General features: G+C 43.2%; 6 protein-coding genes and 1 non-coding gene across 10 annotated transcripts; 4 read left to right on the top strand and 3 right to left on the bottom strand.

Annotated features, from left to right (window-relative positions):
- Nucleotides 1-43,213: 43,213 nt before the first annotated feature.
- On the bottom strand, nucleotides 43,214-48,760 carry FAM136A (family with sequence similarity 136 member A). The gene is made up of 3 exons (XM_072148855.1): nucleotides 48,571-48,760; nucleotides 45,385-45,525; nucleotides 43,214-43,742 (listed from the first exon to the last, which is right to left on the bottom strand). The coding sequence occupies exons 1-3, from the start codon at nucleotides 48,655-48,657 to the stop codon at nucleotides 43,545-43,547; spliced, it is 426 nt and encodes a 141-aa protein (XP_072004956.1). The 5' UTR covers nucleotides 48,658-48,760; the 3' UTR covers nucleotides 43,214-43,544.
- Nucleotides 48,761-48,966: 206 nt separating this feature from the next.
- SNRPG (small nuclear ribonucleoprotein polypeptide G) lies at nucleotides 48,967-53,855 on the top strand. The gene is made up of 4 exons (XM_072148856.1): nucleotides 48,967-49,103; nucleotides 49,698-49,720; nucleotides 51,897-52,021; nucleotides 53,645-53,855. Exons 1-4 carry the CDS (start codon nucleotides 49,072-49,074, stop codon nucleotides 53,693-53,695), a joined length of 231 nt encoding a protein of 76 aa, XP_072004957.1. The 5' UTR covers nucleotides 48,967-49,071; the 3' UTR covers nucleotides 53,696-53,855.
- Nucleotides 53,856-61,567: 7,712 nt separating this feature from the next.
- PCYOX1 (prenylcysteine oxidase 1) lies at nucleotides 61,568-69,640 on the bottom strand. The gene is made up of 6 exons (XM_072148854.1): nucleotides 69,367-69,640; nucleotides 65,727-65,933; nucleotides 64,787-64,961; nucleotides 63,367-63,578; nucleotides 62,961-63,113; nucleotides 61,568-62,309 (listed from the first exon to the last, which is right to left on the bottom strand). Exons 1-6 carry the CDS (start codon nucleotides 69,467-69,469, stop codon nucleotides 61,648-61,650), a joined length of 1,512 nt encoding a protein of 503 aa, XP_072004955.1. The 5' UTR covers nucleotides 69,470-69,640; the 3' UTR covers nucleotides 61,568-61,647.
- Nucleotides 69,641-74,860: 5,220 nt separating this feature from the next.
- TRNAG-CCC (transfer RNA glycine (anticodon CCC)) lies at nucleotides 74,861-74,931 on the top strand. Its single transcript has one exon. It is a non-coding gene; the product is annotated as a tRNA-Gly (tRNA).
- A 201-nt stretch (nucleotides 74,932-75,132) lies between these two features.
- Nucleotides 75,133-90,390, top strand: TIA1 (TIA1 cytotoxic granule associated RNA binding protein). Of its 3 annotated transcripts, XM_072148851.1 has the most exons (13): nucleotides 75,133-75,382; nucleotides 81,363-81,459; nucleotides 82,431-82,529; nucleotides 82,624-82,678; nucleotides 83,001-83,033; nucleotides 84,885-84,972; nucleotides 85,888-85,963; nucleotides 86,067-86,175; nucleotides 86,652-86,747; nucleotides 86,829-86,913; nucleotides 87,070-87,193; nucleotides 88,073-88,218; nucleotides 89,555-90,390. In XM_072148851.1, exons 1-13 carry the CDS (start codon nucleotides 75,357-75,359, stop codon nucleotides 89,679-89,681), a joined length of 1,161 nt encoding a protein of 386 aa, XP_072004952.1. In that variant the 5' UTR covers nucleotides 75,133-75,356; the 3' UTR covers nucleotides 89,682-90,390. The 3 variants fall into 3 exon arrangements, with proteins under 3 accessions (XP_072004952.1, XP_072004954.1, XP_072004953.1); XM_072148853.1 differs by lacking the exons at nucleotides 86,067-86,175; nucleotides 86,652-86,747; nucleotides 86,829-86,913; ... (1 more) ...; nucleotides 88,073-88,218; nucleotides 89,555-90,390 and adding an exon at nucleotides 85,143-85,202; XM_072148852.1 differs by lacking the exons at nucleotides 75,133-75,382; nucleotides 81,363-81,459; nucleotides 82,431-82,529; ... (1 more) ...; nucleotides 83,001-83,033; nucleotides 84,885-84,972 and adding an exon at nucleotides 85,143-85,202.
- Nucleotides 90,391-97,905: 7,515 nt separating this feature from the next.
- C4H2orf42 (chromosome 4 C2orf42 homolog) lies at nucleotides 97,906-106,992 on the top strand. 2 transcript variants are annotated; one of them, XM_072148850.1, is made up of 9 exons: nucleotides 97,906-98,034; nucleotides 100,544-101,379; nucleotides 101,719-101,844; nucleotides 103,055-103,132; nucleotides 104,625-104,729; nucleotides 105,126-105,233; nucleotides 106,278-106,378; nucleotides 106,469-106,628; nucleotides 106,711-106,992. In XM_072148850.1, the coding sequence occupies exons 2-9, from the start codon at nucleotides 100,557-100,559 to the stop codon at nucleotides 106,920-106,922; spliced, it is 1,713 nt and encodes a 570-aa protein (XP_072004951.1). In that variant the 5' UTR covers nucleotides 97,906-98,034; nucleotides 100,544-100,556; the 3' UTR covers nucleotides 106,923-106,992. The 2 variants fall into 2 exon arrangements, with proteins under 2 accessions (XP_072004951.1, XP_072004949.1); XM_072148848.1 differs by having other exon boundaries at nucleotides 97,915-98,070.
- Nucleotides 106,993-114,245: 7,253 nt separating this feature from the next.
- On the bottom strand, nucleotides 114,246-128,520 carry LOC140127774 (low molecular weight neuronal intermediate filament-like). The gene is made up of 4 exons (XM_072148847.1): nucleotides 127,700-128,520; nucleotides 118,336-118,656; nucleotides 118,037-118,161; nucleotides 114,246-116,982 (listed from the first exon to the last, which is right to left on the bottom strand). Exons 1-4 carry the CDS (start codon nucleotides 128,411-128,413, stop codon nucleotides 116,712-116,714), a joined length of 1,431 nt encoding a protein of 476 aa, XP_072004948.1. The 5' UTR covers nucleotides 128,414-128,520; the 3' UTR covers nucleotides 114,246-116,711.
- Nucleotides 128,521-144,179: the final 15,659 nt, after the last annotated feature.

The raw sequence follows: 144,179 nt of genomic DNA, 5'->3' as shown, positions 1-144,179 counted from the left end.
TTAAAAATTTTTATGAATGATCAGCAAAAACCTGTCTCCAGCAATCAAAGAGTTAACACTTAGATGTAGAACACCTGAGGCTCTTAAATCCTCCCTCTTAAGCCTCACAAATGTTTATTTGGCGCTTAATGACCCCACCCACCTACAGTAATCAGATTCCTAAAATAGCTCCCAAACAATAACAGCAGCTTAAACCATCCGGCTCTGCTCCACCTCCTAAAGAGAGATCATTTAGGGCAGCGTGGGATCCACAGACTAACTCAATGCAAAAACCTAACTGAGATAATGGAACACAAATGCTTACAGTATGATTACAGGTTAGTGAGTATAGTCAGGTTCACTCCTCGTTGTAGTTACAATATTCCCACAGACAGCCTATAGGCATGGCCAAACTAAGCCAAGTGTGAATTGTTTGTTTGCACAGCTAAGCAGGTCCAATTGTATCTTGGTATATTCAATTGTATCTTGGTATATTCAATTGTATCTTGGTATTAGGAAAATATATACAAATAAATTAACAAGGAAATTAATTAAATTAATTTATTAATAAGGAACTTCTCTTTCAATCACATTTATTTAGGGGCGCAGTCGGGATACATTTATTTAGGGGCACAGTGCAAACATTACAAATTCAGGTTTTTTTTTACAGCTGCAAGTCACCCAAAGTAGGAATCCATACAAGCCATGAAGAAAAACAGCAAGATATAAGACCTAGATAGGATATACGTCCTATATTCTCTGGCGCAGCCGCCTGGCCTCAACATAACGTGGGGGGGCCAGCTTGTGCTCATTGCATAATGACCTCTATGGGGGCCATGATGTGGCCGCAAATTGTATGGCCGTATCCCCACCCCATGTGGTCATGTGCATTGGGCCCAAATATGTTTTCACACACTCATTTGGAGTCTCCATTGTGCTTAATTGATAGTCAAGAATTCTGATATTACCATGATGTAGTAAAGCTTTCCGTGGATTAACTCTCAGGTACTTTGCTGGAGAACACTATTTTTTTATTTTATTTTATTATTGTTTAGGATACATATGATATTACAGCTCGACAACATAGAGCTGACCTGTAGATCCAAAACCAATTCTTCCAAGGCTGGTGCCAGCACTGGGCGTATCTGGGCAAGTGCCAGGACCCAGAGCTGCTGGGGGGCCCACAGAAGGCTGTACATAAGGAATCCATGGAGGTTTGGGGGCTGTATATAATGAGGCAGGGGGGGGCTTTATATAAAATAACCATGTGGGGGCTGTAAGGAATATTTTAGGGAACAGGAGATTGTTTTAGCTTCTAAATTTTCAATGCTGCCATGTGAGTTCACTACAAAGGGGCCCACTGAGGCTCTGTCGCCCGGGGGCCTACTGAAACCTGGAGCTGTCCCTGAATTCTTCTACAGACATAGTACCGTTTATGGGATTCGGTATTTCTATTATAATCATAACCAATCCTGCTAATAGATTTTGGACGTATGAGCTTAATTTTAAAACTTGTTTGGAAACAGGGATATAACTTTATCTGAAAATGCAGGTTGTGTGAATTTTCTGAGGAGGCGAAGTCAATGACCATGTAGTGCTGCTGCTATTAGGGTTAGCACAGCTGTAGGGTCCTCCGCAGTTATCCTATATTTCACACCCTGTCATCAAACACTTATAGACTAAAGCAGGAGATTGAAAGCGAGTGTTACAGATGATCCTCTGCCCATTCCAGCGCCTGACCCAGTTGTCTGATCTCTTCGTGCCTATATTTCTTTCAGTGCTAAATTCTGAGGCTGACAGTGCAGTCATATAAGCTAAATCCCTAACATTGTAAACACTGAGCCAAGATGATGTGAGACCGACTGCGGCAGGATGGAGATATCTATGTATTCACTTTAGGAGATGACAGAACCTGGCTGACAATCCACATATCAAAGCAGTAGAGCTAGACCCTTGAGAATATTATTATACGCTACCGTGCAAGGGCTTAGAAAGGCAGTGACAAGTAAAAATATTCCCTTTCCATTTGTTACTAGAAAGGCAAGAGCATTCATTACAAATCATATTTCATTCACAGGACGTTCCAAACCTGGGGGTGATGTCAAGTCTTGTTGTTTTACTTTTTTCTTTTGACTGCATGGACCTACATCATCTCCCCGTCACTTTCAGCCAGTCACTGTCTAACACCAATAGGTTTTCCCAAAAAGACACAAAAAAAGTTTGAGTGCTCAAAACTTAAAGGGAACTTGACAATATAAATTGGCTTCAATATGATGTTCCTTTCAGGGCCCAGTGTGGTGGCATTATCCAGAAAATCAACTTTGAAGTGAGGTGTAAACTGGTTGTATAAAGTCATGGAGGCGGAGAGTTTAGCACTGAAGTCAAGCTGTGATTGACATCATAAACCTGGTTTCAACAGAGCCGGTTAGTGATGGCTCTGGATGATGCAGGACTGTCAAATTCATGGGAAGAGGACATTCTGAGGTGAGGACAGCTTGACTTCAGTGCTAAACTCTCTGCCACTGTGACTCTTTACAACCAAAGTACAGCTCACTTGAAAGAAGAAGATTTTCTGGATGATGCCACCACTCTGGGCTACAAAAGAAATACCATCTTGAAGGTGATAAGATCTTTGTCAATAAAATGGTAATTTTTATTAGGTCAGTTTCTGCTGACTGGTTCACTTTAATTTATTAATACAATTTTAACTATCCAGTTAACTGCACCTGTATTAAAGGTGGTGATATTACCCAATAATAATAAGTAATATCAATAACTCCTGACTGTAAAAAGGATATATAAAAATATAACTATAACAACCATGGCAATAGTTTTGAACCCAAAGCAAGACAATTACAAATACTCATTAGTTCAGTATGGGCAATACAGGCATTCCTCTACTTAAGAACACCTGACTTACAGACAGACCCCTCATCCTACTGTGACCTCTGGTGAAGCTCTCTGGATAAATTACTTTACTTCCAGGCTGTAATGATCAGCTGTAAGGTGTCTGTAATGAGGTTTTATTTATAATTATAAAATATACAGTTCCAACTTACACACAAATTCAACTTAAGAACAAACCCCAGGAACCTATATTGTATGGAACCCCGGGACTGCCTGTAAAACACATTTTGCAGGTGATGGTAAACTGGTGAGCAAAACCCAGGACAAAACCACATCCAGCTGCACATTACACCTGTAACTCCACCATATGTGTAATATTCATATGTGTAATATTCATAATAATGGGGCTTATTTACTAAGGGTCGCGGTTCGCACTTTCGTCGGACTGTTCATGGTTTTCGGGATTTGCGCCGCTGGGACAGATAATTAGCAGGGGATTGAGTCACACGCGATCGAATTTTGGCGCAGCTGCGCTGCCTTCCATGCTACAGAAATCGGAGGGCGGGTCGTCGGACGATCCGACGGATTCGGACGGAGAGGGGGATTTAACTTTCAATTTGTGTAGCAAGACAATGCCCTTACATACACCAAGAAGAAGAAGGTAAACTCCGGGGACCTGAGCGGGGAAGTGACACATCCAGGATATCGGGTGCACGATCTTAGTGAATCACGGCACAGTGCATGATCGTCACACAATGTACTTTGGATGAACTCCTCGGCCAGGTAAATGTGCCCCAATGTCTCCAGGATATTTCATAAATTGTGATAGATGTGGGTCTCATCCCTGGCTAGGTCAAACACAGCCACTCTCAATTCAGGTATATTATAGGTTGGTTATTTTCATTGCTCCCATAGACTTGAATGAAGAGTGGCCATGCGTGTGCGGAAAACTCTGCATTAAAGAGGACCTGTCACCCAATTTATCGGCACTAGGAGCTGCTTACTAAATTCCACGGTTTGTCCGAATCAGTCGGGTTGTCCGCCGGTATGCCCTCCGATTTGTGTCCCATGCAAGCCGGCGCCGATGTGCCGCAATCTGATCGCCTGTGCCAAAAGCCCGGGGAAATTCGACGCAAAAAGGAAATATTCGGGAAACTGACAGAATCAGTCCGCGGACCCTTAGTAGATGTGCCCCAATGTGATGTCCTGATAACAAGTCGATGTTGGTTAGTGGTTCTTAATAGTCATGATCAGTTCCCTTAAAATGAGAGGCTGTTACATTATCCATTATTGCAGCTGCTACGGGGTCAAAACAATGCGAGGGCCCACGTGGTGAAAAGGTGATCAATTTTGTAAGAAAGCTGTGATACTTTTTTGCCCTGTAACTCCATTGTGTTGGTTCCATATGGATTTGGTATATGTCACAACTATTCATCCTACGGTTGCAACTGAAATAAAAGTTCTTAGATTGATGTTTGTGATTCCTGACTTTTCTAAGGAGCCCTATGAATTCCTATTCTTCTCCAGGAGAAGGCTGTCAATTTATAATGGTAGCCTAAACCATAAATGAGATTGGGGCTCATTTACCCGGTCCTGTCGCGATCCCGCGGCGCATGGTCCGACTTGGATTGGGGTTCTGCCGGGATTCACTAAGGTCGTGCGCCCGATATCCAGTAGGTGTCGCTGCTGCGCCGAGGTCCGCCGGAGTTCACCTGCTTCTTCCCGGTGCATGTAAGTGCTTGATCTTGCGACACATTTTGTTTTTTAAATTCCACGGTTGTTCTTAATCCGTCGGGTTGTCCGACGGCCACGCCCCCCGATTTCTGTTGTGTGAAAGTCGGTGCGATTGCGTCAAAATCTGAGCGGAATTCGGCGCAAAACGGGAAAAATTCTGGACACAACCGACGAAAATGCGGCCGCGGAGCCCTTAGTAAATGAGCCCCAATATGTGTATCAATTGCTGAGGGTTCCATTGGTTGGACCAGCACTGAGTTCCCCAAGCATTGCATATAAATAGAGTAAAAGTGAACGGGGGTGAGTGGTGGTCCTGTAAATGGGGTATGTACCATTGCTAAATTAGAGAGGATCATACTTCAAAAAAATACTGGAACAGTCCACAACAACTTCTGTCCTGTGGTGGCGGTGAGGCCTGTAATCATTATGTTGGTTCTCTTGTTCTGTCACAGATGTCCTACCATCACAGCCAAAAGATTTCACAATTAAAGAGTAGGTTTTTTTCACTAACACATTTATGTAATTTTCCAGTCATCCTCTATTAGGGAGGTATTGCCAGTTACAATTCCTTTTCATCCTTTGATGATGTCAAATATTTATGATGTCATTAAAAATTGTGAGCTTAATCACTAGATTGGTTTCAGTGATACATTCTCAATGACTGTATTGTGGCATTTCATCCCTGCAAGGTGAAACGGAGCGTGTTCTTTGAAACTTCTACTATCAGAGAGGTGCTTTGATCTGATCATAAATTATATTTCTCAGATAGCTGACACATTGGCAGTCAGCTAGAGATACAGATGTACCTTTCACAAATACTAAAGACTACACAAATCTATGACCTTAAAAGCAGTTATGGGTTATATCACTTACCTCCCACTCAGAGAAAGAGGGACAAAAAATGCAGTGTATTCCTCTCCTTCTACTATTTGTATCAGTGAAGCCGGCAGACTCCCACTGGATCTTGGACAGTTGAGAGGGTTAACTTCTGGTATGGTCCAGGCTTGGGTCATCAAGGGGCTTCTTGGAGCTTAAGGGAATTGGTCAATGCCCTTTACCTTCCTACATCTAAGAGATTGCATGATTATACGTTTCCACACTAACATTACGACTAGACTTAAAGGGAACCTGTTACCACATTTTTCACTTATTAGCTAAAAATGTTTCCCCTCTGATCCCCATTCAAATTTATAATTTTAATTGGTATACAAGGATGTCTATAGTGAGTCAAGGTGGGTGTGGCCTCCTTGAGATGAATCCAGCAGCTCCTCTCCATGCTTTCACTGCATGCAGCAGTAATGTCATGTGACCAGGGTGACATCATCGTAGGTCCCTTAGCCTTCTAACCTTCTAACCAAACAGTACACCAAGCATATTTCTCTTGGAATCACAGCATATGATATGACATGAAATCACAGCATGTTGTGATTTTTTTATGTGGTCAGATATGTGCATGGGGTACAGTTTGCTGATGTGAATGAGCTAAAGGACTTGTGATGATGTCACCCTGGTCATATGACATTAGGCCACACTCTATTGACTCGTTCTATAGATCCCTAGATATTAGGCAAGTTTATAACAATTTTTTAGCTAAATGAAAGAGGTCAGATAGTTACTAGGGCTGTCACTAGCTGTATTTGTGAAAAATGTGGTGACAGGTTCCCTTTAAGGGGCCAAAGTCCTCCTCCCTACATAAGATCTGCTAATTATCTAATTATGCCAAGCCCAAATACATGGAAAGATGGAGCTCTGTGTTCGGTAGGATTATTATTCAAGACATTATTCAACATATTCCATAGCACTGTGTAGAGCATTTCCATCACTCACTTACTTTATATTTTTGCAGTGGCAGCAAAAAACTTCAGTACCTGCAGAATGCCTCCCCAAAGAACTCTATAGTTACCCTTATTAACACCTGAAATATTTTGCAAACCCATTAAAAGGCTAAAAGTAAAGTTATCTCAGTCTTTTTGAATTTGGTTCAAGGTATTTTTCATGCAGTTTTTGCTACTTTTAGTTTCTGTGATGATGAGATGTACACCCGCTATTTGTCATTATATTTCCTATAAACTGATGGGATTTTTCTGTACTATTTACTGACACTAGGAGACTTTGGTCCACCCTCATCCATCTGTAAGTCATACAATCCAAAATTATTAAACCCCATGAAGATAAACATCTGATGTTCTGTAAAGAATCTGCACACAGACAGACACATAAAACGGATCATATATTTCAGGGAACATAGTCTATATTCCCAATGCCCCTGTATACTATAAAATATGGGGCCTCTAAAGTTACTCACATACCTAGTAAAGCTTTTACAGGCGCTCCACTGAAACTCACAAACTCCACGTGTTTAGTCATTCCAACCTTCACTGCTGAGCCTCCAGATATGGCATCACCCAGTCTAGAAATACGATGTAATGTGTAACATAATCCTATTACAGAACGGGCAATGCTTGAAATAGATGATCATAGTCGCAATGTATGAATGTGCCGTGAGTAGCCAGACACCTATATTTATAGCCGAATATTACGCCATTCCCCTCCTGAGGCCTGTGTGTGACCCTGAAGAATTACAACGTGACAATTCTCAGCCATAATGAATATTCATTCTAAATAGATCTATAGCTTCTAATACTGGCACTATATTAGGGGTAAGGCGAAGGTGAAAGTTAACCCTAAGGGGACTGTCTGTTCTGCATGGTTATCTATGATGATAGAATAGTATCTATAGGAGACTAGAGAGTCATAAAATACAATATAAGGACATGTGTGGATGGTATTTGAACGTAAAGGAAAAAAAATTAAAGGGGATTTCCATGTTTGTCTGTATAGTTACCTCTATATGCAATATAGCAGTGATACCAAATAGTATACTTTGGCCAGAAACAGTAGGATCAAGTACCTAATTTCTTAGATTATGGTCCCTTGGGGCGATCACCTGATTGCCCCGATTTATATTCCTAAATACAACCTGCCATTTATTCTACAGTGACATCTACAGGTGGAATATAGTATTACATGATGGCCTCTCAGATAAATGGCACTCGCTATAATATCAGTATGTCTAGTCTGATGACACATTTCATATATTTGCTGGACTGTGGACATATTTGCATCTTTAGTCTGCACTCAGGTAATATTACCTATACCTGATACATAGACATAACCATAACAGTGCGGCTGTCTAGTATATACAGTACACCTCGGTGTAACCTCAGGAGGATAACATGACAGGGTTTCCCCTGGCCTCCTGCTCTGGGGAATTAGTATGAAGCGGAGTGTAATGCAGCTATTTTTAGGTTTATTCTAATGATAGATCTGAACGCTCCATCACCCCAGCCAAGGAATTCACACACAAATACCGATACTGGCACACGGGTTCATACTTGCATTGATAAACACAGTCATTCATAAGGGCAACGGCGCAGGTGTGTGGGCGATCAAAGAACAAAGGGAACAGATTGGGGATTCTGTTGACTGGGAAATGAGATGAATTACAGAATAAGGAGGAGAGAAGAAAGAAGATTTGGTACAAAGCAAAAAATAACTTGGGTCTTGTACTCTTTACAGTACAGAAAACAGCTATTTGTGGGGGGAAAGGTGCCGGACCCCTATTGATCTGATCTTGATAATCTATCCTAAAAATAAGTTATCAATATGGAAAACCCCTAACAAGCCCTTTGCACCTTGTAAGAGAGAAGACAAAAGGTCCCTCGGGATGACTTATTGGTGGCGCTAGTAGAGACTGTGCAGGTTAATACCACTACAAGTCCCAAGCAGTTTATTAATATAAGGATCAATAGTGGATTATAGTATAGGCTGTTTCTGGTGGTAGCCAAAGACTTCTATGGGGCCCATGGCCACCCTAATCACCCACCAAATTTTATACCGAGAAGGACCATTCCCAAATAAGCTGATTCTAGTACCAGATTTAGGAAGTGACTTCCAGCCCTGTAGGGGCTATAATATTCATACAGCCAAGAACTGTCCTAATCCAACACTCCTCTGGATATAAAATACAGTGTGAAAGCAAGCCTAATATCCCGCACTGGACCAGTGCCGCCACTTTGGTGGTCCACACTGGTCTTGCTTGTAATCATCACTTACATTACTGGCCATACATAGAGGCATTATCCACCCTTGGGTGCACGAAGATTAGGGAAATATGCAAATACATTTTTATGGATGGGATAAGGAAAAACATTACCTCTTAAGGCAGCCCCCTTAGAAAGAAGCATGACTTTCGGGAAGCCTAATGACATGATGCCTAACCAATATATCTATTCCAAGTAAATATGGAATATGGAATAGATAAACTGGTTTGGCTTGTATCTCGCATAATATCATTAGGCTTCCTTAAAGTCATGCTTGATGTTAAGGAGGCTGAATTACAAATTAGTTAGGAGGTGATATTTTTCTTATGCCATGAAGGAAAGCTTATTTGCATATTTCCCAGAATCCCCTAGTGGAGCATCAAGTTTCCACACACCTGCACACCAGGTGGCATTAATTGGCAAATACTCTGTAAGGAGAGGACTTATTACTGTACCTGCATTAAGAATACACAGGGATGGAATTTCACAGTTTGCACACAATGCAATTTCATGGGGGTCTCTAAAAAGGACCACTAAAGCAATGTCCCCTATGTGCTGTGAGGATGCATGCAGTACACTTGATGACACATTTACTGTTGGGGTTTCCCCACCTCCTGCAGGGATTATTAGTCTGTGCTCTAGTTATACTTTAGTTTTTGTTTGTTTTTTTTTGCATAGCCAAATTTCCTCCTGTTGCAAAATGTCTGAGACACGTAACTGTGAATGTACACATGACACAAGGGGAACAGGGAACATTTTTGAATCATAGGTTTAAGTATCTATTAGCTAATAATCTAGGTAACTGAACCATGGTTAAAGGGGTTTCCAGGATTAGATAAAACAGCTTTTTTCCTGTATTTCCATGTGCTATTCTTAGCTGTACAGTATAGCCACAGTATAGTTGCAACATAAGACATGGTGTCCCGGGGAAAGTGCCGGGGGCCCAGAGCTGCTGGGGGGCCCACATAAGGCTGTACATAAATCCATGGGGGTGAGAGGGGGTGTTTCTAATTAATCCATATGGGTGAGGGGAGCTTTATATAAAATAAGCATTAGGGGATTCTGTTTGGGATGATAAACTAGGGAATATTTTAGGGAACAGGAGACTGTTTTAGTTTCTGAATTTTTAATGCTGTCACGTGAGTTCACTGCAAAGGGGCCCCCTGAAGCTCTGTCGCCCAGGGGCCTACTGAGGCTCTGTCGCCCAGGGGTCTACTGAAACCTGGAGCCGATCCTGGTTAGAAAGTTCAAAAATGCCTACTAGGACTGTCCTTAAATGGAACCTGTCGTCAGGAAGGTCATTTTTACAAGATGACAGATTCCATTCTGAAATCACTTTAGGTCCTTGCAGTAACACTCAGGTCAGGATGGCAGAGGCTCTGCTCTTTGTGAAGTGTTTTGTCATAATTTGGCCTGATCTCCAGGACAGCGGTGAGGAAGGTCTGGCTAGTACTGGATCCCCCTGATCTTCGGACAATAAGACACAGATTTTATCTTGCTTAAAATTGCATCTTATAGTCTGAAAAATACAGTAACTTATATTCATTTCAGCTGCCATAAAGCACACACTTCCTGCTGAAAAGCCTATACAGAGAACTCATAAAGGAAGGGTGAACAATATGGCCGATATTTCAGAAAAGTAATGGAAAATTACATATCTGAATGCCCCAGAAAGTCATGGTTTAGGAGGCCTAATTTTAACATCTTGAAAGTTGCCATATTTAAAAATATTTTTTTTAATAACAAGAATCTACCACATTTTTTTTTTTAAAAAACCAAAGACGTTATTTCTCTTTTACAGATACAAATGATTCTAAATGGACATTCTATTTAACATAGTATCCAAGTTATGAGGGAAGGCGGTGTATAACATGGCTGGCTTTTCTTTTTAGAGAGCTAATTTGCTACGTTTTCCCAGAGGAGTATCTAATGACTTACATGTCTCCTCCTTACACACACACGTGGTGCTGTAGAGTATTCCCTGATATTCACTTGAAAAATATTCTTGTACGCTAACTGCTATCTTCTGATTGGCCAGAGTAGACAATACTTAACCTTTGCCCTTTGTGTGATAAATAAACCCTATTGTTCTCTTGACCCCAATATGCTTCCAGCGAAGACGCATCGCAGACATCTGCAGAGCTTCTCTCTTGAGCTGTAGATAAATGTACATAAAGTCCATGGACATCCCTGTTTACTGTCTTCACATGGCTTTGGATGGAGATCAGAGCTCAGAATATTTGCATACTACTCATTTTAGGCAATTACTCTTTCATGTTCAGTTTTCCCTCCTTGAACAGGTGGATCAAACAACTCTCAATATTTACCCAGCCATAAAGCAAAGACAGCTAAAGCAGGAAGAAGCCTCCGCAAGCAGCACAAGCTTACATAGCGCTATCTGCTGGCTTACTCGTCTCCATTGTCCATGTTTAGAAGGAGTCATAGCATTGCTTCTCATATCTCATATATATATATATATATATATATATATATATATATATATATATACATATAGCCCCGTCACCTGTCATGTTCATCTTCATGGAATATCTGAGATTGCTTTATAGCAGTGGTCTATAGGCTGCGCTACTGGAGCTCCTGTGTAACCACAGTACACACTTATAAAAAGTTGGCAAGGTGTTTCATAACAATTCATTTCTTTACATCTTATGGCACTACACAAAAAGATGTTTATTTTTTTCATACTGTCAAATAGGAGATAATAAAACCGCCTAAAAGTGTTGTCTTATCACTACTGCTGCCCTATTATAAAAATAATAAATAATAATTCCTTTATTTATATATTGCACACAGATTATGCAGTGCTGCACAGAGCTTGCCAAATCAGTCCCTGTCCCCATGGGCCTCACAATCTAAACAACCTATTGGTATGTTTTTGTAGTGTGGGAGGAAACCAGAGGACCCGGAGGAAACGTCACACAAATACAGAGAGAACATACAAACTCTTAGCAGATGTTGACCTGGGTGGGATTCAAACCCAGGACCCCAGCACTGCAAGGCAGAAGTGCTACTCACTCAGCCACCGTGCTGCCCACCCTATATTCCCTGGCACAAGGGGGGGGGGGGAATTTAGGGTTATAATGACCTGTCAGATTATACAATGGTTGGCCCAGGCTCTAATAAAGTAATGGGTCTCAGGGAAATAACAGGGTTAAATTTGTTTGAGTTGATAAATGTTAGGCCAACACTTTAGGATTTTATCACAGCTTTTGTGCCCAAATACAGTTGGGGCAGGCATATTTTTGGAGTCATGCTTTTGAGAAACTTAGACCATTGGCTGTTATTGTTATGGGGCCACTTTGCAGAAGCAGTGTACTTAAAATCTACCATGAAAATCAAGCATGGATAAACCAGGGACACTTACTCATAGATCCAGACACTGTGGGGCTCATTTACTAAGGGTCCACGGACTGAATTTTCGTCGAGTTTCCCACCGATTTTCGATTTGCGACGCAGTTAACAGGGTTTTTGGCGCACGCAATTGGATTTTCGCACTGACTTTCATGCGATGCAAATCGGACAACCCGACGGATTCAGACTGAGCGCGGGATTTAAAATTCAAATTCACAGGCTGTTGTAGCGTGCAGGAGCAAATGGGAGGGGAGACTGTGGAACAGCCTGTAATTCTGCAGCACTGAGGGGCTCTGGGTGGTGTCCTGGCTCATTAGCATAAACTAGAAAAAAATATTCTAGAAGGCAGGATGGATAACAAATATAAGATGATTACCACAGTCACAGTGCCTGGGTCTATGAGCAAGTGTCCCTGGTTTATCAGGATGGATTTTGATTGTAAATTTCTTTCACCAGATTTACACCAATCACTTGGTGTAACTAAAAGATGTCAGTGGTATATCTGGAAAAAAGAGGGACGTGTGCCATAGGTGAATGCAATGAGACCACTCTGCATTGATTAAAATAGGCAGAAAAGGAAAGCAGGATAAATCTTTCTAATGGGTAAAGCAAGATTTTATTCTAGAGAGGGAGGGTTACCCGACATTCCTGGGACCACCACCTAAACAATGATAATTATGTATGTTGCTAGTTTATGCATATGATGAAGTTGATTTTATTCAATCTATATTCATTTATTTGGTCGAGTAACATCTTCCATGATTCCATTATTGGCTAATTGGAATAATATACCAATGTGACCCTAGGACTAGAGCTCATAGATGTAGGCTAAAGGGTCATCAGACAGAAACCTATAAAGCTGAACCTAAGGAAATGAAAAACACAAGGGCTCATTCAAGAACCCAAGTATTGATAACCAGAAGGTTGCTGATTCATAGTAAGATGACTATTGCAAGAGCGGATAATTCACATTCAGTGGCCATATAGGATTGTGTTAAAACTAAATTCATGTATATGAAGTTGTAGAAGATACATCACGTGGAGGTAAATATTTGTCATCCATCTCGAGGCCTCACTCAGAAGGAAACATTTACACTAAGATTGACTGGATAATCCTTTTTCTTCATGAGTGTCGATGAGCCCAGGGGCAGTAGAAATCCCCTGCTTTTTCATCCTTTAAATATACATCTGGCAGCCAGCGCCAATGAAAGCAAAAATTGCCAAGTTTCCAAAAACTGATTTGGCACACTGAGTCCCTTTTAAGTTCAATCTGAAAATACTGGTTCTTGGTCAGCGGGGATTAGATTCTTCCAAGTTTCCCGCAGTGAGACTGATCCAGCGGCTCTCACACAGGTTGCCCATTCAATATATAGTTTCTTTTTCCTCTTCTGCCGCGTCTTGACTGCTGGCGCGCTTCATGTTTTGGGAGCAAACATTTGAATGAAGAGAGTAAATACTGGTTCTTTCATAGAGCCTGAGAGTGGCAAAACCAAATCATCAAAAGTCTGGCAAAAAAAATATCAACAACGGCAAGAGTTCTACAGAGGTCGAATGGGATTCGGACCAAGCGGGCTGATTTAATGGCACTGAGAACCTGTAGGGGCATTGTGTCCTGTAATTGCTGGTTGTCATCTGTCATAGACCCTACAGCCAAGAGTAGCAGAACATGTACACTTGTAGGGGAAGAGTAAGTCACTGTGAACGCGTTATTTTAAGGAACAGGTATGGTTTGGAGGTAATCTTACACTGCCTAATATACTGTTCAAAAAATTAATGGGAACACTCAAATGACACATCCTAGATCTGAATGAATTAAATATTCTCATAGAATACTTTGTTCTGTACAAAGTTGAATGAGCAAAAAATCACAAAAAATCTTCAATTTATTAACCAATGGAGGCCTGTATTTGGAGTCACCTACAAAATTAAAGTGAGAAAACACGCTACAGGCTGATCCAACTTTGATGTAATCTCTGTAAAACAAGACAAAATGTGTGGCCTCCACGTGCCTGTATGAACTCCCTATAATACCTCCATATAATCTCCTCCCAGGCCCTGACTAAAGCATCCACCAACTCCTGGAAGTCTGTGGTGCAACGTGAAGTGGATGGAGTGGGACATGATGTCCCAGATGTGATCAATCGGATTCAGGTCTGGGGAACGAGCGGCCAGTCCATAGTTCCAATGCCTTCATCTTGCAGGAACTGCTGACACACTGCAGGCACAGGAGGTCTTGCATTGTCCTGCATTAGGGCCAACTGCACCAGCATATGGTCACAAAAGAGGTCTGAGGATCTCATCACGGTAGCTAATGGCAGTCAGGCTACCTCTGTTGAGCAGATGGAGGGCTGTGAGACCCTCCAAAGAAATGCCACCCCACACCATTCCTGACCCACTGCCTAAGCGGTCATGCTGAAGGATGTTGCAGGCTGGATATTGCTCTCCACCGCGTCTCCAGACACCTCTGTGTCACATGTGCTCAGTGCTGCTTTCTTCTGTGAAGAGCACAGGCGCCAGTGGGGACTTAGCCAATCCTAATGTTTTCTGGCAAATGGCAAGTGCCCTTGGCGGTGCTGGGCTGTGAGCGCTACCCCCATCTGTGGACGTTGGGCCCTCATAACATCCTCATGGAGCTGGTTGATAACCGTTTGTGCAGACTCATGCACATTTGTGGCTACTGGAGGTCATTTTGCAGGGCTCTGGCAGTGCTCCTCCTGTTCCTCCTTGCACAAAGTCGTGGTTGCGGTCCTGCTGCTGGGTTGTTGCCCTCCTATAGCCCCCTTCACGTCTCCTCGTGTACTGGCCTGTCTCCTGATAGTGCCTCCAGCCTCTGGACACTACGCTGACAGTCACAGCAAACCTTCTGGCCACAGCTCCCATTGATGTGCCATCCTGGATGAGCTGCATTAGCTGAGCCACTTGTGTGGGTTGCCGAGGTGTGTTGTAGTGAGGTCTTACAGGCACATGGAGGCTACACACAATACTGAGCATCATTTGTCTTGTTTTACGGACATCTCTAAGACATGTCAAAAGTTTTAGAAACTGATAGTTATTCTCTAAACCTTTTCAATGGTACTTTGGCCATCAATTTTATGTTTTCGCCAGTATCTTTCCCATCAGGCCTATCTCTTTCTATGTGGACATACAAAGCCTCTTCATTGCTATTTGTAGTGCAATCATTTGGTCTCATCCAACCTCGACTGAACTTCTGTGTTAAGACGTTTTGAACCTTAATATCAAAGCCTCCATGGGAGAGTAATGTGGATGTAAGAGGTTTGGTATTCAGATCCAGTTTAACAGGACTGCCTTCCAGAAGTCATGTCAGGAATCTTCTACCCTAACAATGCCGCCTCCTGTATTTATTACCAGTCTGTACTGTGCACTCCCTCTGCTCAGCCCGGTAATTTGGGGCCATAGATAAAGCTTGGAAATAACTTCTAAGTACGTCTTGGCGGTGACAGGCCGCCCCTCCTAGCGACATTCCAGGCGCGTACGGCACAGGGCTAATTATGGCATTGGAATGACGAATATAAACAAGAGAGAAACGCAAGCTAACCTCTTTATTGTGATACCCAAATATGACTGGCTTCTTAATGATGTGCCTGACACGTGCCAGAGGTCACCTGACACTAATTGACCTTAGAATTAACCATTTGATGCCACCCCGACAGGTCTGAATAATCTAATGGAAGCACTTTGCATGTCTGTGCCATGGCCTAACCATATTAAATAATATTTACATATATATATATATATATATATATATATATATATATATATATATCCAAAGAAAACACCACTGGAGTGCTGTTTTCTTTGGATATATTTTTGGAGGACCCACATCCTGCTCCCTAATAAAGTAATTTAAAATGTTGTCATTTTTGAGTAATCTTATACAGAGTATATTTTTATATACTATATAATTATTCTACATAATATTTATATTTTATTATTTTATATAATGTCTGTAGACTGAGCTTTTTCTTGAAGGAGCTGTAGCATGCTTCCAATAATACAGTATATATATATGATGGGCACTGAAATTATGGTTTTCCGTGACTTCAACCTGTTCTGAGGGTTAAAGGGTTTGGCCACTAATACAAAACTTTATCTGAGTAACTATAAGACCCTAAAAAAGTCTCTCATATTATACTCATACTGAAGTTTTTTTTGTCACATGACCCACCGACAACAGGACTGGTGCCTTCCTGTGATGTAATGGCTTCTGAAAGATGGAGGGGGCTGTGCAGTCCAGGACATCCATACACCCCACTAACCACTAATAAGGTAGTGGTTATTATGGAGGGGACTATAGTAATGACTTCTACCGGAAGCCAGCAGCACATGAAACGCAACAGGAAGTCCTTAATCCTGCTGTGACTTCTAGCAGCTACACAGAAACATTATCAGGGTAAATATAATATGCCTGACCTTTCCTCACTTTTATAATGTCCCACATTATAAATTACTTCCAGCATTTGCCACTCAGCAATGGACTTGTGATGATGCACTAGTCCCATTAAGCTAGGATGGGACATTCCTGTGTGACTTATACAGCGTTTAATCATCTTTTTCGGTATAATACTGTCACAGTCATGGACACCAGGTTGGTGGCAGTTTGTGGGCCTAAATCCTTGCAGCAGGTTTCATGTTTTGAGGTGAAAAGCTGTATAGGTCTGGGCAACTTTGGCAGGAAGACCCATTGGGAAACCTATTATTTGAATAAACCTGTGATCTCTGGCTTGTGAGAACCGTGTGGAGGTAGGTAAACTCTCAGCTTGAGTTCTGGCAGCATTTAACCCCTTTAAGGACAAGGTCTGCTTGGGCTTTAAGAGAAATCTATTGTGAAATTTCATCCCTATAAACCTTCCCCACTGCCCTATAGAGCTTAACATCCACATTGCATTATATAATCTATGATACTCCAGTCACATGCCGAGCTGCAGTCTAATATCTACCATTATATCATCTCTGATACTCCAGTCACATGCCGAGCTGCAGTCTTATATCTACCATTATATCATATCTGATACTCCAGTCACACGTCGAGCTGCAGTCTAATATCTGTCATTATATCATATCTGGTACTTCAGTCACATCCAGAGCTACAGTCATCTATCTAATATTATATCATCTAAGATGACTGCATCTCTAGATGTGACTGCAGTATCAATCTGCCATTATATTATCTTTGATACTCCAGTCACATCCAGAGCTGCAGTCTCATATCTGCAAGCACTTCTCTCCCCCAATCCCTTGCTCTAAGGGATGAGAAGATGATAGTGACCATTTATTCCAAGCTTGGTAGTTCATGAATGGAATAGCAGAACTACATTGAGGATGCAGGACCAGAGCAAATTTGCCTTTGGCTTGTGATTTTTATCTGCATTCTATTTTGTTATAACTAAGCGCAGTTAATTACTATCCTGGGCAACGCTGGTTACTACAACTAGTTGTCTATAGAATAATGGTGGACCTTTTTAAAGATGCAGTGGATGGTCAGTCTGAAGGTCAAAAGTTCCAAACATGGTTACACCTTTGCTTATGCGTATTGGTGGCTTCTTAACTGGTTTTTGGATTGTATTGTGTAAAATTTTTAATAAACTTAATAAAATTATATATTTTCTTTGTGGGTCTTGTACAGTATTAGGTGTAGATTAATTTACATTAATATATCGGTGCTAAACTGGTAGAAAGACCTCAATGTCTCCTCAGGTAGCAGTGAGTTTTTGGGGTTAACTGTAATTGGCTACCCCCATGAAAGTTGTACGTCATTGAATTATACCAGCATGTGATTGAGTAAACGGAATTAGCAAATGGAGATGATGTCTGTCGGTTCTAGACAAATAAATAATACTTTTCTACACTATGTAAATATAGCATGGAACATCCCAAACTAGCTGCCGCTGACATGAATGATGAGACATCGGGAGCCATAATTCCATCACATAGGAACAGCCGATATGAATTATGACCCCCATCACATTTCTTTGCCACCTGACTGCATCTCCTGGAGTGTACACTCCTTATGTGTTTCCATGATTGATCCCTCACAGTTTGGAAACTGCACATAATTCTTCTGAGGTTCTAGGTTGCTATTAGGAACTGTATTCATAGACATCCTGACACTAGTAAGTCTATGGGCAGTATGACTACCGCTTATAATAGGGTGTAAGTGAGAAGGAGACGGCGGTAACATCTTGTGAAGGGACAGAATGCATCTTTGTGTCTGGAGACATCATGCGTCACTTCCATTGTTTTGTAGTATCTTAAATAATTTAAAAAATCTTAATATGCCCCCATTTGACATGGGTTTAGGAAGAGTTTTCATTATGCATACTTTGCCAATTAAGGTCGCCTATAGGTGTGTGGACACTTATAGCCATTGATGCTCCACTAGGGGATTCTGGGGAAAATACTTTTCCAGGATGGGACAAGGGAAACATTGGGGCACATTTACTAAGGGTCCGCAGACCACATTTCCGTCAGGTTTCCCAACTATTTCCGATATGCGCCGCATTTAACAGGGGATTTTGGCGCATGCGATCGCGCCAACTTTCATACGACCCAAATCGGGGCGGGGCCGTCAGACAACCGACTGATTCAGACTAAGTGCGGGATTTAAAATTCAAATTGTATCACAAGACAATGCACTCACATACATCGGGAAGAAGAAAGTGAACTCCGGTGGATCTGAGCGGGGAAGAGACACATGCAGGATATGGGGCGCACGATCTTGGTGAATCACGCCGGACTTCATCCTCGTCGGACAGTCCGGATTGGGGATTGCGACAGGACTGGGTAAGTAAATGTGCCCCATTGCCTTTTTTGCTATCTTGAAAGGCAGCCTCCTTAACATCAAGCATGACCTTCAAGTACCCTAATGACATGATGTGGGATTAAAGCCAAACTAGTATGTCTATTCCATAAAGAACAGATACCCAACAGTAGACATCACTGTTTTGATGTGGTTGCATCTCTTCAGTACAGCGTAGGAAACTGGTTTAGCTATTGAGAGGCTATTGACTTGGGTCAGAGAGTAAGATAATCCTTAAGGAGACTTTGCCAATTAACACCACCTTGTAGGCGTGTGGAGACTTATAGCCATTGATGCTCCACTAAGGAATTCTTTGAAATATGCAAATATGTTTTTCAGCCAAAGTAGTTCCTTACACTGTACTGAAGAGACGCAATCACGTCGAAACAGTGCTGACTACAATTGGGAATCTGTTCCTTCTGGAATAGATATACTGGTTTGGTTTTCATGTCATTAGGCTTCTTGGATGTAAAGCTTGATGTCATGGTGGCCACCTTTCAGGTAGCAAAAATAGGTGTGGTTTTCCTTGTCCTATCCTGGAAAACGTTTTTGTATATTTCCATTTGGCTTCTGAGTTTCATACAATTATGGGGAGTCTACCATCTCCCAATCATCCCAATTACAAACTCCAAGTATGAACATCCTTCAAAAATTCCTATTTCATAGTGATCTAGCATTTTCTCCTCTTATATCTTTATGCAAATTGGTTTTGTGTGCACTAGGGGTGGAGCCATTCCTGTAGTGCACCTGCCTTCTTCATGATGTCAGTTATTGAGTAAAAGGCTGTCAAGGGAAGCATAGAAAGAAGACCGGTGCCTGAAATGTGCATAAGGATATCACTTTTTTACAGACAGCTTATTGGCATAGATATGACCAGAAAGGGTATGGAAGATTATTCAAGTGGGTGGTGAGAACCTACCAAACTTCCTCTTACAAAAGGCAACACAATGCTAAACATGTATGGACAGATGACAAGTTTCTTAAAATGTTCAGCACTAGTTTACAAGCACACATAGCCATCTACTGGGCACATGAGAGATAATCACCAGCCTGATTCTACTTTCTAAATCTCAGACCAAATTTCCTGACTCTACCTAGTTTTCTGAAACTGAAGAAATGTAGTATTTCTATATTTTATAGAAAGATTCTAGGAAAGTCTTCTGTCCATGTAGATGAGATGGGTTAAAGGTAACTAAAGGTATATATATGGAAAAAGGTGAGGGGGCACCGGCGGGAACTTCTACACCAGGTTTGACCTGCCCTAGAATTGCACCATTGCCTGTGCTTGAAGCGATTCCTGCCCCCAATGACCTAGTCTGCTTCCTGCCATGCCCCTATGACACAATGCCCACTTGGCAGGGGGGGAATCAGGCACAATTTCTGTCCTTGTGCCAGGAATTGTGTCTATTTCAGAACTTGAAAACCAGTTTTTAAAAGTAAACCCAGATAAATGTGACCCATTAGCCTCAAATTGTTGTGGGTCTAAGTGCTGGGAACTTGAACTAAAATGTTAGCCCTGTGTGTCCCATAGTAACGCAGTGACAGCTCGCACATGTGCACTGCAAATGTATTAATTCTCCGTACTATAAACCCTGCAAGAGACAGACTCACTCCATGCACTTGCAGGATTTACTGAACTGTACGTAAAATAGCTGAATTGAGCTCAGCAGGTCCCTCTACTTGACTGATTCTCGAATCGTTCAGTCCTGTAAATCCTACAAGTACTCGGATTGAATTTGTCAAACTAAACTCACATGAACACTTAAGACTTAAAGGACATCCTTGTTAAATGTGGCGCAAATCGGAAATAGTCAGAAAACCCAACGGAAATGTGGTCCGCCGACCCTTAGTAAATGTGGCCCAGTGTGCTAGTTGCCTTAAAGGACATCTACCATAAGGATGAAGGATTATAAACCAAGCACACTTACATACTAGTGTGTGTCTCCTCTGGCAGGATATGGTCTTCTTTTAGCTTCTTATGCTCTGGTTTTTACAAAAAAAATAGACTTTTAAAATTATGCAAATGAGACCAAGGGGCTCCAAAATCCATAGGTGTTAATGAAAACTGGAGCCCCTCAGGCTCATTTGCATCATTTTCAAAGCCTTTTTTTCTTAAAACCAAGGGCATAGAAAGCTTAAATTAAAATGGACCCTGCCAGAGGCAGCACACACCAGTCTGTCAGTGCTTGGTTTACAATCCTTCATCCTGGTGGTAGATGTCCTTTAAGACAACTAGCACACTGGGGCACATTTACTAAGGGTCCGCGGACCGCATTTCCGTCAAGTTTCCCGACTATTTCCGATTTGCGCCGCATTTAACAGGGATTTTTGGCGCACGCAATCGGATTTTGATACAATCGCGCAGACTTTCATGCGACACAAATCGGGGGGCGTGGCAGACGGACAACCCGACTGATTCAGACTAAGTGCGTGGTTTAAAATTCAAATATTGTCGCAAGACAAGCACTCACATACACCGGGAAGAAGATGGTGAACTTCATCCTCGTCGTACTGTCTGGATCGGGGATCGTGACAGGACCGGCTAAGTAAATGTGCTCCACTATGTTGTTTCATGGACATGTCTCATCCGTATTGTATATAGCCGTGTCACAATTCCCTGTTATACAAAGTAGTTATTCTTACTGACGTTTTTTCACGTCTGCAATATTCTTCTTGAAGCAGGTCATATTCCTAGCCATATTTGTGGCCTGTGCCATCCCACAGAAGTCGATTGAGCTGTAAAAAATACTGATGCCACACAAGTGCCATCCACATGTGCCATCCACACCTTCTTTGTGGATCTGTTGCTAAGTAACACAATCAAGTGACCGGAACAAGCCAATGACTATATTTGTCAGCCTTCTATATTTTTTGCAGTCCACTAAAACGGGTGACATTCAGTGGCGTAACTAGAAGCTGATGGGCCCCAGTGCAAAGTCTGTGCCAGGGCCCTGACTATAATGTCTGGTTTATAGTAATAGTCTTCTCATATGGGAAAGTGACACCATAATGGCCCCCTAAAACTCTTGGGCCCTGCTGCGACCGCAACCTCTGCACCCCCTCAAGTTACGCCCCTGCACTTTGGATACTGAGAACATGTTGTTTACTACCAGTTGTTGCATCCAACTCGCAGAGTGTGCTGGCTGGAGCATCTGGTCCGAATTCTAACAACCAGAACTGAACTCAGCACATATGTTCAGTTCTGCTGTCAGTGTTCAGGATGGAGGTTCCAGCCAGTACATGCAGTGAGGGTAATGCGTGTTGGAGACCTCTCACTCCCTCGTATGCAAGAGGCCTTAATTTTTACAAATAAGTGCCAAATAGTGAACTTATTTTCACAGTTTTTATTTCTTGACTGTAGTTTTTTCTTGCTCTTTACCTTTTTTTCCCCTTCTATGGCAACTTAAACAACTGCCTATTCTACTTACCTCTCCGCCAGGTTCCACCCGATCCTCCTCATATAGAGGGAGATACTGTATTATGGTAACAGACATAATTAGTAAATTGCTGACTGCTATTCCCTGAAGATCTAAGGTGCACCTTCTCTAAAACTGTTGAGGTGACAGTGACTGGAGTTTTAGGTCACAGTTTGTTGGCACCATTAGACGTGAAGTCTTTATCCTTGTTATATAGGTTATTTCTGTGTTACAAGAATAGTATCAAAGAACAGTTCTGACTTGTACCATGGGAACAGCAGATCTGCAGGATTACCCAATTCGTGTGCAACATAAACAGACAGTAATGAGTGCCATCATACTAATTAATCAGATGGCTTCTGGGAAAGTGCTATTTTGGGCTTTGACAAGCTTGAGACTGTCGCCTTGTATGATGAAAATGACTGCGTTCACATACACACCCAATAATAGCACTAAATGGCACTGGGTGCATGGGAATTAAAACTGGTTGGGATGGAACTAGCTCTGAAATTAGATGAGCTGGAACTGAAAGGGTTAATTCCACTGCAGCGATTGTATATACAGAGGTTAGTTTTATATAGTTTATTGTTCCTCCGCAGCCGATATGTAGACAGTAGTATGCAGGTTGCCTAGCAGGGTGGCCGCCATTTACGTACATGTTGATACAAGTGGTCACAGGACAATCTGCAATATAGTAAATCATCTCTAGTGGCAACACGTAAAAAGCAGGTTTATAATTCCTCTGAAAGTCTGGGTAAACCTTGGTCTGAAATCTACAGACTGGAATAAATATGTTTTATCCGCACTTATATGGGTCGTACCCATGATGTTGTTGCTGTCAGATCAGATCCAAAAACCTGCTTTCACCTGAAAGCCGCGCCATTCAATGCTGTGATATCGGAGCTTTAGAAATTGCCAAATCCGTGCTCGGTAACTTCCGACACTCCTATAAATGGATCGGTAGAGCTCATGCTTCACCAGCCACTTCTTTCTGGGAGTGAGGACAGGACCCTCTAACTGAGTCTCTTGAGGTTCCCATCAGTTGGACCCCCACCAAATTGTTATTCCCTATCCCAGTGATAGCAAACCGTTTATAGAGACCATGGGGGCATATGATTGTGACCATGCCCCTCCTTCCCCGTTACATCAAGAGGCAAAAAGACACAGGCATGGAGTGGGTGGAAACTCCCCGTGCCCGCCCACTGCACTGGCTGCCTCGCCCCTCTACACCCCCTCCACACTTACATAGCATCTAGGTGTATCTGTTATTTTAATCACAAATTCTTGCACTGTGCAAGAATTTGCAATTATTTCACTGCTTCTACGGAGTGATAAATCTACACAGTGATAAAGCAGTGAAAAATCTCCCCCTAGTGTCCAAACTACAACCAAATCCCACTTATTTTCGCAAAGTACCAACACAGCAATTTAAGCAAAAATGTATTTAGCTCTTCTGTTGCAGCTTTCAAATACAAATAGAACAAATACAATAGAAATTCACTGCATACTTTAGAGTGTCTCTAAAGTATGCAGTGAATTAAATTCCATTTCTTGAGACACAAACTGAGAAACATACTATTCTCAGTGACTTGGCCAAATATAATAGAAAGGAGGAAAAATTCAGATTATCATTGTAGCTTCTCTATGGGGCACCCTGAGCAGGAAGAAGCGTGAGGCCCAGAGCAGGAGTTATACCAACTCTGTTCACTTCTCCTCACTCCACCTGCGGTCTCAGACAAGCCAGAAGGTGGCGCCATAAAACTGCACTGAACTCTGTATGTTCTGGGCTGTCTGTGACCCCAGGAGGAGGAGGCCATATCTGGTGAACTCTGTGCTGGGGTGAAAGCCCACAGGGAAATTATGAAAAGATTTCCTGATCCAGTTCTCTCCTACTGAAGAGAATCTTGACTTACTGCCCCCTCTTCGCTCTGCATAAAGCTTCCATGTAATTGGACACCTCAGTGATTTCCTGTCTGTCTTGTGAGCAAGCTGGAATCCAGATGAAATTCAGTGTAAAAAGCAGAAGAAAGGATGATGCTGACTTATGCAAGGTTTGTTGAAAAGTCACTTAGGTCAGATATCCATTCTCTGTCGATGACTATATTCCTCATCTTAAATAAACAAAATATTTGTATTACGCTGTGTCCCGCCAGGTCACAGACAATCAAATAGCTGGAAGCAGCTTTATCTTGAGACATTGCAGACATCATCTCAGATTGTGTCAATGATTGACCCATTTCCTGTGTGTGAATCTACCATGATGCTCATTATTCATGTTGACTAAGAGAAGAGTAGATACGCAGAGCGAGGCATTCTGGGATACTTCTACATGTACAGTTTACCTTAAGAACCGCACCTGTCTGCTGAACTCACCTTAAAGAACGCACCTTACTACTTCACTCTCATGCAGAACTCCATAACCCACCTACGTTTTAAACCTGATATATACCCTAGAATGTATTTATATAATAATTATGCTAATATCAGTCTCATTACCATAACTGGGGTTTTCTGCAGCTGTTTTATATTTAATGATGGCTCATAAAGTTAGGGAAATATTCTTCGGTGCCCTCTTACCCAACATATTGGCCCACATTTATAAAAAGTAGTGCCTCACTAATGTGCGGGGTGCCCACGTTCTTCGTGAATCTGGCACCCCCTGTACTGCTCGGGAGTGTGCACCAACTTTTGTTTGGTGCTTCTTTAACATAGAGCTTGTGAAACAATGTAATAATGTAGCCCACTTCCGAGTCGGCACCAGAACGCCTATCCATAGGATAGACCCTATCTTACTGATCAGTGGGGGTCTCAGTGCTGAGACGCCCCCAGATCGCAAAAACGAGGGGTCCGACCAAGCTCTCTATGGATGGAGGTCGGTGAGCGAGGCGCATGGCAATTTCCGTCAGCTCCATAGCGATTAATGGAGCAGAAAAGTCATGCACGGCGCCTGCTCCATTAGTCTGCGGAGCGGCGATCTGCGATTTGCGATTTACGATGATCAGCACTGAGACCCCCACTGATCAGCAAGTTAGTCCCTATCCCATGGTTTTCTTGGGAAAACCCCTTTACTACATTTGTGCTTGAAAGTTTCCTTTACATGAGGTAAGACCAGAATGTAAAAATGACATATAGACACGTTGATCTGATTTATCAAGAGCAAAACATTAACTGTCATTTAAATATGTGATTATCTCTCCATCCCTCGGCCATGCAGCCAGGTCGGCTCCATCACTGCTTCATGTGACTTTTTAACCAAATATTTGAACAATCACCGGAGCAGAAGGTTTATTACACAAGTACATGAGAGGTGCCATGGCGTCATAGACCATAGCTCTGTATGTCCTGAGAGACCCAGACAGTGTAGGTTGGGACCACACCTTTATGTTCGAGACACTTTTCTATAGTGTGTAATTACATTGATGTAAGGAAATTGTGCAGACATTGGCCCCTGCTCCACTGCCAGGTCACACACATAGCCACAGATTCATCACAGATCACACACAGGAAGGATGGAGAGACGCTTCTGCCTTCCAACCCGACCCACACAACGCTATCGACTAGTGATCAGAGTAACAGTATGGTGTCTACAAACAGCGAGACAATTCTTTCTTATGATCTGCAGAGGGCGCTCTTACAATCATAGGTTATTCCACTATACAGTCTTTAAGCGCCTATATACCATCACAGTTCCACACTGTAGATGTGTAACAACATTTGAGATTGTTAGATTGTGTTTAGTGATAAAATGGACTGACTATGACGCCACAAACATATAATAAATTATAAAAATTATTACATTTCCTTTAATTGTCTGTTCTACTACTGATCTAAGGATTTATGCTGGAAGTGAGCAACATTTATGGGTCATATTGGCACACTGCTCAACTTTAACCAGCATCCTAGATGTACCAACAACCACAGTGCAGCACAAAATGCCACCTCAGGGATTATACATACCACAGTATAGCAATAAATACTGCATTCAGATAAAAGTGCAGAACCCCAAAGCAGTTGAAGACCGCAGATACTGAAGACCACATAGAATACTTACAATACAGAGACCCTCAGTGCAACAAAAACAATAAATAAATCTTCTCCTTCAATGGCTCTGCTTCAGCTCCCTATAGCGGCACATGCAGGATCTCAGGCGCACAATCTTAGCTTACGGACATTGGGGGTCATTTACTAACGGCCCGATTCGCGTTTTCCCGACGTGTTACCCGAATATTTCCGATTTGCGCCGCTTGTACATGAATTGCCCCGGGTTTTTGGCGCACGCGATCGGATTGTGGCGCATCGGGGCCGGCATGCGCGCGACAGAAATCGGGGGGGGCGTGGCCGAACGAAAACCCGACGTATTCGGAAAAACCGCCGCATTTAAAAACCGAAATGTGTCGCTTGGGAAGCGCTCACCTTCACCTGCTATGGGATGGTGCATTCCGGGGCGTTAAGATTATTTTCGGCGCAGCAGCGCCACCTGGTGGACGGCGGAGAAACTACCTTCTTAAATCCCAGCCGGACCCGAATCCTGTGCAGAGAAGGCGCCGCTGGATCGCGAATGGGCCGGGTAAGTAAATCTGCCCCAATGTCTTACACGGACAATGCACTTTCTGTGAACTCCGGAGAGCAGGTAAGTAAATGTGCCCCAAAGTGTTAACACTGCACTGATTTAAACAGTAACAGTAAACACAATGGGGCAGATTTACTTACCCGGCCCATTCGCGCGTTGTGCTGGATTCGGATCCGGACGGGATTCACTAAGGTAGTTCCTCCGCCATCCACCAGGTAGCGCTGTTGCACTGAAGAGCATCGGAACGCACTGGAATACACCGAGCCAGGCTGAGTGAAGGTAAGTGCAATTTTCGCGACACATTTTTTTTTTAAATGCGGTGGTTTTTCCGAATCCGTCGGGTTTTCATTCGGCCATGCCCCCCCATTTCCGTCGCGTGCATGCCGGGGCCGATGCGCCACAATCCGATCGTGTGCGCCAAAATCCCGGGGCAATTCAGGGGAAATCGGCGCAAATCGGAAATATTCGGGTAACACGTCGGGAAAACGCGAATCGGGCCCTTAGTAAATGACCCCCAATGGGAACACCCTGTTTACACCACAGGAGAAATTATCTTCACACAGGGATATTTTTTTCAAATAAAGTATAATTGAAGAAATCTCTATATTAGGCGATGTGAATGCTGAGATAAGAATGAGGGGTTTTTGAAAGAAATTTTTTTGATGTCCAAACCAGGAGTGGAGAAAAAATAAGAGTAGAAGCAGCATCTCCATTATATGTTCTCACACATCGGGATCCACACCTGCTACACAACTGCATCAGAAAACCTCAATGTGGGAAAGAAGCCTGACACTGATGTGATGTGTGCGCAAACTTTATGGCCGAAGCTGCTTCGGCGCAGGGATGTACGCGCTCGGCGCACCATGCGCGCGACCGTGCGCGCGGCACTCCTTCACTTCCTATGTAGCCGCGAGCACGGTCGCGCGCATGGTGCGCTGAGCGCGTACCTCCCTGCGCCGAAGCAGCTTCGGCCATAAAGTTTAAAAAGTGTTTTAAACCGCGATACTGCGGTTTAAAACACTAACAAAACTAAGCTCCGGCACCAGCTCACCCTGAGCTGGTGCTCGGTAGTTCCCTCTTATACCTGCCACTTCAAGTGGTGGGTTTCCTTTAACTTATCAGAGCTGAATCCCCAATAAAATGTAGAAAAATTAAAGGAAACCTACCATTTGATTTGATGCAGTATGAATCAAATATACCTTTCATATCTTGGTTAATCCCTGAGCTGAGTGGTTTTGCTGAAAAAACTATTATAACATTCAGGACATTGGGAAAGCTGGATCAGCATGGCTGCCAAGATAAACACATTACACATGGGAGCTTGGAATTACAAATGGCAGTTTGTCAAGCACGACTAATCAACCTGAGCTGGATCACTCATACACAGCAGCTGGGGGATGGTGCAGCAATTGATTATTCTGTCTGGCAGAGAGGAAAAGTGATTGCATCATTATTTCCTGCTGAAAAAAACTAGGAGAAGCCGGAACCGAGCGCTGAAGGAGCCATAAGTAAGACAGCTCATTATCACAAGGTTATATCAGCGAAACCATTCAGCACAGGGATAAACCGAGATATGATCCTGCATCAGTGTTTTCTTCATAATGTATCAAATCAAATGGTAGGTTTCCTTTAAGTAATTCTTGTGTGTATCACACTGCTAATGATCGGGGTATACTCTAGCCTGTGTGGAATATAATCTGGCCCAGGTCACTTTAAGGCATGTATTGTCTGGCCTTGGGGTATAATCTGGCCTGTTACATTGGAGCACAACCAGTGTCAGGACACAGAGCAGCAGGAGAGGACCCAGGAACAACAAGAACTTCTCAGCTGCACTCACTGCTACCCGGCCTCCTGCACCGAACGAATGCTTCCATGAGTTATGTTACATTAGTTATGAAAGCAATTATTGGACTGTGACTGTCAGCAGAGTGCCGACCGCAAACCATGGCTTGACAGGTTCCATGTGGTCTGTCGGCTTGGGTTGTGCACCACTCTTCTAGGCTTTTAGTTGAGGTGAATGTGGCTGCACTTTATGTACATGCTCAGTGGTGAAGCTCATCTACTATAGATCAGAGGAATAAGGCACTGGGAAGGAATCCCTGCATTTATCTCAGCAATGTCAGTCGTTGAGCCGGTAATCATTTTCGAAGTTAGGAAAATTGAGTCAGTCAGTGTTGGAACTGGAAGTGTGGCTTACCAAACTCCAGACACAAAGCGGGAACAAAAAAGCAGTGTAAAACACCTGACACATTTATCAATGCTTTTAGACCATTTTTGGCACTTTTATGAGTCGTCCAACAAAGGGGGCAAGAGCTCAAGAAAGAGGGAATGGTGTCCGGAAAAGTGGGCGTGCTGGGGCAGAAAATAGCCAGTGTGCCAAAATATTAAAGCATCCAAATGAATGGAAGGGTAGGACAGCAATCCTTCTCTTATGAGGGTAAGTTTATAGTGGTGCCCGCGGCCGGAGTTTCTGATGCCGGAAACCAGGAGTCAACATACTTGAAGGAGGGAGCCACAGCACCAAAGATCAGATTCCAGAAGATTTATTTACATGTGCGTCCAAACATGAAAAAGCGCAACGTTTCGATTCACAATGAATCTTTATCAAGCATTAAAAATGGCTAACGCCAGTACATATATATACAAAACATACTCAGTGATGTCATTTCCTTTGTGACGTGATACATAATTAATTAAATATACAATTCATATAAAATTTGTTAAAAAGGAGAAGATCTATACTCAATAAGTGAATCTTAATCACAGTGAATAATGTGAATTTCATAATTCGTAAAACTCAGCCGTAGCGGACAATCAGAAGCCGACAGTCCTTTGTAGCCATAAGTTATTAAATACACATGTGTCCCCGTCAATTGTTTGTTGATAGAATGCGTCTCCATGGGGCTAGTCCAGACGCGCTACAATCGCGCATGCGTAGTTGGCCAGGTTGTCATGGTGACTCCAGTCACCTGACCAGCGCCGGTATCCACAGCGTTTGCTCCGATCATGTGATATATCCTGTACACGAAGCGCACCGGAGGTAAGTATAATGAGGGAGATACTCATAATAATACTGTGATTGGTATAGATATCAAATGATTAATGATTTAAGCACTAAGTAGTATGACAAGTGTCCATAGTTATACGGCAGAAGTATATTAAAGAAATATCTAAAAGGACACCCTGTAATAAAGAAATGAAATTATATTCGAGGGTCAAGCATTCATCAAAAGCATCCATAATAGGCCTCCTGAGGTACATGGGGCTGGCTAGGACAAGTCAACAAGTATCCACATGGGACCGAGTCACGACCAGCACGAAAGAGCCCCAGTTTGGGTACCTATATTATGGGCCATTTAGGACTGAACGTAGAGGGTTATATCTGGTGGCATCTGTCCGTATACACAGGCTAGTTCTGCACATCAGTAGTTTTACCCACGTATTTGTCCCAATAATGCTATAGATATAGCTAGTAAATGTAGAGTCCCAAAAATAGGGCACAGCATATATATATATAGATAACAAATATCATCATGCAACTTCATACATACACCCCCAAGCTACAGAGAAAAAGGGAGGGTATCCAGATAGATATATCATAACCATACCTGCCAGCATGAGAAGGGACTAGATCCTCATGATCGAAAAGGAGACATGCATCCAAGGGGGATAGGACTTATATACAGTGAGGTGACAAAATCACAATCTGTGAAAAAATTTTAAAAAAATTACTTGTTACATGGGACTCAAAAAATGAGTGCAGTATGATTTTTATCCCCAAAAAGGAGATCACAGTAAACATAAGTCACTGGGTACAAAACTTAGAGTTCAAAGTACAATACAAAACAGTAAATGCGGTCATATCCGTTGGGAACCTAAATGACACCACCCATCTTAAACTCTCTATTCAGCCCGTGTGGTTCCAGAGTATTGATCTCATCCCCTGCGATGTTTTTGGACACCATCTATGATACGAAATCGGAGTTGTGAGATATGGTGATGGTTTCTCATGAAGTGATCCGGAAGGGGTAAGTCAGTTTTACCTGTTCTAATGGCTTTGCTAATAATATCAATGTGACTAATACTAATTTTCCGGATTGTCCTCAAAATATACATAGACCTGAGTGTATGTTTAAATCGGGGGAGGTTGGTCTTTCCAACCTGAGTAAATTTCAACCCCCACAGGTATCTAATGCTGTTGAAACCTATATACAAATTGTTAAGAACAAGTTCAATGATTTAAAGTGTAACATGACACATAGTTTGGTTCAACCTAACATGACCTCAGAGGAAATTGGTGCCCTGGGCATGCTGGCTGGTGCCAGTCACCTAACGATCAAACCAGCCGATAAAGGCGGGGCGATCGTGGTGATGGACACCACCCAGTATGTCGAAGAGGCTTTACGCCAACTAAATGATATAGAAGTGTACACTAAATGTCCATGTGATCCTAAACTTGATATTTCCAAAAAAATCAAAATTGTGGTAGACAACGCTTTTGCTATGGATCTGATAGATAGTAAACTTCATGCATTTCTCTTGACACAACATCCCATTACACCGGTCCTGTATCTACTCCCTAAGGTACATAAGAACCTCCAAAATCCCCCCGGCCGACCTATCGTAGCCAGTATGGGCTCGATCCTATCACCACTATCCATGTTTTTGGATAGAATTTTAAGAAAAGCAGCCATCTCAACCCGATCTTATGTTAGGGACACCACAGATTTTATCAACAGGCTCAACACACTACTCGTAGGAGAGAATGATACTTTGGTCTCCTTCGATGTGGTGAGCCTGTATACGAGCATAGACCATGAAAAAGGAGTACTGGCAGTGGCAGATGCCATTAAAGACTGGCAGTTGGAGGCCCATGGTAAAGAATTTATCATTTCCCTTTTAGAAATAGTGCTCCAACATAACTATTTCCTCTTCCAAGATGAATTCTTTGTACAAAAACGTGGCGTTGCCATGGGGTCGAACGTGGCACCCACATACGCCAACATTTATATGGCATGGTTTGAAGAAAAGTTTTTGTACCCATCCAGCCGTTTCCACCAAGTGGAAGGCTGGATGAGGTACATAGACGATATATTCTTCATATGGAAGGGAAGTGAAGAAGAATTGTCACTGTTTGCACAAGAAATTAACGTACATATACCTGAACTTCAATTTACCATGGTACACTCCAAGACATCCCTACAATTTCTAGACACAGTAGTCAACATCAGCAATAACCATCTCTCTACTGATTTATACATTAAAACTACTGATAAAAATAGTTTGCTACTACATAGTAGCAACCATCCAAAAAATATGCTTGACTCTTTACCATTCAGCCAATTGCTGAGGGTACGCAGAATTGTAGCTGAGGATGAGAAAGTGGACCTAAGACTGGATTCTATGTGTACCAAATTTGAAAAAAGAGGGTATCCCCGCCCCTTGCTGGCACGTACGAAAACTAGGGTTAAGGAACAGGAGAGAAATACATTGTTACAACACAAACCTAAACCGGCGGAGGGCACTAAACGCATCCCGTTTGTGTCCACCTTCGGCCCAGTGAGTAAAAAGGTAGCGAATATTCTACGAGATAGCTGGCCAGTTATACGGGATTCTTTCCCTAATATATCAGAATTCCAAAATCCCCCCATGATGGCGTATAGAAGACCCAAAAATCTAGGGGACCGCCTGGTACATGCTGATATGCAGACAACGGTGAAGATTGGGACTGGGAGAAAGGGTTGCTTCCCCTGTCTCAATTGCTGTAATTGCAACAATATGTCAAAAGGGGATATATTTAGTCATCCTGGCACAGGGAAACGATACCACATTAGACAGCATTACACATGCGTATCCTCCTTCATTATTTATGTCATTCAGTGTCCTTGTGGTTTATTATACGTAGGTGAGACCACACAAGAATGCCGCCTACGGATCAACCAACACAAATCAACCATTAGAACAGGTAAAACTGACTTACCCCTTCCGGATCACTTCATGAGAAACCATCACCATATCTCACAACTCCGATTTCGTATCATAGATGGTGTCCAAAAACATCGCAGGGGAGGTGATAGGGAAAGGGCACTAAAGCGCCTTGAACTTCAATGGATATATGAACTCAATACTCTGGAACCACACGGGCTGAATAGAGAGTTTAAGATGGGTGGTGTCATTTAGGTTCCCAACGGATATGACCGCATTTACTGTTTTGTATTGTACTTTGAACTCTAAGTTTTGTACCCAGTGACTTATGTTTACTGTGATCTTCTTTTTGGGGATAAAAATCATACTGCACTCATTTTTTGAGTCCCATGTAACAAGTAATTTTTTAAAAATTTTTTCACAGATTGTGATTTTGTCACCTCACTGTATATAAGTCCTATCCCCCTTGGATGCATGTCTCCTTTTCGATCATGAGGATCTAGTCCCTTCTCATGCTGGCAGGTATGGTTATGATATATCTATCTGGATACCCTCCCTTTTTCCCTGTAGCTTGGGGGTGTATGTATGAAGTTGCATGATGATATTTGTTATCTATATATATATATGCTGTGCCCTATTTTTGGGACTCTACATTTACTAGCTATATCTATAGCATTATTGGGACAAATACGTGGGTAAAACTACTGATGTGCAGAACTAGCCTGTGTATACGGACAGATGCCACCAGATATAACCCTCTACGTTCAGTCCTAAATGGCCCATAATATAGGTACCCAAACTGGGGCTCTTTCGTGCTGGTCGTGACTTGGTCCCATGTGGATACTTGTTGACTTGTCCTAGCCAGCCCCATGTACCTCAGGAGGCCTATTATGGATGCTTTTGATGAATGCTTGACCCTCGAATATAATTTCATTTCTTTATTACAGGGTGTCCTTTTAGATATTTCTTTAATATACTTCTGCCGTATAACTATGGACACTTGTCATACTACTTAGTGCTTAAATCATTAATCATTTGATATCTATACCAATCACAGTATTATTATGAGTATCTCCCTCATTATACTTACCTCCGGTGCGCTTTGTGTACAGGATATATCACATGATCGGAGCAAACGCTGTGGATACCGGCGCTGGTCAGGTGACTGGAGTCACCATGACAACCTGGCCAACTACGCATGCGCGATTGTAGCGCGTCTGGACTAGCCCCATGGAGACGCATTCTATCAACAAACAATTGACGGGGACACATGTGTATTTAATAACTTATGGCTACAAAGGACTGTCGGCTTCTGATTGTCCGCTACGGCTGAGTTTTACGAATTATGAAATTCACATTATTCACTGTGATTAAGATTCACTTATTGAGTATAGATCTTCTCCTTTTTAACACATTATATAAAAATTGTATATTTAATTAATTATGTATCACGTCACAAAGGAAATGACATCACTGAGTATGTTTTGTATATATATGTACTGGCGTTAGCCATTTTTTATGCTTGATAAAGATTCATTGTGAATCGAAACGTTGCGCTTTTTCATGTTTGGACGCACATGTAAATAAATCTTCTGGAATCTGATCTTTGGTGCTGTGGCTCCCTCCTTCAAAAATATTAAAGGGGTTACCCGGGTTTAAAATTTTTTTTATGGCCGGGCTGGGGAGGGCTAGTTAAACATAATAAACATGGACTTACCTCCTCCGGCGCCGCTGATGTCCCGCGCCGCGGTCCCTTCGATCCGTGCCCCTGTTTGTTTACAGGGGCACGGAAGACGCGCACAGGGAGCTTCCGGTCCACGATGTGGACGGCTCCTCCCATCCGCCCCTATCTCTCAGTGCTGTAAGCGCTGGGAGATGGTGCGCATGGGAGCATCCGGCCGGCCGGAAGCTCCCTGTGCGCCGGTGTAATGAAACCGGCGCGCAGAGAAAACCGGCCGCGGCGCAGGACATCGGCAGCACCGGAGGAGGTGAGTACATGTTTATTGTGTTTAAATAGCCCTCCCCAGCCCAGCCAGAAGAAATTTTTTAAACCCGGATACCCCTTCAAGCAATGAGCACCACATTGTGGCGCACAATTTAGACCAGATGAAAGCAGATCTAAAAGTAGAACTTGACAGTCTTATACAGTGACAGATTCATCAACACAACGATGATTCTGGCCCAAAACTAGACTAGAGGCAGGGCCGCATCTGCCATGAGGCGAAATGAAAATCTCGCTTCAGGCGGCAGATTGCGGGTCCCTTTAAAGGGCGGCGATATTCGCCGCTCTAATGTGGGTGATTCGGGCGCCCGCTGCCGCCCGAATTGCCCACCAGCTAAATAAAACGCGCCTGTCTCTTTAAGAGACAGACGCGATTTATTAGCGGAGCGACGCATCGCCTATCTTGCTGCTGTCGTCGCTCCGTTCTAAGCAGAGACACAGGCGGCAGATGATGACGTCACCTGCCTGTGTCTCTGATCAGAGCCGCGGCTGACAGGAGAGCCGCGAAAAGATGGGAGCTGCGCTCCGTGGAAGCACCCTACCGGAGGTAAGTATAAGTTTTATTATTTTTGATGTCCCGCTACTAATTAAATGTGGCCAATAAGGGGGGATATAGGATTATATAGTTAATATAGCTGTGTAGGGGTGGGGAGGTTTTTCTATATATTTATATATATCGGCCCATATTCCTTTTATCTGGGGGGGGGGGGAGCTGTTCATTTTATATGGGGCCATAATCCTTTTATCTGGGGGGGGGGGGGGGCTGTTCATTTTATATGGGGCCATAATCCTTTTATCTGGGGGGGGGGGGGGAATGCTATTAATATTATATGGGGCCATAATCCTTTTATCTTGGAAAGGGGGGAGGGTGCTGTGCATTTTATATGGGGCCATAATCCTTTTATCTGGGAAGGGGGGGGGGGGGTGCTGTGCATTTTATATGGGGCCATAATCCTTTTATCTGGGGTGGGGGGGGGGGGTGCTGTGCATTTTATATGGGGCCATAATCCTTTTATCTGGGGGGGGGGAATGCTATTAATATTATGTGGGGCCATAATACTTTTATCTGGGGTGGGGGTGGGGGTGCTGTGCATTTTATATGGGGCCATAATCCTTTTATCTGGGAAGGGGGGGGGGGTGCTGTGCATTTTATATGGGGCCATAATCCTTTTATCTGGGGTGGGGGGGGTGCTGTGCATTTTATATGGGGCCATAATCCTTTTATCTGGGAAGGGGGGGGGGTGCTGTGCATTTTATATGGGGCCATAATCCTTTTATCTGGGGGGGGGGATGCTATTAATATTATGTGGGGCCATAATACTTTTATCTGGGGTGGGGGTGGGGGTGCTGTGCATTTTATATGGGGCCATAATCCTTTTATCTGGGAAGGGGGGGGGTGCTGTGCATTAAAATATATATAAAATCTTATGTAAAAGGGTGGGATATATTAGTTATAGGATACAATAGGATACAACTTTGCATCGTGTAAACCAAATGTTGGGGGGGGGTCTGTATTAATAAATTGGGGGTGTTGTATATTGATTGGTGCTTAGCATGCTATAATTCCAGTAGACTAATATATATATAATGAAGGGATGTTTTATATGTGGGGAGAGTGACGTCCATTACGTTGTGAGGGGTATATATTAATTAGGAGCACAGTGTTGTTATCCAGGAGACTTTATACTGTAAGTGACTGTGATATTTTTAGGGACGCCGGGTGGAGATCCTGCACGGAGCTGAAGATATCTGCCTGTGAATTCAGCAGTGATACGTCATGGATTGGAGAACCCGGAATAAAGTCCTCCTGATGGAAGAGATTGTCATCCATAAGGTACTAGATGCCACTAATGACTCCCAGAACCTGTAGTCAGTCACACAGTGTCAGTAAGCTGTCTGTTGGGATGTTAATTGTTAGTAAAGTTTTCAGTATTTACTGAACAGGGAGCGGGGGTGGGGGGGATGCAGCATTTTAATATTCGCCTCAGGCAGCAAATATGCTAGAATCGGCCCTGACTAGAGGTGACAAGTGCTGTGAAGCTCCGCTAACTTTCTGCAAGGAAAACTTTGCACCTGATTCCAGCAATCTGTGGAGCTGGACCCCTAGGGTGCTCTGCCAAAGCACTTAAGTCTCCTTTGCATATTTCTAAAGTGAAGTATTAGCATGGAAGGAGCAGCTGGGCAATAAAAGCAAAGGTTATGATTGGCATGTGTGGGCATAGCCCTACATAACATAGCAGTTATTTCAGGTAAATAATTAACTTGAAATGAAATTCTGGATGAAATTTTACATGTTTAGTAAAAGATAAAACGCAAAATTTCATTGAAATGACTGGTACAGTAATATATGACGTATTTTCTGCACAACAATGTTGATAGTTCATTGGTGCCTCATATGGACTTTGTGCATTAACCCTAACGAGTACACATTTCCAGGTCAGACTCCATCATACTTTCATTGTAGATAGAGAAGTGTTGATGCCTCTTCTCTGGGTAGATGTGCAGTGCAGGTTGTAATGTAAGGCAGTGGGGAGTTTGCAGTGACTAACCAACTACGATTATTGCCTGTCTGGTCCATCTAAATCGGCATAGAATCGGTAATCCCATTGTTTTCCTAGCATGTGTATTCCTTAAAGGCATACTCTGATTCTCTGGTGCATAATAAAAAAAAACTAAATCCCTGCTTCCCTGAGTGCAGACCATTCCATATTACTTTAACACACATAACAATACTGTCTCTCACTACTAGGGTTACTCCAGGAGGACAGTACGAGGTTAACTCCTGTGTGCAGTGACGGATGCAATGATCCTGTTGTGGGTGAGTCACCCTGGTGTGTGACAGAGCTCCCAGGAATTCAGCTTTCATATCTAGGCATGTAAGGGACCAGAATCCACGTGGGCTATGGGAGCGTCCGGACAGCTCAGGATCCAGAGAGAAACCCACTCAAGGGCGGCATTCGGGAAAACAAGCAGCCACGTAATGTTAGAGATATGGGAGAGTAACGCAATGCTGTGAGTGGGCTATAATACTAGGTTCAACATGACACATCCATCAGTCTAGGACAGCTGGGACCGACCCATTGTGTCTCTATGAAAAATAGAAAATTCATATTTATTCTTAGATTTCTAAAGAGGTGCCCTGGTATAATTTGGTTCAGCTGCTGTAGTGGTTGCGGTGCCCCTGTGGAAGACACTTATACTTAACATCGAATTGTCTGTTTGCAGCTTTGCCCATTCAAGCAATGGGATATTTAGCAAAATGTTATCAATGAAACATCAGCTAATCCCATAAAAAAAATTACACCTTACACAGCTCTGTCCACCAAGTTGTCTTGACATTGGCGGAAGTCTGATGCAAATTTAGGAAGAAATTCAGGGTCCAGGTTACTATCTCCTCCTGAACTACTAAGGTCGGCGGCATACCTGGCGTTTTGAACCCGTTTTTGGGCCGTTTTTAAGCAGTCCGTTAAAAAATGAATTAAGATAATTGGTAAAACTGGTCAAAAAAAGCATGCGTTTTTTAACGGACTGCTTAAAAAGCCAAAACGAGTTCAAAACGCCGCGTGTGCCGTCAGCCTTAGGGTGCGTTCACATGTTCAGTATTTCAGATGCAGTTTTCAAAGCCAATAGCAGGTGTGGATCATAATGGGTAAGAACATATAATGGAGAGAAGCTTCTCCTCCTCTGTTTTCACTCGCCTTCTGGACATCAAAACTCCATCTGAAAAACTGAACATGTGAATGCACCCTAAAAGTTATACACAAGCATGGAGTTCCCTAACCCTTGCAATAGCAATACTGTAGTGGTGACGTCAGATGAAGAATTTTATTGAGGTTTCAGAGATGGGTTCAAAGGGCTTACTTGTTTATGGCGAGAATGCCCAATTTTGCTTCCACGATGGTACACATTTTGTACAAATTGTACATCATATTCGGAACTTAAAGGGTGTTGTCATGTGGACATTGACATTGCTATATAGAGACAATTCTTTAAATGCATGTTATTTAAAAATGTGAAAATCATTTCCAAGAAATGTAGCTAAATGGTCCCTTAAAAAGTGATTGCTGTCCTTAGATATGACCACCCATACACTTTGTAAGCGGAGGCCACAAATGCAGTATTGAGTCCTGCCTAATCAGCTTTCAATAACATAAGCAATAACCCCGGACATTTCATATGCAAAATCTATATCCAGCAGCAGTGGTCGTATCCAAGGACCACTATCTCATTTCTAAGGGACATTATAACTACATTTATGAGAAATTATCTTCACATAGGGATTTTTTTATAAACAACATCCAGACGAACAATTAAATAAATGTATGTATGTATATGACAGATGAATTTAATTAAATGTGAATGCCCAGATTGGAATACCCTTTTAACGTCCCAGACTTATTAAAGCCCCTGCACCAGTTTTCTGTCGGACTTTGAACATTCTTTTCAGTACAAACTGCTTGAACGTGTATTTAAGAAGTGTCCGAGACACATTTGTGTCTCTGCTGCACTATGCTGCAATGAAATGGGCGTTCCAGTTCACAGTTGGACCGTGCAACACATTTATCATGTATAGTCTGACAGAAATGTGTTGCACGCTCCATGTTAAAGGTGCACCAAAAATGAAAAAATATAGTACACCCTGTCATAACAGTGCAGGGGTCCCAGATTCATAAATAACTCATTTTGTTCTCAAGAAAGGTATCCACGTCCCTCTTGAACATGTACAAAGTTTCCACCATAACAACCTCCTACGGCAGAGTTCCACAGTCTCACTGCTTTTAAAGTAAAGAACCCCTGTCGATAGCGATGGTATAACCCCCTCTCCTCTAGGTGTAGAAGATGCCCCCTGTCTATGGTGATGGTAGAACCTCCTCTCCTCTAGGTGTAGAGGATGCCCCCTGTCTATGGTGATGATAGAACCTCCTCTCCTCTAGGTGTAGAGGATGCCACCTGTCTATGGTGATGGTAGAACCGTCTCTCCTCTAGGTGTAGAGGATGTCCCCTGTCTATGGTGATGGTAGAGACGCCTCTTCTCTAGGTGTAGAGGATGTCCCCTGTCTATGGCGATGGTAGAAATGCCTCTCCTCTAGGTGTAGAGGATGCCACCTGTCTATGGTGATGGTAGAAATGCCTCTCCTCTAGGTGTAGAGGATGCCCCCTGTCTATGGTGATGGTAGAATCCCCTCTCCTCTAGGTGTAGAGGATGCCCCCTGTCTATGGTGATGGTAGAACCTCCTCTCCTCTAGATGTAGAGGACGCCCCTGTCTATGGTGATGGTAGAACCGTCTCTCCTCTAGGTGTAGAGGATGCCCCCTGTCTTTGGTGATGGTAGAACCACCTCTCCTCTAGGTGTAGAGGATGTCCCCTGTCTATGGTGATGGTAGAGACGCCTCTTCTCTAGGTGTAGAGGATGCCCCCTGTCTATGGTGATGGTAGAAATGCCTCTCCTCTAGGTGTAGAGGATGCCCCCTGTCTATGGTGATGGTAGAACCTCCTCTCCTCTAGGTGTAGAGGATGCCCCCTGTCTATGGTGATGGTAGAACCGTCTCTCCTCGAGGTGTAGAGGATGCCCCCTGTCTTTGGTGATGGTAGAACCACCTCTCTTCTAGGTGTAGAGGATGTCCCCTATCTATGGTGATGGTAGAACCGCCTCTCCTCTAGGTGTAGAGGATGCCCCCTGTCTATGGTGATGGTAGAACCGCCTCTCTTCTAGGTGTAGAGGATGCCCCCTGTCTTTGGTGATGGTAGAACCACCTCTCTTCTAGGTGTAGAGGATGTCCCCTGTCTATGGTGATGGTAGAACCGTCTCTCCTCTAGGTGTAGAGGATGCCCCCTGTCTTTGGTGATGGTAGAACCACCTCTCTTCTAGGTGTAGAGGATGTCCCCTGTCTATGGTGATGGTAGAACCTCCTCTCCTCTAGGTGTAGAGGATGCCCCCTGTCTATGGTGATGGTAGAACCTCTTCTCCTCTAGGTGTAGAGGATGTCCCCTATCTATGGTGATGGTAGAACCGCCTCTCCTCTAGGTGTAGAGGATGCCCCCTGTCTATGGTGATGGTAGAACCGCCTCTCCTCTAGGTGTAGAGGATGCCCGCTGTCTATGGTGATGGTAGAACCGCCTCTCCTCTAGGTGTAGGGGAGGCCCCCTGTCTATGGTGATGGTAGAACCACCTCTCCTCTAGGTGTAGAGGATGCCCCCTGTCTATAGCGATGGTAGAACTGCCTCTCCTCTAGGTGTAGAGGATGCCCCCTGTCTATGGTGATGGTAGAACCGCCTCTCCTCTAGGCGTAGAGGATGCCCCCTATCTATGTTGATGGTAGAACCTCTTCTCCTCCAAGTGTAGAGGATGCCCCTGTCTATGGGGATGGTAGAACCCCCTCTCCTCTAGGTGTAGAGGATGCCCCCTGTCTATGGTGATGGTAGAACTGCCTCTCCTCTAGGTGTAGAGGATGCCCCCTGTCTATGGTGATGGTAGAACCGCCTCTTCTCTAGGCGTAGAGGATGCCCCCTATCTATGGTGATGGTAGAACCGCCTCTCCTGTAGGTGTAGAGGATGCCACCTGTCTATGGTGATGGTAGAACCTCCTCTCCTCTAGGTGTAGAGGATGCCCCCTGTCTATGGTGATGGTAGAACCACCTCTCCTCTAGGTGTAGGGGATGCCCCCTGTCTTTGGTGATGGTAGAACCACCTCTCTTCTAGGTGTAGAGGATGCCCCCTGTCTTTGGTGATGGTAGAACCACCTCTCTTCTAGGTGTAGAGGATGTCCCCTGTCTATGGTGATGGTAGAACCGTCTCTCCTCTAGGTGTAGAGGATGCCCCCTGTCTTTGGTGATGGTAGAACCACCTCTCTTCTAGGTGTAGAGGATGTCCCCTGTCTATGGTGATGGTAGAACCTCCTCTCCTCTAGGTGTAGAGGATGCCCCCTGTCTATGGTGATGGTAGAACCTCTTCTCCTCTAGGTGTAGAGGATGTCCCCTATCTATGGTGATGGTAGAACCGCCTCTCCTCTAGGTGTAGAGGATGCCCCCTGTCTATGGTGATGGTAGAACCGCCTCTCCTCTAGGTGTAGAGGATGCCCGCTGTCTATGGTGATGGTAGAACCGCCTCTCCTCTAGGTGTAGGGGAGGCCCCCTGTCTATGGTGATGGTAGAACCACCTCTCCTCTAGGTGTAGAGGATGCCCCCTGTCTATAGCGATGGTAGAACTGCCTCTCCTCTAGGTGTAGAGGATGCCCCCTGTCTATGGTGATGGTAGAACCGCCTCTCCTCTAGGCGTAGAGGATGCCCCCTATCTATGGTGATGGTAGAACCTCCTCTCCTCCAAGTGTAGAGGATGCCCCTGTCTATGGGGATGGTAGAACCCCCTCTCCTCTAGGTGTAGAGGATGCCCCCTGTCTATGGTGATGGTAGAACTGCCTCTCCTCTAGGTGTAGAGGATGCCCCCTGTCTATGGTGATGGTAGAACCGCCTCTTCTCTAGGCGTAGAGGATGCCCCCTATCTATGGTGATGGTAGAACCGCCTCTCCTGTAGGTGTAGAGGATGCCACCTGTCTATGGTGATGGTAGAACCTCCTCTCCTCTAGGTGTAGAGGATGCCCCCTGTCTATGGTGATGGTAGAACCTCCTCTCCTCTAGGTGTATAGGATGCCCCTTGTCTATAGCGATGGTAGAACTGCCTCTCCTCTAGGTGTAGAGGATGCCTCCTGTCTATGGTGATGGTGGAACCACCTCTCCTCTAGGTGTAGAGGATGCCCCCTATCTATGGTGATGGTAGAACCGCCTCTCCTCTAGGCGTAGAGGATGCCCCCTGTCTATGGTGATGGTAGAACCTCCTCTCCTCTAGGTGTAGAGGATGCCCCTGTCTATGGTGATGGTAGAACCGCCTCTCCTCTAGGCGTAGAGGATGCCCCCTGTCTATGGTGATGGTAGAACCTCCTCTCCTCTAGGTGTAGAGGATGCCCCTGTCTATGGTGATGGTAGAACCGCCTCTCCTCTAGGCGTAGAGGATGCCCCCTGTCTATGGTGATGGTAGATCCTCCTCTCCTCTAGGTGTAGAGGATGCCCCCTGTCTATGGTGATGGTAGAACCTCCTCTCCTCTAGGTGTAGAGGATGCCCCTGTCTATGGTGATGGCAGAACCTCCTCTCCTCTAGGTGTAGAGTACATAAAGTCACAGACAGGGCCACTCAGTGCCCAGGTGCATAGAAGTCGCCCATAGATCCTTCTTCTGTACCATCAGTGCATATAAGCTGTGCAGCATTAGCTTCATGGCCAAGAAACTGCATACAAGCCTTGTATCAGGACACACAATGCCCAGTGCTGGATGGAGTACAAGAAGGACCATCAATCATTAGGATAGACCCCTAAAAAATAAGGGAGCACACAGGATTCTAACCCTACCAATAACCTAGAACAGATTGACAAAAAGATAAAACCAGATGAACATTTTTTTTGGACCATTTCACTTGATGGATGTGACGATTGTATTATCACATTATGTTAGCGGCTGCAGCAGTGTTCATGCTCATATTCACCATAAATGACTTCCTTAGTTTTATACATTGTACCGTCATAGAAAAAAAACTATATAAAATACATGTGGATCTGCCATATGGACCACAAGACACTTCAGACCATGAGATGGACTCTTATCAGCACAAAACCCGTGGACAGTTTTTCTTCTAGCCATTTCACCCGAAATCTTCTGCAGGGTCATCGCCGGGGCTCCGAGCCTGCTACACAGCACTGGAAGGGTTAACCGCCATCTCAGAGACACAGCTCTACGAGGTCTTCTTGTCGGCGTCCACCAACGCGTCCTTCAGCTTCCTGGTCATACTGGGGATGAGGTTCATGTGGTCCTCTGCGCACTTTATGACGCAGCTCTCCAGCTGGGCCCGGGCTTGTGACTCCTTACTCCCAGAATCCAGGGAATCCTTCGCTATGTCATTGCAGTGCATTGTGCAGCGGCCCAGCCGATCCTAGGGCGGGGAGAAGAAGGATTAGGACAGAGATTTATCAGTGTTTCACCTTATTTTTAGAGTTATCGATAACCTTATTATGGGGGACTTTATTATTACTGTGGGGCCTGTGCAATATTGATAATACTTTTGGACCCGTTATGTGGAAGGATGGGGGTGTGGTATGGTTTTTAGTCTCTTGAATCGTTTTCTGTAATTTTATAAAATTATTTTTAGTGTCTACTTACCCTCATCATAAATGACCTTTATTTTTTTTGTAGTGTAGTCATTATGTTGGGTTCTCTCCTGTCGATAATTGTAGTACTGGGGCTATGCTGGTGGTCTTTAGACCAGTCTTCTGTATACTTTTCACCATGTCGGATGATGGAGCATAAGATGGTGGAGAAGGGATGAGCAGACCGTTAAGGTTCTATTCGATTACTGAATGCTCAATCCCACTGGTAACACCAAAAGCTGCAGATGCCATTTAAAGGACTCTATGGGCAGCAATGATGCCAGTGGCATTGGTTGAGTCAACTACGTGATCAGTGGGAGCACTGATCCCGGGTGGTAATGGCGGGTGGATGTGGGGGTGTTTGAGGAACCCAAACTTCTGCCTGGAGACTGCGTTCGGGTCGGGTACGCTCATGACATACTTTTCACCATCCTTTGTGTCCATGCCTTCTAAAGGGGCCATAACTTTTTTACTTTTCAATTCATGTACTCATGCAGCAGGTTACTTTTTGAGGGCGACCATTAGCAACATGGGATTGCTGCTACTGCTGTCAGCATTTACAACACCATCTTAGGGGTATAGTGGCAGTGGAATCAGTGTTAACACCATAGCCATTAGAGATGGAGTTCCCTGTGCCCACACTATGACCATGATGTAACCATGTGCCTGAGTGCTCACCTGCACCTACTTGTGTCATTGCAGGAAGGGGTTAATACTTCAGACTATGTTCACCTCTTGTGTCTGACACTTCATCACAGATTTAGTCCCTTTGTATGGGACAATGTTGCACGCAGCGCTATCTGTACTGTCAAAATAACAGCCTAACGGACCTAATTATAAGGGAATGGGCTAGATCGGCCACCTCACCGGTCCATCATGTGATGGATCTCACAAAGCGCCGCGTCTCCGATAATAAAGAGCAATTGTGAATGTTGTCTTCCCATAGCCTCTCCTCACTCAGATACACCAAATGTTCTTACAGATACAATTACATTGGAGATTTGCTGCCCTCTACTGGATTATACAGGAAGAGCACAAACAATTAGAGGAGCTTTCAGGTACTTAGAAATAGATGACCCCTCCTTATTATAAGCCACCAAGGTCAGATCGGTGGGGGTCAAACAGCTAGCACCTACAGCAGAAGGCTTGACCACTGTAAGTACCACAGTGCTGCGGTTCTTAGATAAATTATGAAATATTATATGTAGCGGAGCTGACATGATCCTGTGGCTCAGTCTCTATTCATCGAGTTAAGCTGCAATAACCAGAGATGGTCACTATATTGTGAACAGAGCAACTACGTTTCTTCAATCAACTGACGGGTGAAGGCGCTTGGTGTCAGACCCTTCCTAATCTTATGCTGGAGACCAACCCTAAAGAGAGGTCACCAATACTCAAGTCCAAAATTCTTATATCTTCGAGACTTACCTGGAATCTCTCCAACTCACTGGTGACCAGACTTTGGGCCTGTGCCAGGGGGGCATGGCAGCGCTCTATACAGCCGTGTACCTGCTGCATGGAGGCTCGGTCATTGTCACAGCACTCCGCACTGCACCGGAACATCTTCCCCTGAAACAAGAATCAAAGTGGAGTCAAATCAAAATGAAATAGAAGCATAACAGACATTGAAGTAGTATTACGGCACTGAATTTGAGACATTAACAGGACTTTCAAGGCACAGATCATCTATGGAATGTGCAATGAAAGATTCCACTACAGAAGGGAACATGATTTTACTCCTAAACGCCTACACTTCATAATTAAAACACTTAGACCTCATGCACACCATATTTTTTGCGGCTCAAACTGTATCCACCTCACAGCCCCCATTAGTGCACGGTCATGGTGCATGTACCGTATCTCACCACACCGTGACAACGCCTGGTGACCGCACTGCCGATCAAATGGCAGGTATATTCCTTCTTTCCTATGGTTATGGGTGAGCAATGCCCAACATCACATATCCACATGACTGAATTGGGACGCACTTTCCCCTGTTTGCGGCCCGTTTTGCATACACTGTGGTGTGCATGAGTCCTCAGGCCTTGATCAGATGGTAGTGCTCAGTTTATGATATAGGAATAATAATAATTCCTCTGTTTATATAGCGCACACAGATTACACTGAGCTTGTCAGATCGGTCAGGAACACTACAGAGGACTGTAGTTCTATGGGGCAGCACTGGACAGTAGTGTCTTACAGCATCAGGGTTCAATGAAATTTCTGCTGTTTTGCATCATTTAAGGTTATAATAACGCAAAACCGTGGGGGTAAGCAGACAGCATCAAGACTTTAGCAGGTGGATAAGATAAAAATACAGCAAAGTGGATCAGCCCCAATCGATCAGATTTAATATCCAACAAAATTACAATGAAAAGCCGCAGATTTCAGCAGAGAAGGACACAAAGCAAATATTAACCAGACAGTCAATAACAAAGGACAGGACATTATTTTTTGGCAAACAGAGCAGAGTTCACCAGGATGATGTCCTAGCGCCAACTATTATGGGACAACATATAGAGAGCGCTGTGCCAGCCCTGTATCCTGGTGTCTACTCAGCCTATATCTTCCCCCTTTAAATTGAGCTGCCCTCCCTGTAAAAGAGCTATAAATAATGGCAAGGTCCCAGGCAATGTGGTGCCTCTCCAGTGTACACAACTATCCAGTAGAATAGACCACAGCGTGTCCCCTACTTACAGCCGGGCATCATACCTGAAATACACACATCAACAGAAAAGAAAGTACAATGGGATATTAAGAGTAATTCCAAAAAAGTCTATCTTTTCCAGGGATAATGGCTCTGTGATTAGTTGGAATTTTCTCTGGAGTCTCATGAGGGCTACAAAACCAGAATAATCTCATGAAATTGTAATAAATGACGACTTGTGGCTTTCGCTATAACTGCTCGGAAGGCTCATTCATCAATGTACAGTATATGATCCAAGGTGTTCTGCCACCATGTGGACAATATCATGAACTGCACTGCCTTCAAGAACATCCTGCAGGCAAATACGTGCTATACTAAATACCAAAATATTCACTGTACTGAATGAAAACCAAATTGAGACATTATTAAAAAAAGAATAAAAAGAAACACTGTGTTTGATAATTATAAAAAATTATTTTGTTAGACCAATAAATATCATTTGCTTCTTTTGCGACTTTTTACTGTATTTTCACAAAAATTAGCATTTTTCCACTCACTTAGCAACGTTCAGCACAAGTGTATACTGTGTTGCGCCTGATACATCTTTAGAAATTTTTGCGCAGATAAAACTCCAGTCCCAAGCAGACTTAGGCAAATGTTTAGAAGGAACTCTACCACCAGGATGAAGGATTGTAAACAAAGTACACTGACATGCAGATGTGTGCCCCTTCGGGCAGTAGTTTCTCTTTAGCTTCTTATGCCCTTGTTTTTACAAAAAAAAGGCTTTAAAAATTATGTGAATGAGCCTGAGGTGCTCCAGGCTTAATTAACACCTATAGACCCCGGAGCCCCTCAGGCTCATTTGGATAAAGTTTAAAGCCTTTTTTTAAAAACAAACATGGGCATCAGAAGCTAAAAGTAAAGCAGATTCTTCCAGAGGTGGCACACACCAAATTGAAAGCGTTCTTGGTTTATAATCCTGATGGTTGATTTCCTTTATACATTTGCAACTTTTGAGACAAACAACAACAGATTGATATTCCACAAACACCAAAGAAAGCTGAACAACTACAGAAAGATTAACTGTTAATGCCGGCTGCACACAAATGTAATGGGTCTGTGATTGCACTGATCCACCACAGTAACAAGGACATAACTCCGTCCATCAGAGTGCTGTATGATACAGGGAGTCCCTTCTTCCCTGCTTTTATCATAATTACAGTTTGGTGATGCTGTGGGGAAGCAGGGACTCCCTGTATCATATATCACTATGATGCTCCCATCCTCTTCTCAGTGGTCGATCTGTGAAATCCGACAGATTTGTAATTCATGGACTGTCGTGCGCTGCCAGCCTTGAGGGTTGAATATCAGTGTGAACGCTGGCTAATCCTTCAGTGGGATCACATGACTTTCATTCAAGTAAGAAGTGCAAAAAAATAAATTGCTGACTGATCAATGGAAATGTTTGTAATTTAGAATGAGCCGGGTAGAGACTATTTATTAAGTTTATTTGTTTTCATAGCACCAACATATTCCCAAGCGCTGTTGATTGTCATTCATAACAGTGGTTACTTTCCCTTAGGGAGCTCACAATCTAAATTCTAAATGAATCCGTAAGGATGTTTATGCCATGTCTGGTCACAAACAAACATGTGAAGAACATGCAAAGAAAAACAAGCATGCATAGTCCTTGGTCAGATTCGGCAAAGCTGTGAGACAACAGTCCTATAACAGTAACCACTGCACCTCTGGGGACTGATAGGGGAGAGGATGATATCTCAGGACTACACTGCCAAGTATTTGGATATATAAAATGTGCAAAAGTAAGGAAGATGAATAAACACATCACATTTAGACACAACCACTGCAGTGCTGAGCTGGAGGGCATATGACATGACAAGTGGACAATCCCTTTAAGAAGTAACTACTATATGAATGAATTACAGATCAGTCTGATGTCTTCTTACCTGCATCTTCCTAATATTCTCCCTCTCCAGGTTCTTCACCATAGAGTCCACCGCATTCTGCAGCCGGTTCTGGTATTCCTCAGCCATTTCTATGAGCTTAGGCAAGCAACAGCATGGGATCCAAGGGCAAGAAACCCAGCTTCCGCCCTCACCACGTCACTTCCTGTATCCTAGGACGCCTCACCGTCACCGTCCGCCATATTTGTTATGGGCAAAGCCGCGCACTGGTCATACATATTTTTATATAGCAACAAGAAAGACGACGCATTATGTCAGAGTTATATTTAACGTTATACCCGAGTGACTGACTGTAGACAGGGTCAAAACTTACAGTTTGTCTTCTTCAGTGTGGTAATACTCGCCCAGAACAAATATGGCTGACCGGTCTTTTCGTCCCCGCCTCTTCCGCTTCCGGTTACGTTACAGCTCTGCGTCTTTTGTACGTTTCCTGGCGGCTTGAGGTGCTGTGTGTTACGAGCCGGCGCTGCACGAGGAAGGAGAATGAGCAAGGCACACCCGCCCGAGCTGAAGAAGTAAGACGCCCGGGAGGGGAATCATTAGCGATAATCCTGCTTGTCTTGCGGCCTATACAAGAAATGCTACCACAGGCTTATAACAACCAATCGGCTTGCTGCTTTCATTTAGCTGTGGATGTACAAAAAATGGTAGCCCGTTTCTGAATGGCCGACAGTTTTACAGTAGTTTTAATGAATATTCATCCTTACATGTGATTGGTTACTGTGCAGGACTCAGTCACGTGTCTCATGCAGTTTCCCTAAGCAATGCGGATGGTGAAGGCCTTAAAGGGGTTGTCTGGGGGGTTTATTAAAGGGGGTGTCCAGTTTTTATTACTGTTGATTTGATTACTATAGGCGTGTAGTAATTGGCAGTGTTCTGTAGATGTTACTATAGAACAGGGAGGACTGACCTCAATGTGACCCATTTACGGACATCACGACTACAAGCAGTCACTGTCCTCGGAGTCTTGTACACAGCCGCTGCCATGGCAGGCGCTATCCAGCTAGTATAACTGTATATATCACCTCTAAGGAAGCCATACTAGTTGTACATGTATGATAATTGTGTTCTTGTCATTTGCTAACTCTGGATTATTTGTTATGTTTTAGGTTCATGGACAAGAAGCTGTCATGTAAGTAACATCTGTGTGCTGTAACCATATCAGACTTCCATGGGGATATAGTCAAGGGAGCAGAGTTATCCGTCTAGTGTATTACTTAGTAAGTTCTGCTCTTTCTGCAGGATACAACAACTGATTAGTGAGGGTCTGAATGCTTGGATCCCTAGCAATCTGGAGAACTGAGGTCCTGTATTCATTAATGAGCGGAGAAGCAGTGAATATGAGTACTGGAGATACCAGAGCGCTGTGCTTGGCTATTTCCAACATTCCCATAGTGATGGAGTAGCAGGAAGTATGCTCAACAAGGTGCTCTACCCATTAATGAGAACAGAATGCCTGATCTCAAGGTTTATTGGTGCCCTGTTGTCATTATCTGTGGGGTCCTTGCAGCTACTGTGAGTCAGGTGATGAGTGCTTTGTTTAAATATATCCAGCGAACCCAGTGCCTGGAGGGGCTTCGGTAATATCCTGAGTTTAAACCCCTGAGGGTGAAATCACACGTGCCATTAACGCATGCATTTTCAAATGCAACAGCTGAGGAGATTGTGCTTATTATTTTGCTGTTAACAAAACATGTTAACACAACATTAACAAATGCAATTGTTAACACATGCAATGTTGACAGCAATGTAATTGGGCGAATCTCCTGTTCTCAGCTTTTGTGACGCAATCGAAAACGCATGTGTTAATGCCATGTGTGAACGCATCCTTAGACACTGCTAACTCCCTCTGCCACCCATCAGGGGTTCTCTGTGCTGCCTGCAGTGTTGAATATTTCCACACCTGTACTAATCCAGGCTGGAAACACTAGTAGTATATTATTAAACTCCTAACAGTGTTTATCGTGTTAAAAAAAACTATACACACTTTTTTTTAATCATCCATCACACAAAAAATTATATTAAACGCAATTGACAAATAATATGACAAATTATGATGTTTAGGTTCCACATTAAATGGAGATCCATGAGATGCCTATTGCACACAATGACGCAGTCAGCCTTGCTATTCCACAACACACCAGAACTGCTGTGCCTTCCTGCTGTACCTCCCCAGATAAACAACTTATCTGTATATAGCTTGTATCCTCATCACTTTTGCTGGAAGGGAGTCAGTGTCTGTGTATCAGTGTGCGCTCCATCCTAGGGGTAACTGAAATTGTGTACAACAGGACTGATAGAGGTTAGAATTAGATCTGTGAAATGCTGTGTTTTTGTTAGTAACAGTGAGATAGAGAATGTTATTTTGTTATCCTGAATATATTTAAAGGAAACCTACCACCACAAATCTACCTATAAAGGTAGATCGGGTGGTAGGTGAATCAATGGGACGTGAGGATAGCCCTTTTAAGGGCTAATCCTCACGTCCCCGCACTGTTTTATAAACTTTTATTACCCTAATATGTTAATTTACTTATGTGGCTACTGGGGCGTGGAGTAGCCGCATCTGAGGTTACACGAGGCGGCTACTCCACGCCCCGGTAGCCACATTACCCCTCCTACTCACCATGTTCGGTGCGCAGCTGCTCGTAGCTGCACGCCCTCGTCCGCCGATCCTGACGTCTGCGCATGCGCAGAACAGCAGGCCCGCGCCTGCGTGGTCACTGCTCTGAAGCCGGGGCTGCGCAGGCGCGGGCCTGCTGTTCTGCGCATGCGCAGACGTCAGGATCGGCGGACGAGGGCGCGCAGCTACGAGCAGCTGCGCGCCGAACATGGTGAGTAGGAGGGGTAATGTGGCTACCGGGGCGTGGAGTAGCCGCCTCGTGTAACCTCAGATGCGGCTACTCCACGCCCCAGTAGCCGCATAAGTAAATTAACATATTAGGGTAATAAAAGTTTATAAAACAGTGCGGGGACGTGAGGATTAGCCCTTAAAAGGGCTATCCTCACGTCCCATTGATTCACCTACCACCCGATCTACCTTTATAGGTAGATTTGTGGTGGTAGGTGCCCTTTAAGAAACTTGTCTTTGTGGGAATAATCCTTTAATCAGGAGGACGTGAGAAACCCAAAATTGTTCTATTAAAAACTACTTTTTCCCAAAAAACAAGAAAAACAAGTTTTAGCTTATACAAGGAACTAACGAAAAATAGTATAGCCTGGTGATAAAGGGGGGGGAATGGGTGCGGAGATCAGAATTGTGCATCTTCTTGTTTATCGCTATTTATTATATATTCTTTATCTTGCAGTGAAGCTAAATGGCGGCAGACACGTCCAAGGGATCCTGAGAGGGTTCGATCCATTCATGAACCTGGTGGTAGATGAGTGCACAGAGGTATCCGGGGCCGGACACCAGAATAACATTGGCATGGTGGTAAGTGTGGCGGCTCCCCAGCCCCATGGCATCAGTGGGATAATATTAAGGCTCTTTGCGCACTTTACTGCTACGTTATTACACAGAAACATTTGTAAAGTGAAAGTGATTTGGAAAAAGTAGTGTAGAGGGTCATCTAAATATTTTGGCACCTTAAATAATCATGTTGTTGTTTTAAATTTTTATGTTTACGTCGTCTATGGGCATCTGAAAATCCACATAATGATGTGATGCAGATTTTTGCTTGAAATGTCGGGGGTGAAAAGAACACGTGCAGGAAGAAATGCATGTAAATCTGCAATGTGTGTATATATCTCAAAAGTGCACTATATATAAATCCACACACAATCCATATTTAATGCGGACTTGCATGCAGATTCTCTGCATGACGATCCACAACGTGTGCAGGTAGCCTTAGGCCATCAGCACATGTCGCAGACCAGTGCACACAACTGCTGAGCACTGAAGACAGGAGGGTAGCAGGGATGGAAAGAGGCCACATGGATGTGGATTAGCTGTGGCTTCTGCATCATGGTGTGGCTACTCCACCCCTAGTAGCCTCTTAAGCAAATTTGCATACATCTCAGACGTTTTTTGAGGATCTAGGGCACAAAAAGTTTTCTTAAAAATAGAATACATTACAGGAACCTGCCTCCAGATCTACCTTAGTAGCTAGATCTGTGATGGTAGGTTTCCCTTAAAGGAAACCTACCACTTGTAGTGGCAGGTTTCTGATGGAAATACCGGTCACCAGCTCAGGCTGAGCTGGTGCCGGAGCTTATTTTTGTTAGTGTTTTAAACCGCGGTATCGCGGTTTAAAACACTTTTTAAACTTTATAGGCGGCGCAGGCAGGTACGCGCTCGGCGCTTACCGTGCGCGCGGCTACATAGGAAGTGAAGGAGAGCCGTGCGCATGGTAAGTGCCGAGCGCGTACCTCCCTGCGCCGGCTATAAAGTTTAAAAAGTGTTTTATACCGCGGTTTAAAACACTAACAAAAATAAGCTCCGGCACCAGCTCAGCCTGAGCTGGTGCCCGGTATTTCCATCTGAAACCTGCCACTACAAGTGGTAGGTTTCCTTTAAAGCCCATAATCTCAGCCTAAACATGTTGGGAGTTATAACTACTTCTGGGAGTACTAATTCTTTAATTTTTATCCTGAAATGACCCAACACAATCTGTACATAATGGAGGGGTTAGCCCAATCTCCCTCCTAAGTGTCCTGTGAAAGCTTGGATTTGTAGTCCACTTTCCTTTGTGGGTGTGGGATTGCTGGGGGTCCAGGTCATGTTTTGTCCATTGTCACATTCAGACAATGGAAGGTCGTATTATTTTTTGGGTTTATTTAATTTGTATTTTTATGATACTAAACATAAAATCAGAGTACACATTTGCATTATTTTGTTTTAATGTCTTGATACACCAGGTATCAGTACAGGACTCCAAATTCAGGTATCCAAACAACTCTACTATATACTGTGTTGTGCTGGGCCAAACAGCAGATTGTTGCCTATTCTGAGAAATCATAGGACTATAGGAAAACAAAGTAACAAAGGGTTTGTCTGCCAGATATACAGCATGTCATGTCCTGGTTCTGACCACATAATCTATTCCGTATTTTCCAGGTTATAAGAGGGAACAGCATCATTATGTTGGAAGCTTTAGAACGAGTATAGGATTGTGAATAGAGATGGACGGACGCTTGGAAGATCTGAGCCCGGCTCAAGCCAATCCCTCAACAAAATCCAGAATAAGAGACGTGTGCGGAGGACACTTTATTACTATGCGTTTTTATTTTCTCCTTTTTTTTGTAATAAAACTTTTCAGTTAAGACAATGTTTGATTCCTGTAGTGTGTAATGTCAGTTTATATGATGGGAATATAAAATATAGAAAATAAAAGGAAAAACTAAATATACAGCTTCAATACACACAAATGGGCTGAGACCTGTGTCGTCGCTAAATTCGAGGAGCAGTTTCCACATGGGCCTAGAGGTGCCAGACTCAAAGGTGGCGCTCTACAAAATAAGATGGTGGAGTCCAGAGAGTGGGAAGGTAAAGTGGGTAGGGGTAGGAGAAAGAAAAGGATGCAATATAGATCAAAGGGAGGGCTGAGCAAAAAAAAATATGGGGGCGCTCTGGAATGCCTAAGGAAATAAGGTGATCAGATTTTAATTGGGTTCCACAGAACTGTCAGCCACATCTCCTCTGCGTGTGTCTGGACTCATTCCACCTCTGCTGATGTTTGGGTACTATGTGATGGAAGATCTAGGGTTAGAGAAGTGCCACCTGGATGGTTAGGCCATTGCAGTTGGTCATTTCTGTTCTTCATGTTCCTTATCCCACTAGGGCTGCAGCAGTGAACATTCCCAGCACATGTTTAGCTATTGTCTGTTAGGCGCTAACAGGCATTATGTCAGGCTTATGCTGCAAATTAAAGTACCCCGGGGGGGGGGGGGTCTAAAAATATTCAAAAAAACCTTAAAGGAAGTCTGCCATTTTGCTTTTATACATTATGAAGCAAACATACCTTGAGAATGCTGTAGCAACACTGATGCAGAAACATATCTTGTTTAATCCCTGAAATAAGTGGTTTTGCAGAAAATTTTAAAACGAGACATTGTGGCTGCTCTCCTCACCCTAATTATGCACTGCTACAGCCTTGTCCTGCTAAGAATACGTCATCACTGTGTTGTCCCTGACAACACAGCAGTAATCAATCTCTGCACTATCCCCCAGCTGCTGTGTAGGAGTCATCCCGCTCAGGTTTATTAGTCCTGCCTGGACAGTTCAGGAAGCGCCATGTAGTGTATTTATGTAGGCACCCAGCTTTTCCTAGCTCCAGACATTTTTTTTTAATTGTTTTCTTTAGCAAAACCACTCGGCTCAGGGATTAAACAAGATCTGTCTCTGCATCAGTGCAGCTACAGCATTTTCAAGTTATGTTTGGTTCACAATGTATAAAAACAAGGTTTCCTTGGGAAAAAAAATTGTAATAATTAAAAGTTTACCCCCTTTTCCTGATACAAAAAATATATATTTAAATAATAAACATCTTGGGTACCACTGCATCCAAAAATATCCAGTCTATCAAAATATAATAACTGTTATTTCCGGTGTTGAACCCCATAACAGAAAAACACCACTTTTTTTCCATTTTGAAACATATAAAAAAAATTCACAAAAAGTGATCAGAAGGTCGTTCGGTCCCCAAAATGATAGCAATGAAAATATCAGCTCATCTCGCAAAAAATTTCACCATACACTGAAGTATGAAAACGTTAAAAGATGGCAAAACTAAATTTAGTTTTCGGACACAAGGTTTTTACATTTTGTCACCGAATTTTACATTTTATATCCTGATTCCCAGGAAATGGAATAATAAATACTGTTACTAAGAAATACAATTTGTTACACAGAATTAAGCCCTCATAAAGCTCTGTACACAGAAAAATGAAGAACTTGAAGATTTCTTGAACGTGGGCGGCTGCAAATAGGGTTAAATGCAAAATTGCAGCCATAATAGTATAATCTTATATTATACTTTATAAATGTATCGCACCCATCAATCCTGAACAATGGAATAGCAATCAAACAGTCTTTTGTCAGTCCGTATCTTACTGTTCCTTGAACCGGGTATTCTTTCATCTATCTGTCCGACAAAAGACTGTTTTACGGCTGTTCTATTGTTCAAGATTGATGGGTGCGATACATTCATAAAGAAACATTTTTCTGAAGGTTATACTATTGTGGATGGAATTTTATATTTAATTGCAAATTATGTAGTTGACAATCCCAATGAATCGTGTGCATATATCACATCTCCTTTTATTATTCAAAATATTCAGTCTCTTTAATGTGAATTTGTGTTACTCATTATACTGAAGTAAGAGATCAGCAGTGCATGGTATAGGATGGCCACTAGGAGGCAGCAGAGCACAGGCAGTGATGTTCTTATGACTTTCATCTGTCTGGCCTGTCCTTACCTGAACCCTGGCAGCTCCATCTCCTCTCTGTATTATTACATTATCCCTCCTGCTGAAAACATCTACCCAATTACCTGACTCCCCCCTCATCTTACTAAAAGCCACAATTCCAAATTCCATAAATGACAGTGACAACAAATCTCTCACATCTCGTTCAGACACTGCGAGGCATACTTTCAATGTGTGACCATACAGGGCTTGTTCACACTGGTGTAATGGGGGCCGCAGCCGCCTCTAGTGATTAGATGTTCTTGTGGAGGAGGATACAGCCAGCAACTCTCCCCCTGCCTGTGCTTGGTATAAATGGGATTAGTTTTCAGCATGTAAAACGGAATTTTACACTATATAGCATCGATATTCCCTAATCCTGAAAGGACAATATCCTTTTAAAGGAAATTTACAATCCAAACCAAGCATGATAAATCGGTGACACTCATAGATCCAGGCACTGTGATTGTGGTAATTGTCTTGTATTTATTATCCATGGCCTCCTTCCTTTAAAATCAACTTTGAAAATTATGCTAATGAGCCTAAAGAGCTCTGATGGGTGTAACCAGAGCCCCCCTCCATGCTGCAGATTCACAGTCTGTTACATTGTAAAGAAGCACTTCCTTTCTCTCACTGAGGGGAGCAGGCTGGAGAGGAGACAATGTAAGGCCTGTGAATGTGCAGAACAGAGATTTGGTAACACAGATCAGAACCCTTCTGACTCAAGGATAATATTAAAAGTTGATTTTAGAAGGAAGGAGGCCATAGATAACAAACCCACATACTCGGTGCCTGGTTCTATGAGTGTTTATTATACTTGACTTTAATAGTATATTTCATTTAAAGGAAATCTACCATTTGCTTTTATGCATTATGAACCAAACATACCTTGAGAATGCTGTAGTTACAATGATGCAGAAACATATCTTGTTTAATCCCTAAGCTGTGTGGTTTTGCTGAAAACAATTATAAAATTATGATAATGAGGCTCTGTCACTCCTGTGGTCGCTCCGGCGTTTCTCCTCTTACCCTTATTATGCACTGCTCCAGAGAATGGTGTAATCACTGTATTGTCCCTGACAGGCAGAAGTAATCAATCGCTGCACCATCCCCTAGCTGCTGTCTACGAGTCATCCAACTCTGTTTGATTAGGCCATTGTCTGGACAGCTCAGGATGCTCCGTGTAATATGTTTATGAACAGGAGCCTGCATGCAACCCAGCTTTCCTGGTCCTGAATTTTATAACCACTCAGATTGTCTCCTTGTTACCCGGTTAGCTAGTGGTAAAGTTACAACTTAAATGTTAGCTATGCAACACAATGCAAATTAATGTAAAAATACAGTAACTTAAAATGTCAATTATATGTATTCATTGCTTTGCATTTAACTCAATAAAAACATTGAACAAAAAGTTCTAAACCATTTCCAGAACAGTGAAGTCTCCATCTCCTGTATAGGAGCCTTGACTAATGAGATTAGTTGCCCTACAGATCTGTCATATCCAGCATGGAGCCATCAATAACAAGAGCAATGACACCAATATGAGGGGGCAATGCATAAGAACAAGTTCTGCAAGTTTCTAAAGTACTAGGTTACCTATTCAAGGTTCTTTAACATTCCAGCAGTGGACAGGAGCTGGGGGGGATGCTAAGCAGTAGGGGGTCCTCTGTCGGAATCATTTAAACAATGGCTTACAGTGTACATATTACCAGCCACTCTGCCTGTATTGGTTTGCATTCACATTTATCACCAATTTTATGCTGAAGTTAAATAAAACAGAAAATATTTTAGTGCACTGCATGTGACCATAGACAGGATATAACTAGCTGCAAAAATGCTGAGTATAGAATAAAGAGTAACTAACAATTCATAATGTTTTTTACTTAAAGGGATTGGCCACTTTACCTCATGTTTTTTGTAACGCTTGTGTAAGTTTGGGGGGGGGGGCACAATGTTAGGTATTTTCCCTCTATTAATAGTTCTCTTCTACTTTCTTGCTATGTAAAGTGAAGCCTCCCGTCTTTTACCTCATTAGCCAGATATTCCTGACCATAAAATGTCGGCAGATGGAGGGTCATGTGATCTCTATCTGTCCATGAGAAATCGCCAGTTAGAGATCACATGACCTTCCGTCTGCGGCCATTTTATGGTCACGATTGTCTGGCTGATGAGGTAAAAGACCGGAGGCTTCACTTTACATACAAAGATGAGCAGAACTATTAATAGATGAAACTTGGGAAATTACGCAATATCCTGCCACACACACACACACACACTTACATATTACAAAAACATGAGGTAAAGTGGCCAACCCCTTTCACTGGCATGTGATTCCCACTTTTCTGTTCTGAAGCTACTTGTCAGAAAGCTACTTGTCAGAAATCTTCCTCAGCAGCAATGAAGTGTGTGAAGACTAACCTCTTCCTTTATCTGCCCTGAAGTTGAGTCAAATTTAGGCTGCCCACAGTTCCCATGTCTTGTGTTTTCTCATTATGTAATTTAGCAGTGAATGCTGTGTTAATCCACTAAACACTGCAGAGTGTAAATACAGAACTATATGAAGTTTATAGTCCTTGCTGAGTGAGCATTAAGAGTTAATAACTTATTTGCTGTGTAAAGGTGTGTGGAGAGCAGAGGCTGTGGGGAGGGTTCTGCATGGACTTGCATGAAGGTGCAGAGGGAACCAGTGAAATTTCTGTATAATCAGAGACTGGGATGGAGGGAAAGAGAACAGGGTTGATCTTGCACCTCACTTTTCTGTGTAGGACATTTCTGCATTAGTGATGGTTGTTCGCACACCAAACGGCTTTTGGCCGGAGAGCCGACCGCTCACAACCACTCCCTTATTTCCAGACCACAATCAGTTTTAACACAAAAATTGTTGGGATGCGTGGCCGACTACCTGAAAGTCATCCTTATGATCCAGCTCACTATAAAAGAGCCAGACTGCCCATCACCATTCTCCATCCACAGAGCTGAACAAGGCTTCCCAGCTTCACATGACCTCCCTCTAGAGTGAGCAGGGAGCCACAGCTCCTCCCCTCTGTGAAGCTGCCCCGTATACAACTCTAAAAGAATCACAGGAAACTCAGCACGGCCAGGAGACACAGCTTCTCCAGAGCCGGGCTAAACTGAGGAGGATAGCAAAGAAACTGCTGCACATAGGTAATCAAGATAATAGGGAAAGTTGTTCTAGATCCTATTGATTTGTGAAATAAATTAAGAGAAGTTTTGTGTTTCTGCGTTTAGGATGAATAATCTATAAGATATAATCATACATAATATTGGGGAATCATCATGCATGTCACATCTGTGCTGTAGCCTCAGGTTATTCTCATGGGTTCTGGAAGGATCTGAGTGACTACTGTGATTTCTGATGCAGTCTTCCTATTTATAAGTAATGGATCTAATCTAATCTAATGTCCTATGGCAACATGGTAGTCCCATCTTATTCTATGGATATACCATACAAGCCTATGTCAAAAATTTTGATAGAGGTCTCACAACTTAGAGACAGAGAAGTGACTGCATCAATCTCCATTCATGGCTATGAGAGGCCTGAAAATATCCTAGACAGAATTTCAAGATGAGAACATACCCCGACGTGATCGCCACTGACCTGCAGTAACCCTGCGTGACCACTGTACAATGGATGGAGTCTTCAGGTTTCGACAGAGCACAAAACCGGAAAAAAAAATAATAAAAAATAAGCAAAAATCAGACCAGATTCAGATAAAAACCTGCAGTGGAATTCAACCTTTGCAAGAACGAGGATGTAACAATCTTTAGACACAATTTTTTTTTTATTAATTCCAAAAAAAAAAAAAAAAACCCTGTTTCATCTGCTCTTACATAGAAATGTCATATTAAAGAATTCTGAACAACAAAGAAAGTTATAATGCAAACAAGAACCAATAGAGATACAATGGCATCTCTGCTTCCATCCTTGCCAGTGCCATTGTCCTCCACATTCAGCTTCCATTCTCCAAAGAAATCTATCAGATCCCAAAGGCTGAGACACTAGTGCAATCTAGATCTGATGAAGAATCTCATCACAGAATTACTGGTTATTCCACCAGAGGCCACCCGGCAGCAGCACAACTTCATTTATTCATGGGGTTGTCTCATGGAAATAGAAGTCCTATCCAAGGCCAACGGTACAGGATTGCGGCTGGACCCTTAAAAATGGACCAACCACAGTGAGAAATGTCATCAGCTGCCATTCCTGTCCATAAAATGGCAGGTCAGGTGATCTCTAACTGTCCATGATCATGACCTTCCAGGACCTTAAGCTTGAATCCATGAATACTATCATAAGGTCCTGGCAGGACAATTGTTCATGGACAGATAGAGATCACATGACCCTCCATCTGAGGCCATTTTATGGTCAGGAATCTCTGGCTGATGAGGTAAAAGACAGGAGGCACAGGAAAGCGGCACAGAACTTTTAATAGATGTATATTGGGTAATTACCTTTTCTACAGGATGGAGTCCAGAAAATCCCATTTGGGATATTAGGTATCAATTCTGCACCAAGAGCAGTTACTTGTTACAGCTATACCACCAAATGAATGGAGCTGAGCTTAAAAGGGGTTGTCCAATTTCCGAAAAATAATAGTTTTTGTGTAATGAAAAGTTATACAGTTTTCCTAAATACTTTTGGTATCCATTCCACACAGTTCTCTAGATCTCTGCTTGTTGTTATTCAATATAAAGCTTCTATGGTTACTTCCACTGGATAGAAATCTGTCCATGGTCATGTGATGTCACACAGATGCACAAGCTCTTAGTATAACAAAGTAATCAGAGACGTGTGATACTAACAGCTCGTGCACCTGTGTGTCCATGGACAGATTTCTATCCAGTAGAAGTAAGTATAGAAGCTTTCTCTAGAAGGACAGCAAGCAGAGATCTAGATACCCAGGAAGAATTGATACAGAAAGTATATTGGAAAATTGTATACATTTTCCTTACATAAACCCCAAAGTTTAGGTTTCAAAACCCGAACACTGTGGGGTCTAGGTGTCACATACCAAAGACCTATTATAAGCATGACAAACACAATGTCCTCCATCCATTAGATGTGCCACCAAGTAATGTCATATTAACCCTATGTCTTGACAATAACAGCGGTGACCCAGAGGTCAGTAGTCGGACTCCTAGCATCCATATGCCCACCAATCCAACTTCTCTTCTGATCCTACATGGATGTGGAGCCTCCTATCACTGAAGATCATGGTCCAGGGGGATTCAAATCTCAATATGTCGTCAGGTTGTCGCTCATTGACACATAACACACAAGGAGAAGTCCAGAATCTGATTCTCCAGAGATCTCCTGATTTATGACAAGGTTCAGTTTACCAATAAGACTATGACCTAAAGAGCAAATCTCAAAGATCGTGTCTGAGGACAAAGTCATTCTTCTTCCAGGAGGATTAGAGGCGGCAGATTCTAGTTAACCATTTCTAGCTCAGGTGCACTGATCATTTCTGAGCAAAAACAATAGTATAAAAAGCGATTGAAAGAAGAACAAGTCAATGTAAAAAATAAAACATCAAAAAAGCATGGCGTGGCCTTTCCCTCCGATTCGTTAGCCTTCTGAGGCTATGGCAGGTTTTTTTTTTTTTTAGATGAAAATCACAAACAAAATAAATCTCACAACTCAGACTTGAGACGTTCCACCAAGTTCTCCTGGTCAATCTGTCCATCTTTTCCATACCAGCGATGGTACGACAATAGGGCAATGTTCTTTGCGGAGATTGCGCTCATCTCCATGGCGCTGGCTGCCATCTCAATGCTGTTCAGATAATAAATGCCCCGGTGCAGTATTATAGGGGGCATCTTCTCCGGAGGGGTGTATTTGGGATAAGCCATCCAATTCCTTACAATAACCGCGTGATAGGACTCAAACAACAGGCGCAAATGTTCATCGGTCAGGGGCTCAGGAGAGAAGACCTTCCACACTTTAATATCAGAGGCTTTGGAAATTACAGATTCAGTCACAGGTTTCACCGGAGACACGGAGCCTATGCTGTTTATGAATAGGGTGGGCTCATTGGTGGTTAATATTTCTGATACAGAAAACTGGCACGGCTTTGGGCAGCCGAAGAAAGAAGCATTGATCCGTCCATGGACAAAGGTGGCCACGGTCTGGTGGTACGGCTTGGAGACCGCCTCAATTGGGGGGTCAAAGTTCAGGAATTTAATATTGTTAATCTCCTTAATCAGCGGAGCGGCAATGACTACAATGTCATACATGTCTAGTATGGAGCCCCTGTCTGTCTCGTATTTAACTTCATACAGACTCACAGTAGTTCCTGGAAAAAAAAAATAATAATAATAAAATTATTTTGTTTTATGAACAATTATTAGACTGGTGCGCCCAACAATTTTACGTTTACCTCTACTTCTCCAGAAGTCAGATAATAAGACTTATTATGAAGTGCCTTGACCCCCTTCAGCTGTATGGAAGTTGTGAAGACACTTTGTAATGTACTGTATCTTGTATAAACATATCCCAAGCAGATGTACATGTATAGAAAACAGATTATATATAACAGTTATTCACGTCTGTCAACCATGTAAGGGAAAATAGTACCCAAATGTCCAAAACGCAACTTGTTGGATTTTTCCCCCCACTTCCCAGTACATGACATGGAAAATGAAATACCGCCACTAAGAAGTACAATTTGTTACGCAGAAAACAAGCCCTTATGATACACCATATATGGAAAAATGTAAAGTTATGGATTTTCAAAGAAGGGGAGTAAAAAAATGGAAACACACGAAAGAAAAAGGGGCATTGGTAGTAAAGGGGTTAAAGAGCAGAACACAAAATGCAAAATGTGACCTGCACATTCAGGTACTAATGACCCCCAGTCACAAATGGGTAATAGATGATTTTCTTAAATGGTTTAATAACTGAAAGATATTTAACAAATCACAAGGTTATAGATTCAGAGACTTACCCGACTTTGTTGGACGAACCTTCTCTTCAATAGAGGTAACAGTCCCCTTGACTAGCTGGGCCTTGGACGCATAGAGAAGCCCCGAGCAAACAAGTTTGTTACCCCCTTCTACTGCCCAAAGTCCAGAATCACAACCAGCTAGAGACACTGCCCCTAGAAGACAAAATATGTGGAGATTAAATATCAGGACATTTGTAAAAATAACAGGTTTATGATTATGTCTTGTGCTCCGGTCATTGTTAGTATAACAATCTCCTCAATGGCATTAGATGGGGCCTTTCAACAATAATATTTCCCAATATACACAGGTGCCACGCAGATTTTGAAATCCTGGAGATCCACAAAGCAAAGTATATTAGAAAGCTGCTTAACGTTTTATCGTACAATCACTGGTATTGACGCTTACCAACAAAACCATTGACTTTGGCATCTTGTCCGTAGTTGACTCTCATTGCTGGAGCCACTATGTCATCGATGAACTTCTGAGAGAAACCAGATTTCTGTAAAGTTTCATCTATGGTCACATTTAACCGTGCTGTGAAATCATCTCCGCCCATAGCATGAAGCAAAGACTCCGTGGTGGAGAACGAATAGTCAAAGGTCTGGTACCGATAAATCCTGAAAATAAGAAAAAAAGGATAATTTAGTATTAGTACAAGCTAGAAACTTCAAAATCAAATATACCCCAAAACTGTATCAATGAAACCCGAAACTCCTACAAATAAGAAATCCTAAGGGTAGTTATAAGACAAAACACGGCTGTGATAACTGCGCCCCCGCATCATCAATCCGTTCCGTCCGTTAGAACCGTTTTTGGCTCATCATTCAGACTGTAGGTTTTGAAGATACGCGATACATGCAGCAGCTCTGGCGTACAATTCTATGCCAATGTACAATCCCACGCCAGTAATTGCGCTATTACCAGTGACCATTTAGGATTGTATGGTCGCCAGCTATAGCGTATGCGCAGGGGGCAGTAACTAGGTCTGGGGGTGGCGTAAAGGGGAAAATAATTGCACCCATGCCTCGCCTCATAAAACTAAATGAATGGCACATGACTAGAGATGAGCAGACACAATGTTCAAGTTTGGGGTCAGCTGTCTTACCCGGACATATCTCTATATTGGTGGGTGAATAACCAAACCCGGCAAATGGGCACCCCTAAAAACTCGCCATGGCTACATTAGCCCAAATTTGAATGTTGGGTCCACTAATCTCTATACTTGACCATCTTTCACAGTTGTGTGCATCTAGCCTAAGGGCTCATTCAGATGGATGTTTTTGATGCCTGTATGCTATCCGTTTTTTTGCAGATGGCATACGGACTCATTGACTCCCATGGGTCTGTGCACACATTGCAGTATGCGCTATTTTTTCCTCAGATGCAGGCCACGGCGTCAATGGATCCCACCCCCCCACCCCACCCCAAAAAAAAAAACAAAAAAAAAAAACACCGGCACACAGATGACATCTGTATGCGATCCGTTTTTTCCTCAACTGTTGCTAGGCAATCAACTGGGCAGGACAAAACCCATCCGTTTTTTTGCAGATGTGAAAAAAAACTGCTGAGGCTACAATACGGATTGAACACAAACGTTATATGTCCGCATTTTTTGCAGATGCACAGCGGACACGGATGTCTGAATGAGCCCCAAGACCCAGTTTCCAACTATTTAATTTGCCTCCGTTATTGAAGAGTTATTGAAAAAGCTACGGAATTTGATGGCGCTATATAAATAAAGATTATTATTATTATACGGAAGCCAAAAATCGCAGGAAGCCTCCATGTGCCACGTTCTGTTTTACTATAAATAAGATGTGCACACCTCATGAACTTATCCAGCATGTCTTCCACCCACATGTACATCCGAAGGAAATTAAGGCCATAGTTCCAGATCATTTTGAAGAGATTTATCAAAAGCCATTCACTCTGCTGAAAGACAAACTCCTCCCCGTTATAGATTCCAAGCAGACCTGCATCCAGGTGGCGAGGGCTGAGACCTGAGGGCAAAGAGTCGTTCATAGGTTACAGTCATATCATACCATCCAGCCTGTGTTCTTTGGATCAACTCACTAAGAAAATTGGAGGGGGGGGGGGGGGGGGGGCCTAGCATAACGTCTCATTGTCCGACTCGTCATCTTACTGACTGGGGTGCAGCCACACGTTCAGTTTCTCAGATGCAGTTTTTGAAGCCAAAATCAGGTGTGGATTATAATAGGTGAGGATTATCTTTAAGAAGTGCTGATCCTCCTCTATTTTCACTCCACTCCTGGTTTGGGCATCTGAAAAACTGAACATGTGGACGCCCACTCGATTATTAAAATTTTCATTGCAACACTTTGAGAATAATGCTTATCTCTTGTTAACCTAGCCGTGTGGGACAAGATGCAGTTATATTGGCTTCTATGGATAAATCAGGATGCAGTGTACATAAAAGTTGGTATCTACTTCTAAAGCAATGAGCGCTGTAGGCGAGTAGAGGACTGCAGATTTATAAAGCACCCGTCCAGCAGAATCAGGATAGAATTGTGGGTTTCATTTTAATAGAATAAAGTTATCGGGGGAGAATTATCAGAAGTGTATGATGTAAAACTGTCATAGTTGCCTGTGGAAACCAATCAGAGATCAGCTTTAATTCTATAAACAGCTGTGGGAAAATGAGAGCTGGGTGCTGATTGGATGCCTTAGGCAACTAGAACAGTTCTGCTCTCAGATACTTCGGATAAATCTCCCCCATCATGTTCCCAGGTTTATATCGAACTCACCCAACTCCTTTACAAATGTTTTCATGTGCAGATTCAGAGGGTGTATAACTGCACCCCCAGCTTCATAGTGGTTTCCTTCCATCTCTACGGTTGACAGGCGACCCCCAACTTCTCCTTTCTCAATGATGTCAATCTGGACATGGTTTCCAAACTTCTGGCGCAGGAAGTAAGCTGCAGACGTTCCTCCAATCCCGGCTCCCACAACAGCTATAAGGATATGTGATATTACATCAAACATAGGCCATTATATCCCACTCACTTAACTTACTCAACTATACCAACAGAAGGAATCAGACTAATGTGTCCCCATGGTAACAGACAACGAGTGATTGACAAACAACATCCAAATGCACAACACAAGACCTCCGGGATTCACGTATAATCGGAAAACCCCTTTAGTTTATATTTAGTGCAGATAACCGATAGATAGATTTACAGTCAATAAGGATATTTACAGTCAATAAGGATATACATTTGGATACGTCAATGTGTCTATATGAAGAGATTCTGCACACATCACTGGCACCTTGTACCGCAGCCAATGTGGCTTTTGGTTTGGCAGAGAGACTTAATAAAGGACAATATGGAACACTAAACCACCTTTCCATATGGACCAGTGGGTGGTTTAGTGTCCCAAATTGCCCTAAATTCAGAAAACCCCCTTAAAGGACATCTACCACCTGGATGATGGATTGTAAACCAAGCACACTGACATAATGGTGTGTGCCCCTTCTGTCAGGATTTCTGGTCTTCTTATCCAAGTTCCATTAACACCTATGAAGCCTGGGGCCTTTCAGACTTATTTGCATAATTTTAAAAGCCTTTTTTTAAAAAACCAGGGCATAAGAAGCTAAAAAGAGCAGATCCTACTAGAGGGGGCACACACCAGTATGTCATTGTGCTTGGTTTACAATTCTTCATCCTGGTGGAAGATGTCCTTTACATCAGTCTGTCACAATATATGTCTTTAAATGTCTGACAGCCCCTTGAACGTCGCTGGCAGCATGCCCACAGTACCAGGTTACCCAGGGCATGCTGAAGCAAGGAGGATTGTGAAGTTCAATTTCGACATCCAGAAAACTGTCATGTCACAGAAAAGTAAAGGCGCGTACCACAAGGGAGACACCAGATTCTGAGTAGTGTAAAAGCTAACATTAATTTTGTTAATAGAAAACTGCTGAAGATTTTCCACAGATCTCTCCCTATGTGTCACAAAGAGTAAAAAAAGCTGCGTAAATGAGTCTGGTGAAGATGTAACACCCGCACTGCCAATCAATGTCTGTGCAGCTTTACATAGGGTGTAGATGGAATTTGGTCAATCCTACCATAAACTATACAGATTTTATGGTTGCAATTTAGCAATGATCTCTCCCATATGGACATGCCCTTTAAGGTAAACCGCTTCATGGTGGATCAGATGTTATATATGAACTGGGGACGTAGCGATATGCACTTCCTACTCTCTATTTTAAGACGATTATAAATAAATTTGTTGTTTCCCGTAACTCAGCCCAACATTTCTAAAATTGGCTTTCGTATGCTGCACAGACCTAAAGGACACCTGTCATCAGGTCTGTGTCACTAGTCTTGTCACTACTACCTTTAGGAGCAGCTCACAAGGATCCATCCCAGCCTTTATCTAGTTATTTCATACATTATTCATTGTAAAATCATCTATTCTTTATTATGTAAATGAGGCTGGTCACATGATTTGCTGACATGCTGCATCCTCCTAATACACAAACATCAGCTGCACAAGCACCTGACATGCATGTTCTGCTGTAACATGGCTGCCTGGAGCTGTTGTATCTCTCCTATACACACACACATACACACACACAGGCTGCAGGGGGCGCCAGCACCAGGAAGCACATGGAGCAGCCATTACATGGAGCAGCTGTCAGTCAAGCACTGGGGGTGTGGCTGTACCTCCCACTCATGAATAAGCTGGACAGCTTGAATATGCTAATGACTAATTGGACATTTCACAGGTCATTTGCATACAGCTTTAGGACCTCATTGCTTAGGTTTACAGGCATGTAGAGGGACAATGAAGGGATGGAGGCAATGCTCTCTAATGGCAGTTTATGAAAATATATTTAGTTTAGGGGGGTTATTTTGCCTGACGGGTTCTCATTAAATGTCAAAATTATTTTTTTCTAAGTTTATACTATTTTTTTCTAGATGGAGAAAGTTTTTCAGTACAAAAGTTCATGAAGCTTATTAGGGAAATCCTATGCGTTCAGCTATTCCCAGCATTCCACCTACTAGTGAGAACAGGACACCCCCTCCTATTGCTGGTGGTCCCATTCTTGTGACTTGTGGGGGTCTCAGCTGTCAGACCCACTAATCAGCTAGTTTTCTCCTATCCCCTAGATCAGTGATGGTGAACCATTTAGCGGCCGAGTGCCCAAACTGCAACCCAAAACCCCCCTTACTTATTGCGAGGTGCCAACCAAAAATTAAAGCAGTAACTTATTGCCCCCTGTTCCTCAACAACGTTCAATCATATTGGCCTCCGGAGGACAATATGGAAGATTTTCATCATTTTAGCTTCTTTCCTGTGTCCCTCTGTACACACAGATTCGTGGGGCCAGCAGAAGGTCCTCCAAAGATAATTCGGCCGTGTCTACTCATTCTCCCTCTTCCTACATAAACAGGTATCACTTTAATATATCACTTTTAAGTTGCTTAGAACTGCAGGAGGATTCTTTCTTGTCTGGTGTGCTGGGGTGGTGGCCCAAGTGCCCACAAAAAGGGCTCTGAATGCCGCCTCTGGCACCCGTGCCATAGGTTCGCCACCACTGCCCTAGATGATAATACACACTTGTTTTCTACAACAAGTAGCGCCACACCTCTGCACAGGATATGTTGGGTATTGCAGTACCGTCTTTGTCGTGTAGCTGAGCTGTAGTCCCATATTCAACTGGCGGACATGAGTAGCGCAGTCTCAGGGCGCGTTCACACGTTGCGCTTTGGTTGCGTTTTCATTGCGTTTTAAAATGCATTACAAAAGCTGAGGAGAGGTTGATTTGCCTAATTACATTACTGTTAACATTTGCGTTTACATAACACATTGTAAACGCGATGTTAACACATGTAAATAGTAATGTAATTAGGCAAATCAACCTCTCCTCAGCTGTTGTAATGCATTTTAAAACGCAACGTGTGAACGCGCTCTCAGGAAGAAAGTAGCCATCTTTTTCACACCTGGCTGACGAGAGAGACTATGCCAATTACATTGCTGTTAACAATTACAAAATGTGTTAACATAGCATTTTATTAACATCACTGTAATTACGCAAATCTCTCCGCAGCTGTTGTATTTTGTTTCAAAACGCAACATAATCGCCACATGTGAACGCCGCCTAATACAACATACACAGACCGATACCCTGCGTCATGTGAATGAGCCCTACGAGCTTGGTATAAAAATGGTCATTTTGCCTGCTATTTCCTGCACAGGATTCAAGTGTGAACAGAGCCATGCACTTATTATGTGCAGAGAATTTGTTACAGGTTATAGGAGTTGATCTGTGTAGTAAATGTAGCAGAAAAAGTGCAACATGACCCTGATAGATATGTATAGAATGTATAGAAATGCTTCTTCCCTCCCTCAGCACATGACCCGCACTCTTACCTATCCTGTTAGGCGGGTGTCGCAGCTCCTGTACCGCAGCGGCCCGCAGGCTGCACAGGATAACGCTGAGGAACATGAGCGGTATCGCAGCAGAGATCTGCATGGCTTCCCCTGATCTCTTCCCAGTCTACGAGGACACTGCGCATGCGCGACTCTTTCCACTTGTCCCGGCCGCGGCTTCTTCTTGTGGCTTCCTGTGCCCTCTGATCCCGTACACGCCGGGCGTCCCGGAAGCATCCGGGAATAATAGCTGTGTGATGCGTGTGTATTCAGACGTAGCGCTTGTCGCACTGCACACCCGCTATGTCTGGATATAACCTTAACTACAGGTGGAGCGGCTATTCTCCTTAGGTTTTATATAGACAAAAAAAAAATGATATTCTGGCGGATTGCATATACATTATATATATATTCAGCACAAACTGCAAACTTTATTACACCCAATTGTGTTTCGAAAGTATGGGCTCAGGCTGCGGTCACACACTACTCTTTTTTATATATACGTTTTAACCCCTTCACTACCAAGCCCTTTTTTTCATTTTCACTCCCCACCTTCAAAAATGTGACGGCTTGTTTTCTGCCCAACGAATTGCACTTTATATTGACAGTATTGAATATTCCACGCCGTGTACTGGGAAGCAGGAAAAAAATTGCAGTAAAATTGGTAAAAAAACAATTTGGCCCATTTTCTTGTTGGCTTGGATTTAAGGTTTCTCACTGTGCGCCCCAAATGTCTACTTTATTCTTTGGATTGGTACGATCACGGGGATAACAAATTTGTATAGGTTTTATAATGTTTTCATACATTTAAAAAAAATTTAAACCTCCTGTACAAAAAAAAAAAAAAAATTATTTGCCATCATCTGGTGCTAATTATTTTTCATACTTCTGTGTACGGAGCTGTGGGTGGTGTCATTTTTTGTGACTTGATGACGTTTTCAATTCTATTTTTAGGAATGTACGACCTTTTGATCACCTTTTATTGAATTTTTTTATATTTTTCAAGATGGCAAAAAAAGTGCCATTTTGGACTTTGAACGCTATTTTCCGTTACAGGGTTAAACAAAGTGGGAAAACATTATTATATTCTGATAGATCTGGCATTTTCGGACGCGGCGATACCTAATTTATAGACTTCTAGAGAAAGGGGGGTGATTTGAATTTTTAGGGGTTTTTTTATATAATTTTTTAAAAACTTTTTATTTTTAATTTTTTACTATAACACTGGGTTGTCTGTATGATCCTATCATATACTGCACTACTACAGAATCACACATTGCAATGAATAGGTTAAAACGAGACAGCCTCGGGTCTTCGGAAGATCGCCACCCCCCACGGGGAACGATGATATTCACCAACATGGCGCCGCTTTGCTGGCAGCAATGGGCGGGTTAACAGTAAGTGTTTGCTGCAATATGCAGAAAAGACTTACCAGCTGTGGAGAGGTCTCAACCCGAGAGCCCTCTCCATTCACCCGTAGCCGACGCGTGGTGTACTATTAGGTCACACAACGTCAAGGGGTTAAACTTGATCCAAGAGGCGTGTTCAAATGTTGGGTTTTGGTTGACAACAGGTGAAGAAAAGAAGTTAAAAAAGGAACGGTTCAATAAGGCTGCGTTCCCACGTGGCGTTTTCGTCACGTTTTTAAACGCATCCAAAACGCAAGTGGGAGGGGCGTCTGCCTGAAACGCATGTGTTTCATTTTAAACGTATATGCGTTTTAGACAAACCCCCTCCCACTTCCCTGAACTTTGACTTCCATTAAATTTGGATTTTAATTTAAATACGGTAGATGTCTGGATGGATACAGTCATAACAAAGTATCCTTTTTTTTTTTTTTTTAAACCGATACCTTTAATGGATCCATTTAAAAAAAAATTAAAACTTGCTTTCCGTTCACACATTACAAGCGCTAAGGAGAGGTGATTTGCCTAATTACATTACTATTTATATTTCTTAACATGATGTTACCGCATGCGTTAACAAAATGCATGTGTTGACACATTGTTAACACATGTGTTAACATCCGTTTGTAAACACAAATGTTAACAGTAATGTAAAAATCACCTCTCCTCAGCTGTTGTAAAACGCAACGCAACCAGGGCGCAACGTGTTTTTCTTTACATTATAGACATCTGTTTTTTCTATTTAATGAATGGTCTACCAGAAAATGTAAAAACGGATACTAAAGGACACCATTGCAAGTCTAATCAAATCAATAGGAAAACATAGATCCGTTATTAATCCACTTTTAAACGCAAACTGGAAGTCAAAATGCACTTTAGGCCAGTGACAAACATGGCATTTTTGTTGCGTTTCTGCTGCGTTTTTGAACGCATTTAAAATCCATGCCCTTTTATGTTTTTAAAAAACGCAGTGCTTGATGTGCGGTAATTGCAAGCAGCTGTATGGGCACTGTCACGCGGGACGTTTTGGCTGCGTTAACGTTTGCAAACGCGATCGGGAATGAGCCGCCGGTGTTTTGCATGCCCCGGTGGGTGTGGTTTGGTTTGCGTTTGCAAACGCAGCCAAAACGCAACGTGGGACAGCGCCCTATCTCTTGGAATTTGTAATGCAGTTATCTTCTCCCTGCTGTTTGTGAATGTAATCAGATGCGTTTCAAAACGCAGACCACAAACGCTTGCGTTTTCCAAAAACACAACCGCTTTGAAAAATGCAATGGAAACGCACCTCTAAGGGTGATGTCAGACGTGGCGCTTTGTCTGCACTTGCAAACGCAGACAAAGCCGTGCCTAACGGGGCGGGCCGCGGCCCGATCGCATCAGCGTTTCTATGGAAACGCCTGCGATCGGGAACAAGCTGCCGGTGTTTTGCATTAAATTAACGCAAAACACTGGCAGCTCATTCCCGATCGCAGGCGTTTCCATAGAAACGCCGATGCGATCGGGCCGAGGCCCGCCCCGGTGGGCGCGACTTTGTCTGCGTTTGCGTTTGCAAGCGCAGACAAAGCGCCCTGTGTGGCGCCGGCCTGAGGCCCGCGACACACTTGGCGTTTTGAACCCGTTTTTTGGGCCTTTTTAAAGTAGTCTGTTAAAAAACGTATGCGTTTTTCAAAAACCTATCCTTTTTTTGAAAACGGATCAGTTTTTGACCGGTTTTACCAATTATCTTAATTAAAACCCATAAACGTGTTGTAACACATGCGTTTTTTAACGGACTGCTTAAAAAACGGCCCAAAAACGGGTTAAAAACGTGATTTACTGTTAATATTTGCGTTTACAAAACGCATTGTAAATGCGATGTTAACACATGTGTTAACATTGCATTAACAAATGTAAATAGTAATGTAATTAGGCAAATCAACCTCTCCTCAGCTGTTGTAATGTGTTTTAAACGCAATGAAAACGCAACCAAAGCACAACATGTGAACGCGCCCGGAGGGCATTTTTGATCCATTACAAAGGCTTCCACCTTGATCACATGCTATGGGTTCATTGCGTTTCCACTGCATCTGCTAAAACGCAGCATAACCTCAGCATGTGATCAGGGCTGAAGCCTTTGGAATGCGTCAGAAATGCATAAAAAAAAAAAAAAAACACATCGTGTGAAAGCGCCTAGTGGGAGGGGGTTTTGCCTGGGGTTTTGGCAAAACCCCAGCCTGCCTGGGCAGGTATGTAAAACCTATCATGCGTTTTTTTAATGGACTGCTTAAAAATGTCTCAAAAATAGGTTCAAAACGCTGTTACATCATCGCCGGGAGCAGAGCATAAGAGGTAGGAGGAGTTACTGACAACTAAAGGATCATGGGACTTGTAGTTTCCAGTGGCAGCCATCATGAAGATAACTCCGCCAACTTTACAGAGACCATAAATTTTGTAAATCTTAAAATCAAACTATTTAAAGGAAACCTACCACTTGTAGTGGCAGGTTTCCGATGGCAATACCGAGCACCAGCTCAGGGTGAGCTGGTGCCCGGAGCTTATTTTAGTTAGTGTTTTAAACCGCGGTATTGCGGTTTAAAACACTTTTTAAACTGTATAGCCGGCGCAGGCAGGTACACGCTCGGCGCTTACCATGCGCACGGCTCTCATTCACTTCCTATGTAGCCGCGCGCGCGGTAAGCGCCGAGCGCGTACCTGCCTGCGCCGGCTATAAAGTTTAAAAAGTGTTTTAAACCGCGGTTTAAAACACTAACTAAAATAAGCTCCGGCACTAGCTCACCATGAGCTGGTGCTCGGTATTTCCATCAGAAACCTGCCACTTCAAGTGGTAGGTTTCCTTTAACCTACATTTTGTGACTAATGACATTGAGTTTTGTTATATTCATTTATTTATATCATCATGGGTTTGTGTATCAGACGTTCATGTTCCTGGAATACCCCTCTTACAATTGCAGTAGTATCTATTGAGACGCACGTGTGATCAGGCTGAGCATGATTTCGGAAGCAATCCAGACAGAACTTGTGAGGCGGCGTTCACACATAGCGTTTGGATTGTGTTTTCAAACGCAATTGAAAGGCTCTATCCTGATCGCACATGGAGGTAACATTGTGTTCCCTGCATGCAATGTTAACTCCATGTCTGATCGGGGGGGGGGGGGGGGGGAGTCTTTCAATAGCATGGTCAAAATGCTGCGTATAAACGCAACCCTAGGGTTGTGTTCACACGTTCGGTTTTGCAGATGCTGTTTTCAAATTCAAAAGCAGGTGTGGATGATAAAGGGTAAGAACACATCACTGAGTGAAGCTCCTCCTCCTCTTTTTTTCCCTCCACTCCTGGTTTGGACACTGGAAACTGCGTCTGAAAAACTGCACGTGTGAACGCGGCCTTATTCTCTATATATTTGTGGCTGGCCCTGCCCTCTCGTTGATTGACAGCTCGTTCCCTATAAGTGTGAGTGAGGAGAGCTGTGTGTGGCCGGGCTGGAGAGGGCTGTGTTGCGGCCTAGTCTGGGCTATGGTTTCATTGTTGGGCGGGTAACGGTGTTGTGTTTGTGGTAGTAGACATTTGTGCTGCTGTGTTATATGTGATGTGTGAATATACCGCAAGTGTTATGATATCACATCCTTGGGCTACGTTCACGCAATGTGTGCCTGCCGTACCGTAGTATGTCGGGAACATGTTGGTGCCAGGGAGAGGAGGGGCGCTATATAAATAAAGACTATTATATATGGCGTATATACGTCGGCTGTATACACATCCCCCATATGGCAGTGTGAATGTAGCCTTAGGATTTGCGGGTCGTGCTGCAGTACTACTTGTATGTTATAGCTTTAGTTCATGTTTTATAATGTGGTTTGAATTCTTTTTTTCTTATATATTATAACTTTTTTTTTTTTTTTTTTTTTTTAGTGTTTCTCACGTTTTGGGAAAACTTTCTCACTTTTGTTTAAGTTTTAGCTTTCTTAATTCTGTGTAATAAAAAATGTATTTCCTCGTGAAGGCTTTAAAAAAAGTGCATGTGTGAACAGAGGCAGAGATTTTCTTTCTTGGCACAGCTCGTGTTCTGTGTGGAGAAATGCTGAGCTCAGCAGCGCCGCTGGTGTAGTGGTATCATGCAAGATTCCCATTCTTGCGACCCGGGTTCGATTCCCGGGCGGCGCACTTCTATTTTTCTTTCGGTATTTTACCTCAGAAATGTAACGTCACCCCTGTAATATAGTTACACCCGCATCTATACTCTTATATCGCCCGTTATTTCCATCTGAATTGTAACCGACTGCTTTGTACACTTTCATTGACTGGACAAAGGCGTTTTGTATGGACAGCCTTTTCCGGGGTCCTGCTAGTGCGCATGCGCCGTCATTCTCCGCCGCCATCTTGTGGTGACGGTTTCTCTTGCATTGTTCCAGGCCGGGGCGGTGAGAGGCAGTGGAGTGCGGCAGGTAGCGGTTACACGGTGCGGCTGGCAGCGGTTTCTACCGTCGCTCACATATCCAGAGAGGTTTACCCGTCCAGCTCGGACAACACACAAGAATCACTTTCCCGCCGGGTCCCTTAGGACAGAGGGGGACCCGGAGCCTGGAGCCATGGAGGACGAGATGCCCAGGACCCTGTGAGTTCCCTAGGCCGCAGAGCCTGCACTTGTGACTAGTGATAGGTTGTAGTAATGGCGGCGCTAGAGATGGAGGTAGCAAGTAGAACATCTCATATGGACTAACACAAAGGTGGAGCGTGCGATCACACCAGCCAATCGGCTCTCTGCTTCCATTGTGTAACCTGCGCTGGGAAGATGGAAGCGGGCGTCTGATTGGCGGTGACTCCATCCTTTGTCTGCTGCATTACCTCTACATGATATATATATATACACTGTAGGAGTTTTTTGTGTAATCCTGGAGTTGACATAATTATTATTTTCTCAACGATTAGCTGCAGATTTGGCTTGTGGATTTTTTCAGATGCATAAATCAGATGCAGATGCAGTTTTAAAGAGCAGGAATTGATATTGGTCAGCTGTTACTTGCGCACTTAGCCAGAAAGGGAATCAAAGCATCACTTCCAATGCTGCTACTACAGGGATGTGCTCTGGTAGCTTCTGCCTGTGTTATCATGGGTTGGAACTGCTGATCACTTTGGGGACTGTTTGGCTGGGACCTCAATCTCGTATATCAATCCTAATCATCTCTCTAATGGGATGTATCTGCTGCATAATGTCTGATCCTTGCAGTGATTGTCCCATGGCAGATGACTGTGGCCAGTCATGAAAACCTGACTGGACCATAGTTCAGACAGCGGGACTGTAAGTATCATAGTGATGTATCATACAAGAAGTCTGATTTCCTGCAGAACAGAATTGTCCAGCCGTGGCTATGATCTGCGGTGAAAAGGTGACCCATGGAATCCCATCCCTGGCATTGACCAGTCTGAGCAATCTAGTAGTGCACAGTCTGTTTTTCAAGGACTTGTTATGGTTGTGTGCGACGGGTCTTTTGGATGCACGGTTTTATGGCCATTCATGGTAGGTTATCATTAAAGGAAACCTACCACTGCTCGCATGATAAAATCATGCGAGCAGACCACCTGGTAGTCTATTTAATACTAATGCCGGGACATACTTTAGTTAGGCACGGTGATCGTTAGTTTAGCTAAAAAAAAAGTTTTACTTACATATGTAAATAGCTCTCCGGTGCTACCCCTACGTCATCTTCGGGAGATGGCTTCCGATCTTTAATTAATCCCGCCTCCTTCATTGTATCCGTCCTCCTTCGGGTGCTGAGAGCCGTGACCTCACCAAGCTCTCGGCACCTATCGCGCAGATACTAACTTTCGCACAGCCGGCCGGCGATAGGTGGCGAGAGGTTGGTGAAGTCACGGCTCTCGGCACCCGAGGACGGGTACAATGGAGGCGGGAATAATTAAAGATTGGAAGCCATCTCCCTTCCGAAGATGACATAGGGTAGCACCGGAGGGCTATTTACATATGTAAGTAAAACGTTTTGTTTTTTTAGCTAAACTATGTGCCGGCATTAGTATTAAATAGCCTACCAGGTGGTCTGCTCGCATGATTAGCCTACCAGTGCGGCTACTCCACGCCCCTGTAGCCACGTTACTCCTCCTACCCTGTTGTGTGCGTCCGACAAGCCGGAGTTCTGCGCAGTAGCTCCGGCCTCGGATCTGTGGCTGCTTAGCCGCGGGCCTGCGTTCTGCGCATGCACAAAAAGCCAGCATGTCGAACGAGGGCGCGCAGCTACGTGGAGCTTGCGCGCCGCAGACCACAGGGTAGGAGGAGTAATGTGGCTACGGGGGCGTGGAGTAGCCGCGCTGTGTAGCCTCGTGCCCGGCTACTCCACGCCCCAGTAGCCGCATAACAGAATTTACATATTAGTCCAATAAGGTTTACCAAAAGTTAGCGGGGACGTGAGGATTAGCTCTAAAAAGGCACATCCACCTACCACCCGATCTACCTTAATAGGTAGAATCGTGGTGGTAGGTGCCCTTTAACAACTATGGAGCCCCTCGGGCCGGTTTTAAACACATCCAAAACGCAAGTTGGAGGTAGTTTGGCCAAACCCCTTCCCACTTGCATTCTGATGCGTTTAAAAATTAAATAAAAACAGCACGTGGGAAACCTGCCTCAAGCTCTTTTGCTTAATTTTAATATCCTTGTTTTATAAAAAGTACTTGCAAAGCTAAGAGCAGCAGGCACACGCCAGTATGTCAGTGCTTGTTTTACAATCTTCCATCTTGGCAGTAGATTTCCTGTAATGATGACTTACCCTGAGTGTGACAAACTTCATCTAAATAATTTAGACCATTCATGCAAAAAATGTGGCCGCAGAACCTTACGGCCAAAACACCCATTGCACACAACTGTGATCAGTCTGTGAAAAGGAAATCTACCAGTTAAAAAACCACCTATGCTCCTCTTCATCCCGCTCCTGCCGCCTATCTTTGTTTTTTTTGACACATCGGGATCGTCTATAAAAGGGACTTGTAAAAAGCGGGCTGAGCACAGGGACGAGGGCTCCGGTCTGCTAATTATTCGCCACCTGCGGGAGGATGCCCCCCTCTCCCATGTTGGAGAGGGAGTTGACGTCACGCAGGAGGTGTAAATAATTTGCAGACCGGAGCGCCAGACATCTTGTCCCTGCTCTCCGGCCTGCTTTTTACAAGATAAGCAAAGACAAGTGGCGGGAGCCGGGGCAAGTATCTGTAGGTGTTTACTTTTTTATTTTCAACAAAACTTTATTGATCAGGAAGCCTAAAAATGCCTGCTAATAGAACAGGCAAAACAAATGCCCCTCGCAGGGGGAAGTATAACGCAGTCTCTTCAGATACCTAGCCAGCTACTGGATCAATTGAGCAAGGTGTTTTTACTTGGTAGCGTTCCTTTAAGTGATCAGGCCGACAGTATCCTGCACTGATCATCTGGTGCATCCTGCAGGATCTACTGTATAGGTTCTGGATGTCAGATCAGCTGATGGGGGAGGACCGAGGATGAGGACAGGTAGGGATTTGCTGCATAATATATCACAAATAAATGATTCTTGGCCTCAACTCGATATGAGAAATTAAGCCAAGGTGCAGGCCCATACAAACTAACTAGGCCATTTGACAAAGACCTTGGGGTCATGCCGCCATTGCCGTCTATGGGGACGTATATACGGCCGGAAAATTGGGGCCCGCGTATACATCCGGGAGCTTGCACTCTGCAGGTTCCCTGAGGAATTTTATTCCACATGTGTATTCAGCAGAACCTGGATTAGTGGAAGCCCCACACATGTACTTTACTGACTGTCACAGAAATGTTGGCACCAAATCTGCTGCTTGTGGCTCTCCCCCTTATTCTAGCCCCGGGTGGAGATGATGGAAATCCCCTTCTGTGTTTGTCGTATTTCCGGTTATCCCTGGATTACACCTTCTCTCTCCTTATGTTGCTACTTTTTAATATCTTGGTATGCAGTATGTGCAGTCTATACCCCATCAGAGCTAGTCCAGGAATTATTCTCAGGCATTTTCATTCCCCTTCTATGCCAGAACGTCTGTTCCATCTGCTGCCATTTTAATTGTTGCACCAGAATTGTCCTGCCACAGCTCATTGGCTGGGAGCCATCATTTTTAGGACAACTTACCTCATTAAACTGCTGTGCCATGTCCTCTCTAGAATTCCCTCTTTAATGTGTAATCTCTCCCATTACCTATAAAATTATACAAAGAAATGAGCAGAAAAGTTATATCCTGCGAAGAGTTAAGCTTAGGGGCTTCAGAGGGAGTGTCACTTCAGCCAAATCTCTTTGGTTCTGTGGCACCTATAAACATGCTTCTGGTGTCATCCTGGATAAAACGGCCTGTGGTTCTGCGAACTTCAGAACCGGAGATACAGGAATCCAAGCCACCAATATACAGGCGGTCCCTTACTTAAGGACACCCGACTTACAGACGACCTATAGTTACAGACGGACCCCTGTGACCTCTGGTGAAGTCTCTGGATGTTACTATAGTCCCAGGCTGCAGTGATCAGCTGTAAGGTGTACCGTGAACATTGTTAACACTTGCGTTTTGTAAACCTAAGTGTTAACAACTGTTCAATTAGGTAAATCTCTCCAGCTGTTGCAATGTGTTTTTAGGGAAATCCGATCCTCCGCTGGCAGCCCCGTGGTCTGCCAGTGCCCGGGGCTGCGCGGCTTCTTCCGGGAGCTGGGTCCTGCCTTCTGTCTGGACTCGGCTGTAACACACTGAGCATGCGCAGAACATCTATTACTCTGTGTTAGGTGAAGAACAGTTTGAATAAGCGATCAGAGTATCGCTTGTTCAAGCCAACCTGTTAAAAAAAAAATAAAAAATTAATAAACAATTTTTTATAAAAAGAATTAAAGTTAAAGTCCCCTAAACACAAACATTCCCTAGACATATCTAATAAAGGGGGGGAAAAACAATCACAAAAAACCCCCACATATTTTGTATCGCCGTGTTTGTAACAATCTGTACAATAACTCCAATCATTATTGGACTCGCTCGGTGAGCGCCGTAAAAACAACAACCCGAAAAACTTGCCAAAAATGTACATTTTTCATAAAATCCCTTCACAAAAATGTTCTAAACAGTGATCAAAAAAAGTTATGTGCGCTAAAATGGTATCACTGAAAAGGAAAACTCATCACGTAACAAATAAGCCCTAGGCCAACTCTGTCAACCAAAAAATATAAAAGTTATGTCTCTTTATGAAAAGATGGCAATAGAAAACGAGATTTTCTCTGTATTAGTTTTTCTTTAACTATGGGTCGTCTGTAAGTCGGGTGTCCTTAAGCAGGGGACTGCCCGTATTTGTAAAGTGCATCTCATGTTGCAGAAAATAAGTCGTTTTATGTCAAAATTGCCAAAGATTGTATAGCCATTATAAAGTGACAATGCATAATCCGCTCTGAATGGCGCAGCTTCCCTTCGATGCCCTGGTGTGTGCCCATACAGAGGTTACCACCACATATGGGGGATTGTTATCAAAATTGGGTATCAAACTTTGTGGAGCGTTTTGGTATTTTATCCACTGAGAATTTGTACATTTTACGAAAAACACAAGATTTCAAAATTGCATCCGATATTGTTTTACAGGGGATAACAAACTTCATGGGTTGTTTTACATTACATTAAGGGGTGAAGTTTCTATAATGGGGTAATTTATGGGGTTTTACTTTTATGTAGACCTCTTAAAGTGACTTGAAATCCGAGCAGGTCCCGCAAAAGCGTGATTTTGTGTTTTTTTAATGGAAATGTGAGAAATCGAACCTAAAGTTCAAAGCCCCATAACATCTTGCAAAAATGAGAGGATGCATAAAAAACCATGGAGACATAAAGCAGACATTTGCGTAATGTTAGTTATCGAGTTTTTTTTTTGCTGTTATGACTACATATGGCAAAAGTAGGACATTTTCAATTTCAAAAATCGAGACTTTTTTTCCAAATTTTTACCAAATATCAGTTATTTTCATAACTAAACCCAACACATACCAACAAAATGTTTCAACTAACTTAAAGTACAAAGTGTCACGAGAAAACAATTTCAAAACCACTTGGATATGTTAAAGCTTCTGAAGTTATAACCACTTATAGTCACATAGGGCAGATTTGAAAAAATGGGTTGTGTCAGGAAGGTGAAAAGGGGCTTTGGTGTTAAGGGGTTAAAGGGGTTGTCCAGGGGTTGATCTGTCCAGTGTCTGATCTGGATCGGTGCTTCATGTGTTTGTTGGATGGATGTTGGCCCCTCACCATAAAAGTAGAGACCTAGAAAGACAATGCAGCTGTTTATTACCCCAAGGTTGTCACGTGAGGGTTAATTCACATCATGTTTCATCTTGTTGTGATTTTTAGAAATATGCCGGGTTCTGTAATGTGGACATACAGACACATGGCAATTCTCTGGAATCTCATTTTGTCTCTGGCCTGGATTGACTTGCATTTGGTTTTTTCCAGATCTATTTTTGTCCACGCGAGATGTTTGTTTATATAGGATAATTGTTTCCATCTTTGCATGTGTGGCTTATGTATAGATGTGCAGCTGTTCTGTGTATTATGTGATCATTTTACTTCTTTCCTTTCAGTTATGTGGGGAACCTGTCCCGGGATGTTACAGAAGCTCTGATCCTTCAAGTGTTCAGTCAGATCGGGCCGTGCAAAAGCTGCAAGATGATCATGGATGTGAGTTTCTGACATATGTGGATACCAGTTGGTTTATTCATAGACCGGTTTCAAACAGGAGTGATGGTTACAGTAAATTTGGTCATATGGGTCAGTTTTCCTTTACAAAGGACCATAAGATAAATTGCATGTTAAGTAATACACTATTAAGTCATCAAACGAAATGTTATGTATAAGTAGATGCAAAAATCTTGGGAGCTATTAATGTACGAATAATGAGCAGATTATACATAACTCCGCAGCTGTCCCTAGTGCCTCTCCTAGGATCTGGCCTCAGGAAATATAGATATAATATCCAGTCAACTATTTAGTTCTCTTCTTTGTACAGCGCTGAACAAATAACCTCATGATGCCCTGCAGGGTTTCTGCTATAAAACATTGTGCACCGTGTCCTTCAATAGTAGGTAACAGCCAGGAACTGCGCCTCTTCTTGGCTGAACCTTTCTTTCCAGTTGCTACATCATTTCTAGGAGAAGAGCATATCAAGGGGTGATGCATCCAGCTGCTTCCTTCATAGGCCCTAAAGGGAACATCTGAACTAACCCTACTGTGTGTGAGCATTAGGATGCAGTCAATTTGCTTCTAGTGACTAAGTAGATATGGAGGATCAGGATCCCATCACTCTGAATCTGTTATGATCACTGACATGCTGCAGATTCTAAGCCCTTAGTTTTTTTTTTACCAAGGGCTTTTGTCTCACACAGGTTTTTATGTATAGTATAGTATGAATAGTCTCTTCCATGCTGTCCCTGTAAATTGTAATGATTCAGTTCAGGGGTCAGACCTACCCCTGGTGTGCCCCTATCACTTGGCCACATCTAGAAGTTCTTTAGAAGTCAATAGAGCACAGGGGGAACATGAGCCACTGCCGAAATACTGGGTCCCCTAGTGATCAATCTTCTAAGACCTCATCTGATTTGTGGAATCTGTACTATTTTGCTCTAACACTACTTGTTTTTTTTTTTGGATAGACTGCTGGCAACGACCCGTACTGTTTTGTGGAATTTTTCGAACACCGCCATGCTGCTGCATCATTAGCTGCTATGAATGGTCGCAAGATAATGGGCAAGGTAAATTGTATATGATGTGTCTGACATATACAGTATAAATAGCATTTATTTTCTACTAATCCATATTTCCTGTAATTTTTTTTCCTTCCCATAGGAAGTCAAGGTCAACTGGGCAACCACTCCAAGCAGCCAGAAAAAAGACGCCAACAGTAAGTGTTCTTCCAGCTCTGTGTGACATTATTACTATAGTAAAATGAACTGTTGAAGAAATATAATTTTATTAGTTCACAATGTGATGATCATGAGAGCAGCGTTTCTCAACCCATGTGTTACTGTTGTAATCGGTAGAAATCCTTTTTGTTTCATTGACTTTCACACATGCATTGACCATTATAGTGTAAACCTGTAAAGGAACATAGAAGCGAAGTCACTTCATGATGGGTTGAGAACCGCGGCTTTTAGATGACTTGTTTTACTTTGTTTTTTTTTTGTTATAATATATTGAAGAACAAATCTAATCTTTGTCATCAGGTAGTTCCGTTGTCAGCACACTGCGTTCTCAAGGTAATTGTGTCTTCTTACAGATAAACATTCAGTCTCTTTTGGGTGACCAGCAAAAGTCTGGCTCTTCCTTCCCTCTCCTCTTTTCTGCCATCACCCACCTGAGCTGCTTATTTTCCTTTCAGTAGCTTTGGCAGCACGGGTATCATTAAGTAGATCTAGTGGACTAAGCAGGTCCTAGCTAACCTTTTATACTGTGTCCATTTAGTGCCTTTGTACAACGCAGTTGTGGAGCTACTATTGAAAGAATAGGTATTCACATGCACCTGTAGCCTTTTGGGGCTATGGTGTGCTGTAAGGAACCAAAAGGTCCTCATCTATGAAAGAGGAGCTATTCCAAATTTTTATCAAAAGCATTTTCTTGAAGCAGAAGGCATTTACATGCTGATTATAAGGTTAAAAACCTGTCGCACATTAGGTTACCTCCTATCCACGGTCCAGTTCTCACTTATTGATGGGGCAGCAGAATGAACATGAGCACTAATGCTCCATTCAGCGCTTTGGGAGCGTTGGACATTAGAGAGTACTCAGGTATTTCATAGACGGGGAATGGCATTGTCTCAGACAGTTGAGAGGTGCACATAGTGGGGGGGATTTATAAAGCAGTCTGAAAGTCAGAATATTCTTAGTTGCCTATGGCAGCCAATCACAGCTCCCCTTTAAAATATTCATGAGCACTGGTAAAATGAAAGCTGAACTGTGATTGGTTGCCATGGGCAAATAGAAATATTCTGACTTTCAGACAGCTTGATAAATCTCCCCCAGTATCTTCCAATGTTCTCATAGTACTGAATGAAGCAGAAAGTTGCATTCTTGACCAGGTGGTGCTTTCAGTATGTGAGAATGGGTCCTGTTCTAGTGATTGGTGGGGGTCCAATTAATGGCGATGGCTTTACAAGACAGGTAAATCTGAATCCATAACAGAGGTTCCAATCCCAAACTCTGTAAAACCCACCTTAAAGGAACAATCCAGTCACAGCTGATTCATTGATACCTTGTGCAGGGCTTTAAGGGAGAAGCCGGACTCCAGGTTCTAGGAATACAATGAAAACGAGGCCCTGCTCCAGTATTCAATGAATCCGCTTTGACTGGAGTGTTATCTTTTGGTGTATTACTTGTGTTATGTCATTTTAATTCAGCTAAATTATATATAGTCCTGGTAAGGTTCTACAATATTCACACATCAGAATCCCCCAGGCTTCATGTTCTGATCACATGATGCATGGAGGGTGAGCTATAGATGTATAACTCTGATGGAAGGCTGCAACCTATCCTATATAGAAAGACAATACTAAAACAGACTCCATGGCATACTCTACATTCTAGATAACGCTAAAATATTTTATTTAAGATTTTTGTTTAAATTGAATAAAGCTTTATGGATATTCTCGTATAGAAAGGAGCCTTTCCCCGTATATTCACTAAGAATAGACATGAACAGATCCTGGGTATTATCTGGTGTAAGGAAACTCAGAAATCCTAATCAGTTGGCATGTTCATTCCTTCTGTTTCAAGCTACAGCCATATTCTACATATTATGTATTGAATGGCGCTTAGTATCTGCTTCCTTTGCTCTGTAATTGGTGAACATTCAGGCCCCGAGCGCGGCTCTGCCACTGCGTAGCCTTGTACTTGTGGGGCCTCACTAGCCCTTTCCTTTTCTTACTCATCCCTTGTCCTCTTTATAACAACTTGTCTTGGGGCTGTGGTTAGTTGACAAATGTGTATATTTTTAATTTCTTTCTACTGGCTCCATTAATACTCAGCTGAATAGATGTGATATTTGTCAGACTTGTAAATGTGAAACTGTTGTTTTCCCCTTTCACCCTGTTCCCATCTCCTTCTCCCAACAAGATCATTTCCATGTTTTTGTTGGTGATTTGAGCCCAGAGATAACAACCGATGACATAAAAGCCGCCTTTGGACCCTTTGGGAGAATATCGTAAGTAATGCATAATAAAAACAACCCCCTAAAGCAAGACAATTCACATGAATCTCCTATAGCTACATACTGCGTTCTCCGTTCCTCTATGACTATAATTTTCACTATTGCATTTTTATTTTCGTTACTGTTAACTGGCTTTTAATATTTAATTTCTCCAAAATTTGCAGCCGGCCACAGACCAAAAAGGGGGTTAACGCATTGACCTGAGAATTCAGTTAACAGGCCACGTATGCCCTTTTTTTAATTCCTATTTTTTTTTACATATTTATATATTTATATCATTTTTTTTCCTCCTTCAGTTTTATTTCCATTGAGTAAATATTAGAATGTGTTTGCGATGACCCGGATGATGAAACATTTGCATGGTTTTACTTTTTCACAGCCGGTGTGGTCTGCAGAGCACCTTTGTCTGCAGGTCTCTCCTGCACTGAAAGAGTTAAAAAAAAAAAAATCTCAATAGAAGTCATTGACTCCCAAGGTGTACGACTAGGGTAAGGATAGGGAAAGGGAGAATTATTTTTTTTCTCCAGCTGCTTGCTTTAAGCCCATGCTTGATGTGGAAGTAGCCATGTTGTGAGTGGGATCAGCTGTAGTCTGTGTTACTGTGTTTGGGGTTTTTTTAGACCTGGTTAATTTGCATGTACACCCTATTCTGTGTCATTTACCCCTCCTCTGGCTTATATTAGACGTGTTAGTACTAGCTTACGCACATACAGATGTAAGATGACTTTGCTTTCCAAATTTTCATTTGCTGACGCTTCCTCCTTTGGCGTTAATAATAAAATATGGAAGGATAATGTAGGGGGGGGGGGGGCACTGTGTGGTCTGTTGTGATTTTGCTTCCCTTTTTATCTGTACATGTTTTGTGAGGTTTGAATTTTATAGGTAAATGGAAGGTGTCTTTTATTTCAGAGATGCACGGGTAGTAAAGGACATGACCACAGGGAAATCTAAAGGCTACGGATTTGTTTCCTTCTTCAATAAATGGGTAGGTTTTATTTCCATTATTTCATCATAGACAGAGATGAGGCTTTGGCATAAAAGCGGAATGTCAGGTCGGAGTTTAACCATGTTTTATATTCTGTTGTTAGGATGCAGAGAACGCCATTGCACAGATGGGAGGACAGTGGCTTGGAGGTCGACAGATCAGAACTAACTGGGCCACAAGAAAACCACCAGCTCCAAAGAGCACCTATGAATGTAAGCATATACAGTGCTGGTGGTACTTGTAAATATGTTGCTGGGATGTGAAAAATATATTACAGGGTTGTAGCTGGTGCACCCAGTGTGAGATCTCTTCCCTGGATATAGCAGCACCCCTCCTCTCTACTGTAGCAGGCTTCTGGTTATATATTACAGCAGGGACAGGGAGTAGTTTTAATGCAGAGATCTTAGAACCCCACTATGGGGGACACTCCCTCACAGTCCAACTCTAGCAGTACTGCTGCTACTAACGCACCGTATCAAAAACCCAAAATATTCAACATGCAACATAAAAACCCGAAAAATGGAGTAAACGTTGGTTCTAAAAATACAACATCTTTATTACTTGCTAATATAAAAACGTGTACAATAGACGAAATACCAATATGCGATTGATGCTTCCAGGTAAACTATTTATACCTTGATATCCAAACCTCAACGAGTGTATTAATCTTGCCGGGTTTTCTTTCCAGCCAATACAAAACAGTTGTCATATGAAGAAGTGGTGAACCAGTCCAGCCCCAGCAACTGCACTGTGTACTGTGGAGGCGTTACATCCGGCCTTACAGGTAGGCTTACTCAGTGTTTATTACTGCTCTCTATTAGTTCTGTGAGAGGTCCATGTTTCTAAGCTTGTCTCTCTGCTCTAGAACAACTCATGCGTCAGACCTTCTCTCCTTTTGGCCAAATAATGGAAGTTCGTGTTTTCCCAGATAAAGGGTACTCCTTTGTACGGTAAGTGCAATAAGGGGTTAAGCTTGGTCGATGCTGTGCAGGGGAAACTTTGGAAGGGGATTCGGTGTTGGTATCCTGTAGGAGGGTTAGAGTTAGGGATCAATCCGAGCTGGCTTCATCTTTCTAAAAGTGATCTTGGTTTTCCTTTCCCTATAGGTTTAGCGCACATGAAAGTGCAGCTCATGCTATAGTCAGTGTGAATGGCACTACCATCGAAGGTCACGTGGTAAAGTGTTACTGGGGGAAAGAGACGCCAGACATGCTTAATACGGTGCAACAGGTAAGAGCCGGAGAATCCCTTCATTCTGTACTTGATTTTCTTCTTTGGAGTAAGTGACTGTAATGTATGGGTTATATTAAAGGGGTATTTCAGGAATATGAATACAAAATACTGATACAAAACCCCATAATGCTATAACTAAACTCAATGTCATTAGTCACACAATGGAGCATAAATAGTTTGATTTTATGATTCACAAAATGTTATGGACTTTCTCAAGTAGGTGAAGTTATAACCAAAACGGCCACCACTGGAAACTACAAGTCCCATGATCCTTTAATTCTCAGAAACTCCTCCTCCCTCTTATACTCTGCTCCCAGTGATGATGTCCTGCTCCTGCCTGTCCTGCTCTCTTCCCATACCAATGATGTGTAACTGCCATCACCACAACACTGGTCATACTGGATGCCCTGCAACCAACCGACTACAGCCAAAATTAGTGGTGATCACATGACCTGCCCAGGCAGGTGCAGGACATGTGATGTGGACATGTGACCAGTGGCCATCTTCTGTCCTGTGTCTCCTCCACAAGGACAAAATCACAGGACTGTTTAAAGGGCTCGCACTATTTTAATTCTTCATTACAGTGTATGTCAGCAGCGTTTTTCTGCTAACGGGAGCAAAAATTTAAATGACTAATTCCACTATAGAGTCACAGAGAGGTACATGAACAGATAAAGCAGCTCTACAGTTTGATAAGCACATCAGATGGGTAGTATGCCATCGGGTCCACAGAAAGATCTGGGGAATTTTAGGCATTTTTTCAATTATTTTCCTTATTTTCACTACAAATCGTTCTATAGACATTAATTGCTAGATAAATTTACAGTATTTTATGTTTCAGTTTTCTTGTATTTTTTTTTTCTTATCTTTCCACAGCAAAGCCAAATTAGCTTTCCTCCTCCCTATGGACAGTGGGGGCAATGGTATGGAGGAGCCCAGCAAATAGGCCAGTATATGCCCAATGGCTGGCAGGTGCCCGCTTATGGAGTATATGGCCAAGCGTGGAATCAGCAGGGATTTAGGTAAGTGGTGGTTGTATTGTATGAGCCGCACATGACTGCCATGCAGGAGCAGTTTCTGATCGCTAGCCAATGATTTGGCACAGATGCTGGTAGGAAACCTGCAATTCCAAGAGTTTAACACCTATTGGAGTTACACAGCCGTCCAGCAGGTCTTTTGTGTCAATGTTGAGTTGAAGGCCAGGTGGCTGCTCCACAGCACACAGGACATGTGCTTTATATGAAAGTTTTTACTGCTTCCAATAGGGAGGGGTGAGGCTTGCTCCCTCCCTTCTCCTCTTGGCTGTTTTGTCATGTGACCACACAGCCATTTACAAGAGGCCCACGATTGGTTTCAAGTAGAAATGGCAAGAATTGTGTGTTACTTCAGTAAAACTCCTAACAATTTTCCTTCCAATTTTCTATCATATTATGGTCTGACAAGGGCACATTCAGCAAGTAATGTACCTGCAAAATTATTTCTGCATGGACCGAGAACCCCTAAAGGAAATTGCATGTGTTAAAAATTCTGCTTCGTTACATTACATTACATGGCTGACTGACAAACCTTATGATCATGAATACAAATACATGCTTAGAGGACCTGTCAGGGCAATTTGGGCCACTAAACCATCCACTGGTCCTTATGGGACCGTTGGTTTAGTGTTCCAAATCGCCTTTTGCAAAGTCCCTTCGTGGCCGAACTTTATACAAAGAGGAATTCAATGAGCAGTGAGGTACGTCAGACTCCTCTCCCCACCACGCAATTCTTCAATAAAACCGGAGCACTACACCTCGGATTCATTGTGCGGTCACATGCACAGTAATGTCCCATTGTAATATGTGCAGGAGCACTGGCCAGAGGCAAGTATAGGTGTTTTTTTTAATTTTTTTTTATTTTGATAGCGGCCACTGAGGAACGTAACCCCTTCTCGAAATTGGATGTAGCAGTAAGTCACGGGCGGCAGGGACTGTACTGCTATGTCCAGCTTTTGGTACCGGCTGCTGAACCGAGCCCGTACCAGAAGCTGCGGGTGTCGACTGTATATTACAGCCTGTAACTCGCGCAATGACAGCGGCGGGTGTTTGCTGATGTGTAAGGGGGGGGGGGCTGCATGGTGGCTGCACAATGTCTTTTGCATGACGTCGCCCCCCTCTCCAGTATGGGAGAGGAAGGTTCGAGAGGCAGGAATAATTAGCAGCACTGAGCTCCAGGATGGGGATGAAGAGGGCAATGGGCAAGTATGTTAGCTTAGTTTTACTGTTATGTAGTGGTAGGTAAACATCCCTGCTCATTGTTCCTGAAAGCTACACGTGTTTTTAATTCTAACGTGACGAAAATCTCTCTTAATCTTTACAGTCAAACACCTTCATCTGCAACAGCATGGATGGGACCAAATTATGGCGTGCAACCTACCCCCGGGCAGAACGGAACCTTGATCACAAACCAAACAGGCTATCGTATGGCTGGATACCAAACACAATGAGAGGAAGGACTCCAATCCGCACCCCAGCAGTCTGCTGCGGGCCCATTTGTTTACTTTGATACCATTCTATAACCATGTCAGTGCAGATGTCAGAATACGCAGAATATTTATTAAAAACAGCAGAAAGTAAATTTTTTTTTTTTTTTTTTTTTAAATCATGACATTATCATCCAAACGATTTAAGACACAAACTATAAAAACAAACAAAAAAAAAAATACTAGAAATGCTGGATGTTTGCCAATTTTTGCCTTCCTTTTTTTTTCCATTATTTTATTATTTTTTTTTTTAATATGTAAATGTAACTGTTACTTAACCCGGTCTCTCTTGAAGAGAACAGCCAAGCCTTGCTAGCCAGATCTTTTTTTTTTTGGCGGTAAAAGGGTTAAGAATCCTTTTGAAATAATAATAAAAAAAAAAAAGAATACAATGCAGGGATCACTGCCATTTTGGGCAGCAAATTGCACAAAGTCTATTTTCTTTTTCTTTCACTGAAGTAGTGTGCAGTTTTAGCGTGCATTCCTAGTATGATTTGAGATGTATTATAAATTTAACTGTACAAAATTTGTGACGCTGTGTTTGTGAAGGTTACGTTTCTTTTTCCCTTCAATTGAAGCCTACGATATAAAGAAAAAAAAATGACGCTTTCTTATTGTTCAGATTGTATACACTGTCTAAAAAAAATCCCCCCCCCCACCCCTTTTGTTTACATCCGTGTTTATATTGACAATTTAAAAAGTTTTTTTTTGTTTTGCCTTATAAAGTTGTTGACTTAATGGAGGGCTTCGATCACTCTCTCGGATCGAACGTACAAAAAAAAAAACTTTTTTCACTAGGGAAACAAAAAAAATGTGACCTGATCTGAGCCTGTATGTGAAAAAAAATCTCTGATGTTTCAAATTCCATGTTTTTGTTTTTTTTGGTTCTGTGTTTTTTTTTGTTTTTTTTGTTTTTTTTTTTTCTTTCTGTCAAGAAGGTGCCTAGGAAAAAAATCCTCGCAGGGTTTATTTCTCAAGGATTTTTATCTTCTGTGATAAACAAAAGTTATTTGGGAACGGACGGGAAGTATTATATTCCTGTGCAATTAAACAATTTAAAAAAAAAAAAGGGTGAAATTCTTAATGAGCGCGTCAGTGATGTTTCATCACTCTGAGCTGATATTGTTACACATGTTACATTCACGTGGATGGGATTTGAACAGATAGATGACGGCTGTAAAGACACAGCTGCATACGACCATCATAGTATCATAGGTATACTAGGTATAGGTTAGTGTAGATGCTGTGTACCTCATAGTATTGCCAGTCCTGCTGAGTTCTCTATGTGATAGGCCCAACCGTATGCAATTAGTAATAGTTCGCTTTTCCCATCCGTATACTATTAAAACTTGGAACAATTTGCATTTACTGTATATACACTCGTGTATAAGCCAAGTTTTTCAGCACAAAAAAATGTGCTGAAAAACCTCACTTCGGCTTATACACGAGTCAATTAAAAAAAATAAATTTTAATACTTTTAATCCACCGGCGGCGGCTCCCGAAGTTCAGCACATTAAATAAATAAACTTAGTTCTCACCTTCCGGCGATACTCACCCCCGATCCACGGCGCCGGCTTCCGATCCTCGTTGGTCGCTCTCAATCCCCGGCTGCGGCTGTCTTCTTTTGCCGGCGGAGTCGCGTCCAAGCGATCTCCCCACCGGCGCTTACTATGATGCGGCGTTGTGACGTCATCAGCGGCAACACCGCCGCATCGTAGTGAGCGCCCCCGGGGAGATCGCATGGACGCGCCTCCGCCAGCAAGAGAAGACAGAAGACGCTGCCGGGGATCGAGAGCCACCGCAGAGGATCGGGGGTGAGTATCGCCAGAAGGTGAAAATTGAGTTTATTTTTTAAAATGTGCTCAACATACATGGGGGAAGGCAGGCTGGCTGTATACGTGAGGGGGCAGGCTGTATACCACTTGGGGCTGGCTGTATACTACACCCTCGGCTTATACTCGAGTCAATAGATTTTCCCAGTTTTTGGTGGTAAAATTAGGGGTCTCGGCTTATACTCGGGTCGGCTTATACTCGAGTATATACGGTACGTGAAATTTTTTTTTTATAAATTGCATTTTTTGTCATAAGGACTAAAGAAAAATACTTTGGATTTACACTTACAAGATATCAGTTAAAGGGAACCTGTCACCAGGGACCCTTATTTTCACTTAAAGACAGGTTACAGAAGCCCTTTACAGCTGCAGTGCAAATATGTCTTTCTGCTTTATCTAAGCATTTGCATTACAATGTACACTCACCGGCCACTTTATTAGGTACACCTGTCCAACTGCGCGTTAACATTTAATTTCTAATCAGCCAATCACATGGCGGCAACTCGGTGCATTTAGGCATGTAGACATGGTCAAGACAATCTCATGCAGTTCAAACCGAGCATCAGTATGGGGAAGAAAGGTGATTTGAGGCCTTTGAACGTGGCATGGTTGTTGGTGCCAGAAGGGCTGGTCTGAGTATTTCAGAAACTGCTGATCTACTGGGATTTTCTTGCACAACCAACTCTAGAGTTTACAGAGAATGGTCCGAAAAAGAAAAAACATCCAGTGCGCGGCAGTTCTGTGGGCGGAAATGCCTTGTTGATGCCAGAGGTCAGAGGAGAATGGGCAGACTGGTTCGAGCTGATAGAAAGGCAACAGTGACTCAAATCGCCACCCGTTACAACCAAGGTAGGCAGAAGAGCATCTCTGAACGCACAGTACGTCGAACTTTGAGGCAGATGGGCTACAGCAGCAGAAGACCACACCGGGTGCCACTCCTTTCAGCTAAGAACAGGAAACTGAGGCTACAATTTGCACAAGCTCATCTAAATTGGACAGAAGAAGATTGGAAAAACATTGCCTGGTCTGATGAGTCTCGATTTCTGCTGCGACATTCGGATGGTAGGGTCAGAATTTGGCATCAACAACATGAAAGCATGGATCCATCCTGCCTTGTATCAACGGTTCAGGCTGGTGGTGGTGGTGTCATGGTGTGGGGAATATTTCCTTGGCACACTTTGGGCCCCTTGGTACCAATTGAGCATCGTTTCAACGCCACAGCCTACCTGAGTATTGTTGCTGACCATGTCCATCCCTTTATGACCACAATGTACCCTGTAACATCTGATGGCTACTTCCAGCAGGATAATGCGCCATGTCATAAAGCTGGAATCATCTCAGACTGGTTTCTTGAACATGACAATGAGTTCACTGTACTCAAATGGCCTCCACAGTCACCAGATCTCAATCCAATAGAGCATCTTTGGGATGTGGTGGAACGGGAGATTCGCATCATGGATGTGCAGCCGACAAATCTGCGGCAACTGTGTGATGCCATCATGTCAATATGGACCAAAATCTCTGAGGAATGCTTCCAGCACCTTGTTGAATCTATGCCACGAAGAATTGAGGCAGTTCTGAAGGCAAAAGGGGGTCCAACCCGTTACTAGCATGGTGTACCTAATAAGGTGGCCGGTGAGTGTAATTGTGTGTTATAACTTACCTTGCACTCTGACAGAATCCTCTGTGTAGTCCCAGGGGTTGGGCTTTGGTTTGGATACATTTCAAAAAACATGCGCCTTGTCTGTGCTGCTCACTCTGTAGCTTTCAGTCCCTACCTTAGTGCTCCTGTACAGTTCCTCCTGTTCCTACACAGAGCTCACAGCCTGGTGAGCTGACATCAGCGGGGTAGGGAGGTGCTGTAAAGGTGGGGCCCAAGAGCTGAATAATCTGCAGCACAGACAAGTTACTTGTTGGTTTTTTTTTAAATGCATCCAAACTAAAGCCCAACTCCAGGGACCAAACAGAGGATTCTGTCCGGGTACAAGGTAAGTTATAACACACACTTATATGCAGCTGTAATGGGCTTATATAGCCTGTCTAGTGAACATGAGGTCCCTGGTGACAGGTTCCCTTAAAGACTTGCATACAAATTCACATAGCAGATGTGTCCTATTTTGCTTTAGATAAGTCACTTTTAGAGATTGAAGGGGGAGCAGCACTTCAGACTCCCTACTATATATAAAAAAATATATGGTATCATATTAATATTATTTAAATCTTTTCTATTACAAAGGTAGGAATTGGATCACATCCTCAGCTCACAATTGTATGTTCATGGGGGTGGTCTGTAGTTGTGTCCAGTGGTCAGCTGTGCTGTTTCCAAAGTACGTGCATTGACGGGAGCATTAAGATGGTAAAGGACATACCTGTATATGTTAGAACCAAAAACGTCACGAACTGTAACAAGGCTACAACTGTCCCTGTCCCCAGGTGTGATTAGCTCCCGCCCTGACAAGGGCAGTCCCAATAACTTGCCCTAGTTTAGAAAAAAAACAAACAAAAAAAAAAAAACACCCTGCATTCCCCTTCCCTGACGCGTTTCTTCCTGCTGTAGGTTCTTCAGAGGGATTTGCGGTGGAATCAATAAAACATGGGGTCTCCAATGTAGAGGAGCATCCCTTGGGGTGTAGTAAATAGTCTGATAAACCCAAGTGTAGGGTCATCTACTGGGTCCCTGGTGTGGAGCCCCAGACGTTGATCCCTATCTGATGGGATCCCCAGACGTCCTTGATTTTGGGCCATAATAATACATGCTTTGTGTTCATGGGGGTGCTGTCAACAGAAAAAAAAATCCCTTTATGCTCGCCACCTCCATATACAGGGGTTGAGTAAGACGGCTATTATAGCCCCAACATGTCTGAAATCACATCCTACACATGGTACTAGTCTAGTATTTTATTGGTCGCACTCCTATAGCGCTGGGGTGCCTGTGATAGGGATCCTACCCCAAGTGACATATGTAATCCTGGCACATCAGGATTTATTACATCTATATCTGGTACTAGAATTAAGCTTAATGGGGATTGGAGGAGGCGTCCCTTCTGCCTGCTTTCACTTGTGGTTTCCGAACAGTTTGAGGACTTTGAAAGGTCCTGAAATGGCTCTTGTGTACATGTGTATTGAGAGCAGGAACAGATGTACGAGGATTTCATAGGTGATGGTCCTTCTCAGTTTAAAATTTGGTGGGTGGCCAAGGGCCCCCTAGAAGCTTTGGGCTACTGCCCAAACCACCCATATTATAAGCCACTACTATGCATACAGACTATACACAGGGTTTCTAATCTACTTGCTGCTCTACTTTGCCTCCAATAGGTACAAGATTTTAAGTATCAAACTCATCACATTGTACTAGAGTTTATTGGACTCGCAGTAGACTGGCAGTCGCGCTTGCAGCATAATAAATCAATACAAGTTGAGACAATTGGAAAGTGCCTTAAGCAGAAGGGATTTAAGGAAGGATGTGTAGGGGACAGGGTAAGGGCAGATTCACATAAGTGTTTTTTCACAAGTGGTCACTGAAGCCATGTTGGATTATGGACACATAGGAGCAGATTTATCAAGCTGTCTGAAAGTCAGAATATTTCTTGTTGCCCATGGAAACAAATCACAGCTCCCCTTTAAAATATTCATGAGCACTGGTAAAATGAAAGCAGAGTTGTGATTGGTTGCCATGGGCAACTAGAATTATTCTGAATTTCAGACAGCTTGATAAATCTGCCCCAATGAGATCAGTTTTCAGGATTCGGTGATAGGTCACTGATGCCTAACTGAACCATTCTTTTCATTCTGCTTTTTCACACTTAAAGGAGTTCTCCATAGTCATAACAAGTTATATCTTGCTGATTGGTCCTGATCTCAGGGATGGCACTTCCACGGATCTCGAGAACGGATCTTGTACCCCTGATTTGGAAAAGGAAAAAATAGAATGTGCACCCTATCACGCCTGATCTCCTCCATTGTAGTGGTGCTTGCAGCCTGGTCCACAGCAAATCAACACAACCAGAAAAAAAAAGTAGCCAGGGCTTCCGGCACTCCAAACTATCCACCAGGATCCACAGTAATAATAATCCTTTATTTACTTTCACATGTTACATTGTAGATGGAAAAACAACACCAAGAGTGACGCATTTCGATGCTTCGCCGTCTTGGTCATGATCTAGTCACATGCGCACGTCAAACACATTTACTGAAACACTAATGCCATCTCCGGAGGGGTAATCCGAAACCCCTGACTTCCATGTCCTCCATATACATGCTAATAAAGTCTAGCAGAAATACTAGTGAAGGCACTGGATCCATCCTTCACATGACTTGGGTCAATGACCGTTGTACCCCTGTTGCACTCGAGATGACCAGGGCAGCCAGTCACACATTCATCTCTATGATGCTGACAGAGAGAACTGAGCGTTGTACTCTGCAATCTACGTCAGTACCGTAGAGATGAATATGCACAACTGACAGCTCTTTATATCAGGAGCGCAACAGGGGTGCAACAGACCCCTTTTCTTGAGATCCATGGGGGTCCCGTCACTGAGACCCCCACAAACAGCGAGTTAAGCTTGCTATGCTAGTTAACATGTTATGACTAAAGAACCACTTTATAGAGCATCTACCACCAGGATGAAGGAATGTATGCAAATGTATGCTCCATGGGGGTTAATGGAGCCTGGACTCCCTCAGGTTAATTTGCATACAGTCTTTCATCCTGGTGTGAAAAAGCAGATTGAAAAGAATGGTGCAGTAAGGCATCAGTAAAAAAAAAAAAAATGCTCTGTATGTATCCATTACCCAAAATGGCATCAGTGAAAAATCACTGAAACCAGGAAAAGAAAACTGCATCTACGGCTCCTTCAGGCGCCGCTATGCGTGTGCGCAGATTCATATCTATGCTGAGCATTTGCGCAGTAGCACCGGCTATGGAGCCGAGGGGATTCCGCGTAGACAGCAGAGGCTACTGGGGTGAGGAGTAGAGGCGACTCTATGTTACAGAAAATAACATATAAGTTATTTAAACTAGTTTAGTGTAGATGGAATTCTAAGATTAGCTAAATATAGATTAGGGTTGGAACCTACAGTCACATCTACCTTAATAGATAGATTTCTGAGGGTAGGATTCCTTCAGGTTAACAACACCACAATAATACCTGTATGTATGAGGAAAACATGTCTTATTGTACAACTAACTACTCTATATACTAATGTTCCTTCATGTTGGACTATTGTACATATATGACTGACATACCAGAACAAAAACATATACACAAAAATCCAGACTTTCAAACACAAATGTGCATAAAGATTGCAACTTTATTAAATATTATGTAAAAAAAAGGTGAAAACATACATATGAATACAGGCGGTCCCCTACTTAAGAACACTCGACTTACATACGACCCCTAGTTACAAACGGACCTCTGGATATTGGTAATTTATTGTACTTTAGCCCTAGCCTACAATAATCAGCTGTAACAGTTATCACAGGCGTCTGTAATGAAGTTTTAGTGTTAATCCTGATTCTGATGACAACCCAACATTTTTAAAATCCAATTGTCACAGAGACCAAAAAAGTTCTGGCTGGGATTACAATGATAAAATATACAGTTCTGACCAATACATATATTTTTATGAATAACCAAAAAACGATAAAGCTGATATGTACACAATATGTACAAAAATAACCATCAGCTACATAATTACGGGGTCATGTACGACACAATCCAAGCGCAGCCAGTGCAGGCCGCTTTAGCCACGAAGAACGGACGCAGTCTGACTAAAGTGCGTCGCAAAGCCCTTAGTAAATGAGCGCCAATGTATGGGACGGTGTTGGAGGTATATGGACAGGGAGCAGGGTGTCGGTCGGCGCTGTATTGGTGTATACAGTATATACGTCTCTACAGACACGTCTCATATTTGTTCCGAATGTTTCTGCAACTAAAATTGTATTGTTAACACATTTTGGAGCCTGTGTCTTCAGCACAGACGGATTCTTCACCCCTTAGTTATATCAATAGCACAATCTTAGACATTGTGGATTGCATTGTTCAGAGGAACATCTGTGCTGATGACGTCACCCACGTCATTTATGATCACACTGCAGCCAATCACAGGTCAGCCATACTGAGGCCAGTGATTGGCTGCAGCAGCGCTATAAGCTGTGGCTCCTCAACAGGATTTATGTTATTTATTTTTAATTTCAGTCATAATTTGAAATCTCCTCCTGTATCTATTGCCAGAGCCTGTACACATGTGTCAGTGACAGGGCATGCTGGGACTTGTAGTATTGGACATCTGTGACTCCTCTGTGGAATCCCACCCCCTAGCATTGCGCTTAGGGTAGGACAGAACTACATTTCCCATCATGCCCCCGTTGACGTCGTCGCCCACGTGACCCGCGCCGTTCAATCACGCCTTCTGTTACAGAGCTCGCCGCGTTTGTAAGGAGCTCCGGTGCAGGGTCTGAGGGAAGACGAGGGCCCCGCTGGTAAGAGAGGGGCCCCGCGCGGTGTCCATGTTGTAGGTAAGAGCAGAAGGAGGAGCAGGGGACGGACTCCGTGTAATCGGCGGGAATGGCGGTTGATAGATAACGGGACGCGGATGCACCGGCGGTGGGTGCAGGGACCGGAAGTGACATCAGCAGCTCCTCTGCGGCCCCGGGCTGATACATGGAGGAGGTGGCGGGTTGTCTGGACGCTTCCCGGCAGCCATAGATACCGTATACAGCTAACGGCGCATCGTCCTCCTCTGCTGACGGTTGCTATGGGTTACACACAAGTTCTTTACATTTAACAGACAATGTAGAGAGCACAGCCTCACACATGAGAATCCTTCCCACATCCATACACCAATACCGAATAACCCACAAACATGGATGCATGCAAACATTTTTAAGCGCTCACTGACAGGAGTGAGTGCATTCAATGGAGAATAATAAAGTACGCTAATATCCGAGGATCCCGAATATATCTATTTATAATGCGATGGGTCCCTCCGCTAAATGTGACCTGTAAGCAGGACTCGGGTCAGATGAGACCCCAGCTGAGGTCACCTTGGGTTAAACTATTAAAGGAGCATTCCCACGAAGATCAGATCCTTATAGAGGACCCGTCACCCTGGAAAACCCACCCACCAAATGTGCGGATACACAATCCGACCTCTTACTTACTAAATAAATAAATAAAATAAAAGGGGCTGGGGGTGGATTATGGGGGGCACATTTGGTGGGTGGGTTTTCCAGGGTGACAGGTCCTCTTTAAATAACAAAATAACATATTCTCTCATTCACTGTTATTAACAAAAATAAAGAGTTTCACAGACATAATTCCAACCTGTCTCTATCAGTCCTGCTGTACACAATTTTGGTTGTCCCTGGATCTGACCGTAAATTTTCTGACTATGGTCATATTCTTCTCATGAATAGCTTCTCTTGTCTGCACTCTCTGCCTCCTGCCCCTCCCCCCTGCATTACAAGACCAGCTTAGAAACAGGCACTTCCTGCTGGGAAGCAGCAGTGCACAGAGGCTTACTCTACTAGCTACAGGCAAGATAAGGTCTTTATCCGGGAGTACTGACTGTGTTTTATTGATTAGGTCATGTAGCAGAGCTCAGTGTGTCATTGTGTTTTGTATCCATTTCATGGATCTCATCATCTCTGATCTGTCTCATCTCTCTTTTCCTATGTGTCAGATACTAGTACAATGTTCGGAAGCTAAATAAAAGTGTAGATAGACCCTGTACCTTGATAATCTAAGCACATTGTCAGCACACAACATCTAATAGCACAGAGGGACCATGAAGTGTCTGCTCAGCTAGTGACCGCCCACACTATGAAACTTTACACTCACCATCACTGAGTGATAGAAGCTAAAGTAGCAGTAAAATTGTAAAGTAAGGAGCTTAATAATTATGTGTCACTAACGAACAATGATGTTTATACAAACTTAAAGTGAACGTGTCAGTGTAACTAACGAACTAAAAATATGTTTGAAAAGTGTTATCATACAGCAGGACAACTATTCCTATATCGCTCCTCCCCATGCCTATAAAATTTCAAAGTTCATTGATAAAGTTTACTCACCATGCAGATGGCCCCATGTGAGCCCAATCATTGTCTTTCCTTTCAGCGGAGTCCAGCATATTGATGTTTTTCTACCTCAGCCGTGCCTCCATCTTCTTATAGAAGAGATTTCCTGAGGGAGTGGGAATGAGCAAGCTGAGAGAGAAAGAGACTTCGGCTCCCTCATTCCCCCTCCCTCAGGAATATGCATAGATGGTGAGGCAAATTTGTGGAACTTTTACAGGCATGGGAAGGAACAATATAGGGATAGTCGTACTGCTGTATAAAAGCAGTTTTCAAAGATACGTTTAGTTAGTTTCACTGACGGAGTTTGATAGATGCGGCCAATGACAAGCAGGCATTTGCTGGTTTCTCAGGTGATCCTTGTCCAACGATTTGAAAATTGTGATGGTTTATTTATTCTTTGGCCTCTCATCTTGTGATCGGGAGAAGTCTGCCGGTGATTGCTAGTATGAGGGGATGGCCATACACAGCCCGCTGATCTCATCTCAAAATATGTTCATTCTGCTGTTACATTACATAGGAAATGGTAAACATGTTATGTCTAATTTCTAGTGAACCTACAAGCCCAGCCTGTGACATCTAATGTTTTATCAAATATTCTAATGTTCTTTTAGGAGCGACTGCAGATTATTAGAAGGCCAGTTATGTCTGATATGTATAGGTATATGTAGTATCTGTATTACACGCATCAATGTTATATTATATTGTATTATTTTAAATCAACCAGTTTGAATATACTTCTATTTCAGTAGAAGGCAGTGCTCAGCCCTTCATTTATTTTGGATTATCCCCTTTTTAGTCCTTAGACACCCTGACGTTGGCTTTTAGCAAACCTCCTACATTCTTTGTACAGATTGCAAGGTTACAGGGCTGTTACAATGCTTCTTAATAATTTATTGTGATTGTATTTTAGGGTGTAAATAAGTATGGAGCCAAGTCCTGGGAAACCAAAAGTCCCTGATTTTCTCTCTAATTTGGGAAAACCCACCCTGCGAGGAGTTCGGAAATGCCCGCACTGCGGTACTTACAACGGGACTCGTGGACTCAGCTGCAAAAACAAGAGCTGCGGCACCGTGTTCAGATGTCGGAACAACAAGGAGCCTCCTCGAGATGCAGTGAAGCTTCTTACTGGGTCCGAAATGCAGATATTCTCAGTGAGGCAGCGGGACAGAGGTCCTGATCAGAGATGTCTGGTTGTCCTGGGTATCTCTGAGACCACCATAGAGACTGCCGAAGGGACAATCATCACTCAGATTAGCTCCGGCCGCTGCTTTGCTCCGGCTTGCTTTAAAGCAGCGGTCCGAGGGGTGGTGGAGAACCAGTGCCATCATATAAAGCAGGCCATAAACTGCCATGTGGAAGCTGAGCCACTGCCACTGAAAAGCTCAGTGATAGATGCTATGCAGATCCCTGCAGAAATCAAGGAGGATATCTGGGTACTCGCTAGTGAGTGCATTGGGCCACTGGTTCAGAGGGTGAACAAATCCGTCCTTGTGGTCCGCTGCCGACCTAGTCCGGAGCACACCCTCGGCTATGTTCACGTGTACTTTACTCAAAAACCTGCCGCACATAAAGGATCCAACCACCTATTCCAATGTTCCTGCGAAGCACAGAGAAATGCCAGAGCCACATCATCCAAGGGGGAAAACGACGAAAGATGCGTGCACTTCTACACTTGCCTGGGGGCTTTCGCCAGCGACGACAGCCTCACTGAGGAATTCACCGAATATTTCTACGTCATGTCAGAAGGTAAGAGATGGAACGCTCCAGACAGAGGGCTAGAATATGTGACGTCATAGTTTCAATGGCTTATGTGATGCTGCGTTCCTGAACTCCGCAATGATATGTCCATGCGACATGCACGATGAAGCCAAATATCTTGTATACATATTTTGATGCAGACCTGGTGTTTGCCCATGGTTTCTCCCGCAGCAGAAAATGGACTTCTCGTATCATATATCACTGTGGTGCATAGTGGTCGGTCCATGAAATCCGGCCAGTGCCCTGTGTGTATTTTCACAGACCCTCCACAGTCCTATCCCGCGGGGCTTACTGCACACCAGATGTTAACCGTCTCCTCCTCTATAGGTGTTAAAGAGATAACTGTGCTAGAGACAGACAGTAAGATGGAAGCAGTAGAGACTGTGGTGCAGATACATGAAGAATCCTCCCCAATGCTGAAACCCAAGAAACCAAGAAAAGAGGAGACTCCAGGTAAGAACACTCCACACAAGTTGTTTGGGTCTGCTGCTTAACCCTTTATCATAGGCCCTTGTTTTCATCTTAATGACCAGACTCTATTTTTAGAATCTGACATGTAATAATACTGCTTCCTTTATTTATATAGCGCTCACAGATTACGCAGCGCTGCACAGAACTTGCCTATAAACGTTTCAACATATCCAAGTGATTTTTTTCCCGATTGTTTTCTCGTGACACATTTGGCTAAAATTCAGAAAAATGTTTCATTTTCAAAGTTTGCTTCCAGACGGAAAGTCAGACCACCCAAATAGCTTGATGGCTACTATTTTGGAAATGTCCCCTTTTATGTTGGCATGGTCTTTTATGTGTCCTCTCAGTTTTCTAGGATCTTATTAGAATTAGAACTTTAGGTGGGATTTTTCTCAATATGACTCACTTTTGAGGGACAACTCGGCTGTCAAGTGACTTTGAAAGGCCTTAATAATAGAAACACCCCTCAACTTAGGTAAAACAACTTTTATGAAGTGTCTTAACCCTTAAAGCGTTTCACCTGAAAAAAAACAAAATGAAAAATTTAGAAACTGTAATTATTTAAGAAAATGCATTCATTTAGGCCATAAATTACACAACTACAATGGATTAAATGACGACCAATTCTCTGTAAAGTTTGATAACCATTTCTCCCGATTGTACCAATACCCCATATGTGGTGGTAAACCACCTTATGGGCACACGGCCAGCCATGGAACAAAGGCAGCGCAATTCAGAGCAGATTTGCACTGTCACAATGTATTTTTATTGTATGTTTTTGGTAATGCGAACATATGAGGGCTTATTATTTGGGGGATGAGATACACTGTATGGATAATTAATTTGGGGGGTCTGTAGCTTATTCAAGAGATTTTGGTTCTGACTATTTCCAGTCATCATCAAATTTATTTTTAGCCACTTGCCAGGTCTTACAATCTTCCTCTGAAGCACTGACATAGAAAGGCGGCGCATCAGATGAAGTACCCTTAATGACCGCCGTAAAAAAAAACACGAGGCAGCGGTCATTAAGGGGTTAAAAACCTATTGCTGAAAGCAAGTTAACTGTGTCCACAGCAACTAATCTGTGATGTAGAGCGAATTGCAGTTCTCTATAATAAAGAGAGATTATGTTTCAAGATTTTTATAGGAGTTTTTCATTTTATTTTTTGTTTTTTTTGTGTTGTTTCTATAGTGCAGGAAGCGGTGGTTCCCAGTCTAAAGAAAACTACACCGAAAAAGCCATCGATCAACTGTGCTACTAAAAGACCAGGTGAATGCTTTATTTACTATTGTATTACATTTGGGAATCACAAGAACAAATCAAACCCTTTCTAGTTTTTTTAGCCTGTGGATTAAAGAGGTTGACAAACATGGCTGCTTTGTTCCAAAAACAGCTCCTCTGCTCCCCATAGGTCACGGATGGTGAACCTTTTAGAGACTGAGTGCCCAAACTACAACCGAAAGCCACATATTTTTCACAAAGTGCCAAATGCCAATTTAAAGTAACTTGTTGCTCCCTGCTGTGTCACAGATTCGAACGTATTGTCGCCCTGAAGACACCAATACAGTAGAATGATTGAGAAATTTGGATTATTATTGTAGTCCCCTTAACAGGATGAACCGCAGGCCCTGAGAAGGGGCTACAATGATAATCCAGCTCTGCCCGCTCCTCCTTGCTCCTGCCTTACTCTTCAAGTTACTTTAAAATAGTGCTGAACATGGCACGTTCTGAGCTGCCTGTGACTGCAGGAGGAGGAGTCCTGAATAGTGACCTTTGTGCTGGGTGATGGCTAGAGTGCCCACAGAGAGGGCTCCGAGTGCCACCTCTGGCACCTGTGCCATAGTTTCGCCACCATTGCCATAGGTAGTGTGTGGTATTGCAAATAAGCGCAATTCATTTTTATTTAGCTGAGCTGCAGTCCCAGTACAGACCATGGGCAGGTGTGGCGCTCATTTTGGAAGACTCATCCATGGATTTCGACCTCTGGGAATGAAATCAACCTGGTTGTGATATGGCATCTTTGGGACAGCATGTGTATATAGCGGCCTTCTTCTTATCCTGCCCATGCAGATGTCATGCCCCATGATCGGATGCTTTGATGGTACGATGTATCCAGGACCTTGCAGCATTGCATACTAATTAATGTAGTTAAGGGCCCAATCAGATCACATTTTTACAGGTTACAGCTTTTTCTTTGATGGACAGCAAAACCTAATCTGAGTAGAATATATCCCCTTATACTCTAAAAAGGATCTCCGACAGACAATTTTTTTTTTTTAAGTGGCATCCAACCTTAGGGGACATTCACACGATGTATGTTCACCTGGGCATAGCGCTTTCCATAGAGAAGCAAGCAGCCGGAGCTGTAACACTGTGAAATATGAGACATGTCCTATATTTCGCCGTGCAGTGAGACAACGTGTGCATACCGCACAGCGGCCAGACGCCATAGATGTCACTGGGGACTGATATGGGGCAGCATATCGGTCCCCGTTATGTTCATGTGAATAAGCCCTTATACTGACCATACCTGCACAAGAACATGTGCTTTGTCAGACCATAACTGATCTGCAGCCCATGTGTGGGTGTGTGAAGTCTTCTCAAGACTGTCCAAGTGTTACAAATGGGCAGAGATAGCCCCTGCTCCGAGTTATGTGGTTTGGTAGTTGGCTCATGTAGAAACCAATGGTATCCCCAGCCGTGTCATCTTGTCTTATGATGTGAAAGGTAATTATTATAATGTGTTTTCCTTCATTCTCAGCTCCAAATCAGATTCTGAATGAGAATCAGGTGTCTCTGACCTTCCTGGACTGGCTGGCCAGCGTGACAGAGAGAATCCATCAGACCATGCATTTTCAGTTTGATGGTGAGTACAAAGGTGCCACATACATCCCATAGGGCATGAAATTAAGACCCCTGCCCACCTGGGCAAATACCATGAGTGCGGAGGTAGTAGTTGCACCATAGGCTTGAAGAATTCCAAAAACTTCTATCTAACAAACTCTAATGCAAATTGGTCAGTCTGAGTCTACACCATGTATGGAAAATGCTAGATGTGTGACACCCGGTTGTCGCTCACAGAATTGGAAACAATCAGATCTCGGATTATTAAATTCCTCAGGTGATACGGGCAGTAATAGTAGTGGGAAAACCCCTTTATATAGAGACTCTGACTGTTTTTCCTATTACGGCAGTGTTGTTTTGGGAAGGATATTATTCTCTATGCTCTCTTTAACACCATTTGCTTGTCTATTCTCCCAAGGTAAACCGGAGCCATTGGTATTTCACATTCCCCAGTCTTTCTTCGATGCCCTGTCTCAGAGGCTGTCTATGGGTAATGCGAGGATGCGTCTTCCCAACTGCACCACAGGTATGACATTATCCAGGGCCACCGTCACCACATTTTCCTTCTGGCACGATGCACCTCGCTACTGTGCTCATTTTGGCGATCTCCTTTCCTTCACTTGGGCTACATGTGTTTGATAAAGGCTTAAATAGCCGAAAACATTTACACATGTCACAATAAAGAATTTTTCACGTTTCATCAACTGAGTGGTGTGCCAGGATTTAATTTTTACAACATTTTCATTTGTGAATAGGCTCCTAGTTGGTTGCTGATCAGTGGGGGTCTCGGTGATGGAAAACCCCACGGATCTCAAGGTCCGGTGTACCTCTGTTGCACTCCAGATGACTGGAGCAGCCAATTGCAAATGCGAGGGCTGCTTCGTTCATGTCTATGGTGATGATGAAGATAACAGAGGGTCATAAGGAAGAATAATGCAGTTGGCGCATGAGCGAACAGCTTCTCTCTTCATCTCGAGTGCATCAGAGATACAACAGACCTTCGTTCTCAAGATCTGTGGGAGTCCCATGACTGAGACTCCCACTGACCTAACTTGATATAACTGCATCTCCAGGGCTGCATTGCATTGCCAGCAGGTTAATGGGGTCAAAACTGCCGACAGATTCCGGCTGATAGCCGATGGATTTTAATGCCACGATTTAGCTGTGGCACGGACCTGGAGCTCAAACGTCACATTTCTAATTCCGCACATGAATCCACAGAAAAAAAATGGACCTTCTGCAGATTCTAAATCCATTTCTGCAGCACAAAATTTCCAGAAATCCCTTCCAGTACACTGCTACTGTATTAGTGCTCAATTATATGACCATGGTTGGACGGGACCCTAAGCTTCTCCAGGGCAATAACAGCGCAGAACTGTAATCATGATTGTTACAATGGTGCAGGTTTTGTGGTGGCTCCTTGCATCATGTATGTCTATGATGCTTTGAGTCCTGTCTCCTGCAGTGTATTTTAGTCCTTCTGTTGCATCCATTGGGGTTAAAGGGAATGTTGTTGTGTTTAGAATGATCCGGCCTGATCCACAATTTTAATAATTTTTGTATATTTCAGCCTTTGTAAGAAAGGACGCCCTTCCTCTAGGAACTTTCTCTAAGTATACCTGGCACATCACTAACATTTTACAAGTTAAGCAGATCTTCGATACCCCAGAGGTAAGTACCAGTGTATGTTTGTGATTCCAACCTGTGATTTGGGGGTGGTCTTCCATGCCTATTTTTGCTTATTCTTTTTCCCCTCCTCAGATGCCCCTAGAAATTACCAGAAGTTTTGTCCAGAACAGAGATGGAACATTTGATCTATTCAAATGCCCGAAAGTGGAAGTGGAGAACATCGCCGAGACTTACGGCCGACTAGAAAAGCAGCCGATACGACCGCTGGAACTGAAAACCTTCCTGAAAGTTGGTATGTGGAGGCATTTATTGCTTGTTAAAGGGGTTGTCATATTCTACTTGGCTTTGGTTCATCCAACTTTTTACATTTGCAGGTAACACTTCTCCTGACCAGAAGGAGCCGACCCCATTCACTATTGAGTGGATCCCAGATATTCTGCCTCTGTCCAAGATCGGGGAGCTACGTATTAAATTTGAGTATGGCCACCATCGAAATGGACCACTGCCAGAATTCATGGATCCTGCACCCCACACCCTAGAGCACACCCTAGAGATCACACCCCTCACCACCATCACCTTCGATTAAGTCTGTGTGGTGCCGCGGCTGCCATTTTGTTAGGCTGATTGAATAAAGCTGCCAAAGTAAGATATCCTGACCCAGTGACCCCGGACCATGGCATTTCTGGTGCATTAACATGCAGGTTTTTTTAAATTTTTTTTTAATCTTATTTGCTGCTATGGTTCTATGACTGTTGTGTGTATTTAAATGGAGTGTCCGTGACTTTATGAAATGGCCAATATTGAGTCCAAACGAGCTCAGACGAGGACTGTGACCTTCACGTGATTTTTGGAAGCGGTCTTTTAAAACATACATATTTGGGAAGTCTGTCAGTCGGAATTGTATGGACAGTTTCTTCAGCACATACTGATGGAAAGAGAAGATTTTCACTAGAAACAAAAGTTTTTCCTCCGCCTAAAACTTTTATTGACGTTCCTGTCATTTTACCTGCCGGTCTCAAGTGTAAATAGTTAACCCTATTTGGGGACAGTTGTAGTTGTTCTTGCTGATGCAATGACTAGAGATAAGCGGACTTGAACCCGAACGGTAGGTCCGCTCAGCTCTGTGACTGTTAGCTCAATCGGACAAAGGAGTGTAAAAAATTCCTGTGAAGACTAAATATAAGAATTTTAATCACATAAACAAAAGCGAGCCTATGGGTCCCTCGATTGATTCTTCCTGAAATAATTGAGTTTCTTAGCAGTGATCTGCAAGCAGCCATTGTATGGGTCACGTGTGCCTGGTTTATGTCTTTCAGCAGCTCGACCTCTCTTGGTTTTGGGCTTTGCAGCTTCATCCCTTTCCAATGAGGTTGCGTTCCCACTTTCAGTTTTTCAGGTGCAGTTTTTGATGTCCAAACCAGGACCTGAGTGAAAAATAGTGGAGGAGGAGTAAAACTGAACGTGTGAACGCAGCCTGAGGAGGACTAAAGATGTTGCTGTATGCACTGCTGAAATAAACCAATGTGCCGAGTTCAGCTCAGCGATTCTAGGTTTGTTCCGGTTAATAGTTTGATGATATAATATCTGCTGGCAGTGTCCCCTTACATACTTATTTGCCTCTAAGTGAAACCTTTTAACACCATTAACTAAGCTGCATTTGTAGGGGAGAACACCACTGCATCCTAAAATCTGATCATATATAAAGTATGGTGGAGGTAGCGCCAAGGCTTGGGGACCCTATAGACCTGGATGTCTACAAATAGAGTAGTGAAAACTGAGGTTATTCAAAAGCGAATGTTAGAGCAGATGTCAATCACCTGAAGCTGAAGACACTTAGGCTTCATTCACACAGCTGTTGTGGTGATGTATATCCGGTCCAAGGTCCGGCCGCATATATGTCCCCATAGAAGGCTATGGCGACCTGGCATGCACCATCTTTCTCTATAGCTCTATTTCCTATGGAGAGGGGAGGGGTGAGCACATGTCCTACGTGAATGCAGCTGAAGGAGTATGAATCTCTATATACGTGACAAATTTCATCTGATGGATGAATGATGGGTGGCTGACAGAACGCAGTGGATACAGCACGCATATACAGCAGCGTACGGTGCACAACCGCATGCAGCCCGTATTTCATATGTTCCAATAGACTTTTATGGGGCATACAGAATGGAAATTCATGAGAAAATAGGACATGCTTTGTATTTTTATACGGCTCGCTTACAGTATGGTGCAGTGGGCAATACGGTCGTTTAAAGGAATCCAGTTCTTGAATTACTTGTGATCCCATGTTTATCATCCATGTAATACACTTTCTAGTGTAGTTTGGAGGCTGCAGAGAATATATGCTCAGTGGGGTCTCTGCTGTGGGAAAGCCACCTGTCTGATATTGAGTCCTTAGGCCATAAGCACATAATTTGTGAATTTATGATCTGCAAAATGTCATTTCTTTGCTGTGGATTCCGGAGCAGAATGAAACCCTTACAATGTGGAGATTAGCCTTCGCCCTCTTCCACGGCCCAAAAGCTCATCAGAAACCAGACAATTCTGGCTTTAGAAAGCCTTTTTGATAATAATGTGCACAGCAGTGGAATAAAATATAGGCGAACCCATGGAAACCCTTCTATGGAACCCATGGCCACCCAAACCACTGCCAGATTTTTTATACCGAAATCTCCCATGAAATCCCCATACATCTGTTCCTGCTCTCAATACACATCTACACAAGAACCATTTCAGGACATTCGATGGTCCTCCAAAGGTCCTGAAAGCAGGGAGAAGGGGCACATCCTCCGTTCTAGCACCATATGTAGGAAGTGATTCCGGATTTGTGGCGCCCATGGCCTTTATGCTAATTCGCCCCTGAATGTACATAACAATCCTCTAATCCCACACCAGATGAGCAGGTATCAGATAGCGCTGTATGCGGTGGGAATAATGAACATAAAACATTTTTTTGCTGCAGCCCACTTGGAAAGACAAACACAAACTGTTTGATACAACATGCCCCTAGTTTCCTCTGAAAAATGGCCTTTTAGATAAAATCTGACGATCTAGGGAGATATAAGCGCAACTTGAGAAGATGAAGAGGTTTGGCGTCCTCCAGGCCCAGGAGCTGTATGTGTATGTAAAACTTTGGCATCCTGGTTGAGGGATCAGCATGATCCCTACATGAACAAGGTAACAAAATGGGTGTTTTCCGTGTCCCATCTAGGAAAACTTATTTGCATATTTTACATGACCTGAGTGCAGAGCAGCTTTATCCTTCTCCCCCGTCCTGATATAAGCAGATTCTCTGTTGCTTTCTCTTATGGCCGCTCACTGGTTAGAATAATTAGAACCATCAATCTCCTCTCGCTTGTTATTAGAGTTTGATTCTAGAAGCTGTTTTGTCGCAGCCATAAAGACAACCCGGCCCCTCAGTGATAATATCCGCTCACAGTCCCCGGGGAGAGATTAAAGATGAAATTTCCTTTTGCGTATCTGGCACAATCCTGCAGAGAAGAATACAATCAGAATGCGGAAACATTTGTTGTCTTCTTGACACAATGCCTGCTCTGTCGCACACAATCGGATTTTAGCATGGCGGTACGGGCTTTCATGTGACAGAAATCTGGTCGGACGATCCGACTGATTCGGACTGAGCGCGGGATTTAACTTTCAAATTGTGTCACAAGCCCAAGCACTAAGGCCCCTTCCACACTTGCGTTGCAGATCACGTCAGAGTCTGATCAGGGTGCGATCAGGGTTTGGTCAGTGAAAAACTGACATTTTGCATCAGAGTTCAATCAGTTTTTAGTCAGAGTTTGTTCAGTGTCTCAGTTTTTCACGCGCATTTTCAATGTAATTTCAAGGACTCAGGACTGAGCTCTATCTTTTCTATGGCAATTGATGCGTGAAAAACGTATTGCACTTGCAAGTGTCTCAGAGTGCAATGCGTTTTTGATGCATCTCCATAGACTTGTATGGTGCGTTTTTCACACGCGTGACTTACAAAAGTAGAGCATGCCGAGATTTAAACGGGCGTTAAAAAAAAGATGCACTACTAAAAAAGGTGAACTCTGTCGGAGCTGAGTGGGGAAGCGACACATGCAGGATATCGGGTGCACAATCTTAGTGAATCACGGCACAGTGCATGATCATTGGACAATGCACTTTCGGCAAACTACAGAGGACAGGTAAGTAAATGGGTCACCTACCTCCCGACTGTCTCAGATACAGGGATACAGTCTTGGATTTTGGTGTCCATGCTGCTGTTCCAGATGACGAGAAGTATATCCTCGGTCTCTACTCTTATCTGTGATATATAATCATAGCCATGGCTAGTTGCTAGGGGCATCAGTTTGCCAGATTGGCTGTTCAGCTGTGAATCCAGCAAAATATCTGTCAGGCAGACATCGGTTCCACTCATCTTTACTGAAGACCCAATGGAGATGTGAACAGACGCTAAGCAGCCACACACAGTGACATGTACCCGGGACAAATCTGGTTCCCAAACATCTTCCTCTCCTTGGACCTTGCATTTCCGCAACACAGTTTTGTCTAAAAATCTAGTTTCTTTAGAGGAATCGCTTGAATAGCATCTAAATATTGTGTGTATAGAGCCATACTGAGCTTTTCTGGTTACTAGTAGCTATTCCTAGACTTAGATATCTACAGAGACAGGGCTTTGTAGGCATGTGGTGACTTGTAGCCATTGATGCTCCACTAGGGGATACTGGGAAATATGCAAATACATTTTCCAGGCTGTGACAAGGAAAACATTGACTCTTTTTGCTACCTCGAAAAGCCACCATCAAGCAAAAGCCAAGCTAGTGTATCTATTCCAGAAGGCTGGGTGGTATGGGGGCTGCCTTTCGAGATAGCAAAAAGAAGCAATGTTTTCCTTTCCCATGCTGGTAAATGTATTTGAATATTTCCCAGCATCCCATAGTGGAGCGCCACTTTGGCAAACTCTCTGTAAGGAGAGCAGTTACACTTACTTCCTGACCCTAGTCAAAAGGCTCTCACTTAGCCAAACCAGTTCCCTACACTGTACTGAAGAGACGCAACAAGGTCGAAACATCGTTGTCTACAGTTGGGAATTTGTTCCCTTTGGAATAGATATACTGGTTTGGCTTTAATGGCACATCATGGGGCTTATTTACTAAGGGTCCGCGGATCACCCTTTTGTCAGATTTTCCGAGGTTTTCGGGATTTGCGCCGCTGGGACAGGTATTTAACTGTGGATTGTGTCGCAATGCGATCTGATTGTGGCGCGGCTGCGCTGGCTTTCATGCGACAGAAATCTGGGTGACGTGACGTGCCGTCGGACGATTCGACTGCTTCGGACTGAGCGTGGGATTTAACTTTAAAATTGTGTCGCAATCCAATGCACTTACATACACCGGGAAGAAGAAGGTGAACTCTGTCGGACCTGAGTGGGGAAGCGACACATGCAGGATATCGGGTGCACGATCTTTGTGAATCGCAGCACAGTGCCGGACAATGCACTTTCGTTAACTCCGCAGGACCGGGTAAGTAAATGTGCCCCAATGTATTAAGGCTTCTTGAAAGTCATGCTTAATGGTAAGAAGGCTGCCTTTCGAAAGGCAATCTTTTCCTTGTTCCATCCTGGAGAACGTATTTGCACATTTCTTAGACGTCTTCAGAGAATAAACATATCTGTATGTTGTCTCTGATCTATATTGTATTACTTTGGTCTTCTAGATGCCTATTTGGATTAGCTAAGAATGAAATTACTATAATTCTTAGATGAAGCACCTTTTTAATTTCATTGACCTTTGTGCTTTGACCTTTGCTGGCCTCTGACCTCGCTTTACGTTCTTGCCTTTGACAGTGGGAGATGAAACTTCCTAATTGTCTTAGTCTTCTCGTCTTATATCTCCAATCTCTGCCCTTCTGTTTTTTTTCTATTTATGATGTAATTACATTTCTGTTCCCCCCACATGTGAACCTGCTTTACTAAACATCCCTGGAGGTGCTGTCTCCACAGTTATTTTACCGTCTGTAAGGAAGGTATCAATTATTTATTCTAGTAATTACATTTGATTGATTTTTGTGTGTACTGGTAATGACCCTGATGAGTACGGCTGGTTCCACCATGATCAGAGCTGGGTACAATAGAAATATCAGTTGTATGGACAGTATAATACCGCCATATTACCATAATAAGACACCAGCATAGAATGTAAGACTTTCTATTGACATATTTAACCCCTTCACTTCACAGCTTCATTTTTTGCGCCCCTCTTTCAAAAATCTTTTTCATTTTTCCAAATTTTTTTTCTTAGCGATGTTATTTATTATTCCATGCTGTGTAATAGGAAGCTGGAAAAAAATTCTAAAATGTGATGAAATTGGTGAAAAAATGCATCACTTGCTTGTGGGCTCCGTTTTTTGTGACTTTCATTGTGCGCTCCACATGATATTTGTCTAGTCTTTGGTTCGGTATGATCACGGTGATACCAAATTTATATAGGTTTTATTGTGTTTTAATACATTTTCAAAAATTAAATAAATGTGTATGGAAAATTATTTTTTGTTGTGCCATATTCTGACACTAATAACTTTTTCATACTTTCGTGTACAGAGCTGTGTCATTTTTTGCGAGATGAGATTGCTACCATTTTGAGGACTGTACAACCTTTTATAAATATTTTTTATTAAATAGATTTATAAATGTATTTTATTATTTTTTTAGACTCTATAGGGTACTTTAACTGTAGACAGACTGATTGTTCCTACCAAGACAGACTGATTGTTCCTACCATATACTGCAATACTACTGTACATATGATTCATTATCTGAATCCGAATCTGCAGAAACCATATAGCCTGACAAAGACCCAAAGCTGTCATGGAAACTGATCGCTACTCCTTGATGTCTTCACAGGGAGCAACATTTACACAGCGACAACCATGCACTGTTGTCTTTTAAATGCCGGTGGTGGCAATCAAAGAGTTAACACCTGAATTAGCAGTGGGTGTTTGCTGCAATATGCAGCAAACCCTATGTCTGTATGACAAGGGCTCAGCCCATGAGCACTCTTCATACTGCATTAGCAGCTCTGATTGAAAATAGTAGTCTAAGAGATTAAGACAAACCTGACACATCTGTGTACATCCAAAGTTACATCTAAAAATATCCTAATAGATCCATGTCAAAATATTCATGTCTATGTCCTGCAGATTCCAACAGGGAATTTTCCAAAACTGACAGCTAGTGACCTAACCTTAGCCTGTTTTCGCACAATGGTAGGAGTTATCAACACCTTTATACCAGTTTTCTGGCCTACAAACCTTGAGGCATTTCCCTCCTTATGCCACCTCCACACCAAGTGGGCATAGAAGGGTCAGGTCCTGCTTTGTAACATGTGACTGTGCCCCTGATGTTTCCCCCACCTTCCTGCAGTTGTTGTTGCCTGAGGCGAGAGGCTTAACTTGCCTCATGGTTGGTGCACCCTTGTGCCCAGCCACATACTAAATATATCAGGAGGCTGGAACTTCTACATATGTCTGGTGAGGGGAGATGCCTACATCAAGTGCTGGTGCACCATGCACCAGAGCGCGATAAATCCCCCTGATGGGTCCCCATTACGTCAAATTCACACAGGGGTGTAACTGGGAAAGATTGGGGCCTATAAAAAAAAAAAAAATTCCTTTATTTATATAGCGCACACAGATTATGCCGCGTGGCACAGAATTGCGGTTGGGCTCCTTCCTCTTTAGCGTGAACAGCATACACCCTGTTGCAGCCTAGGGGTTCTCTGGCAGAAGACCTGTTGCCCCCCTGAGGGAGTTTATCCCTATATCTGAAATCTTGATGGTACATTGTAACAGCGATGGAACAAATTATACGGAGAAAACCACAATTATACATGTAAAAACAAACCTCAAGACACTGCCGTGGTGTTACTGTTATCATTTATTATTGTCTTCCAAGTCAAAACTCAGATCTGCAGACAACATCATCATGCAAGGATTCCTTGAGTACCCTGTACACATGGCTAATTCAGGATTACGCCCGTCATCTGTCAGGCCTCATCCATTGAAGATTATTTTATCCCATATTTTAGTATGAAGGGCTGAAGGTAAGCAGAAATATCACACTGCATCTTACATCTCAGATGAGGACACACATTTCTTGATGCACGTCAAGCTTCGTGGTGACCCTGTTAACAACAATGGTCACGTAAAGACGATTCATGTAGAACCAGGTTGTGTAATAACTGGGCCATCGTGAGGTTGTACGAGCTCCAGTCTGTTATGTATAGTCCATTGGTGTCTGATATTACAACCTAGAATGTTTTTCTGTTATAAACTCATATAACCCCATGTATTCACTTCTGATTTAGCCAAAAATTGACTTCATTGTCAGTATTCAAGTTAACCATAAATTGATGGTTTATGAAGATGTAAAACAATGTCTTGTTTGTGAAACTCTATGCGAACCAAACCTAAGCCTCCACCGTACTCCTAAGTAGCACGAGGGACAAAACCCTATAGAATTCTCACAAATACATTCATGAAAATACTAGCTTAAGTGGTGAAGGCCATTCCGTCGTGATACAACAGTGTCCATCTACATTATACTTTCAGACTTTTTGCTGTCAGACCTTGTAATGTAACGCCCAGTAGATGTTGCATGTTTCCTGCGGTGACGTGTAACTAAGTGGTTATGGCAGTGATGAAAAGACCTGCAATCAGGCACAAAGACATTGATGATCATGATTACTCTAGGTGCCCACAATAAAGAAGGTCCACAGTACATCTGATAGAAGCAAGCCAGGAACATCGGAGCTCAATGGCTTGTTGGATATGCAGTTGCACATCCCAACATCCCTGGTAATCTACATTTACTTTATTATGGAAATATGTTATATAATATCTGTTCTACAGCAGGCCATCATTTTTGATAACTATTGGCCAATGGGATGATTGCTTGGATGACTCTTAAAATCAGCTAGATCTTCATGAGAAGAGCCTTCACAAGGTGCATTATCAGAATCTCTCCCACCCATTGATTAGGAATGAGAACCTGAAGAGGAATTTAGAGAGTCAAACAAAAAACACAAAACCTTGAGTCTGCATAATATTTTTGGTGATTTCTATCCATTGTCACAATTGGACATTAGTCTCTGAAGACTTGGCCATTAGTAAAATTTATTTTATAAAGTGACGCATCCAATTAGAACAGAAGATTTAGGACAGATCACTGCCATTTGAACATGTCAGCTAGGAACAATGTCTGAAGCAAGAAGAATGGGCTTCCAAGCAGGGGAGGACTAGCCTCATCCCCAGAGAAGACACTTGTTTGATACACCACTATAGGTGGTACAACTGTAGCAGGGGTACAACAACCATGAAGCTTGTTTCTAGTCGGCCATCTTACATCTCTTTCGCAAAACACTTTGAATTGGAGATTGTGAGGTCCAATATGGATCCATTTATAGCCAATAATGGAATCCCTCATACAATAGACCATCTATGAAGTCCATAAATGATATGAGGATGTGATGTATGATAATCCGCTATGAATGAAGCTCATGCTGCCCCCTCATCACATCATCACTCTGTATATTTCAAGGCTCTTTTAATTTGTCGGACATAGACACACAGAGCAGCTACCTATAGAGGGAACTAATAAGAGAGTTCTCTTCCTTCTGGAGGAGAGATCATTTGCATACATTTTCTCAAGAAGCATTGTCTGTAAGACTCCTTGGATCTCCATAAAGAGAACCATCACCTGGGGGTCTGAAATTTAGTGTTTTTTAGTCCACAGTTCAGTAGTGTAGATGAATATTTTAGGTCAGCACTGTGGGCCTATATCTATGTTCTTATGTTCTACTGATGGGAACTGCATCTTTACGATTTGGGTTATACATGAGGAAATTTGTCAACGTTGAATCTGTCATTTGACTTATCTCTTGTACTAAAGAGATTGATATATTGGGGGAGCTTTATTCGAAGTGTCTGAGTGCAGACATTTTCTAGTTGCCCATGACAACCAATCAGAGCTCGTCTTTCATTTTTCTGCAGTTGTTTACAAAATGAAAGCTGAGCTCTGATTGGTTTCCATGGAAAACTAGAACAGTTTTACCTCAGACACTTCTGATAAATCATTATCAGTGAATTTAGTTTTATTAAATTTGATGCCATAACATAACACCTGTATATATATTGTTTATTGCCATGAGGATAATGACATCAGGATGAATGTCATTATACCTGGTCCTTGGCTTCTGATAATATTGTATGGTTTCTTTCTTTTTTTAACCTGTTCTAGCCTGGCTAAAATAAAAGTTGAAAAAGAAATTAATGAGTTTAAAGTATAATGATGGCAGGTGGGCGCGTCTCAGCATATCTAGCTAGCTCAGTTCTTGGAGGACTTCTCTGATGACGCCTCTCCAGATTTTGGTGCTTTAGGTTTGCCTCCATCAGATACATCTTTTTTATCATCTTTTTTAGAATCTTTCTTCTCCTCCTTCTTTTCTTCTCTTTTCTCCTCTTTTCGGACGGTGACTGTACTTGAGGTGTAACCCTTTCCTCCAGAGTAAGAGCCAGGGGAATATGGGTAACCAAATCCAAACATACCGCCTCCTCCAACAGTGGTCAAACGGGTCTCTTCCCCTTCAAGGAGTTTCCTATAAATAAAGCATATGAGACATATATCAGTATTGTGTCAAATTAATATTAAAGAGGTTATGCTTGGAATATGAGTACAGGCAGGTTTGTTCTTAACTTGAATTTGTATGTAAGTTGGAACTGTATATTTTATAATTGTAGCCCCAGGCAAAAAATTTTTGGTCACTGTGACAATCGTTTTTAAAAATGTTGTGTTGTCATAAGAACCAGGATTAACAATAAGGCTTAATTGCAGACACCAGTGATAACTGTTGTATCTGTTTATTGTAGCCTGGGGCTAAAGTACAGTAACGGTCCGTTTGTAACCAGGGGTTGTCTGTAAGTCGGGTGTTCTTAAGTAGGAGGCCGCCTGTATTTAGCTGTGTATTAACTCATGTGAGTATCAGTACACCATGTGACTGGGGGCTGAATTAATGCTACCTTACTACAGAGATCCAGACCCCTTAGTCACTACAGCTGCCGTGTGGTAGATGCACAAACAGACTGTGCCTGAGGGGACTGGATCTCTGTAGTACAGCAGCAAATCAACAATGATGCACTGAAGCCAGGGGGGAGGTTAATACAGGTCCTACGTAAATGAAAAGTTTTAACATTAACATGGATGGGATTCTGTGCTGTAAGACCATTGAGACTTTTGAACTCTCTGCCAAAAGATTGTAGTGCATTATCTAAAATTTTATTTGTACATTTCTGTAGGTGGGTCCTCAAAGCAATGATTTATTCTGAATACCATTTTTAGTGTTGGAAAGGAATCAGTGTTTCCTTAAAATTGAGGTACGTTGACTTGTACTTCAAGTTTTGTTTCATCTACCTCTGGAGGTAAAATTGAACATAAGTTTTCAACATTACTCTATTTTACGACAACAACTTGTACCTAATTGGTCTGCTGACAAACAAGGATCCTGTACCGTAATATTTGGTATGTAACACCATTAGGAAAGATCTTTCAACATTGTGTAGTGATATAAAGGTTTGTAGCCTAAGCATGAGCTTCTCTTGGAGACATGAAGTATGTGATAACATGGACACCCAGAATTGGTGAATTCTTATTACCTGTATGCGGCTATTTCAATATCTAACGCCATCTTGACATTGAGCAGGTCCTGATATTCCCTCAGGTGACGAGCCATTTCTCCTTTGGTTGTTCTTAAAGCGTTATCAAGTTGGTTGATGGTTTCCTAGAGAAATCGTGATAATGATTGAAGATAAGAAGAAGCTCAATGTAGTGTGATAACACCAAGGAATGAACCATTAGGTAAACCTTAAACCAAAAATGGATATTTGCCTAGATATTATACCTCTCAATCTTTGAGAATGATATCATAGATAGGCCTAATGGGCGGAAGTGTTACCTGCATGTGAGTTATCTCGTCATTGTTCCTGTCCTCGGCCTCCTGGAGCTGCCTCTCCAGTGATTCATTCGCACTGCGGAGAGCATCAATCTCCAGAGTTCGGGCTTGCAGTTGTCTTCGGTATTCTGAGATTTCTTCCTTGGCCTGACGGGCATTGTCATTGCTGCGGGCGGCCTCCTGGGACACGTTAGCAATCTTGGTCTGGTACCACTCCTCGGCTGACTGCTGATTACGGGTGGACAAGACCTCATACTGCATGCGGATTTCCTTCAGGGCAGCTGTGAGGTCAGGTTTACTGACCACATCCATCTCCACACTAATCTACAAGATAAAATGTATAAAACGTTAGTCAATATACATAAAGAGATGTATAATGCTACTACTATCCGAGTTATGTGCCAGACCTCTCCATTACTACCACTCATTCTTCCTCGGCTATGTGCCAGATCATTCCTTTGCCTCATCTTTGTGCCAGACTATTCTTCCAACCGTAATTTTTATCAAACTACTCAACTTCTTGCTGTGCTACATGCCAAACCACTTCTCCTCTACTTCTGCTATGTGCCACGATTCCTTTTCTGTCATGTGCCAGGTCAATGTTCCTCCACTGCTGTGTCCCCGAAATGTCCTACTCCAGCTCAGCTATATGCCAAAATCTGCTCCTCGAACCGCTCCTACATCACCTCTGCTATGGGCCAGCACTATTCCCCCACTGCTCCTTATCTACCTCTGCTACATATATAATAATAATAATAATAATAATAATAATAATCTTTTATATAGCGCCATCATATTCTGTAGTGCTTCAAAACTCATAGGGGACATATACAAATAATATAATACATTACAGAGTACAAACAGTCATATGGAACAAAATGAGGATGAGGGGGTGACACAAGAGCTTACAGTCTATGAGGATGAGGGGGTGACACAAGAGCTTACAGTCTATGAGGATGAGGGGTGACACAAGAGCTTACTGTCTATGAGGATGAGGGGGTGACACAAGAGCTTACAGTCTATGAGGATGAGGGGTGACACAAGAGCTTACAGTCTATGAGGATGAGGGGGTGACACAAGAGCTGCAGTCTATGAGGATGAGCGAGTGACACAAGAGTTGCAGTCTATGAGGTTGAGGGGGAGACACAAGAGCTTACAGTCTATGAGGATGAGGGGGTGACACAAGAGCTTACAGTCTATGAGGATGAGGGGGTGACACAAGAGCTTACAGTCTATGAGGATGAGGGGAGGACACAAGAGCTTACAGTCTTTGAGGATGAGGATGTGACACAAGAGCTTACAGTCTTTGAGGATGAAAGGGTGACACAAGAGCTTACAGTCTATGAGGATGAGGGGGTGACACAAGAGCTTACAGTCTATGAGGATGAGGGGGGTGACACAGCTTACAGTCTATGAGGTTGAAGGGGTGACACAAGAGCTTCCAGTCTATGAGGATTAGGGGGTGACACAAGAGCCCACAGTCTATGAGGATGAGGGAGTGACACAAGAGCTTACAGTCTATGATGATGAAGGGATGACACAAGAGCTTACAGTCTATTAGGATGAGGGGGTGACACAACAGCTTACAGTCTATGAGGTTGAAGGGGTGACACAAGAGCTTCCAGTCTATGAGGATGAGAGGGTGACACCAGAGCTTATTCAGTGTTCACTCTCCCTAACATTATCACCTATGACCTAATCTCTACATCACTGATTATATGAATTATGTAGAAATCTGCAAAGTGCAAACATCCAATTAATGGAAATTCTGACCCTTCCATTAACCTTCACAAGACACAGCTGGGAGTAAAGTGTTAAACCAGTGACTGCTGACTGTAAATCCCAGCAGCAGACCCCAGTGGATTCTGGGTAGGACAAATGCATTAAATGAACAGCTGGACAGGGGGGATTGGGGGAAGAAGTGCAGGCAGGACAGGGCCATCTATAAGAATCTTATTACCATTCATCTCCCAGAGGAAACCCTCGGAGCTCTATGCAGCGCATCATGTATCCTTAGTGGTTTTCATATATGCACTATAGGATGCTATTATATTATTTGGAATATTTGCAGATATTCTATAAACACATTTTTACACCTAAGCTAATAAGGAAAAAGGAATTAATTTGACCAATTTGTCTTATAAATAATGTTCACCGCTGCCGGTCATTGGGAACTATTCTGTGTCCAATATTCTGAGAATACTACTAGGTATAACATGGTATTTGGTAGGTAAAAGCAAATCTTGCTTAAATTTCCATGTGTAACTACCTTATATGTCACTATTCCTGACATGCCTGGTTTTCACTAATGTTTTACAAGAGCTCTACATGTTGACCTCAAATCTTTCCTGTGGGTAGGTGGTCATGTAAAATATTCCGGAGACTGGAATTGTCTCAGAAATCAATCACCACAATCAGATTTACAATGTCCGGAAGTTATCACCACAGAGATTCTCCATAGAATCAAATGCGGATTCATAACAATTGGATCCAGCGCCTTCAGTTCTGTGTTCAGGACCTTGAACAATACGTCATATAGCTGTGCATTACAGGGAATGTTCTTGGTTGTTGCTGCAACTTTCTGTGTTGATAACTTTTGAACCACAAGAAATTTTATGTGACAATCACAATGCACAATGCACAATGGCCTTGGATTCCTGAATAGTTCTTAGTAGTGTCTTATTGTTTTTTGCTCAGAAAAATGGGTTAGGTGGTCTTATTTTCAGGGCATATCTTATTTTTTTCCATTAACGATATCAACATTTATTCAAATATAGTTTCAAGTCATCATCTTCTGGATCATAATCATAACTCTCCAAACACTGAATTCCATGTGAATTTCTTCTAACTTTATTGCATTGGTCCCAATTTCTACTGTTCATCAATGGCGCTCTCCTTATATGAGCCAATCATGTCTATGTAGCTGATTGTAGTACATTGTATCAGTCAGTGACCTCCTACTCCTCCTTCTCCATGCTGCCTTTAGCTGACAGGTTGAAGGGGGCAGAATTCAAGTGGATACTGTTACTTCTGGTGTCATTTTAAAGAGGAAAATCTGACCTTTAAAACATATCTACAGTCAAATCAAGGGACACTTACTCATAGGTCCAGGCTCCGTGACTATCTATTCTTATATGTGTTATCCATGGCTTCCTTCCATCTAAAATCAACTTTATAATTATGCTAACGATCCTGAAGGACTATGGTGGGTGTTACCAGAGCCCCCCAGTCAGGTAACTTTACAGTAGCTTCAGAATGAGTAGAGCAGGTCTCCGGGCCGGCACTAGCACTGGGCATATCCGGGCAAGTGCCGGGGCCCAGGGCTGCTGGAGGGCGCACATAAGGCTGTACAAAAGGAATCCCTGGGGGTGAGGGCGGCTGTACCTAATGAATCCATAGAGGGTGAGGGGAGCTTTATATAAAATACCCATAAGAGGGCTGCTTGGTATGATAAACTAGGGAATATTTTAGGGAACAGGACACTGTTGAATTTTTAATGCCCTCCCATGCGTTCACTCCAAAGGTGCCTGCTAAATCCTGGGCCTGAACCTGGCAGGTCTCCCCTCCCCCTGCACTTCTTGCTGCTGCGTGGAGGGTGAAACATGTTGTGCTCATTGTAGCAATCTGTGAAGCTACAACTCTGAGTGGCTCTAGTAACGTCCCTCTGGTAACAGTCCTTCAGGTTCATTAGCATAATTTCAAAAGTTGATTTTAGAATGAAGAAAGCAATAGATAACAAATAAAAGAAGATTACCACAGTCTACGAACATGGTTCTATGCGTAAGTTTTCCTGGTTTATCATGATTCATTTTGATGGTAGATTTCCTTTAATCGCATAAGGTTTGTGTTTCTAGGTGCCATACAAATGGGAGAAATTTATTGTCAAAGTTACAGCCGGGAGCTGTATGTTAAAATGACACTGCACACTGTAATATTAAAGGGAAAATTCTCCTCTTTAAAATGACACCAAAACTGTATTTATGGGTGCCATGGTTCACATAACATATAGTCATTTGTAACTAGGGCTTATTTTAATTAACTTTTACTTCTTTTTTTGGAGAAACAGGGCATACAGAATTAGCAGGTGTATTTTAGAGTACTAGAAAGATTTATCATTTATAACTGAAAACATTAGGCCAACTTTCCTAGAGTGAGCTACAATGGTGACCACATTGATAGTCAATCAGCTTTCCCTAAATAGATATAATATAGAAGTGATCTTATGGAGTACGACAGAAAAGGACAAATCAATGACCCTTATGAAGAACGCAGTTCTCCGTAAAAAAAAACAAACAGGCAGGATCCATTATAGGAACAGGTTTGACAGAGGAGAAAATGTACATTAACTCAATGAAAATCTTACAATAGATATCCAGGCGTCTTCCTTTCAGGAATCTGACAGCTCTATTACTTGATATAACTACCTGCTGCAGTACAAGGGATAACTCAAGGAGATTGCAGCTAAATATAGCGGAGCTAATGCAAAAATCAATACAGGATAGAAATGAAAGGATGACAGAAAGGAACAAAGGAATCAATCACAAGTACATCTCCCCCTCCCATATACTTATTATGCAGTATATTAGGGATCATCTTGTGATTTAGGATTAAGACAAGAGTCATGTAGACCACTACAAGCAGGAATATAGGACCGGGCAGATGGCTAATCCGGAGAACTGTAACCAAAGATGAAAAACAGGTATATGCAAAAAAAAAATTAAATCCACATTTACATATTATATAAAATCAGCAGTATATGTGCAATATTGAATTGTTATGGCCGTAGTGGAAAATTACTCTAAGAAATCCTAACATGTGTCCAACCTTGACCGACTGCATAGCCGTATATTGTCCAAAATTCTCTATTTATTCTTTTTGTAATAAATCTAATAATCAAATCAGATAAATATTTTGTCATTTTGTAATTAATCAAATAATCAAAACATACAAATAATAATGTGATAAATGACAAAATTCTGGTCTCTGACAACTACCTCTAGAGGGAGCAATAGAGGGAGTAATATATGGTAGGTTTTCTAAGCATGGGACATGATAAATCTCAAAAATAATGTTAAAAAAATTATGTTTTCATAGCCAACAAAAGGTCACATAAGACATTGTGAAGTACCAGGGTCACCATCAGGGAGGGAAAAGTGTGAATCCAGTCAAGGGCCTGGCCAACAAAGGGGGTGGGCCCTGGATTCTCACTATTACACTCTGATCAAGTGTATTGGAATGTCTTTAAGAGGATGAAAGCAAGGGAGGAGGTTTTTTATGGCTACCTTGGGGCCCTGTAACTATTGACTACAATCAGGGGCTCTGTTACTATGGGCAACCGAGGACCCTATAACCATTGAATAGGGGGGAACTGTAATGATTGGCTATTATGGGGGCTCTGTTATTATTGACAACTGGGGGCCCTGTAACTATTGGCTAACGGGAGCACTGTAACTAATGGATACATAGGGGACTATTACTATTAGCTACTGTAACATTGGTTATAGAAGGGCACTGTGACTTTATTGGCTACTGTGGGGCACTATTACTATTTTGGCTACTGTGGCTACACTGTGATTAGACTGGCTACTGTGGGGGCACTGAGACTACATTGGCTACAGTAGATTGATACTGTTACTATTTTGGCTACTGTGGGGCACTGTTACTATTTTGGCTACTGTGGCTGCGCTGTGATTACACTGGCTACTGTGGGGGCACTGTTACTATCTTGAATATTCATAATCCTGCAGCCGGTGGGATAGAGAAATAACATCAGCCACCTGCCATGAGGATGATAGCAGTGGAGGAGGTGAGTATTTTTATAATTTATTATAGGGGCCTTGTAACTATTGGCTACAATAGGGGGCACTGTTACTATTGGCAACTGGGGGCCCTGTAACGGTTGGCTGTGATGGGGTACTGTTACTATAAGCAACTTGGTGCCCGTAACTATTGTGGACACTGTATCTATTGATATTATGTGCGGCACTGTCATTATCGGCAATTGGGAGCCCTGTAACTATTGGCTATGGGAGGCACTGCAACTGTTATCGCTCTTACTATTTACAACTGGGGGCACTGTGACTTTAGTCAATGGAGGAGCACTGTTATTATTGTGACTACAGGTCATGGGGGGGACCTTAACTATTAGCTACTATGGTGGGCACTGTTGCTTTTAGTAACTGGGGACCCTGTAACTGGATGCTATGGGGGGGCCACTGTTACTATTGTCAACTGGGGCCCCTGTGACTACTGGCTACAAAAGGGACTGTGACCATTCGTTACTGGGGGGCACTGTGACTATGGGCGACTGGGGGCACTGTTACTATTGGCTACAAAGAGGACTATTACTATAGCGGCTAGAACCATGGTTCTGGTATTACATTCAACATAAAAATCTGCAACAGGAGAATGCGTAAGGTGAGCTTTAATTCATATTACATTTACTCTAATAAGGGGGTTGTGAGTGCAAAATATGGGGTCATTAAATATGTAGTGACCATTGAGGGTCTATTAAACTGGGGGGCTCCTATACAGCAGCCAAAAAGACAGGAGAAACTTCAGTGGGACAATCATTTTGATTTACTTTTCTGACAACTTTATAACAATAGAAGAAAAATAATTAAAGACTGTACAACGTGGAAACATTCCTATTTGTATATAAAGTCTACTAGTCAGAGCTAGTTAACGGGGGATACGATATGACATCACAATTGGACTGGTGCAATAGTGCAGACATGAGCAAACTCTAAGTTTTAGTTCCGGATGGGATCCCGCACGACCCAGACATATTGAATGTTTGGCTGACAATCCGGTAATATGTGCGGGTCGCACAAGACGCATCCTATTCCTAAACCCAAAGAGAAACTTTGGGTCTGCTCATCTCTAGTGGGGGTCCAACTATCAACTTAATCAGCTAATTCATGTGACCTCTTCATTGTGTATAATGGTCCATCTACTTACCTGCACACCATGTACATCATATTGGTGGTGCACAGTATTGCAGATGTGCCCCAATTTGGGGGAACTGTAAGCCTCCATATGGAAGCCTGGCATGGAAATAATCCCTGCTTCTACATATTACTATGACCATTCTATAGCTTCATCGAAGGTAAAAATCTGGTGACTCCATTTTATCCATGGGCATTTCCAATCTGATGTGTCATGTGGCAAATTGCTATCCCTCCCTTCTGCACCATAAGCATGCACACTAGTCTTGGCCAAGCATGCATGTTTTCTTTACAGTGATAAGTGGAATATATAGGAGTATATAATTTGTTGGAAGATTGTATTAAAATTGGCTACATCTTCCAACAAAAGTCTAATGACTATAAGTAACTTTGTAGATAAATGACATTATCTTCCAATGTCTTTATGACATCTGATCTCATCCCATTTGTTATGTCTTGACCTTCAGACCAGATCCCTCTGTATCTGCTCCTCTGGGGACACATGTCTTTGTTCTGTCCGCCCTGCACCCACACCAGTGACGGTGTATATGGAAATATCCCTAACTTGTCTGAAATAACCCCGATGTGCCGACACTTTGTACCCATCACCATACAAATGAGGCAGATATGCACTTAAAGTGGTCATTGTGCCTCAGATGGTCCTTTTCTTATTCTTCTATTAATATTAATGTTCTGTATTAATTATATACAACACATTAAGGAGGGGGGGTGTATTATGGATTGGATCTGCACATGTCAATGAGGTCATTTTGGTTTGAACATGTTTTGCTTTGACCATAGAAGAGAAGATTTGTCGTCTACAATGAGAATGTGCATGTAGAGGTAAGGTGCCTTCTAAACGCCCTCTGGACCGTATTGGATAATGGGTGTGGTCCTGCTGAGTTAATCAGTATTGCATCCCCCAGACATTACTGGAAAATCAATGTATAGATCCCACATCTATACATCACTGTACCTATAACCTGCAAGTGATCGATACAACAATTAGAATATTCTCCCCATTACACAATGCTGCAGTGTGTGATCATGACTATACATGGACAGAATGGTGAAGAACTGATTAATTGTAATTATTACATAAATATTTATCCTTTACTTCTCATCCCACGGTTTCCTGATACTTCTCTACCATAATTATGTCCAAGTTTTTTTTCTGTGGTTTTTCTTTGATGAAAATAGGGAACAAATCCAAAACAGAATAGAATATGAAGCTTTTTGTTTTATCCTTCTCTGTTCTTTAGGATTCATTTTATCTAATGGAAGTTCCTAATAGATCCATATGTGATAATATACATCTAATAAGGAGTCTACTTTTTTTTTAGGACACCTCATATAGTCGTGATATTACAAATTAGTGTCCTCTGGAATAGAAACAATGTACAGGTAGAACATATAATATCTAATGTATATATTGAATGGTTTCCCATAACCACTGAATTCCTGTGGTAAGTTAATATGTAGTGACAAACCGGTTGGAAGTTATATTCCCATGTGGCTCATCCTTCCTAAATATTTCAACATTCTTGTAGCCAATTTCATTATCTAATTTAGTGTTGGAAACATCACCCTTATATTTGGTGTAATGTGGGCACCCATCATGGAGTAATGTGTAAAGTTTATGGACAGAACTACTTCCATATGGATCTCATTCCGGGATGACTACTACTAAAGATGAATATATCATAATGTAGCTCATTCCTAAGACACCAGAGGAGGACTCAGGACAGATTCTATACCATACCCTGTCCGATGGACTATAGGGGATGTAATGGACCCCTACCCTCTTCAAATCTGCTATCACATTCCCAATCATCAGAGGTTAACGTCATCCTGGGGACAAAAAAGCAGCAGCCCCTCCTTTTCCAAATTGGGGTGTGGCATCCCCATTCCCTTTCTGGACACATTTCTCACACACACTCCATAATATAAAATGTAAATATTGGATAATATTTCATATTATTCCCCCATGCATCTGCCTATATTGCCCAAACTATAAGTTTAGTTCTGTGCTCCTGGTCTCCTTCCACACCCTTTGCATTACACATTGTACAGGGGGAAACACTTTCTGGACAGATTTATGCGTCTCCAATGCAGAGACAAATAATACATAATCCTATGCAGAATAACATGAGAGTCCTCAAGGTTAATAATATACTCAGATGTGCTGGAGAACAAGACATTGTTCATCATATTCCTCCCCCTTCCACCTAATACAAGATTAGCAGTCATTGCACTGACTATAACATCTGCACAATATTACTGCATGTGTATTACTGTCATAATTTGCTAATGGATACATAGTATAGACTAGAATGTCTGGGCATCCTATCCCTCATCCATCTCCATCATCCTCCTCCTCCTGCCCTGCCAGGCACCCCTTCCTCTCCCATAGGACCCACCTGAGCCTCTGTCACTGCAGCCTGAAGCTCAGCAACCTCCTCCTCATGGACTTTCCTCAAGAAGGCCAGCTCATCCAACAGGGATTCCACCTTCTTCTCCAGCTGTAGACGGTCCAGGGTGGCTTGATCTACATCCTTTCTTAAGTTCTTCATGGCATCTTCAGCCTCTTCTCTCTTGTTGGCCTCTTGCTCCAGTTTCTCCTGTAGTTGGTGCACAGCATTTTCCAGATGCTGACAGTCAAGCTGAGCTTGGTCCTTCTCATGGAGTTGTTCCTCAAGCCTTGACCTCAGCTCCCTGACCTCCTGCTCATAGACCTGGCTGAGCCTTGAGGGTTCTGACTGCTTCTGCCTCAGCAAGGTGACCTCTGTCTCCAGTAACTTGTTCTGCTGCTCCAGTTGGTGAACCTTCTCAATGTAAGTTACAAAACGATCATTGAGACCCTGCAGTTGTTCCTTCTCATTGGTTCTTACTATCTTCAACTCATTGCTGAGAGCCGTGGTCTGGGGCAGGTCCAAATCAACCTGGTGCAGTGAAGCAAGGTGGCTGGCAGGGGACCTGCTGATCTTCCTGTAGGAGGAGGTGCTGGTGTAGGTATCTCTGGGTCTATATGCTTGGGAGGACCTGGAGCTAGAAGTATACAGGTGGCTGGATGACCTGGGAGAATCCCCAAATATCTTCTTGTAGGATGAGGTGTAAATATCCCTGGAGGTCATGGTTAAGCCTTGGAGGTGGGTGTGGGATGCTGCTGGTGATGGCTGAGGATGTGGTACCTTCCTTCTTCCCTCTACACACAATGCACACTGCAGACTTCCAGCATCACTTTATATACACTCATAGATCTAGCCACCCATCCCAGGAGCTAGCCACTCCCAGCAATGTGCCCTATCTAAGCAGCATCCTCTGCAGATATCCCATCCAGCAAGGGGAAGGGTTAATCAATGCACATCACTGCTGCAGTTGAGGAATACAGCAGATTTCAGCACTTTACTATAGTAACACACACACACACACACACATATATATATATATATATATATATATATATATATATATATATGTATATATATATATATATATATGTATATATATATATGTATATATAGCGCTGAAACATCTGCTATACCTGGTAACATGGCTTTATATCAGATATCAGCTTGGATACAGGAAGATCAGAAGGTTCTACAGAATATTAAGTTAAATATTTAGCAAGAATGTTCAAAACACAAAGAAAAAACTGATACACAGAGAAGGGAAGACCTGATTAACCCTTTAATCCACAGATATCCAACTGCATTGGATTACACGTGATATAAATTCATAAACGGTGATACAGTGGGATTGCAATCAACAGTCTCCTATATTACATTCAGTTGCCAATGCAGCCACTCCTTATAGTCCCACAGTCCTCCCTCCCCATCCAGATAGATGGACCTCCCTACTGCAGGAGGAATCACAGGGTGTGGGAGTCAGAGGGATGGCCACACAAGTCTGCAGTCTGACCTACAGAGAAATGCAGCAAAGCCCAACTCCTACTGTCCTACTGTATCTCCAGCACAGATGGGCAAAGCAGATACTTAGGAAAAGAAAGCAAGTTCTGTATAAGATTCTACATAGTGTCCTATCTGCAGGCAGCATGTTATAGAGCAGGGGGAGCTGAGCAGATTGTACATCTGCAGGCAGCCTGTTATAGAGCAGGAGGAGCTGAGCAGATTGTAGATAGTGTCCTATTTGTAGGCAGCATGTTATAGAGCAGGAGGAGCTGAACAGATTGTACATAGTGTCCTATCTGCAGGCAGCAGGTTACATTCTCTGTAACCTGCTGCCTGCAGATAGGACACTATGTACAATCTGCTTACCTCCTCCTGCTCTATATCATGCTGCCTGCAGATAGGACACTATGTATGGAGGAGCTGAGCTGATTGGACATAGTGGGGCAGATTTACTTACCTGGTCCATTCGCGATCCAGTGGCTCGTTCTCTGAGGAGGATTCGGGTCCGGCTGGGATTCACTAAGGTAGTTCCCCCGATGTCCACTAGGTGTCGCTGCTGCACTGAAGTCCGTCGGAATGCACTGAACTTCCCCGTCCTACCCTGGGTGCAGGTAAGCGCGTGTCAAGCGACACTTTTTTTTTAAAAATGCGGCGGTTTTTCACGGCCAAACCCCACGATTTCCATCGCACGCATGCCGGCGCCGATGCGCCACAATCCGATCGCGTGCGCCAAAATCCCGGGGCAATTCAGGGAAAATCGCCGCAAATCAGAAATATTCAGATAACCCGATTGGGGCCCTTAGTAAATGACCCCCAGTGTCCAATCTGTAGGCAACATGTTATAGAGCAGGAGCAGCTAAGCAGATTGTACATAGTGTCCTATCTGCAGGCAGCATGTTATGGAGCAGGAGGAGCTGAGCAGATTGTACATAGTGTCCTATCTGCAGGCAGCATGTTATAGAGCAGGAGGAGCAGAGCAGATTGCTCATATTGTCCTAACAGGAGGGAGCATGTTATAGAGCAGGAGAAGCAGAGCAGATTGCACATAGAGCCACATTAATTAAAGTGTTTGTGCCAGTTTTAAAAGGTTAGAAGAACATAGTCACCTTCTCTACTCATTTCAGTGGAGCTGCCGTGCAATACCAGACACAACCACCAGGCAGGGGGTGGCGCTGTTTTTGGAAGAAAGCAAACAACTTCTTTCATTTTAGCAGCCACATGTATATTTGTTACAAGAAACACTTAAAGGGGTTGTCAACTGATGTTTATGCCATATAAATATCATGGGGGAGGGGAAGGGTCTCCAATTTTGGACTCCATGTAAAGCAAAAAAAACCGCAAGGGCTTTTTTTTGCATTTCTAACCAAAATACTTCAACGCCATAACCATAAACTATCAAAACATCCAGGTCGGCCATAGAGGCAGGATTGTCACCCCTCTTGTGTACGTGTATTACAGATATAGGACTGCAGAACAATCAATGGAATTGTGATTTACCAGCTCTCTTAAGAGAATTGCTCCTGTGAACTAATATATTGGGAATAGCAGCCAGTATAATGACCTCATATACTAGCACATTATAAATAATGCTGCCATATGTTCCCAAGTTATTTCTTTTATGGTTAATAATAGATTATTATTATTATTATTATTATTAATAATAGCCACACTATACTCAGGCACCAAGTGGTTAATATTCGGCATGGCTGTATCACACATAGACGTGTATCCAGTGCTGTGTGGCCATTATGTCAGTAATCCCCTAAGAGATGGTAAGTGCTGGATGGAGATGGGAGCCTTGTGTAATGCAGACAGTGCAACCTTGGAAGCTGCTGAGTCAGCGCTTATGCTGCAGAGCTCCCTGACATCCCCATCATGACAGCGGCTGTATCTGCAGAGCTCGCTCCCGCAGATAACTTATTGATGCTGTACTGCCGCATTGTCAGAGAGAAGCCCTCATCTACATGCAGCTGCTACACTGCAGAACTGCTGCAATCTGGAGGAGGGGATCAGCATCAGTGGTGAATCATTCAGGGACGCCCCGGGCCCTGCCTTATCACAGGCGAGGATTAAACGCATGAATGAGGGCATTAAATCCTCTTATGGAACTGTCACTTAAAGGGGTAGATGATAAGTTTTAAGTGGTGTCTGACCAATAGAATTGTTAGAATAGTAGACCTTCGCCGGTACTTCCCAGAGAACTTTATAGGGAGCTAAGGTCAAGCATGTCCGCTACTAGAGATGAGCAGACCTGATGTTTTTGTTCGGGTTTGACCTGGACTTATAGCTGGATTGGCCAGGGACACAACCCTGGCCAGTCATAGCCATGTCTAGTTGATAGTGGCATCTATTTGCTAATCCAGCAATATGTCCAGGTCAGGTGACAAACCTGCTACCACAAATGGATTCTAATATAGGTTGGGGCGGTAGCCCAGGACCCAGGCCTTCTAGGCAGTCCACGGCGACCCAAACCACCCACCAAATTTTATGCTGAGAAGGACCTGCAACCATGAAATTCTCATATATCTGTTTCTGCTCTCAATACACATGTGCAAAAGAGCCATTTCAAGACCTTTGAAGGTCCCTCAAAGGTCCGGAAACCACAGATTGAAAGCAGGCAGAAGGGACACATCCTCCATTCCCTAAGTAGCTTGATTCTAGTATCATATATAGAAAGTGGAGGAATTTATAGGAGCTATAATATTCATATAGTCCCATTGCAGTCAGAATGACAATAAATACCCCAAAATCTTTATACCTCATAATAAGTGCACCCCTAGAATATACCTTTACCTATGTAACCAGCATTGTAAATTAAATCGTCTTCATTGGAAGTAGAAGGATACTTTTCTGTCCGGTACGGATTATGAGGGCAACATATGGCTGGTAATGTGTATGGCTGCGTCTTATAGGGAGTATTCTCTATCTGGTACTGTTAGTGGAGATTATGGATGATGTTAAGGCTCCTGTAAACATTAAGAAATCCAGCAGAATGTACCAGTACCATAAGTAAAACGTAACTTTTAATAATTACTGATAAAATAAGTTCTCAGTGAACCACAATAATATGCACATCAACCATCTAGTCAGCAAAAACACATCAGAAAGGGAGCTCGTTCAGACCTCCAATAAGTCTCGTCTGACACGGTCCCCACTAATACCTCACCGTGTCTTAGTGCATTCCTGTATAGCATATGACACGGTGCATCCAGGGCCGGATTAAAGGAGGGGCTCCTGGGGCTCTAGCCCCGGGGCCCCCACCACTTTCACTTATTAAGGGGGTCGCCACTAGAGATGAGCGAGCACTAAAATGCTCGGGTACTCGTTATTCGAGACGAACTTTTCCCGATGCTCGAGTGCTCGTCTCGAATAACGAACCCCATTGAAGTCAATGGGAGACTCGAGCATTTTTCAAGGGGACCAAGGCTCTGCACAGGGAAGCTTGGCCAAACACCTGGGAACCTCAGAAAAGGATGGAAACACCACGGAAATGGACAGGAAACAGCAGGGGCAGCATGCATGGATGCCTCTGAGGCTGCATAATCGCACCATTATGCCAAAATTATGGGCAACAGCATGGCCATGACAGAGTGACAGAATGAAGCTAGATAGCATCTAAAACATCCAATAATTGACCCTGACACTATAGGGGACGGCATGCAGAGGCAGCAGCGGCAGGCTAGAGAGTGTCATGGCGACAGACCCTAAATGGACTCAGGCTTCAAACCAATGGGTGGCAGAGAGGAACCAAAGGAGGTGAGCAAGAAGCGCTCAAATAATATCGGTACATGATAAAAGTTTGCCAGTATATTTTGTGGATTACACAGCAGGGTGGCGACAAAGTTAACATGGAAGCCATGAAAACAACCCAAAATTCTGCCTGACACAGCTCGTTTGATAAGGGGACCATGTATGGAGGCAGTGAACTAGTTGTAGATTAAAGGTGCTGCAGTTAAAACTATGTTAGTTGGATCTTGGCATGGAGCTGGCGCTCCGCTGCCAGGCGAGCTTTCGCCAATCCAAGCCCCTGTCTCTAGGCTACTCCCCAAACAGCACTTCTAAGAACCTTTTGTATAAGATCAAGTGTAGTAGCGTTCTTATAAGTTTAGGATATGGCGGGTGAGGGGAATGTAAACAGATGCGCAAGAAGCGCTGAAATAATATCGGTAAATGATAAAAGTTTGCCAGTATTTTTTGTGGATTACACAGCAGGGTGGCGACAAAGTTAACAAGTTTGTTGTGGAAGCCATGAAAACAACCCAAAATTCTGCCTGACACAGCTCGTTTGATAAGGGGACCATGTATGCTTACAGTTCATGCCAGTCGCTGCACTGGCTGCCAGTCTCCTTTCGAATAGTTTAAAATAATAACCCTCATCCATAAAGCTCTGTATAATGCTGCACCCCCCTACCTCTCCTCTCTTATCTCAGTCTATCGCCCAACCCGTGCTCTTAGATCCGCCAGTGATCTTAGATTAACCTCTACCCTAGTGCGGACCTCCCACTCGCGTCTCCAAGACTTCTCTAGAGCTGCACCAATTCTATGGAATGCTCTGCCCTGGACTATCAGACTAATACCTAACCTCCAAAGTTTCAAACGTGCTCTTAAAACCCATTTCTTTAGGCAAGCCTATAACACTCATTAACTGCATGAAGTTTTAACTCTTCTACTAACCCGTCCTGTGTCGTCCTCCCATCTGTTATCCAGCAACCAACAGGCACCAGACTTCTCTACAGTCCCATTCACCCTGGACCTGGTATATAAGATGACGGCTGAGTGGTTCAAGCGACAGCAATTCCATTTATTATATTTTGTTCTATTCCCTAAGAAGAATGGCTTGACCATTAAATATTCTTTTACCTCGTGTTACCCCATCATCTTCATAAACCGTAAGCTCTGGCGAGCAGGGACCTCACTCCTGTTGTTCCATACAAATGTTGTGCTCTGTTACATTACATTTGTATTTGTTTCCTATGATTTGTAAAGCGCTACGGAATATGATGGCGCTATATAAATAAAGATTATTATTATTATTATGGAGGCAGTGAACTAGTAGTAGATTAAAGGTGCTGCAGTTAAAACTATGTTAGTTGGATCTTGGGATGGAGCTGGCGCTCCGCAGCCAGGCGAGCTTTCGCCAATCCAAGCCCCTGTCTCTAGGCTACTCCCCAAACAGCACTTCTAAGAACCTTTTGTATAAGATCAAGTGTAGTAGCGTTCTTATAAGTTTGGGATATGGCGGGTGAGGGGAATGTAAACAGATGCGCAAGAAGCGCTGAAATAATATTGGTAAATGATAAAAGTTTATTAGTATATTTTGTGGATAACACAGCTGGGTGGCGACAAAGTTAACAACTTTGATGTGGAATCCATGAAAACAACCCAAATTTCTGCCTGACACACCTCGTTTGATAAAGGGACGATGTATGGAGGCAGCTATATGGACGACTTTTGGAGGTAGCAATGGAGACAACGTGTGGAGGCTGCTATGGAGACAATTTAATTTGGATAGTGCCTGTATGTGGCAGTCCCAAAAATTTTTCAAACCAGAGGAGCAGGTAGGTGGCCCTCCAGAAAAATAGAATAGATTGAGTGCCTGTATGTGGCAGTCCCAAAAAGTTTTCAAACCAGAGGAGCAGGTAGGTGGCCCTCCAGAAAAATAGAATAGATTGAGTGCCTGTATGTGGCAGTCCCAAAAAGTTTTCAAACCAGAGGAGCAGGTAGGTGGCCCTCCAGAAAAATTGAATCGATTGAGTGCCTGTATGTGGCAGTCCCAAAAAGTTTTCAAACCAGAGGAGCAGGTAGGTGGCCCTCCAGAAAAATGGAATCGATTGAGTGCCTGTATGTGGCAGTCCCAAAAAGTTTTCAAACCAGAGGAGCAGGTAGGTGGCCCTCCAGAAAAATTGAATAGATTGAGTGCCTGTATGTGGCAGTCCCAAAAAGTTTTCAAACCAGAGGAGCAGGTAGGTGGCCCTCCAGAAAAATTGAATCGATTGAGTGCCTGTATGTGGCAGTCCCAAAAAGTTTTCAAACCAGAGGAGCAGGTAGGTGGCCCTCCAGAAAAATTGAATAGATTGAGTGCCTGTATGTGGCACTCCCAAAAATTGTTTAAAACAGAGGACCGGGTCGGTGGCCCTCCAGAAAAATTAAATGCATAAAGTACTATAGCTAGAGCCAGTGGGCCCTGTCAAAAAATAGCCAGTTTCCTCTGCTTTACTGTACAAAGAGGAGGAGAAGGAGGAAAATGAGGAGGAGGAGGAGTGGATCAATTATTCATGTTGAGCTTCCTTCACCTGGTGGAGATTGGAAATTATGAGAAATCCAGGCTTTATTCATCTTAATAAGCGTCAGCCTGTCAGCGCTGTCAGTCGACAGGCGTGTACGCTTATCGGTGATGATGCCACCAGCTGCACTGAAAACCCGCTCGGACAAGACGCTAGCGGCAGGGCAGGCAAGAACCTCTAAGGTGTACAGCGCCAGTTCGTGCCACATGTCCAGCTTTGAAACCCAGTAGTTGTAGGGAGCTGTGTGATCATTTAGGACGATGGTATGGTCAGCTACGTACTCCCTCACCATCTTTCTGTAAAGATCAGCCCTACTCTGCCGAGACTGGGGACAGGTGACAGTGTCTTGCTGGGGTGACATAAAGCTGGCAAAAACCTTGTAAAGCGTACCCTTGCCAGTGCTGGACAAGCTGCCTGCTCGCCTACTCTCCCTCGCTACTTGTCCCGCAGAACTACGCACTCTGCCGCTAGCGCTGTCAGAAGGGAAATACTGTTTCAGCTTGTGAACCAGGGCCTGCTGGTATTCATGCATTCTCACACTCCTTTCCTCTGCAGGGATGAGAGTGGAAAGATTTTGCTTGTACCGTGGGTCCAGGAGAGTGAACACCCAGTAATCGGTGCTGGAATAAATTCTTTGAACGCAAGGGTCACGGGATAGGCAGCCTAGCATGAAATCTGCCATATGCGCCAGAGTACCAACGCGTAAGAATTCACTCCCCTCACTGGCCTGACTGTCCATTTCCTCCTCCTCCAACTCCTCCAACTCCTCTTCTTCTGCCCATACACGCTGAACAGTGAAGGACTCAACAATGGTCCCCTCTTGTGTCTCGCCAACATTCTCCTCCTCTTCCTCCTCATCCTCCTCCACCTCCACCTCCTCCGATATGCGCTGAGAAACAGACCTAAGGGTGCTTTGGCTATCAACAAGGGAATCTTCTTCCCCCGTCTCTTGTGACGAACGCAAAGCTTCCGACTTCATGCTGATCAGAGAGTTTTTCAACAGGCCAAGCAGCGGGATGGTGAGGCTGATGATGGCGGCATCGCCACTGACCATCTGTGTTGACTCCTCAAAGTTACTCAGCACCTGACAGATATCAGACATCCACGTCCACTCCTCATTGTAGACTTGAGGAAGCTGACTGACCTGACTACCAGTTGACATCTGGCAGTCTACAATGGCTCGGCGCTGCTGGTAAACTCTGGATAACATGGTCAGTGTTGAATTCCACCTCGTGGGCACGTCGCACAACAGTCGGTGAGCGGGCAGTTGGAGGCGGCGCTGCGCTGCCCTGAGAGTGGCAGCATCTGTGCTGGACTTCCTGAAATGCGCACAGATGCGGCGCACCTTCGTGAGCAAATCTGACAGATTGGGGTATGTCTTGAGGAAACGCTGAACTATCAGATTTAACCAGGCATGGCACATGTGTCAGTCTGCCGAGTTGCAGAGCCGCCACCAGGTTACGGCCGTTGTCACACACAACCATGCCTGGCTTCAGGTTCAGCGGTGCCAGCCACAGATCAGTCTGCGCCGTGATGCCCTGTAATAGCTCTTGGGCGGTGTGCCTTTTATCGCCTAGGCTCAGCAGTTTGAGCACCGCCTGCTGTCGCTTAGCAACGGCACTGCTGCTGTGCCTAGAGCTACCGACTGATGGCGCCGTGCCCACGGATGGTAGTTCGGAGGAGGAGGTGGAGGAGGGGTGGGAGGAGGAGGAGGCATAGTAGGCCTGAAACACCTGGACCGAGGTAGGCCCCGCAATCCTCGGCGTCGGCAGTATATGACCAGCCCCAGGGTCAGACTCGGTCCCAGCCTCCACCAAGTTAACCCAATGTGCCGTCAGCGATATATAGTGGCCCTGCCCGGCAGCACTCGTCCACGTGTCCGTGGTCAGGTGGACCTTGTCAGAAACGGCGTTGGTCAGGGCACGGGTGATGTTGTCTGACACGTGCTGGTGCAGGGCTGGGACGGCACATCGGGAAAAGTAGTGGCGGCTGGGGACCGAATACCGAGGGGCGGCCGCCGCCATGAGGTTGCGAAAGGCCTCGGTCTCTACTAGCCTATAGGGCAGCATCTCCAGGCTAAGCAATCTGGAGATGTGCACATTAAGGGCTTGGGCGTGCGGGTGGGTTGCACTATATTTGCGTTTCCGCTCCAGCGTCTGGGGTATGGAGAGCTGAACGCTGGTGGATGCTGTGGAGGATTGTGGAGGCGACGATGGGGTTTTTGTGGCAGGGTCCTGGGCAGGGGGCTGACTATCAGCTGACACAGGGGAAGGAGCAGTGGTGTGCACGGCCGGAGGTGAACGGGCTTGTTGCCACTGAGTGGGGTGTTTAGCATTCATATGCCTGCGCATACTGGTGGTAGTTAAGCTAGTAGTGGTGGAACCCCTGCTGAGCCTGGTTTGGCAAATGTTGCACACCACAGTCCGTCGGTCATCCGGTGTTTCCTTAAAGAACCTCCAGACTTCTGAAGATCTAGCCCTCGCCGCAAGAGCCCTCGCCACGGGAGCTTCACTAGTTGACACATTTGGCGCTGATGCACCAGCTCTGGCCCTGCCTCTCCGTCTGGCCCCACCACTGCCTCTTCCAACCTGTTCTGGTCGAGGACTCTCCTCCGTCTCAGAAGCACTGTGTTCACCCGGCCTCTCAACCCAGCTTGGGTCTGTCACCTCATCATCCTCCGATCCCTCAGTCTGCTCCCCCCTCGGACTTCCTGCCCTGACAACAACTTCCCCACTGTCTGACAACCGTGTCTCCTCATCGTCGGACACCTCTTTACACACTTCCACTACGTCAAGAAGGTCATCATCACCCACAGACTGTGACTGGTGGAAAACCTGGGCATCGGAAAATTGCTCAGCAGCAACCGGACAAGTGGTTTGTGACTGTGGGAAGGGTCCAGAAAACAGTTTCTCAGAGTATGCCGGTTCAAATGCCAAATTTTCCTGGGAGGGGGCAGACTGGGGGGGAGGAGGCTGAGGTGCAGGAGCTGGAGGAGTGGCGATTTCGGTGACATGGGTGGACTGCGTGGAAGACTGACTGGTGGACAAATTGCTCGAAGCATTGTCAGCAATCCACGACATCACCTGTTCGCACTGTTCTGGCCTCAACAGTGCTCTACCACGAGTCCCAGTAACTTCAGACATGAACCTAGGGAGTGTAGCTCTGCGGCGTTCCCCTGCTCCCTCATAAGCAGGTGGTGTCTCACCCCGGCCAGGACCACGGCCTCTGACCCCTGCAGTAGTTGGACGCCCACGTCCCCGCTCTCGTCCTCTACCCCTAGCCCTCGGGTTAAACATTTTTAAAATGAGAGTTATAGCTTTAATTTTTTTTTAACTTTTTTTTGTGTTTTTTTTTTTTTTTTGTGTTTTTGAGTTTTTAAAACCAAACAATGCTATCCTATTGCTATGGCTATTTTCTAGCCAAGTATGAAAGCACACTACTATGCCAGATGAGATGACACTGAGTTATTAAACAAAATAAACGTAAAATAAAAAAGGACAAATGGCAGACTGTGCCTAATTGAAATCCAACCCCTACTAAATTTTCCCACTTCGGTCTTTGCAATGGATATGTGCGTCACTAAGCGCAAAACACAGCGGTCGCAAGTCTCACTACAAATTGCTCACAATTGGCTAGTAGATGCACTGCAGCAAGTACAGCCACCAGCAGATCAACCAGAAATCAAATATATAACGCTACTGTAGGCGTAAGTAAGCCGTTTGGATTCTCCTATGGCTATTTTCTAGCCAAGTATGAAAGCACACTTCTATGCCAGATGAGATGACACTGAGTTATTAAACAAAATAAACGTAAAATAAAAAAGGACAAATGGCAGACTGTGCCTAATTGAAATCCAACCCCTACTAAATTTTCCCACTTTGGTGTTTGAGGTGGATATGTGTGCCACTAAGAGCTAAACACAACGGTAGCAAGTCCCCCTGCTAATTCCTCACAAAATGGTACAAGATGCAAATAAAAAAAAAAAAAGTAGAACGTTATTGTAGCCCTAAGAAGGGCTGTTGGGTTCTTGGAGAATCACTCCTGCCTAACAGTAAGCTAATAGAACACCCTAACGCTTTCCCTGACCAGCAGCAGCTCTCTCCCTAGCGGCATCCAGACACAGAATGATCCGAGCAGCGCGGGCAGCGGCTAGTCTATCCCAGGGTCACCTGATCTGGCCAGCCAACCACTGCTATCGACGTGTAAGGGTATCACGTCATGCTGGGTGGAGTGCAGAGTCTCCTGGCTTGTGATTGGCTCTGTTTCTGGCCGCCAAAAAGCAAAACGGCGGGAGCTGCCATTTTCTCGAGCGGGCGAAGTATTCGTCCGAGCAACGAGCAGTTTCGAGTACGCTAATGCTCGAACGAGCATCAAGCTCGGACGAGCATGTTCGCTCATCTCTAGTCGCCACCAGTTTCCGACAGTCAGCGACTCAGCTGAATCGCTGACTGTCTCTTTGTGCAGTGTACAGTGGCCCGTGGCCGCCCGCAATGCACATGGGGGTCTAGGATGTCAGCTGTGTCAGTGAGACACAGCTGCCTTCACTGGGGGAGATCGCCGAGATCGCCATTTTCTACTGGGGACTGGCAGGCTACATACTACATTGCTGGAAGGGCCCCCACCAGTTTGCTCCCAGGGGCCCCCACCACCCTTAATCCGGCCCTGGGTGCATCATCTCAAAACCAAGAACCAACATTAATCCGGACAGTAAGGAATAATAGGGTGGATCTCACCAGTCTTCGATGCACCATCCCCTGGTCGGGCAGAACTAGTCTGGAGGTACAGGACATATTAAGTCCTACGATCGGTTAGTATCCTGACCCCACAATATTGCTCCTGCCCTGACAAGGACGATCCCAGTACTGTCCCTTACAGACCCTTTTAGTCCCCTTTCGGATTACATATTAAGGTTCTGTATGCTGAATTCCAACTTTTCTCTGTTTCTTCTTTCTCCTATAGTGAGCAGTGTATCTGGAGTAGAAATAAGAAATTCACAGAGATACGCAAAGGAGGCTAAAGATGAATTATTTCCATATCTAGATATTTCCCATGATAGTTCAGCTCTCTGAGGAGATTAGACTATTCAGGCATGGAAAGTACAGTTTTTAGACACTCTTTCAGGCTCCTCTATCTCTCAGCTGTCAGTGGTGTATGGGGACACAAAACTGATTTACACAAGCTGCTTAAATATGGAATGAAGGCAGAAGAAACAAAGAAAACAGGAACAGATTTATATAATAATGTATATTAGAAAGTTTACTATTGTTATCTGCACCATTCATTGATGCATTTTGTTAAAGGTTTAGATACACTTTAAATTGAAATGGGTGACCTGGGAAGTGAATGGCACAGGGTACCGGTATCGTTATCATGGTTGGATAGACAAACGAGCCTTATATATATAATAAGAGTGATAAAAGAAAATAACAATGACATATACTGTCATCAGCGAGGCTTACCATTGTACTAGAAATTTAAAGGGTTATTCCCACGAAGATAAGATTCTTCAATATACTCAGGATAACAAAATAACACATTCTCTAATTCACTGTTAAGAACAAAATCACAGCATTTCACAGATATAATTCCAACCCGTCTCTTATCAGCCCTGGTGTACACAATTGGTTGCCCTGGGTTCCGACTGTAAATCTTCTTCTGTCTAGGGTCGGGCATGGCAGATTCTTCTCATGAAAATCTCTTTTCTTCTGGCTACAGTCTCTCTCTGCACTCATGCCCTGCTCCCTGCATTCCAAGAGGAGCTCACACACACAGACTTCCTGCCACATCCTGATTAGACTAAATCTACAAGCTACAGGCAAGATAACATCTGTATAGCAGGGGACTGTGTGTGTTATAGCTCAGATGTAGCATATCTGTAGCAGAGTTGAAGTGTGTCATTGTGTGTAATATGCATCTCATGGATCTCATCATCTCTGATCTGTCTCATCTCTCTCTTTCTATGTGTCAGATGCTAGTAGAAAGTTCAGAAGCTAAACGAAAGTGTAGATTAACCTTGTACCCTGATAATCTAAGCACATTGTCAGCTCACAGTATCTCATAGCACAGAGGGATCATGAAGTGTCTGCTTAGAGTCCCCGTCCACACTCTGGAATTTTACACTGACCATCACTGAGTGATAGGAGCTAAAACAGCAATAAAATAAATTGTAAAGTAAGGGGTTAAAAATTATCTTTTTTGTGTAAACATCACTAGGGGGTTAAAATGTAAGAACTTTCTTTCATGGAAAAACCCCTCTAAGGAGCATATTATGTGGCCAAAGATGTTGCTTGAATGTTAACATACTTCGGGGTATTAATCATTGGTAAAAGGATCTTTAAAGGGGATGTCCACTTTCAGCAATTCATTGATATGGTTTGTGTAATGAAAAGTTATAAAATTTTCCTATATACTCTGTATCAATTCCTAATGGTTTTCTTGATCTCTGCTTGCTGTCACTCTATATAAAGCTTCTATGTTTACTTCCAGTGGATAGAAATCTGTCCATGGTCATGTGATGTCACACAGGTGCATGGCTCGTTATAACACACAGCTCTGATTTCTCTCTGTGATAATAACAGCTCGTGCACCTGTGTGACATCACATAACCAGGGACAGATTTCTATCCACAGGAAGTAAGCATAGAACCTTTCTATTGAATGACAGCAAGCAGAAATCTAGAAAACCATAAGGAATTGATACAGAAAATTGTATAACTTTTCCTTACACAAGCAAGATCAATTATTTGCTGAAAGTGGACAAACCCTTTAAGACACCTATACTATTGATTTTAGACTCTGGCAGTGTGGCTTCCTGTGCACAAGCTGCTTCTGTTTTATCTTTACTGAAGTTGACAAAATTGTCACCAACCAAAAGTTGTACAGTGTATTTGCTTGTATACCCCTTGTGTCTGTCTCTTCCTCATTTGCCCCATGTGTCCCTTATATGTTCAACATGTAAGTGCTTAAACACTAGGTTTTGTGTTCTCATGGAGGATTTTGAAGAGGAAAATTCTGCCTCCAAATCTGCCTGTCTTCCCTTTCAATGAGAGGCAATTTCTTTGGCCAGAGAATTTTTCTTCTTGGAAAAAAGCAATATGACCTATTTCTGTTCAGATGCGCTTTAGAATAGAGACGCAAAATTCACTGCTCCGAAATCTGTTTGAAATCTGGGCCTTAAAGCATTTGGTCGGACAATGGAGATGACTACATGGGCATGTGGAAGATTGTAGTGGTAATGGTGGAGCAGTCACAAGGACCCAGAAAGTGACTGCTGCATCCCGAAAGGGATCATACAGGCAGAGTCTGGTGGTAGGTAGACACTTACAGACCTACAACAGTATAGTATTAATAATTAAATTAATTCCTTTATATAGCACACAAAGATTATGTAGCACTGCACAGAGCTTGCCAAATCAGTCCCTGTCCACAATGGGGCTCACAATCTAATCAATCTACCAGTATGTTTTGGATTGTGGGAGGAAACCGGAGGATCCGGAGGAAACCCTCGCAAACACGGAGAGAACATACCAACTCTTTGCAGATGTTGACCCTGGGACTTGAACTCAGGTCCCCAGCACAGCAAGGCTGTAGTGCTAACCACCGAGCCACCGTGCCGCAGTAAGGCAGTCTGCGTGGTCTACAGTCACTACAGAACTACAGTGACGTTGTAGAGCTGCGCCATGTGCATGAAGCAAATCTTTTGAACTTCACTTGCTGTAAATTACCGGGCAAACCCGTCTTAGAAGCAATGATACATGAAATAATATAACCAAAGACTGTATCTTTGCAGGCTCAGGATAGTCAATGCTCATTTTAGAGCTCATTAAAATTTCATAGGCAATTGGCATCTACTGTAGCTTATAAATGGATCATTGCCTTCAGCTTCCTACATGCAGGAGAAGAATATAATATGCAATCAATAGCTGCAGCCATGGCTGATGTGTGCAATGTGACCCAACATCATCAGGAGTCACAGGGCCATCCTTCCACCGATTGGACATATAATACTTATCGAAAAAACTTGGGAGCTGTAATGATATACAGCCCTCATATTACAACTATATACAGCCCCCAAAAACTATATACATCCCTCCTATTATAACTATATACAGTCCCCATCTAACTATCAACAGCCTCCCTATAACTATATACAGCCCTCCTATTATAACTATTTACAGCCTCCCTATAACTATATACAGCCCCCTATAACTATATACAGCCCCCCTTTTATAATTATATACAGCCCTCATATTACAACTATATACGGCCCCAAAAACTATATACATCCCTCCTATTATAACTATATACAGTCCCCCTCTAACTATATACAGCCCTCCTATTATAACTATTTACAGCCTCCCTATAACTATATACAGCCCCCTATAACTATCTACAGCCCTCCTATTATAACTTTATACATCCCTCCTATAATAACTATATACTGCCCTCCTATTATAACTATATACAACCTCCTATAACTAAATAAGGCTCCCTATTATAACTATATACAGCCTACTATTATAACTATTTCCGGCCCCCCTATTATAACGTCATACAGCCCTCCTATTTATAACTATAAACAGTCCTCCTATTAATAATATATATAGCCCCCCTATAACTATATACAGCTCCCCTATTATAACTATTTACAACCCCCCTATGACTATATACAAGCATCCTACAACTATATACCCCCCCCAGCAATTA

The sequence above is a fragment of the Engystomops pustulosus genome, chromosome 4, assembly GCF_040894005.1.
Source record: "Engystomops pustulosus chromosome 4, aEngPut4.maternal, whole genome shotgun sequence".
Classification (NCBI taxonomy): Eukaryota; Metazoa; Chordata; class Amphibia; order Anura; family Leptodactylidae; genus Engystomops; species Engystomops pustulosus.
This window is presented reverse-complemented; position numbering and strand designations above follow the sequence as displayed.

Coding starts and splice junctions, on each gene's coding strand:
- TIA1 (XM_072148851.1), top strand. CDS start 75,357: ATGGAGGACGAGATGCCCAGGACCCT. Junction 82,679..83,000: donor CCAGAAAAAAGACGCCAACA/GTAAGTGTTCTT, acceptor CTTTGTCATCAG/GTAGTTCCGTTGTCAGCACA. Junction 85,964..86,066: donor TTTCCTTCTTCAATAAATGG/GTAGGTTTTATT, acceptor TTCTGTTGTTAG/GATGCAGAGAACGCCATTGC.
- PCYOX1 (XM_072148854.1), bottom strand. CDS start 69,469: ATGCAGATCTCTGCTGCGATACCGCTCATGTTCCTCAGCGTTATCCTG. Junction 64,962..65,726: donor AACATTTGTAAAGGAGTTGG/GTGAGTTCGATA, acceptor CTTTGCCCTCAG/GTCTCAGCCCTCGCCACCTG. Junction 63,579..64,786: donor ATGCTGGATAAGTTCATGAG/GTGTGCACATCT, acceptor TCTTATTTTCAG/GATTTATCGGTACCAGACCT.
- FAM136A (XM_072148855.1), bottom strand. CDS start 48,657: ATGGCTGAGGAATACCAGAACCGGCTGCAGAATGCGGTGGACTCTATG. Junction 45,526..48,570: donor AGAATATTAGGAAGATGCAG/GTAAGAAGACAT, acceptor TTCTTGTTTCAG/GGGAAGATGTTCCGGTGCAG. Junction 43,743..45,384: donor GTGAGTTGGAGAGATTCCAG/GTAAGTCTCGAA, acceptor TCCCCGCCCTAG/GATCGGCTGGGCCGCTGCAC.
- SNRPG (XM_072148856.1), top strand. CDS start 49,072: ATGAGCAAGGCACACCCGCCCGAGCTGAAGAA. Junction 49,721..51,896: donor CATGGACAAGAAGCTGTCAT/GTAAGTAACATC, acceptor TTTATCTTGCAG/TGAAGCTAAATGGCGGCAGA. Junction 52,022..53,644: donor AGAATAACATTGGCATGGTG/GTAAGTGTGGCG, acceptor CGTATTTTCCAG/GTTATAAGAGGGAACAGCAT.
- C4H2orf42 (XM_072148850.1), top strand. CDS start 100,557: ATGGAGCCAAGTCCTGGGAAACCAAAAGTCCCTGATTTTCTCTCTAAT. Junction 101,845..103,054: donor AAGAAAAGAGGAGACTCCAG/GTAAGAACACTC, acceptor TTGTTTCTATAG/TGCAGGAAGCGGTGGTTCCC. Junction 103,133..104,624: donor CTGTGCTACTAAAAGACCAG/GTGAATGCTTTA, acceptor CTTCATTCTCAG/CTCCAAATCAGATTCTGAAT.
- LOC140127774 (XM_072148847.1), bottom strand. CDS start 128,413: ATGACCTCCAGGGATATTTACACCTCATCCTACAAGAAGATATTTGGG. Junction 118,657..127,699: donor CTGCAGTGACAGAGGCTCAG/GTGGGTCCTATG, acceptor TTTATCTTGTAG/ATTAGTGTGGAGATGGATGT. Junction 116,983..118,036: donor ATTGAAATAGCCGCATACAG/GTAATAAGAATT, acceptor CTTTATTTATAG/GAAACTCCTTGAAGGGGAAG.